Source organism: Stegodyphus dumicola, chromosome 11 (assembly GCF_044657685.1).
Source record: "Stegodyphus dumicola isolate Sdum_Otavi_A_Nest chromosome 11, ASM4465768v1".
NCBI classification, from domain to species: domain Eukaryota; kingdom Metazoa; phylum Arthropoda; class Arachnida; order Araneae; family Eresidae; genus Stegodyphus; species Stegodyphus dumicola.
The window spans coordinates 16,102,451-16,246,629 of NC_140778.1; positions in this window are offsets into that span (position 1 = coordinate 16,102,451).

The following is a 144,179-nucleotide window of genomic DNA, read 5'->3' on the forward strand; positions in this document are numbered from 1 at the left end:
AAGGGTATTCAAATGTCAACATTTGGTATTCTATGCTCTTTACAACATCAGTTATTAAATCTTAAATTCCATACAATAATCTCTTATATACTTATTTTTATTGTACAATCAAATTGTACTTAATTTGTAGTATTTAAAATAAAAAGGATTACTTTTTAATATAGAAATATGCAATAAATCAAGCTGAATTCGTAGAACAGAAAGAAATGAGCAAATTTTCGAAAAGTGAATATCTTTTTTTTTACTCCATTTGGAAATACTTAAATATTAATAAATTATTTTAAAATACATTATTTATCCGATTGAATTGATCTGAAGAGGGACATTTTGCTTAGTATTATAATTATTTTACAAAAACTGCAATCATTTAACATGCAAATTCTGTGCAGTCGGAAGTGAGCACAGATGTTCCCGTTTTGTCAATGGTTAGCGAAGACGATTTACATCGCATTTTGTTTCCTTGGTATTTAAACAAACTATAAAAGTTTCTAAATTAGCATCGAAAATAAATTTACTTTTGCGTATAATAAATTTCCCTTTAGAGGGCCTCTGAAATGAATTCGTAAATCAAATTTTCTACGAGAAAACAGAAGTATCTTTCCATGCGCCTCCACAAATATAGTTCTGTTTCTGGTGGTACATATACAAAACAGCCCGATGAGAGCTAACAGTTTTCTCCCAGCCTTTACTTTTCGTATATACAAGTAACAGTTAATCAACAAACTTAAAAATAAAAGTAAGTATATTTTCTCCCAATTACGGGCCCATACCGTCCACAGACGTTGGCCACTATAAAGTGCCAGAAGTGGCGATCCCTTTATTAACCTAATAGGAACCTAATAGGTGGTCCACTATGCTTCGTATGAAGGGAGCGCCAAAAACAACCATGCCTTCTATAGGATTCCAAACTCGGGCCCCTTATAAGTAGTTCATTTGGAGATGGTTGAGGTGCCCATATCTGAGTTCGTAATGTCCTGATTTCAAACAGCTGCTCGGTGTGGTGTTTCTTCAGTGTATAAATATGAATCATATACTTGATAAGTAGTTCATTTGGAGATGGTTGAGGTGCCTATATCTTAGTTCGTAAATTGCAGATGTCCAAGAGGCTGCATAATCGAATTCTTAGTACGAATAGGATTCTTAGCATGCGGCGCCGCATTCGGGTTAAAGCTGTTGAGCTCAGAGCGCGTCAAAGAGCGACTGTAACTCTCAGGGTCCATGATGCAAATAAACAAATAAAAAAAAAAAAAAAAAGATTATAACTCGCCGGTCTGGTTATTCGTTTTTGCGAACTCGGGCTGATAGATCACGCAAGTATACTAGACCTATGAAAAGTCAAATTTCTAAGCCCCGCCTCATCGACACACCGCTGAGCTGATATAGACAGGTCCACTTGTTTTTCCTTTCCTCTTTCCTCTTTGCTTTAAATGTTTCCGAAGTATTTTTTGCCTATGCTGTTTGCAATGCGTAGGGTGTTAGAACCAAACCGCAATTGTTGCCCTTCTTTCATAATTTGTCATTTTATGAGTGGCAACCGTCGGATCGTGGTTCTAGTTTGTCCTTGTTCTATGGGTTTTGAAAATAGAAATGACACTTTGGATAATTAGATGTAAAATTATTTAATTTTATTAAAAGAAAAGAGAAAGGTTAGTTCTTTTAAATCTCGAACAGTTGCTGACGACGGACGTCATCGGTAAAAGAAGTCAAGGTAATTTTATTGGTTTTATTGAATTTAACATTATTTGATTTTTAGCCCAGAGGATCCTTAACTCAGAAGGGCTTTTAATTTCGTTTTGGCATTTTGTGTCGATTCACTATAAACGACAAATCAATTTTTAAATTTTTTCCACCAAATATTAGAGCCCTGTATTACAATATTTAAAAAAAATTAAATAGTGAAGAATGTGCATAAATGAACACATGTTTCTCGCACTGTGATAAAACAACGGTACCTAGAACCATCCAAATCTGAATAACGTATGTCTCCACCCGAATATGGAAATCTGGAATTTCTTTTATTAGTTATTTCATAATTTGTAAAGGTTCAGCGAATTTCTGATTCACAAACACAACGATTTCCAAGAGAGCAATGGCAACATTGTAAGGGGAAAAAGAACATTATCTCCGCGCGCGAGACTGTGTGTCGGAAATTCTAAAGATACGTTCTTTTAAATATTTAGCGATATTGCTCTTTTATTGAATTTTAAGCGCAAATAACATGATATTTAATAAATAAAGGTAAGACAGGAAACGTTAAAAAAATCTCCCCTTTGGGCGTAATATAAGGTGTGAGCGCAGAGATTTTTTTTTTTCTTCTACTTTATCTGGGAAAACGAAACTTGTTACTTTAGAGCGTTTATCTGTTGAACTTAGTACTACATTTGATACTCAAACATTAAAATTCAGAACGTCCTACAACGTCCATACATATTAAAGGAGACTGCTATAGGCACAGGGTGCCACTTATTTGGATCTGAATCTTTAATTCATGCGCTATTTAAAGGGGTAACAACAAAGAGAGAAAGAAACTCACAAACGCTATGAAGTGAACCTTAGAAGTCTAAAAGGTGATTTTCAAATTCCTTCTTCAGATGTATCGATATTTTTCTTTCAATTTCTTAGTTCTTGTGTCCATGGTCCAGGCTGTAAACTGACTATTCGTCCGCAAATATTCGACTGTTCCAATACGATTACTTGTCCAGAAAAATCTTCCCACTAGACAATTCTTCCCACTGGATGATTGTAAGTCTAATATTGGTTTTCTCTACTCCTTTTACTGTTAGTTGCTTTAACGTTATGTAGTAACCATCATATTCTGCACTAAAATTCTTAGGTAGTTTCAGATTCATTGTGAACACATCCAATGTGCTGTACTGAGAGGTGTCCAAACACGGAGGCTCTAAATTCACACCGTTAGGAGTCGGATAGTATGAGTCCCGTACTTGCTGTATTGCCTGGTGTGCACGGTGATCTTTCCGTTGCAAAGAGTAGGTTCCACAAAGACATTGTTGCCAGTATGTGCGGCGCCTCTGGGAATGCGTCTTCAGTAAACCCTCCATTGCGCTAAAGAAGGAAAAATAATTATGAGTCATTTGGTAAAAGAATAATAAGTCTGCGTTATAGCAAGAATAAAATCTTTCCGTAATACTTACTTTCTTCTTAGATGTATTATGTTCGTCTATTTTTCGTTTGCCATTAGCATTTTCGTTTGCCGAGATGGGTGTTTCTCTGGTCTTCTCATGGTGTCGCTCAGAATATGAAAATCTTCAGTACATCCGCGTTGAGATACTCGTTCTCGAACTCGTTGGGTGTTGTTCCAAATCCGTCTGAAAAATATAAATTCAAACTATAAAGGCAATGCCAAAAATACAGATTTTCGTACTCAAATTAAATAGTAACATCGAATATATGAGTACAAACACGAAAAGGTTCTATGATAAAATACATACATCGAATAACAAGTCTTGATTAAAAAAGGAAGTGCGGAAGTAGGAGCGAAGCATACAGCACGAACAGAAATGATGAAAAAGGGTCCAGCGTCTTTCTGTACAGGACTTGGTCAGGATGCACGAGAATCAATCAGAAAGCGTTGTGCGTAAGTCTACTGCCCTCTAGCGGTCGTTGCTGAACTAAATAAAATGTTCTAGAAATTCTAACATGTTTATGCATGCTGCAATCAGGTTGCGTTTTAGTATGACATCAGAGCAGCGGGGAGTTCTACGTCAATTGATAAACGTGCACATGAAACCGGATTACACCATAAACAGGATGAAACATATGGCTGACGTAGCAATAGCAAGAGAATCCGAGGTGACAATGCGTGATAACGTCACGAACAGAATACAACGCGTCCGTAGTTGGTGACGTAGCAACCCGCACGTGCTCCTCCGTAATTTCCCTTCCCCTGTGAGCGCCACATAGTCCTAGCGCCAATGCGCCGCATGGCCCCAAAACTCTCATTTACTATCTACTAAGCTCTAACATTTCATTTTTCAGATGGTCCAATAGCACACGAAGTTGGCTATTTGTCCTGGCAAATAATCAGACGAACAGAAATTATACTCGGACACTCCTTTGAATACAGGAGTTCAGCAGCTACAGCACACAGACTCTTTTCTGTTTGAAGTTTTAAACAGAGAATTTCATGCATTTAGCCACCAAGAACCACATCGGAAAAAGATGATATATTTCTGGTTACACATATAATTTCGAATATGAGTAGCAGCTCGTGCGCTCCAAAATAATCAATTCAGATTATTAGGTAAGTTTCATTGGAAATTCTCCGATCTGCGCAGGTTTGACTGCTGAAAGAAATTTTTGAACTTCCCCTCTAAGAGAGAAATGTACGCGTTTGACCGCATTATTTCTAGTTTGCTTAAAGTGTGCTTTATATAAGAAAGTGCATATACTCTATTGCAGATATAGGATACTTAAGTGAATCTCTCGTTTATTTGATTGATTCGACGAGCCGTCATTGAGTAATACTAATGATGGCTGATAACAAAAAATAACTTGAAAACATATTTAAGTGATTAAATAACATTATTAACTTATGATTTTTCGATATAGTGATAGCGAAAGAAAATTATTCTCACATTTTACTTGACATTTTACGCATGAACTTTCATTGTAAATTTTGGTCGTAATTACAACAAACCGTAATGCTAAGGTACTATTGGACTTTAAATTTGAGAAAATAATACTTTAATGTGTGGTTCGAGTGAAGTGGTTGAAATTCTCAGGGAGTTCTCAAGACGTTTGTCCGATGTTCTGGTTTTCATTTTGCTCTTAGTTTATTTCACTATTGAAAATCGCTCACAAACAACTGTACTGCTTAGTAGTGATGACAAAGGATAACGCTTGACACAGTGAGACATATTTATCTCTTCCCAGGCATAATTTATAAAATCCAACAAATAGATAACATAAATTTTCCCTTGAACTGGATATCAGAGGTATGTTTGGTATATTAGGTTACGGCAAAGCACTCGAGGGCTATCTGCCTTAAGGGAGGGGATGCCTTCGTGGAGGACCTTTTTTAAGGGAAACCGGCTTGTATACACGTTACACATGAGGAAAACCACGAAAACATCCACGCAGCCAGCCCGTTCGCGGCATTCCAACCTCAGACCGAACTACCAGTGTTCAGCTACGTTACCGCTCGGCCGCTGGTGAGCCTGGATATCAGAGAGTAAATCTATACATTCTATTCGAAGATTTGTTGCAAATACCAATTGGATTTAAGTAGAGTCAAAAAGTACAAAAATATTGATTTCTTTTCCAAAAATCTTGAAATTAATTTTCATATTCTTACACAAAATCGGAAAGACAGCCTTCGTATTTCTTCATATTTTTAGTGTTAAGTTTGTCAAACATGTTGTTATGTAACTAATTATATGCGTTTATTTGGACTTGCTTTATCTGGCCATTCAGAATTCATATTTTGTAATTCATTTCGGACCGCCAAAGAGCCTGTCTTTCAACTTAAAAACCAGCCTTAAATCCCCAGCAGAATTGTAAAGTACGGCATCGAGGATGGGTCTTGATATTTCCCTTCCGCTTCGCTTTGGTTTCATTTATACTTGCTTTGGTCCGCCAGTTGGACACTGTTCGTTTGCTTCTTCCTTGTTAACGCTATTTTTGAACTGGGAACCTATGCACCTCTTATTCGTCCATGTCCATATTAGGGTGATATGGGTTTATTTTAATTTCTAGCTGCCCCTAATTCTAATATTATTGTTAAAATATGTTGAACTAGATGATAATCTAACAAATAAAATAACACTTTTATGTGAAAAAAATTTCCAAATTCTCTCCGAAGCAATTTGAAATATCAGGAGAATTCCTAACGTTTCGCTATTTGAATTTTTTTAGCGGCTACCAAGTGAATTAACTAATTTCAGATATGCTTGTACTTATTTTTTAATTTCCACTGCACATGGTGCCTAATGATTCATAACTTAATATACTTATAAGTTATATTGATTAAATTTACAGGGATACTCTCTTTCAAACTCTTTCTGCTCCAGTCTGAGCCTTAAATGTGATCAAACATTTTCTTGACTTTGAATCACAGAAATTAAACTCTTACTTACCTTAACTCTGATTTTACTTACCTTAACTCTAATCAACCTCTACTTTAATTTTGGATAACAAAAATTGTGTTGAATAGTTAAAGGAACTCCATAACTTTATACATATTTAGACATTTGTCTAAGTCCATATTATGCGATCCATTGCTTTTGCAAAGACGTGAAGACTAAGTTTTTTGCCTGCCAGTGAAGTCTGTTAGAAGATGGATCTGTTCATTTGTTGACAAATAAAAGTTAAGCATTCGTTTAGCAAATTAATGGTGTAAATCTTGTTACGTAGATAAAAATTTCTTCGAAGCATATCGTGACTGATTTAAGACAATGAGATTTTTAAATAACAAAAAAAAAAAAAAAAAAAAAAAAAAAAAAAAAAAAAAAAAAAAAACAATCGTTAACTTCCATCTGAAAGCTTGCGTTGCAATATTAGAACTAATTATGAGTTTCGTCAGCGGATAAAAGAATTTTAACGTTAGTTTGCGACAACTATTTATATGTTTCACTGACACTTACATTTTGATGCAGGCAATTCTTTGCTCACGCCACAATTTTTACTCAGATCGGAAAGTTTTAAATATTTAAACTACATGCCGCAGAGCTCAAAAGTTAGAATTTAGCTCGGTAATGAGGTAATCTCCACTCCCTCAGTAAAAAGTTGTTCCTGGTAAATCCATTTGAGGGCCAAAAAAGATAGTTGCACTGCTACTCGTAAGCTATGCAAGAGTTAACAGTAATATATAAACCTACAATATGTTAAACTTTCAGTTAAGCCTTGCGTTTATAAATATTTGGAACTTAAAAATTACAAGCGAAAACAACATCATCCTTGTTATATTACTTTTACTACCAGTCATCGTTTTAGATTTGAGTTACATTTTTGGTTAAAAACAAGAGGAATGGCTTAATCATTTTTTATTTGCATTTTCACTTAACTTACTTTTTTATTACATTCAGTAGTTATTAATTTGACTAATATTTCAAAAGGTTAGGATAGTTTTGAATTTTAACCCGTTATGTTGTGCGTTCAGTTTCACAGGTTTTTTTGCATTGTAAAAAGGTTTACCCAACTCAGGCGAACATTGCTTGCAAATAGGCTCCCTTATATTTTCTGCTTTTTGAGGTAAAAAAAAAGAATGTGATTTCCGAGCTGATGATACAACATATCAGACTGAAACATTTTAAAGAATTTGCATTTCACAGGAAGAAAAAACACGGAGCCTAACAGCTAGTGGGAAAAATTGGGGAAATTTTCACCACCAGGGAATACATTTTGCGTTTAGTTAATTCGCATTATTATGACATTAAATATTATGCCAATGATTTGTAGAAATTTTAAGATTATTTTGTTTTAAGTCTTCTTTTACATTACATTTGTTACCTTTAAAAATGAACATGAGTAACGCCTCTGAAAATTTTTAATCTTTGAATAAGATTACAATCAGAGCTATAAATCTTATTTAAGATATGAAGCTACAGATTTGATTATTTATATGACTTTATTTACATTACAAATCTTTGAAGAAGATTACAATCCGAGCTATAAATCTTATTTAGGATACGAAGCTACAAGTTTGATTATTTATATGACTTTATTTACATTATAGTCGTTTTCAGAACTCTTTGTTTTCACAATTATATTTTATTTTTCGTTAGCTTGTATAATGATGATTGAAGTTTTAATTTTTTCCAGTATTAAATTGATTCGCACATTGATTGCATGTTGTTTAAAAAAATAAAATTTAAGGAAAAAAAACCTTGCAAGGAAATGCAGATCAATTTTTTTCAGTGTGACTCAATTTTCGATGCCTATTTGAGTCACGTAAATTATGTCAGACTTGTAGCGATTAATATTAAAATATTAAAACTGAGACTTGATCAGGCAGAAAATCTCACAAATAATTCCCCTCTGTTTCTAAAAAGCATCTGTATTACATTGTCATTCATTGCTTTTGATCAATATTAGCATTTATTTCTGATAACTGTTCATGAAAATCTGTGACAACCCTTTACTAGCTTTATACAAGTTGGGCTCTTAAATACTACGAAAATTTATTAATAATTGTATTCTAAAATTATTAAAAATATTTCATACTTCTTCATTAAATGCGTCTGACATGGAAACAGGTTTCCATTCGATGATGGCATCAATATTTAAAAATGTATTTACAGTTTGAGATTATAATTATTATAATGTTACGTATTAATCGTTTTTATTTTCAAGCTTAAGTTGTTTTGCTTATTATTTCAGTTTTAATCTGTAATTGAAAGTTCTAATTTCTAATTTTTTTTTGTTGTTTAAACTTGGTTATAAGTTTAAATTGTAACTTTTATAAAATTTAAATTTTTGGTTAGGTTGCTTTAAAAGTTTTGAGTGAAGTTGTTTAATTTTAATTTGAGTTTAGGGACTTAAGATTTTTGGTTTTTGTAACTTGTTGTTTTGACTCTTAAGGTTGTTTAACTTTTAACTCTAATTATTTTAAAGCCTTGCTGTTGCACTTTTGGTGTGTTAATTTTTTTTTTCCTTAACCTAAGTAACTTAATTTGTATCCCTCTTTCTTTTAAGGTTAAACGAATACATATTTTCTGACTGGCGGTAGGATAAATTATTGTATTTGTATTTCAATTTGGATAATATGAGTGTATACTTTAATTGTGGCTGAAGAAACAATTTTTACAGTGCTGACATTTTTATTATGAATTATAATGTTGTGTAATTAGTAGTTTCATTTTTAATTTCTTAAAGTCATTTTTGTATTAACTTGGTTCAGAGATTTTTCACCCCTTGCCCTGGGCTTGGATTTCTTTCTCGGAAACTCTTATCAGCGGTTTTACTGCACCCCAAAATTCCTTTTCCCAGGCGAAACACCATATGTGGGGGGCGAAGTGCTGGATGGATACACCATATGATGTTTCACGAAAAGAGGACCCTGTTTTGCTGGACAGGCAAGCATGGAGATGTTCTACAGCATACTACTGGTGGGGGAAAATATCCGTTGAGTTAGAAGATTTGCATTATCGATTGGGACATCGAGCGAGGCTAGTTTCTTCCCCCTCCTTGTTTTCGTCTGCAGATCTGATGACACATTGCTGTGGCCTTGGAAATTGAATGATGGAATAGCGAGAAACGGCTTTTCTCGTAGTCGGGAAACCCTTTTCCGTGAAGATCGCTAGTGTTCAGGTTGCTGGGTTTGGCTTCCTGCTGATTAACATCTACGCCAAGTTTTCAAAAAACGCGCCAGCTATTAAAGTGGTTGCGCAGTGTTTTCGAGGAGGAGGAAAAACGAGGAAACCATTTTGAATAACACATTACCTAGAAGGAAGGGGCCAGGGAAATCATTTTTGCTGTTCTCGATGACATCCAATATGCAGAGATGGGACCAGCCTACGGCGTGCCATGGCAGTCGAAGAAATTATACAGGTGACAGGTGACGGAGGACGGGGACGTCTGGTGTTTAACGGAGGTAAACAGGCATATGTCCCACGCCCTCCCCTATGTAGATACAAGAACTCCCTGGGGTCCTACAAGGGCGCACCGGGAGTTACTGAGCCTTCATGAAAAAGTTTACATGGCGATACAGGTGCTATTCCAGTTTGACATTGGTTCTGTACAGATTCTTATGTTAATGGTTGTCTCGGTGTTCATAGGCCATAATGCATACACGAAACATGACATTACATACATGATATATGACATGACATTAAATTATACATAATACTTGCATGAATTAGTACATACATACTTTACACTTCCCATGACATACATAATGCATGACATTAATCTACACTTATTAGAGTTATAACCTGACGGTATACTACGTTAAGTTAATTTTATTGCGAACTTGCTAAGTTACTTTATAACTGGATTACGCATAGTTTACATTATTGCTATTACTTCTTAAATGACATTATGCTATATAACAAGATAGGCACACATACTTTGCCTTATAATCATATAGGCGTTACTTAAAATAATACACATGTGGCACGTTCGCGTTACACGCGCTAATGACTACATGACCGATTACGTATGTTAAAAGTACACATAGTACGACGTATTACATTCATTAATTAAATTACTTACATTATACTATTACTTACATTACTTACATTACACTATTACTTACATTACTTACATTACACATTTACTTATACACTTACATATTTACAATTTTAGGCATAACACCTGCTAAGTTACAATAGAGACATAGAATTCTTGCGCTGTGTATGCTATTATTCCTATGTTGGTTGGCAAACATCCTGCCCTAGGGCGCTCTGCTGCTGTATAATTTTAGATATATTTCTTATCGCAGGTGCGTGTTTGATGATGAACCTCTTGTAAAGGTACTATATCCGTAGTGGGATATGGTAGGTGATGACTCGTCGTGAGGCTACAGTTGAACACGTAGTGGTCGAGGGAATCAATATTCCCCGCACACACACACGCTTCTGTCATGGAGATAGCACGCTTATAAAAGAAGGTGGGAAAAGGGCCATGCTACGTGATATAGTTTACCAAAGAGGGTATGGCCTGTAAGCGTCTTTATCTACTACCAGGTAGAATTCGAAAGTCCTTCTGCCGGTATCTCCATTCTCCCATTCGTGTTGCCATTGTTTATTCCCTATGTCTTTTTAAAAATGACGCCGGGATTAGTGCTGAGACAGCCTGTGCATTATTGTTGGTTGCTGCCTCATTGGCCAGTTGGTCTGCCATCTCATTGTCTGCTATTCCAGAGTGGCCTCTTACCTATTTTAGCTTGATGTTAGATTGTTGGTTGCTATGCAATGTCTGTTGGATTTGCAGGATTATGGGAGATGTGTGATGATGATTCTTTAATGCCTGCAGCACTGACATGCTGTCTGTGCAGATTTCTGTTCGTGCAAGTTGTATGTCGTGTGCATACTGTATTGCCGCTTCAATTGCTAAAGCCTCCGCCTGGAAGATACTATTGTGAGCTGCAAGATGGCCTTTCCATTGACTGTGAAATGTACCATGCTCATAATAAGCATAAGCACAACTCACTCCGTTATCATGTTTGGAGCCATCTGTGTAGAATTGCGAGGCGACAGGTACATCCTCTATTCGCGGCGTAGATCTCCTTGCTATTTTGACATGTATGCCCGAGTTTTTATGTGCTGGGTCCACGTGCTGTGTGCTGCCTGGTGTTTCGTACTACAGCGTGCTGAAGACTCTGGTGCCGAGTGCAGCATTCTCCTTTTATCTTATTACCCGCTCATATATTGTTTCTAACTTGGCCCTGATGTGAAGGGGTGTGATCCCGGTAAGCACAAGTGCTGCATTTGTCGCGGTTGTTTTATATGCCTTACTAATGTTGAGAGCAAAAGGTCTTTGTATTGTTGACAGGGCTTTTATTTTACGGCTGCCCATTGGTAGTGCCCAAATAGCTGAGGCATAGAGTACAATCCTTTCTGCAACCGTCAAGTAGAGCAGTTTTTGAATGTAAGGGTTCTGCCCCCAGTTTTGTCACCGAAACTGCCTGGCTTTCTTTGCAATGTTGACTGTTCTGACTTTGACTTCTTGTAGATGTGGTAGCCAGGTCAAGCCTTAGTCCCACGTGATTCCAAGGTATTTCAACGTTTTGGTGATTTTCAAGTTTCTGCCCATTAGCTTAATACAAGGTCGTCTCGTGGGGTTTGTACCTGGACGCGGTATGACCATGGCTGTAGATTTCTGGGCTGAGATAACGAGTTTCAGCTTTTGGCACGTGTCATAGAATTTGGAGCAAGTGGCAGAGCCGTTCCTCTCCAGTTCGTCTCGCGTACGGCCAGTAACTAGCTGTGCCGCATCATCGGCATACGCCACTACCTTTGTGTGGTCAGGCCAGTTGAGTTGTAGTAGCGTATTGAACGTAATTATCCAAAGCAGGGGCCCCGCGCAAGAGCCTTGTGGGCATCCCCTCTCCTGCTTCTTTGTATAGACACCACTATTGTGTGCGATTATGAGACTTCTTGAGTCCAGAAAATGTTACTCTAACGTCTATTCCATTTCAGAAGTATAGTAAACAAAAAGAAAATGAAAATTTAGTGATTGGGGCGGAAACAAGACTATATTTAAAAAATGCCAAGTTGAATGAAAGTGAAGTGAAATCATTTTTCAATTCTGTGCGAGCTTTTTTTGTAACTGCATGTTCATATATAATTGATAAATTTCCACTGACTGATCCATTTCTAAAACATGCTGAAGTTGCTGACATCAACTTGAGAACTGAAGTCTCACTTTCATCTGTTCTTTACTTGATGAATACTTTTCCATCCATTATTGATGAAAAATGTCTTAATCAAGTAGAAATTGAATTTTCCATGTATCAAGTAGATGATTTGAAAGAAATTGTAGATTTGCGTATTGATATAGCATGGGGAGAAATTGCCAAATTAAAAAAAATATGAATGGGTGTATTAAATACAAAGTATTGCCTTCTGTAATGCTTGCTGTCTTAATAATACCTCATTCAAATGCAGCTTGCGAAAGAATTTTTTCTATTGTTAAAAAAAAATCAGACGGAATTTCGATCAAATTTAGGTCTTAAAACTCTTGAAGCAGTTTTGATTGAAAAAATAAATATGCAGGCAAATGAAGAACTGTGTTATAAAAAAACATTCTCAAAATCAGAACTTAAGCTTGTTAAGCATGCTACATATAAATCTTTGCATTCATAAATTATGCGTATTTTGTTTAATACTTATATGTATCATTCTTGGTTATTTAAATTTTATTTCCCTGTAGAAATCATATCCAGAATAAAGATATGATTTATAGCTTCTGATTTTTTCTGTGATTAGTAGTGATTTGAAGTACTTTTTATTAGTGAATGCTTGAGGAGTTAAAAGAAAATTTCTAATTAAATGTGCATATAATTTACAAAGTATATTTTTAATTATTCAGTTTTATATGTATATGGATTTTAAATGTAATAAAATTGGTTACAATTAATTATTAATTTAAAATTAATGAATGGTTAATTACAACATACGCTACGCGCACATTTTCAAAGTTGTAAAGATGTCGTTCGCGCGTTGACTACTGACAAGGTTTGCTGAAGGTTGGAGTCTATGAAAACGTTTGATCTCGAAATAAAAGGGACTAAGCAAACGATCTCCATAGATAGACTGAAACCCGCTTTTGTAACCATGGACTCTTCTCAAGTTGCTTCCAAGAGTGTGAAAAAAACTTCGGACAATTGTATCACCCGTTCTGGACGATTAATCCGACCCCGCATCGGTATGTCACATTTCGTTGACACTGCGGAGGGAGTATGCAGCGGCAGCGCCAAACAGGCGAAATGGACTTAAAAAACTGTACAGAAAAGCGCCAATTGGCGAAAAAGTAAACCCGTTTGGCAAACCTACAGGCTGACGGGGAGAGAAGAATTTTCCCCGGCAGTCAAGTGGAACTACTTCAACAAATGTGTGCGTCTCTGCTTCGCCGAGATATATGAACTTGTGTACTCGCATCTGTACTGTGCTCTGAATTTCTTAAGCCGTTATAATGTACCCGGCAACTGTTACTTTTCCTTATTAAATTTGATTATTAATTGTAACATGTCTATCTTAACTAAGATTTCGGCTTTTCTAGTTAATGTTAGGGATATTTTCGTATGCACGTGTTACTCGCACGTACATCACCATTAAGAACAAACATGAGTACCGCCTCTAAAAATCTACAGTCTGTGATACAAATCTTATTCAAAGATTTGAAGGTACAGATTTGATTATTTATGTGACTTAGAATTAAAATAATTGCTAGAATATTTACTTTCATAATTATGTTTTACTATTATTAGAAGTTGTATAATGATAATCGAAGTCACACAGAAGTTTCAGCATTAAATCAATGCACACATTGATTATAGGCGTGTTCATAAAAAATAAATAAAAAAAATAACTAAGGATAATTCTTGTAACAAAATGTAATGTAGTTCTTGTAGTAGTCTATTAAAGTCGTACAAAGATGGGAATAGTCGAAATGGATTCTCACGAATTTTTGGAATAGGGAATAATGTATTTAATTTTTGGCAACGTTTTTTTTTTTATTTCAGCGTAAAACTTGGAAATTTTTTATTCACAGACTCTAGGATTTGAAAGCGAGCAGTGGCAACAGCAAAAACTTTCGAAATAAAAACAGATTTTCATCTCTAGCATGCAAAACTGCTCCCATTCAGAAAAATGCGGGCGAAAATTATAATTTTTCCGAGTTTTTAATAAATATATCTAATTTTAGCTTTTTTTTTTTTTTTTTTTTTTTTTTTGGAAAAAAGTGGACGTCGACCTTTTCCAGGACCCAGAAAAGAATTATAGAAAGTTTGCTAAAGATAGTTATAGTAAAGACTGAGTTTTTATAGAGCACAAACTGACATTCTTCTTTATATACATACATATATATATATATGTATATGTATGTATTATACTTTCCTTTCCAGAATTTTTTGATTTTGTGTTTCTTTCATGTTATTTATTGCTTCGCTGTTTTTAAAATTGTGGATAGTTTTGCAACAGAGTTTGGAACTTGATTTAAATTCTTAAGATTTTGCATCGGGAAGTTTGTTAATTTATTTATTAAGATAATTAATATTTGTATTAATTGCTTATTTCATTGTAATTTCTTTTTATATATAATACAGATTTATTAGTTTAAAGGGGCTTTGTCCCTGAAGAACTATTGTTTTCGTTTTGCGATTTTACGTTGAATCACTATAAATGTCCGTTTCACTTTTCAAACTGTTGCCAACAAATGTTAAGAGTGCTGCATTATATCTGAAGAAATTAAATAATTAAAAATCTGCATAAATGTATGCATAGTTCTCGCATTGTGTTAAAACAACGGTACATAGAACCATTGAATTTTGAATGACGTAATCCTCCTTCGAATATGGGCCAAATTTGAAATTTGGAATTTGTTTTATTATCGATTTCATATTTTGTAAAACTTAACCGAATTTTTGATTAACAAACTCAAGGATTTCAAAGCAAGCACTGACAACACTCAGCGGGGGGGGGGAACTGTTTATCTCCAGCGTGCGTAACTGTGTATCTGAAATTCTAAAGATATGCTCATTTTAAAATAATTTTGAGACATTGATATTGAACTGAATTTTATGGTTTAAGTGCAAAGAACATGATATTTAATAAATAAAGTAACACACAAAACGTTAAGAAAACGCCCCTTTAGATGCAATTTAAAATCTGAAATTTTTTTTTTTTTTTTTTTTTTTGATAAAGTTGTTGTGCAGAGTAAAACTATGAGGTTTTTAATTTAATGTTTCGCGTTCGTTTTAGTCGTTTATCCGGTACATTTAAAAGCCAGACCGAGAATGTCGCGTAGCGGCTAGTTGATAATAAAATTAACCATGAGCTTTGAAGGCCTTGCCGCCGCTTGACCTTGCCCACATGGACGGCGCGTCTTTGAGGACTGTTAGTCGTTATGCGGAGTTTTCACAGATGGTTCAGGTTTGTAATCAGATTCACTCAAGCGAACATAGTTTGAAAATTAGGTTCCCTTCCGGTTTACGCTTTTTCCGAGCTGATGATACAATACAGCAGAGTCCCCAAACACTACTATTTGGCAAACATATTTTATGGCAAAGATTTGGAGAGTTTCAAAGATGTTTCAAAGAATTAAAAAAAAATTCTGGTTGTTCCTGCTATGGTAAATGCAGCGTCATGCGCAAACGCTATTCCTTTCGAATGGATTGACAAAATATAGTTGGTGATAGAATTTAGAGTTAAGTTCCATAAATCCGCACTTAGGCATGAACCTTGAGCGGAACCTCTTTCTTGGTACCTTTCATTTATTCTAAAATTATGAATAATTATGCTTTTCTTATTTTGTAGAAACTTCTGTAATATGATGAATATATTTTTCGAGCATTTCGCGTCCCTGAGAGCCTGCATAACTGCGCGCCACCACATAGAATCGAATGCCCTTTTTCAAATACAGGAAAATTAATGTTGAGTGTAAACCTTGAGCTCTGTTTTTCTGTATTTGAGCCAGTGCGTTGTCAATTACGTTTGTAGTAGTCTTGTTAGGGAAGAATCAAGACTAGTTTTCACTTATAATCTTGTTTTTTGTTAGATGATGACGTAAGGAGCATTGCTATTGCTCTTTCTAGATCATTTGCAATTGTTGGTAGAAGGTTTATTTGCCTATATGAGTTTCTGGTTCTTGATTTGGCTTGCTGAAAAGGATTACTTATCATATTTGGAAGCAGTTTGGAAAGGTTCCTAGCTTTAAGCATTTATTGCATGGGTTTATGAAATTAATTCTGCTCGATTTATGAATTATTTGAATTAATTTGCTGTTGATCTCATCTGGGCCTGGCGCTTTGCATAGGGAAATTATTTTTGTATTTGTAATTTCGTTTATTGTGAATGTGATACCTTTTAGAGTATTAGGCATTCTTTTATCGTTTATCAAAAACGGTTGGTCTTGATTATCTTGTGATGAATCATCCGAAATGAAAACGTTGTCCATTATTTCCATTATTGTGGTGTCATCTTGTGATGAACTGCTTTGTCTTGTCATTGGGACTCTAAATTGGGTGGGGTTGAAGACCTTGTTTGTTCAGATTTTATATATAACACCATATGTGTCTTAATTGCGCAGTATATTTTCCAACTAGTATTATTCTTGGCTGTCAGTATTTTCTATTTATATAAGGCCTTTTGTTCTCAGAAAAAAATTTAAGCTCTATTTCTTGTTCCTTGGGACGGAGGTTTATTCATTTTACGATACAAAACTCTAGTCTTCTTCCTCTTCGTTCTCAGCTCCTTAGTCCATCAATTAATTGTTATTTTTTTATTGGGGGTCTTTTATTTTAAATGAAATGTTGCTATGATCTTGGATTTCTTCAATAAATTTTTCAGTGAGGTCATTTCCTTCTTTACTATTATGTGCAGAAATAATTTCATTGCTGATATTCTTGTTTTATTGAACTAATGAGTTTTTTCTACTGGTGCTGAAGGCGATGTTGAAGCGCATGGTTGAAGTTATTTCACTGCTGAAGTTCAGTTGATAAGAGAATAGTTTATGATTCGACACTGAGTCCATTACGAACATTGATTGCTACTGTAAGAACAGTATGATTAATTGTGAGAAACTTGTTTCTTTGAATTATGGGCATTACGTTTTAAACTCTGCTTTTCATTGGCCGATCGCACACCCTTTTTTCCACGAACGCTCCTAGATTTTCCTAGCCAGACGTGACTAGTGGCACTTAGGAGTAGCTTGTCGCTTGTATGCCATCTTCAATTGCTGAAGTTAGGAAGAGTTTTTCATTCCGCAACCTCGAATTTATGATATGACAATTATTTGCTGCATTAACATCCTAATCATCTTCACCTGCTGCTATTGTTACGAAATTATTATTAGATAATCGTCAACGCAGTTATACCGGGTTGGCGACTTTACGCGGGTACCCCATAATTGCGAATGCTTTTGGCCTAAACCGAGGGACGTCGCGGAAGATCAAACCTTGTAGTTTGGTAGTTTCGGTGAATTGTTGCATAAGCAGAAATGTGTTTAACTGGAACGTAACCATGATGTATATATTGCGAAACCCAAGTTATCTTACCATCTTTAATAACACGGTGAAATGTGTGTTAATAGATTCGATACCATCCCACTAACATCGGATAGACTAAGTCAGAGATGAGTTCGACACAGTTAACCAACAGCTGATTTTCAGATCAATCGAATTACAATAATTATCCCACTAATATCTCTACGCGGTTTGTAAAATAAATTCAATATTTAATATCAGAAAGTGAAAAAATTACTTTATTCTTCGGAACGACTGAAGAAAACTTCTCGCATTTTCCTATGCAAATAACGCTCATATGTTTGCCGAATTCAGACAATCGAAACTATCATTGAACACGGTGCGCAAACACATAAAACACAACAAGGAAATGATACACTGAAGCTTGGCCAATTTTTTCTGATCTAGAAGACTGACGCATTCAGTAGTTTGTGACTGCGTTTTACGTGATGGAGATTACCGTAATTACAGCAAGAACATTTATTTGATAACAATGAGAATTAATAATTATTAAAATTTTACGGACTAAGCGGTGATTATATAAACATTACACAAATATTGAAAAAAATAGGTTGTCTCAATCTAAAATGAGGTTTCATTGTAATATAATAGCAGGAAAAGAAAGTCACTTTACTTAAAGTATCAGATCGCATATACTAAAGAAAGATAATAGAATTATATGATATGTATTTCTAAAATTAGTCTGATTGCTTTAAACTCAAATATTATAGCACCTCAAACTTTAACTTGGATGTTACTTGGCGTTGCAAATATTTTACGCTACGTTTTGGGTTTTCGGTTGTTCTACTTGAACAAATGCATGTTCTATCGATAACATCAATTTAGAATGCGCACAACGTCCTAGGTTAAGGATGGAGGAGCTTTTTCTAATCTGTGTGCCAGCTAAATTACGGTTTATTATGTTGAGGTACCCAGTGAGGAACTTATTGTAATATTTCTTTTTAAAAGTTATCTTTAAAATCCTGCTTTGATTCTAAACTATTGAATTATATTCTGTAACTATATTTTTTGCTTAGCTATTTACTTACACCAAATATAAACTGAATAAAATATATTTTAAAAATATTACAGTTTATTATTAAGCAGAAATTCTTTATTATAGGTGAACAAAATAAAATAAAAGTAATTAATGTTAGGGGTTTTAAATTTTTTTACAGTACGGAAAATTAGGTATATGAATACAATTCAAAATGTATTATCGATTGCCTTTATTTTTCACTTAAAAAATGGTGTCCTCTTTAAGACACTTAATATAATTTTTACTTTTCAAAATACATTCACTCAATAATATAAACACATGTTACAGTGTTACATTCAAAGCCTACATGCAATTTAACTCCTTTTACTGCGACACCTGTTGCTGAGCCATATAATTTTGGCATTTATTTTAACTTGCTGTCTTTAACAACACACAGGTTACAGCCGAAAACATCGCGGCAAAAACATCGCAGACGAAAATGTCGCGGAGAAAACAACGCAAGGCGAAAACGTCGTGCTACAAAACATCGTGGGAGAAAACATCGCAAAGAGAAAACATCGCAGTTCTAAAACATCGTGGTACAAAACATCGTCGTCGAAAATTAAGCGGTTCAAAAACATCGCAGTTTAAAAACATCGTCGTCGAAAATATCGTGGTAAAAAATAAAGTATCTACAAATCATCGCATGACGATAACATCGCAGACATGCTTTTTTCAAGCATGCTTTAATAAGTGTAAATGGATATTCCCATAATGATTTGTGAGCACAATATGGAAAGAAGGATAATTTTTACTTTCATATTTTTTATTAATTAATACATTTTTGCTGAGAAAATAAAAGCATAAAAAATTAATGCAACTTAATAGAATTTTAAACCGACATACTTAACTAACAAAGGCCATTAATAAATCATTTTTATAAAGTTTTTACTGGTAATATTTCATGAAAAGTATAATCTATAAGTTACATTTAATTTTTTATGCTTAAGTTTCATTCTTACGTTTTCAGCAAAAATTTATTAGTTAATAAAATATGTGAAAGTAAAATTTATCCTTCTTTACACCTTGCGCTCACAAATCATTATGGGAATATCCATTTACAATTATTAAAACCTGAAAAAAAGCATGTCTGCGATGTTATCGTCATGCGATGATTTGTAGATACTTTATTTTTTACCACGATATTTTCGACGGCGATGTTTTTAAACTGCGATGTTTTTGAACCGCTTTATTTTCTACGACGATGTTTTGTACCACGATGTTTTAGAACTGCGATGTTTTTTCTTTGCGATGTTTTCTCCCACGATGTTTTGTAGCACGACGTTTTCACCTTGCGTTGTTTTCTCCGCGACGTTTTCGTCCACGATGTTTTTGCCGCGATGTTATCGGCGGACACCCAACACACAAGATCCAGTCAAATATAAACTAGGGCGGTTTCTTACAGTGGATTTTAGAGTTCGTTAACGAAACCACCTCTTCCCAAGCATTATGATCACCCATATATCATAAACAGTGCTATTGCAGATTTTTCCATGGCCAACGCTCTTTTGTGGAAGATTATTCTATTGTTCAAGGATTATGTTTTTGGACATTTATATGCACGATTTGGAATCTAGAATATCACTTCTAACTCTTTACCAACTTTTGTTTCCCCCTGTAGAAATTTCTTGACATTCTGTCAATTCCATTTCAAATTTTTAACACTTGCCCACTCAAAAATGTCGCATCACTCAAAAATCCATTTTAGCAAAGTGAATGTTTGAAAGAATCTGCAATTTTTTTCTCCAAATTCCGAAACTGATAAAATCGTGCTGATAATATTTCCTTTAAATTCTCTAAAATACCCAAATGGCCTCTTAAAATATTTTCCCTGTCTTTGGAACATAATTTATCGACAAACCGGGGCATCAATTTGAAGTGTCTTTTAATCGAGGAAAAATCTTTAAACTTCTTTACTTCAATATCTTTAAAGAATACATGAAGTTAGGACTAATAGATCTTACGATATGAGTCTATTTACAGTTTCCACCTCTATTTGCAATTCCATATTTACATCATTATAAAGTTCTGTAAAGTTGTTGAAAACATTCAATCCTACAGCCAAATAGGATCCATCAGGTGCGGTGACTGTTGCTCCTTTCCACCAGCGGACAAAAATAACATAAAAAGTTCAGAGACTTAACCATTTGCTACATATTCATCGCTTCGCCTATTATAAGCAAAGCACTTTGTTTTAATAGGATTTGAAACATATGGCTCTTCAGCAATATTTGCGTGATTTTAAATTACATGTAGCGCAAGAGTATACGAAAAAACTAGTATATAAGAAATTAGTTAAAATTTTTTCATAACAAGTAGAATCTTAATCGAAATCATCGAATCGAAAACTTTTTCAGTGACAGATGCATTGCATAAAGAAAGTTAAATTCTTTTAAAATTTAAACGTATAAATTTACGAAGTATTTGACAGTACTATCGCTCTACGCTGCTTACTTTTGCTTAAAAGTTAGTAAAGTGTTATGAGAGGTTTACTCTTACAGTTAAGAGTAATAATACAGATGAGTGCTTGGCGTTTAGCACTAGAAGCGCCAGAGCAGTCATTTTGACTGCTTTCGTCATTTGACTTTGGATTCCTTAAAAACACTTTATTCTAAGAAGTCACAAATTTTGGTATTTTCCTAAAATATGTCGAAAATTAATAATACCAAATATAAATCGAATGAAATTAAAACTAACGGAGATATTATTAAGACACAATAACACGCCGAATAAATACTAATTCAGAAGTCAAACAACAAAAATCAGCGTTATACCTACAAAATTTTCACAGGACTAGTTTCGATGGTTTTACCGAACCATCATCTTCAGCTGCAAAACCGCAAATGAACAAGATAGGAAATAATGATTAGATAAGATAAGAAAGCCTGAACAAGAATAAGCAAGTGGCGCCATCTGTTGGCGAAACCAGAACTAAAACATAATTTCTCTAAAAGCCGAAGGCAAATTTGGATTGGAATTAGGATCGTTAACTAGAACAGAAAGATTTTTATGAATGTGAAATGCCTCTAGAAAATCCAGTTCTCCAATGGAAGATGTTTTTTGAATAATTTTGGCAGCAGAAAAATTGAAAGTGTGATTTTCGGACCAGCAATGTTGAGCAACAGAAGACTTCTGCGTTTCCTTTTTTCTAACATATGCCTCATGTTCTTTGACGCGAAATTTTAAGGCTCTCTTAGTTTGGCCAATGTAAATTAAACCACACTGGCAAGGAATCCTATAAATACCCCAGGAATTCATATCCGGAATGGGGTCCTTGAGTATAGAAGTTGGAATTTTATTGATGGGAGAATAAACAACCCGAAAGTTAAATTTCTGCAAAATATGTGCAACTTTATAGCTAATTGATGGAAAGAAGGGAATGACAACAGAATTTTTATAATCTCCTAAAATAAGAGTGTGGCTTTTAGTGTGTTCAGATGAGAATTTTTTAACTGCTTGATTAATAATGTTGGGTGAAAAGCCCCTGTCAATAGCTATTGCTTTTAAATAATTTAGTTCTTCATCAAGGGCTAGTTTGGAGGAGCAAACTTGAAGAGCACGGAAAACATAGGAATAAAATGAAGCTAACTTTTGTTTAGTCGGATGACATGATTTAAAGTGTGGTGGAAGGCAAACCGATGAAGGTTTACGGTAAACTGTAGTACTGAAGTTGGATGTGTTACGTGTGACCAGAATGTCGAGAAACGGAAGAGAATTGCAAGTCTCAAGTTCAAAAGTGAACTGAATAGCAGGATCAATAGAATTCATTGTTGAAAGAACTTTATTTAAATCATCTTTATTACCTTCAAACAGGGTAAAAGTATCGTCTACGTAGCGGAACCATGCCGGGAAGTTTAAAGTTTCAAACAATTTTGATTCATAATAATGCATGTAGATATCAGCCAGGATGGGACTGAGGGGGCTTCCCATGGCTAATCCCTCAGTTTGCTTGTAGTATTTATTTTGGAAACATTTGTTTCCAAAATAAATACATTTTGTAAAAAACACATTTTGTTTTCCAAAATAAATACTACAAGCAAACTGAGGGATTAGCCATGGGAAGCCCCCTCAGTCCCATCCTGGCTGATATCTACATGCATTATTATGAATCAAAATTGTTTGAAACTTTAAACTTCCCGGCATGGTTCCGCTACGTAGACGATACTTTTACCCTGTTTGAAGGTAATAAAGATGATTTAAATAAAGTTCTTTCAACAATGAATTCTATTGATCCTGCTATTCAGTTCACTTTTGAACTTGAGACTTGCAATTCTCTTCCGTTTCTCGACATTCTGGTCACACGTAACACATCCAACTTCAGTACTACAGTTTACCGTAAACCTTCATCGGTTTGCCTTCCACCACACTTTAAATCATGTCATCCGACTAAACAAAAGTTAGCTTCATTTTATTCCTATGTTTTCCGTGCTCTTCAAGTTTGCTCCTCCAAACTAGCCCTTGATGAAGAACTAAATTATTTAAAAGCAATAGCTATTGACAGGAGCTTTTCACCCAACATTATTAATCAAGCAGTTAAAAAATTCTCATCTGAACACACTAAAAGCCACACTCTTATTTTAGGAGATTATAAAAATTCTGTTGTCATTCCCTTCTTTCCATCAATTAGCTATAAAGTTGCACATATTTTGCAGAAATTTAACTTTCGGGTTGTTTATTCTCCCATCAATAAAATTCCAACTTCTATACTCAAGGACCCCATTCCGGATATGAATTCCTGGGGTATTTATAGGATTCCTTGCCAGTGTGGTTTAATTTACATTGGCCAAACTAAGAGAGCCTTAAAATTTCGCGTCAAAGAACATGAGGCATATGTTAGAAAAAAGGAAACGCAGAAGTCTTCTGTTGCTCAACATTGCTGGTCCGAAAATCACACTTTCAATTTTTCTGCTGCCAAAATTATTCAAAAAACATCTTCCATTGGAGAACTGGATTTTCTAGAGGCATTTCACATTCATAAAAATCTTTCTGTTCTAGTTAACGATCCTAATTCCAATCCAAATTTGCCTTCGGCTTTTAGAGAAATTATGTTTTAGTTCTGGTTTCGCCAACAGATGGCGCCACTTGCTTATTCTTGTTCAGGCTTTCTTATCTTATCTAATCATTATTTCCTATCTTGTTCATTTGCGGTTTTGCAGCTGAAGATGATGGTTCGGTAAAACCATCGAAACTAGTCCTGTGAAAATTTTGTAGGTATAACGCTGATTTTTGTTGTTTGACTTCTGAATTAGGAGATATTATTAGTTATACCTAAAAGAGCCATGAACGGTCATAATGACTGCTAGTAATACTGGGTAGATTTCTATGGTATTTTCGCTCAGAAAATAATTTTCTTGGAAAAACATCTGGCGTACATATACATTCCAAGTAAAACATAGTTATGTTCTAACAATGATTAATAACAATGATTAAGTAAATATTCTAACAATGATTGCAAGGCTAAGTCACATAAACAATCAAATCTGTACTTTCGAATCTTTGAAAAAGACTTGTATCGCAGTTTATAGATTTTCAGAGGTGGTACTCATGTTCATTCTTAATGGATAATTACAATAGTGTGAAACGAGCTCAAACTAATAAAATAATAAAACTTCCTCTAAATTCTTGCCATAAAAATAAATTCCTAATAATGCTAATTAACTGAATGGAAAATGCATTCGCGAGCCACATAAGATGGCCTCTAGTTTCAGACCACTGGCTTATATGATTAGTGTTTTTTGGTAATGTAGGTATAGAATGGTAGCAAATACACGCTTTTAATTCTGCACTTTTAAATTCAACCAAAATTCACAAACCTCTCACAATACATTTTCTGCCATATAATTTCAGATTTTAATGACTTTTTAACCTTTTTTCTTAATCTGCGTTAAAAGTAATCCTAGTGATAAAAATAAAATATTCTAAGAACAGATGATTATGAATATATATAAATGATGTTTTTGTTTAAGTATTTCATTACAGCAAATATGAATTTTCATTCATAACAGAAATGAACGCAAACTGCCGAATACCAGAATCGTAGTTGTTTGAAAATACGAACGGACTCTTCGTATCCTAAATTAATTTCCCAATTTTTTATCTGTGACTAAAGTTACTTTATCGCCCATATTTTAAAATTTTATTAAATGTAACTCTGGAATAATAATTTATATGTTACATCAGGATGCAAATAACATGACTGCATTATGAAACTACTTTACTAACGGCTGGGTTCACGTTTGTTGAAGTTGCAATTGCAAATTATTTAAAACAGTGGTATACAAACTACGGTTCGCGATCGCATTCGGACTTAATTTTACTTCCATTCGAAAATTTCGAGCGAGATCGCAAAGGAAAAAAGTCCTAAAAAGTCTTAATTGATGGTATATAACAATGAATCTCTGACCAAAGCGCGGCCCAAATCAAGTATCAGTGCGACCCAAGAAGCGAACGAAGAAGCGTCAGAGATGTAACAAGAATCCGCCCCCCGATGACATATTTTACGTTTTCCGATCGTAAAATTGGCCTTCAACACGCACACAGTTCTGTTTGGCCCTCAGATTTGGAATAAAATAAATCGCTTCTGAATGAGGAGATAAAGTAAGCCCAAATAAATACATATAATTATTTACATTTCAACCGTGTGGTGCATATAGGCCTAAAAACGGGAAAAAAATAGGCAGAATTACTTTTTGGTTTGACACAAAAATATGAAAATACATTTCAATATTTTCGGAAAAAAATATTTTATGCACATTTGAGACTGTATTTACAGTCGATATAGATATTGCCAACACATTTTCAACAGAATACACAGAATTGCTATGTGACTTTCAGCTCAGAGAAAACTGATGATGTCCTTTGAATGAAATTTTATAAATCATGCCTAACGAGAACAAAATATACCTCATAGTCATATGTTATTTATCGTCATCATTATTTGGAAGATAGTACATTTGAGAAAACAGATTTTCGATAGTAAAGCATACTAAGAAGGAAATCAGATTTAGAGAACAGAACGAACATCTTGAAAACTTCCTGAGAATTGCAAACACTACAATCAAACCAGGTATTCACAAATTTAAAGAGAAAATTACATACATTTTATTTCTCACAACGACAAACAAAATTTTCAATTAAATTTTATGTATACAATATAAAATAAAATGTCCAAATAATTCTATGTTGCTATCATTACATTAAAAGAATAATAAATTAATAAAGTTTTAAAAATATTTCAATATATTTTTAAGCTATTTTTTGTCAGCGCCCATTTTTAGAGGAAGGTTTAATACGTCTTAGGTAATAGAGCCGATTTAATACATCTCGCCAGATAAGTCAAGTACTTTACTGAGTCATTTAAATTTTCTATATATGTGATTTTTACATATAGTACACATTGTGCAAATTTGAAATAATGCAGTGAACCCCGTGAATTTATCTCTTATAGAGGAATTAAGAAAAAGATTCTTTCAGCAGTCAAGCTGAAACGTTGGACACTTCTGAATTAAGGCGAGTATCAGTTTATGAGAATTTCTGCGGCTTTAATTATTTGCCAGATTAATATGCAGCTTTGTCTTTTATTGGATCAGGTGAAAAATTGAAGATTACCTCTGTTTTGCTTCTAGTGGGGAACCCACCATCAGGCAAGGAATAAAGTTGCTGAATACGTCAAGTTTGATCCAGCTCGGGGGGGGGGGAAAGGAATCAGGCGGATTTTAGTGAAATTAAAAAATCTAGAAATTTTCCTGGGGAAACTTATTAATGATTAATATATACGCTTAGTCATTCGAAAGTTTAGTAGAAAGGATTTACGGTTATTTAAAACTTTAATTAATAAATCCTTCTTGTGAAGATTTTGAAAAGCTGTCCTGAATGAAACATAGTTTTTAAAGCCTAAATGCGTTTTTTTAATATTTTAGAATCTTGAAACTGCTAATTTCTAATTTTGTTTTGCTTGAAGTATGTCCATTTACGCTTAATTGTGAGAATGCATCCTTAGGAAAGAGCTTATAGAATTTCTTTAAAATTCCCTCGAATTTATATCAAGAGCAGCACCATCGTCGCACACGTTCTAAAACGGATATCTAAACTAACGGATATCTTCCTGAAAGATTTTGCGGAGAATAACAACCTAAAAAACACAAATCAAGTGATGTAAGATCTTTTATTCCATAGTCGCCGCTCTGCCTTAAATAGGCAAAGCAGCTTCATAAAAAAAATCTTCGAAAAATAAAAAAATATTACGCATCCGTTTGTAATTTTAAATTACATAAAGCGCACGGCTATATGAGAAAACTAGTGAGTAACGAATTGGTTGCATTTTTATCATAATAATTATGATCTCAAACTGTAAATACATTTTTTAATATCGATGGCATCATCCAATGGAAACATGTTTCCATGTCTGCCGCATTTCATCAAGAAATATGAAATATATTTAATAATTTTAAGAACACAATTTCCGAAGTATCTGAGAGTCGAACTTGTATAAGCTGCATTCATTTGTTTTAAAGCTAGTAAAGGATTATTGCGGATTTTTCATGAAATTCTATCAGAGATAAATGCTGATATTGATCAAAAGCAATGAACGACAATATAATACATTTTTTAGAAACAGATATATTTAGATTTCATATTTTAATATTAATCGCTACAATTCAGACATATTTTAGGTGACTCAAACATGCATGGAAAATTGAGTCACACTATGGAAAAAAATTGATCTGCATTTTCTTACAACGCTTATTTTCTTTAAATTTCATTTTTTTAAACAGCATGTCTGTAATCAATGTGCGCACCGATTTAATACTGGAAAAACACTGAAACTTCAATCATCATTATACAAGCTAACGAAAAATAAAGTATAATTGTGAAAATGAAGTATTCTAGAAATGACTATAATGCTAGGTCGTATAAATAATCAAACAGGTGGTTTCATATCTTTAAATAAGATTTATAACTCTGATTGTAATCTTATACAAGGTGCATATTTTGAAGAGGCGTTACTCGTGTTCATTTTTAATGATAATCAAACTAATGTGAAAGGGGACAGAAAACCATTAAAATCTTAAAATTTCTATAATTCATTGTCATAATACTTAATATGTTAATAATGGGAATTAACTGAACGGAAAATGTGTTGGCTGGTCATGAAAATTTCACCAAAGGCCTCAAGATTAAGACCACTAGCTTTTAGTTTTTGTGTTTTTTCGTCCTATGAAATGCTAATTTTTAAGAAAGTTTCGGTCTAATATATTGTATCATCAGCTCAGAAATTACTTTCTGTTTTTAACCTCAGATAGCAGAAAATGTAAGGGAGCCTAATTGCAAACTGAGTTGGGTAAACCTTTTCACAATGAAAAAAAAACTGTAAAACTGTGAACACACAACATGACGGGTTAAAATTCAGAATTATCCTAACTTTTGAAATATTAGTCAATTAAACAACTACTAAATGTAATGTAAGTAAGTTTGGTGAAAAATCAAATAAAACATTATTAAGCCATTTTTCTGGTTTATAACCGAAAATACAACACAAATCAAACACGCTGACTCGTAATAAAAGTAATATGACAAGGATGAGTTTGTTTTCGCTTGCAGTTGAGTTTGAAATATTATAAACGCAAAGCTTAACTGAAAGATTAACATATTATAGGTTTACACTGCTTTTAACTCTTTGCGTTAGCTTACCAGTTAGCAGTGCAACTATTTTTTGGCCCTCAAATGGATTTAGCATTAACTACATTTTACTGAGTTAGTGACGAACACCCCATTACCGAGCTAAATTCTAACTTTTGCCGCGTGTAGTTTAAATACCGCATGTCATTTAAATATTAAAACTTTCTCATCTGAGCAAAATTTGTGGCGTGAACGTAGAATTGCGTACATCGAAATGTATGTGTTAGTGATACATATAAATAGTCGTCTCAAACTTCCTAAATGTGAAATTCTTTTATCCGCTTCCGAAACTTAAAATTAGTTTTAATTTTTCAACGCAAGGTTTCAACTGGAAATAAAGGAATCTTTACTGTTATTTAAAAAGCTCAAGGACTTCAATCAGTAACGATATAGAATTTTTTATCTACATAACAAGATTTACATCTTTAATTTGCTGAAAGAATTCTTAGCCTTTTATTCGTCAACAAATGGACAGATACGTCTCCTAACAGACTTCCCTCCCAGGCAATCGAAGTAAACGTTCTACTTAGATTTCACTTCTTTGAAGACGTAATGAGTCGCATAATAATTACTTAGACAAATGTCTAAGTACGTATAAAATTATGGAGTTCGTTTAACTATTCAACATAAATTTTGTTATCCATTAATAAAGTAGAGGTTGATCAGAGTTAAGGTAAGTAGAGTTTCGTTTCTGCGAAGTTGAATAATGTTTGATCACATTTAAGGCTCAGACTGGAGTAAAAAGACATTGAAATACATTATACCTGTAAATCTAGATAACATATAAATATATTAGAACATGAATCATTAGGCACCATGTGTAGCGGAAATTAAAAAATAAGTAAAAGTACGTAGGTTGATCCAAAAAAAAAAAAAAAACGTTTACAAGCAGAAGCATTTGAAACGTAATAATTGTGGAGCGAATATTTCTACCCAGGGTGGTTGACAGATGGCGCTAGTTGTCCTACAGCGGTTCTACGAGTAAGTAGCGTCAGTACGCAGCCACTTAAGAGCGACAGTAATGGCACGACGTCTAGAAAAGTGGTCTCACATAGAGGTGCGAGCCGTAATTCGATTCTTATGAGCCAAGAATGTGGCCGCATCCGAAATTCACAGACAAATCGTTGAGGTATACGGGGACGAAGCAATAAGTATACAACAGGTAGCGAAATGGTGTCATTCTTATCAAGCGAGCAGGGAGCATGTGGAAAACCGCAATATGGAAGCGAGCGGCCGTCCAAGTTCTTCAAGGACGGATATCAACAGGGTGGAAGAAACCATCCAAAGGGATCGACGAGTAACCGTGGGTGAAATTTCCTCAGAGTTGGACCTGAGTTATGGTAACATTCAGCGTATCGTAACCGATGATTTGCGATATTCCCAAAGTTTGTGCCCGCTGGGTTCCACGTGCGTTGTTCGCGGAACATAAGGCCATTCGAATGATGTGCAGCCTCACATTTCTTCAGCGATACCATTCAGACGGCCAACACTTCATTGATCGCATCGTTACCGGTGATGAAACATGGCCTCATCACTTCACCCCCACATCCAAAAGAGCCACGATGAAGTGGAAACACGCTGGATCAGGAAGAAGTTAGGTCACACCCTCTGCCGGTAAATTGATGGCAACCGTTTTCTGGGATACGACTGGTGTTATCGTAATCGAGTATTTGGAGCGTAGCCATACCATTAAGGACGATCGTTATTGTGCCTCCTTGACGAAATTGCGTAAAGCCTGCTGCAAAGGTTCAAGTGGGAGGTCTGGAATCACCCACCATACAGCCCCGATTTGGCCCGAAGTGACTATTTTATTTTTCCGGCGTTGAAGCGATAGTTATCCGGAACACGGTTCACCTCAGACGATGCAGTGAAAACAGCTGCCGAGAAATGGCTCAATGAGCAGGGCCCTAATTACTACCAAGACGGGATAAACAAGTTGGTCGAACGTTCCGACAAATGCCTAAACAGGTTTGGCGACTATGTGGAAAAGTGAAGGCCAGATGTGTCTCTTGATTCCCATTTGTATCTTGTTTCTATTGTTAATAAATACTTTTTCATTTGCCTTGTAAACTTTTTTTTGGATCACCCCTCGTATATCTGAAATTTGTTAATTCACTGGGTATCCACTGAAAGAATTTAGTCTGCGAAACCTTAGGAATTCTGAAATTTTAAATTGCTTTGGAGAGAATTTGGAATTTTTTTTCCAATAAATTTGTTCTTTTATTTGTTAGATTGTCCTCTGGTTCAAAATATTTTAAAGATTATATTAGAATTAGGGGCAGCTAGAATTTAAAATAATAATAAAACTATTTCACATGTTAGTCGTTCGATAGAGTGCTTACAGGTAATTCAAATTTGTAATAAGTTTTACCCAACTCGAGAGCTCAGTTTGTAAACCAGTTTCCCGTGCGGTTTGCGCTATCTTTGAGCTAACAAAAGAAATGGGATTTCTCATCAAAATCCATGATGTATTAAACTGAAAGTGTGTTACGAATTAGCATTTCATACGACAAAAACACTAATCCTGTAACTCAGCGGTCTGAAACAAGAGACCGCCGAAGTAATGTTACTTGGTCGGCGAACACATTTTTACGTTCAGTTAATTTGCAGTATTATGACACTAATTTTTATCAAACGTCTAGAGAAGTTTTAAGATTTTAATGGTTTTGAGTTCAGTTTTATATTAGTTTGATTTTCATTAAAAATGAACATGGACAACACCTATGAAAATTTAAAAACTCTGGCAGAAATCTCATTCAAAAGTTGAAGATAAAGAATTGATTATTTAGAAGACTTGGCATTAAAGTCTCTGTTAGCAGATTTTAGTTTCATAATTAAGTTTTAGTTTTATTGCACCTTGTATAATGATAATTGAAATCTGGTGCCCAAATTGATTGCAGACATGTAGATTTAAAAAAAAAAATTAAATTTAAGTAAACAAAATCTTGTAACACAATGCAGATCAATTTTTTCGTCAGTCACAATAAATTTTCCGCACCGAGTTCATTCACGTAAATTATGTCACACATGTAGACTTAGATAAAAAAATTTTAAAACTGAAACTTTGTCACGCAGGAAATTCCAGAAATACTTCGTTTCTGTTTCTAAACATGCATTCTAACATTCGTTTCTGTTTCTGCATGAATTTCTCGTTCATTCCTATGAATCAATACTAGCATTTATCTCTGATAACGTTTTTGAAAAATCTCTGATAACCCTTTACTAACTCGTAAACAAATTCATCTTATACAGTTTGTACTGTGAAATACTTAAAAAATTTAGTTCTTTATGTTTACACAAATTTCAGATTTCTTCAAGAAATGCATCTGACATGGAAACAGGTTTCGATTCCATGATGGCATGGACTTTTAAAGTAATGTTTGCAGTTTGAGAAGATACTTATTTCGAAAAAATAAATTATAACTATTCGTTACTGACCACTTTTTCCGTAAAATTTTGAGCTCTATACATTTTTAAATTAGTAAGCGTTAGCGACCGAATACTGAAACTAAACCGCGATGCTCTGTCTGGCGTAGCGGTGACTTTCAAATAAATTCGTCTGCATCTATTTCAGCTGCTCGATTTAGCAATTAAGTACTCATATTCTTAGTTCTGTTATTACTCGAAAAGCCCATCAGGCGCTCATCCCTTCCGTGAGATATCTGATTTAAAGCCTGTCTGACGTCTATCCAACATTTGGCGTGAACCTGAATAAATCTCAAAGAAATCTGTAAATCCTCATCTAGAGATACTATCTCAATATTAAGTGGAATGCCATACTCGTCGAGTGAAACAAAATCAGCAGTTTCGAAACTTTTAAAAAAATCGATTTATGCTTTAATAACTTCAATTATATTTTATTCAGGAGCGGTTTTCCAAGCGCCGCCTGAAGCTTTTATAAGTATTGAAATCACAGTAAAGGCTTTCTGATAAATTTTTAAATATTGAAACATCTTAAACATCTTGTAAGTCTAACGTTTTAAGTAGTAATTTAATTTGGCAGGAAAGTACCTATATTTTTAATTTCACAAAGATCGTCGTATTATCAGGCACGGACCAAACTACCAGTGCAATTTAGCAATTTTACCACTTGGTTGCCGGCAAATCACCCACTATAAGCAAAAAATGCCCTTACATTTAAAGTTTGCTTGCTCCAATAATACAAAAAGCTTCATATATAATCTGGCAAATAATTAAATAATCAGAAACCTCTCTTATTTGGATACTCGCTTGAATACAGGCATTCAGCATACATAGCGCAGAGGCTCTATATTTTGTTTGATGCTTTCGTGAAGAGGAGTCCAACCTTTTAGCTACACTGGAAGCAGACGAGATTTTTTCTGCTACCCTAATAATTTCTATTATCTGTGGAAACTCCCAAATAAGCAAATCACATAACTGCATAGGTTTGATTGCGGAAACAAATTTTTGAATTTCACCTCTTCGAGAGAAACATACGGGTTTGACTGCGTTATTTCAAATTTACTTAGAGTGTACTATATATATAAAGCGCATATATATAAAATTTAAGTGTATCAATGGTTTTCTTGTTTCATACGTCCAGCCTTCACAAACTAACACTAGCGATAGCTGATGAGAAAAATTAGCTAATATATATATAAAAGTAATTAAAAACTTTTATTAATTTATAATTCTTTTAATATAGTGACAGCAATCGAGAAGTATTCAGGCATTTTATTTGACATTTCATATATAAATTTTCACTGTAAATTTTAGTTGTAATTACAGCAAATCATAAAATTAATATCATATTAAACATAAAAATTGCGAAACTATTCCTGATAACCTAACTGTTCCTAACTAAATAAATAATTCGTAGAACCAGAGAAGTAATAATTCCTAAATATTGCGAAACTAATTCCTTAATATCTAGTTCGATTGAAGTGGTTGTAATTCTCAGCGAGTTCTCGAGAAGTTTCTTCAGTGTTCTGGTGCTAATTTTACTCCTAGTATGCTTCATTATTAAAATATTTGTTCACAAATGCACGTATTGCCAAATCATGATGACAACCAGTTACGCATCACTGTATAGTGGAGCATATTTATCTCTCGGTAGGCATGATTTATAAAATTTCAACAAGGACACATTATCAAATTTTCCCTAACTTTAATATCAGATTGCAAATATGTGTATTCTATTTGATAATTTATTGACAATATCTATATCAGCTGTAAAACGAATCCCAAAAATACAAATATTTTGATTTCTTTTTCCGAAAATCTTAGAATATATTTTCATATTCTTTTATCAAACACAAAAGTAAGGCTGCACATTTTTTAGTTATATTTGTCTAGGTTGTTGAAATGTAAACAGTTGTAGGCATGTATTTGAGCTTGCTTTGACTTTCCATTCAGAAAGCAATTCATTTCAATCCATTTCGGTGTGTCAAATCGCCAGGCCGTCCATCTTGAATGTCAAGCTTGCATCCCGATAGTAAGATATTACATCAGCGATGTGGCGGACTTTTAATATTTACCCGAAACTTTTACGATCATTTTTTGAATAGCAATTTTATTGCTTGCGGTCGCATTCTCAATGCTGTCTTTTACGCTCCGTCATTAGTTTTGATGTTCAGCACAATTCTGTGCGCTTGCTATTGAACCACGAACTTAATATTTTACGTTAATAGTTTAACAATAAGATCGTTCGGTAATATACTAAACATTTTGATACATTTTATTTGCATATTGAAAACTGAAAAAAAAAAAAAAATGGTATTTTCAGACTCTTTTTAAACTGAGCCGATTTCATGAATAAATCATGAAGACAAAAATAACCGGCAAATTCGCGGATCGGCAAATATTTCTTGCGGACCGGCGGTTTAGAAACACTGCTCTATATAATGCATGTGCATTCTGATGCAACCGATAAACAAAGACCACGTTAGTCTATAAATCTCATTATACGTTAAATGAAATTAAAAATTTACAGAATTAAACGTTTCCTACTGATAATCTAAACGTGTCTTAAAAAATTAATTAATTCGCGAAATAAATATCAAAATTGAAAACTATACCAAAATTTTAAATCCAATTAGCGCATTGCAAATTACCTTATATAAGATGTTTTAAGCCAGTCGTATTCAAACTTTATGGCAATCTGACCTCCGAAAAATGCAAAAGACACAACTAACTATTTCACTACCACAACTGGAGACTCGGCGCTTAGTTACATGCAATCAATTCAGATTTTAGAACTTTTATTCACTTTACAATCCTACTATAAATTACGAACCACACATATAAACTCTCTTTATTCTATAGTAGTATTACGTAATTACTGCAAGAATTTAGACACGCTGTAGTTTGTCAGCCATGTTCGGACGAAAAAAAACAGCGAGACACATGCCATGTGTATCTTACGCGAAAAACTCTTGGTAATGAAGGAAACCCTAAGATGCGCACTGAATAGAAATTTTCATTATTATAATCAAATTTTCTAAACAAAATTTCTGTATGTTCTAAACAAAATTTTGTATAATAAATCAGAGTAATTAGGTGCATATATGCACATACATATATTGTTACGAATTTTGAATATAGTTAAATAGTTTTAGTCAAATGTGAGATTTTAGTATTTTTCATATAATGGAACAAGAAATCGTTGAAAGAGACGAAGACCTGTACAAAAATTAAGGTTACAGGATCAAGTCTATTTACCTCTGAGATAAATGCTTATTTCGCTAAACTGGCGAGATATCGTCAAGCTGACAACAGTTGTAGCGACACTAAATCATAGCTCAAGGCGATATCCCGATACCAGCAAGAACAGAAACGTTACTTTCTGGATCCATAGTTTAAAATGGATATTTTAAGTAGTGTATCCTGTAATAACCCATGAAACTGCAACTGCACGAAATGAGTATTAGTAGCCTGACTGTCACTAGTATTAGTACTAGACAGGACTTTTTAAAACATTTTTATCTCCACTGCCCAAGACAAATTTAGCCCAATGCTCTCGGAATGATTATGAGAGTGTAAATGAAAAAAAAAAAAAAAAAAAAAAAAAAAAAAAAAAAAAAAAAACCACCTCGTTGGGTGCAATATAACATCTGTAAACTCTCAGATTATTATTTTGTTATTATTTTTATCATAAATATTAATTTTATTATTGTTATTATTTTTTATGTGATATTGTGTTTGACTGTCATATGGAATGCTGATACCAACTAGCTTAATTATTTATACATCACAGGATAGATTCCCTACATGTGGAGACAGTATATCCCGCCCACTCATTTATTCTATTTCGTATAATATTCATAGATGAGGTTATTAATCATCTTTTACTGATGTATGCAAGTTAACTCTTCAAAACTTACTCTTCAGAATTTAGATTTACTTATTAGACATAAATTTACAATTTTAACTTATTAAAATGCACTTTGAAGTTTAAAAGAAACTTGGTATTTTTAATTTTAGGGGTTGATTTTTATTTATTGAAGGAAAATTATCCAGCATACTGGTACAAAACTATTCCTGATTACTGCATTTTTCACGACAGAAACGGAAAGCACCTAGTTCGAATATCAGGCACACAGTCGGACACAAGAATGAAAACATTAAATTGCTTACAACCGAGCGCCCACCAGCCGCCGCTCGGTAAAGTCGCTGAACACTGGTAGTTCGGTCGAGGTTCGAATCCCGCGAACGGGCTGACTGCATGGGCGTTTTTCTGGTTTTCCCAATGTGTAACGTGTTTACGAGTGAGTTTCCCTTAGAACGTCCTCCATGAAGGCATCTCTTCCCTTAGGCAGATAGCCCACGAGACTTTGCCATAATCATACACACGCTTAGAACCGAGCAGCAAGCGCTCTGCATAAATTCCGGACAAAAGAAGGATGTCTTCTGTGGTAAGAGGAGACTTAGAATGGTTAACTAGTAAACCGTTTACTTCTTACCTCCATTATCTTAAACGTCAGAAAACGTTGCCGCCAGTTCTGTTTTAAATAAATTAGCAACTGATGTAAGAAATTTCCTGTTTGAACGTGCACCTCGCAAACGTTCAGCCCTTAAATCAGATCAGAGCTTCTTGAACTGTGGGTCGCGTCGCAGGACCTGCAACAGGGGGCGTAAAATTTTTATGAGCTCCGATATTTCCTTAACTAATTATAATAATATTACATATACAAAATATTTTTACACAGTGTATCTGAAAACATATAAATATAAGACGATACAAACAAAGAAAAAAATGAAAACGTTCCGACGCGTTCTTTTTATAATCTAAAAATTCATTTTACTTACTTTTCACGCGAGGCTGTCATTTTGTCTGTTACTTATTTAAAATGTTCACATTGTTCTATATCTTAAAATTAGAAATTAAAGTTAATGACCAAAAACTGCAATAGTACATTACACTAAAAGTGTAGAAAATGACAGTTTCATTCACGCGTGTGTCGGATATGAGAAATCCTTATAAGGTCCCACAAAATTTTCTTAAATTAATTTTCTTAAATATTATGAGGTCCTGAGGTCTCGAAAAAATCTCAATGATAAAAAAGGGTCGCGACTGAAAAGCTTTTGTCATGCCCTGCTTTAAATGATCGCGCAGGGTATCCAAGCCATGACGAAGCATCTTGAAATGGGTTGGAGGTGGCGTAGCAGAAAATAAGTTGGCATTGTGTTAATGGAAGTTGTGTACAAATAATAGACGTCGCTGGTAAACCCATGTCCTTTAACAAAATCACTTAGCTCTGTATTTGCTATCGTTGACATCTGTCATATTTTCCCTGATATCGAAACATTGCCCTGGTGTTCTACTTACGATACCAAAAAAATGTTTACGAAAGTATTTACATTCATGCGAAAATCATTTAAATCAAAGTGCAAAATTATTTCATTGCGCTTTTTCATTCGCTACATCATTTGGTAAGAAGAATTCCGACTGTCTCTCAAACCGCAAACCGGGAATTTTCATTTTCCCTCCCTACAAAAAAAAAAAAAAAAAAAAAAAAAAAAAAAAAAAAAAAACAGTAGAAATATTTCTAAGAAAACACCTCATAGATTTTCATTATTGAAAGGGATAATATTGGATAGTTTTCAGGCTTTCAATCGTATCGGCTTATACCAGTAATTAAAAAACTCTGTTGGCAATTGCAACGTCTTTACTACGCCTTGTGTTACCCACGAAACATGTTTAACGAAGATTTATAAGTCTCTTATTTGCTTACTGTTCCAAAAGGAGAAGAGTTTTTAAAATTCTAAAAGTTTCCTTTTGTTTGACGTAGTTAGCTTCTTAGTTAAGCGACGAATATTCCGACTTTTAATCTTAATACCTATTCATGCGTGTGCTATTTTCACTTGTAACTACTCTTGCATGGTATGTACTCGAGATTCACGCCTGCATTGCCGTCTGCGTATCAGTCTATCTATCTATCTATCTATCTATATTATTAATATTATTATTTATTTTTATATTTATTTTTAAATTTGTTGGTGGTAAAAAAAATCAAGTGGGACGAAACTAGAGGCAGTACTGCTTTTTAGCTCTAATTTTAATGTTTTAAATCATTAGCCCTTTACGAGTCGATTTGAAGCATTAAAATTAAATAATTAATTTGCATTTTCGTATGGGGTTCATTTAGTTTTTATGAGTTCAAAATATTTTAATTTGCATTTTCGTATAATGTTCATTTAGTTTTTTATTAGCTCAATTTTTTTTATTTGTTTTAAAATCTTTGTTAAAAACGTAAAAATATTATAACGTTTCAATTTACATTTTACTTTGTTCTAAAATTTTGAAGTTCCATATTTACAATTTTTATATTTAAATTAATTTTAAATTTTTTCGAGGTATCTTTTTCTTCTAATTTTAAATTCTAGCTTTATATGTAACATGTCAGTTTAATACTAAACTTTTCCTTGGTTACTTCTCAAAATACTTCATTGTTGGTATTTTCCTTTAGACCTTTAATTTTAATTGCTAATTACTCAAGGTACCACTAGTTGGTATTTTTTTGGACATTCTTCACTACTTTTGGTTTTGACTTTTACCCTTGCTTGCATGAATGACGAAACACGAATTGAATGATTGAAGAGTTAGGTTAGGAGGCAACTTCCCCTTGATAAGTCTGTCTCCTTCCTGCTCAACAGTCATTCACTTATGCATTTTTAAAAAAATGTTTTTAGATTAATTTTACTTTGCTAAATTGGTGAATTTATTTTCATGCTTTGGTTTTGCACTTGATTTACTATGCTATCTAAATTTAAATGATATTGTAGATTAGTTCGAAAATTAATTCTTTTATATGTTTGCATATTATTTTAGCTTTAAATTTGCTTTTTTACGTATTTACATGTTTGTTAAAAATTAATGAAATTTGCATTTATTCAATGTATTTATTCAATTTATTCTTTTGAAACAATAACATGTAAGATAGATATCGTATTGTTAATATTTAATGAAAAAGAAACAAGCTTGCACTATTTGGTAAATGCAAAACTGAGCAAACTTATTTAGTGAATATTGAATTTCTAGTTTCTATGATTTCATTTTGTAATCGAATTTATCGACACAAAGTATGATTCGAAGAAGTAATAAATTTTAAAATCAAAATAGTTCTGTCTTAAACTTAATATGAATGATTGATAAAGTTCTGACTACCAGCACTTTCTTCACCTTTTCTGGTATAAAAATGTGGAAAAGCTTGAGCGTCTAAGCATTAGGACAACTTTTTTTTTTGTATTTTAAATAAACCTGTATCGCTTCTTGAAGCAAAGCAGTGGTTTTCGAACAGCTATTAGGATCCATTAATAGTGTGTTCAGTATAAGCTGGATCTTATCAAACATTTTATATTTCTAAACATTTCATATTTATATTTAAGTGATTTTAAAAGTACCTTTGTAAAGCTAATGTTTTAATGTCATAAACGTTTCACCCGCTGAGAAAACAATGCGCACTAATTCATATAGTATATATTGCAGTTTTCAGTATTTTAATTTCATGTATCTCATGTTAATTGAACAGCCGATTAAAATCAATAATAACAAAGACTAAATAAATTAAAAGTAGTTAATCTAAAACAAAAGCTTTTAATAATGAAATTTAAATGCCATTCAACAGAAGCTAAAATGCATCTTGGGCAGAGTCTTTACCCTTCTTACCTTGAAAGGGCGGAGGAATTCTCTTTTTAATTCATTATCAATAATAATAATGATAATAATAATAATAATAAACCTTAATCATAAAATTTAATATGCCATTTACATTTCTGTTCAATAAAGTTTCACTTGTTCTAGGCAACCGAAAGTAAAACATTATTTTAAACAGAAATTGTAATATCTAATGCATCATTAAATTTGGTTTCGAAACGTTAATAAATACAAAAGGAAAACTTGAAAGAAACACTAAACAGCAGTGATTTTATGTTCTTAATCCTTCATAAATCAGTGTTTCATTTATGAAGGCTATCTTTAATTGCTTAAAAATAAATTTTAATCATACGGAACACCATTTAGTAAACATTATCTACGTTGTGATCTTAGACTTACTCCTAAGACTTTTGGAAAGCATTAATTTATAATTTAATGATTGATTGTTGACATATTAAATGTGTTTCTATAATGAGTTAGCAGCATTCCCCATTGCTTATAAAAAGAAAATACCTTTACATCTTATTTTTCTTATCGAATTCGGAAAATGACTATAAAAATCAAACTGATGAAGTCATGATAATAATACACATTATTTTAATTATCTAATTTTACATTAAAATTCAAAATTTTAGATGTCCTCGAAAATATATGAAAGCAACAGAAAACTGAATTTATTTTTCCAAATTCAGCTTCCAAAGCGTAAGTGAAGACAACCATTAGTAAACTGAACATTATCAAAATATTAAAGGTCTTAAAGTGCTATATGTTTTTTTTTCACTTTTAATTTCAATAGTACTAAATAAAGTAATAAATATTAAATTCAAATACTGAAAGCAAAACTGGTATAAGCACGTTTACAGCATTAATAAAAAATGTAGCAATCTGAATGTAATCTTTGTGCTACATATGCCAATAAATAATACTCTGGTACAATTTGTCCCTTTCATAACAATGTCAATAATTAATTAACAAAAAAAGCATTCATTTTTCATTGTCAGTTCAGGTAATGGGATGAAACATTCAAATTTTTTATGTGTTGCGAGTTATATTGTTAAATGAAAATAATTAATAATATGCTATAAACTATTTTCCACGTAGTCCCTCTTTTAACACTAATTCTATTTCAACACTAATTTCAACACTATTCTTTTATTCTAAGGATATTTTAGACGCCTTAGAGTATTAGTCTCTTAGTCAAAGGTTACTTAATACTAATTCAAACTCTTTAATATATGAGAAGGAACAGCTCCTAATGGTGACAAACCCTTTATGCAAGACGGCCACTGTTTTAAATACAGAAATTTTCATAAGGATGTTCTTATAAAAGGGTTTTCCTACCCTTAAAGACAGTTTGTAACTTGTAAAAAGAAACCTTCCAAAATTTCCGACATAGGTAGTAGATTTTTGAATTTTATGCCAAGGTATTATTATATTATTATAAAAATTTGCATAATTGTAATTATAGAATTTTCAATATCTTTTTGCCCAATAAAAGTATTGAAATCATTATGAAGCATCCCTTCAAGAAGAGAAAACGATATTCAGATGTTAACATTTCTTACTCTACGCTCTTTACAAGAACAGTTATTAAATCCTAAATTCCATATAATAATCTCTTAGATATGTAGTTTTATGCTACAATGAAATTAAACTTAATTTGTAGTATTTTCAATAAAAAAGATTAATACAGAAAGATGCAATAAATCAAGCTGAATTTGTAGAACAGAAACATATGAGCAAATTTTCAAAAACTGAATTGCTTTTTTTCTCTTTCGAAAATACTTAAATATTTATAAATTATTTTAATATACATTATTTATCCAATTGAATTGATGTAAAGAGGAAACATTTTAAATAGCATGATGACCATTTTACAAACACAGCAATTATTTAACATGCACTTCTGTACAATCGGAAGAGAGTAGAGATGTTTCCTGTTTTGACAATGGCTAGTGAACAAGATTTTACATCTTTTTTTTTTTTTTTCCTTCGTATTTTAGCAAACTTTAAAAGCATCTAAATTATTATCTGAAATAAATTTAATTTTGAATTGAACGAATTTACCTTTAGAGCACCTCTGTAATGAATTCATAATCCAAATTTTCTACGAAAAAACAGAAATGTCTTTCTATGCGCATGCTCAGATATTCTTCTGTTTTTGGTGGTACATATACAAAACAGCGCGATGTACCTTATGTAATTTGTGACAGCAAGCTGTTTTTTCCAGCCTTTCCTTTTCATATATACAGGTAACAGTTACAGGTAAGCGAAGAGAAATTCAGTCTCCTATAGTTTGAGTGCTATTGTCTCGCATCCAGCATATTTAGCATTTGGGGAAACACAAGTTGTTACAGCAAATAACCATATACAAGCTATTTTTACCATTCTGCCTCAGGACATTATTCTCCATAATTTAATTTCAGATACTCTAAATCTCTTTGTATTACTAATTCACTTTACAAAAACAGCACGTTACAGAGTTAACACTTTGCAAGCTTTACAAGGTTTTACAAATAAATTTTGCTGGACACCCAGTTACAGCACTAGAGAGAGTTAGACATTTAGGAATACTCTGTGAATGTTATGTTCTTGTTTTAGGCGCGGTTCCTATATACAAAAATAAATAAATGAAACTAAAAAAAATGAAATTTATATAACGAAGCATATGACGTTGTTTTACTATAAATTTTCAGTCAGCTTGCGTTTTGTTACTGGAGATTTTAATGTGGCGTTATTTGGTTAGTGGGTTGATGATAAGAAAATACTGAATGTAAATTTAGTGTGACCGTTTCTGCATAGACACAGATTTAAGATTAAAATATGGATGATGCTGATATTGACTTAGTTGGTTTGATTTATTTTGGAAGAGCACGCAGGAGTTCTCGGTCTGAGGGGGGTGATGTCTTAGTGGAGGATTTTCTAATGGGAAATGCTCGTATACAAATAACACTTACAGAGAATCATATAAACGCTCTCTTATATTTATTATTTATTGCAGATTTCTATCATTACAGCTGTATTCTCAAAAAATAAAGCTCGAATTTGGTTTTATGTCCAGATTATTTTCAAAATTTCGGAACTGTAGGAGCATCTGCGAAGCGATAGTGTATTTGGATTTTACCTTCTATAAGTGTCTTTGTGCATAGGTTTTGACCTCTATAGAAGGCAAATTTTCATATTTAATGGAATTTGTAAAGAAATATTCAGTAATTATAAATCAAATTTATTCATCATAAGTTTTCCATTCAGATGACAGTGTAGTTTAAAACCCAGAAAATATCGCTGCTGTTAGGGAAGAAAATGAGACAGAGGTTATTGAAAAATAAATAAAAATCTGTTGAATCTGTTGAGTTTAGTGGAAATTCTCGAACACGGCAAAGACAGGACATTAATAATGTAACTTTGGAACTAAAGAAGAAATTATGTTTGTCTATATATTTGAAAAAACTTTATTAACACAATGATTAATAAGACAGGAAAGGTTTAATAACAGTCGATGAGAAAAATGAGAAAATGTTTTTAATAAAAAAGAATAAGTATCAAGATTTTGGTAAATTTTGATTTCTTTAAAGTCATAAATGCTTCATTATTTCATGTTTCTAATTTTATAATTTCTACATCTTATCTTATGAGTTTTAAATTCATGAGCCAAAATCAGGAAATTACTCAAATCCAAAATTACCGAAGTCTCGACGATTTTGGATCTCGGACTTTGTGCTGTATCTCACTAGCAAACGTCTATATGTTCCTATAGATCATTTTTCCCAAAAATGTACATCTACTTTGGCACACAGACATCTCCTAATTTGTCATAATATATTAAAGAACGAAGTGAAATATATAATAATCTTAAAGACTTTGCGTTTAGGCAATAGCATATTGAATTCAAGTTTACATGATAAAATCAGCGTTAAATTACAGCTTCAACCATGGGTGTCTAAAGTACGGCCTACGGGCCAAACGTCTTTAAAATACGGCCCAAAAGCAAATTATGAAAGTATTTAAATTTACGTATTTTTATTTTAAAAATAAATGTTAGAATTTGATTCATATATAAGCGATTCGTTGACATTTATTTTAAAATAAAAATTTAAATAAAAGCATCTTAGTATATCATGATGTATTAAAACCCTCCGCGTGCGGCTCCCGCAATTTCCACGGGATGTGTAATCCGTCTCGTAATACGAGCCACGTGAAAATAGCGTGCGTAAGTTTATTTCTCTTATTTTTAATACTGATCTCATTTTTTCTCCGTGTAGGCTAAGAATATTATAATATTCATACTTGAGATCTCGTTTTTCACTTAGATGGCACAAGGGACTATTATTGCTCCTTTCATTCTTGGAGAGAACTGTTTTTGTCATTTGCGGAACCAGAATTTCAGGTTTATATGTAATAGCAATAGGTAAGTACAAATAATATTATTAGCTATATAAATTAGTTAGCATGTAGTTCAGTTTATACTTTTACAATTCACAAAAGTTCACAGCTTGTAGAATATTTAAATACATCCTAAAACCGTACCATGTGATATATTTTACCACACATGAATAAGAATTTACGTTTTGAATTATGTGAGTATCCACTCGATTTTATATTTCCAAAAGTAGTCCATCGTTAATTGTCAATTTCTTTTTGCTGTCGTTAGACTTTTGAAAATTTTAAAAATGTATAAACATTTTCGACGAATTACAATATTTGTATGCAGTATATTGAATTGTATTTTAAGTTCCTAATTCTTGTATCAAATTCTTGAAAGGTATTATTAATTCATTTTCATTATGGATATTTGTTTAAAAATTTATATATATATTTGAAATGGCCTCCATGCAATTAAAAAAACAAGACGAATATAAAAACAGAAAAGCTATAGATGAAAAACTAGTTTTAATGAAAACTGGATGGAGAAATAGTTTATTATTGAGGAGAATAGTAAAGCACTTTGCTTGGTTTGTAGGAACTTCGTACCAATTTTTTAAGACTGCAATTTGAAGCGACATTATAAACAAAAGCGTGCCGCAAAATATGATGTATATCTTGGCATTTGCCGTAAAGATAAAATAACAGAGCTAAAGAAAGAGCTATCGTCTGAACAAAATTTGTTTAGAAAGACAGCTACTCAATTATATACCAAAAGGAAGTTATGTCATAGCAAATTTAATAGCGAAAAAATCAAAACCCCTTATTGATGGCGAATTTATAAAAGAATGTTTGGAAGGATTAGCAAACATAATTTTCCCTAAGTTTATTTCTCTTATTTTTAATACTGATCTCATTTTGTCTCCGTGTAGGCTAAGAATATTATAATATTCATACTTCAGATCTCGTTTTGCACTTAGATGGCGCAAGGGAGTATTATTGCTCCTTTCATGGAAGCTATGTCATAGCAAATTTAATAGCGAAAAAATCAAAACCCCTTATTGATGGCGAATTTATAAAAGAATGTTTGGAAGGATTAGCAAACATAATTTTCCCTAAGTTTATTTCTCTTATTTTTAATACTGATCTCATTTTTTCTCCATGTAGGCTAAGAATATTATAATATTCATACTTCAGATCTCGTTTTGCACTTAGATGGCGCAAGGGAGTATTATTGCTCCTTTCATTCTTGGAGGGAACTGTTTTTGTCATTTTCGGGACCAGAATTTCAGGTTTATATGTAATAGCAATAGGTAAGTACAAAGTTGGAATTTCCTAAAATCAGTTTATCACACCAAACTATAGCCACAGAAATTTAAGAGACGGGGAATTCAGTTGAAAAAGTCTTTAAATAGCAAATGCATCAATTTAAAATTTTATTCGTTAGCCATGGACGAAAGTAAACCATTTTCAAAACACAATAGATATTAAAAGTACACTTGACTTTCCAGAAAATGCAATTAATAAACGTTGAATCATTATAGGGAAAGTAAAGCAAGGTTTTAAAGAGAAGTTTAGTCAATTTAAAAGTGCAAATAATCCAATTCACTTTTCTTATATCCATACAAAAGGCAATTGTAAACAATTTGGCATACTTCTCAAAACGGTTCACCATCGCTGTATTAGATCATTGTTTTATTTTGTAGCTGGGTTGTCTTTTGAATGTTTTTAGCTGCCAAATGTGTTCTTCAGACAACACTCGTCTTTGCAGGTCAGCTATTTTACATTACACCATTCGTGCGAAAGCTTCTATTGTATCTTCTCGGATTTTTACCTCCAGAGAGCTGCTGGTGAGGAGATGATCAACGTTCCATCTCCTGAGTTATACAGAGGGCATGAGGGGGAGCTCACAATACTGGATTTATGGAAATGGGTCAGAAGGGAATCGTGGCGCAGATTGTTGGGAATGGATCTTTTTATTATCGTTTCCCATCTTCTACCCTGAGTCGTCCATGGTCTTCTTGACTGTCGATGTCATTTTGTTGCATATGGTTCTCTGCATTAGAGGTTGCGTTGGCTTGAGGCATTGAACATTCCATCCTTGGAGATACTACCCGCCTGTTCATTTTCTGTGATGTCGCAGTGCTCCGGGAAGCATTGTTCATGAATATCTGTTGTCTTCTGTAGTTTGAGAAGCCTTTCCTGAATTTTTCCTCACTGTCAGATATGTTCGCAATAACTCTCGGTACACTGATTTTCAACCACAGTGACAAAAATTCAATTAATTTGAAATTGGCGAAAATCATAACAAATTCAAAACTTTTCGTCTTGACTTTTCTTTAAAAAAATAATATGCTTAAACCAGCACGGTTTTTGAACTGACTTAAAATTACGAATTTCAGGGTTTTGGAAGCTTTTACGAAAAACGAGAATAGGCTAGGTATGAAATAGAGATACGTATCATTCAGGAAGTTTTTTAAAGCTAAAAAACAGAGTGATTTATCAACCAACCCTGTTAAATAACAGTAGCAATTACTATTCATGTTTTCGAATATAAATTGGGATTTTTAATATAGTTTTCTATGTTTACTTTGAAGGCTAATTTCGGTATATCAATTAACAACTGCCAATCATTTCTGAAATGATGAATGATAATTTTAAGAATCATCGGTAGGATTTAAATTCTCGAGACTAGTGCTACATTAATAGCTAGAAGCATACATAAGTAATTACAAAAAATTATCTCTCAAAGTCACTTTCAATATCAAGTACTCTGCAAACCTTAATCCAATGGAGGTAATATTGTATTTGGAAAAAAAATAATAATTTCCCTTTCTGGAAGTATTTCATTTGCTGAAGAAAGACACAGCTTTACGTTTTGGAATAAATCAATAGTTTACACACAATATTTACATAACTCTATTAATAATGGATGTGTATATAAAATGAATTAAACGAATAGGGTTCCGTTTACTTAATTGTGACAAATTATATTACTCATTTGTATTTTTAGTAATGAGTTAAACATAAACTTAGCTGCAAAATAAGCACAAGCAACAGAAAGATAACTTTTATATTTTCCCGAACCCAGTACTAATGAAATAATCCCTCAAGTAACACTAACTTATTTCATCTAAGTGCTGATTTGCCTTCTTGGATCTGTAATGTGCATTTCTTGGATCACGAAAAATCAAATTTCTGAGTTTTCGGACAATTTAAATTATTTTGACTTGCAAAATATTATGAACAGCAATACGTTAAGAACTTTCTTGGAACTTTTAAGAAAATACTTTCAAATTAAAACGTACTTTTAGAACATAACATCTGTTTTTTTTAAAAAAAACTCATGGTACGGACGTTTTCAAGATTAAGATACATCTTTCAGTGGAGGTATTCAACAAAATTTAATATTTTAATTCAAATGTTCAGTAATTCACGGCAGAGAAATAATAATTTTTATATCGGGGTGACAAACACTTAATAAACGCTCAACTTTATGTAATCAAAATATGTATTAACTTATATTATAATCCCATTATATTTTACGTTAGACTGATCATGGACGAAATCAATGCCGTTCCCTTTATGATTGTATTGGTAAAACGTTGATTAGTACTTCTAAGCAAAATGACTGATTCATCTCCTTATTTATACTCGGTGAACGAACATTTTGTAAATAGAAAAGACAATATCTGATTCACGAATGCATTGTCCGGGCATGCATTTCTTAATGATGGCAAGAGGGAGGAAATATACTTTCGCGAATTTTGCATATATGTAAATAATTTAAGTTAAACTATATGTGAAACAGTAGTATATTTTCTATAATTTAACAAGAAATGCCTCAGGAGACGAAGCTTTGCGGAAAAATTAAGATTATAGAGGTGTCTCGTAAACACCAAGGTAAATGGCTATCAGATTCAGTTACAGTTTCCAACTGTTTGATTAGAGTCTAATTTCCTGTCTTTAGTAGTTAACAAATATATCGAGTTCTTTTAAAATTACCTTTTCTTAAATGAAATAAATACCGAATTAAATCATAAGCATTTAAATAAAAAAGCGAGATTAACAGCCTTTAAAGAAGTAAAACTGTGAATTTTAAACGATATACAATATATCACAAACACTGTATCACATTTGTATGAATATATAAATATAATGCATAATCTTAAATCAAACGTTTCTCGAATATTTCCCCAAATAAAAAGCTTTATATAAATATACTCTTAATTTCATGTTAAATAGACCAGGCTTTTAAAATTCATTGATATTCTAAACTTCTTAATTAAAACAATTTTGAATGTTTTTGAACATAATTAAAGATTCCTTTATAAAAATGTGACAATAAAAGTAAAATATTTATGTAATTTAGAATGCGTAATTCGTTTTTAAAATAATTGATTTTTCATCTGAAATGATAGTTTCATTAATTCTTAGAAGAATTCCTCAAGACACCTTCAATCAAAAATGCAAATTTAGAATAGACCTTTTTAACCATCAATACTTTTCTCATTTATTGTTTATATGTTCATTAATTTTCGTGGCATATTTGTCATTAGGTATTACTATTTAAATTATAAACAGAGTTATTATTAAATAAAATTCATTCAGAATTATTTAGCATTTATTTTTATACTTTATTTTGATTACTCGCACACGGACTGCTAGAGAAGAAAATTTCTGTGGATATGGACCAAACAAATTATACACAATATGTAAATTTTTCGTTGTTTATAATTTCTGAAAAACTTTCCACAGATCAAAAATTTGAATTTAAAATTTGACTGTGAACGCAAGACATAATTCAGAAAGCGAGAGTATAATAAAATGTAATAATGAAATTCGAGGAAAAACGTTTAAATGAAATGCAGCACAAATACGTAAAATTGGATATTTCCTACAAGGAATTCATGTGGTCAGATATTTTTTTATTATTTATTGGATAGATATGCAGCTTCGTGATTTATTGGAGTACATGGACAATTAAAAATTCTTTTTTTGATTACAGTGGGGCTCTCACTGGCAGCCGAGGGATGATATTGCTGATCGCTAGAGGTTTGATCCAGCTCGAATCAACGGAGGATGTAGGATGGATTTTCGTGGAGACAAAAAAAGAAGAAAATTTGCTGACAGAACTAGATTACTACGTAACACATTTAAAATACATTTTAACATTTGAAAATTTAGCAAAAAGCCTTTACAGTATTTTAAATACTCCAATTATTAAAACTTACGGAACTGAGGCTGTAGATATATGCTTCTGAATGAAACATTATTCAACTTTTTAAAGCCTCGGTCAATGTTTTCAAAAATTTAAAAATCTTCAAACTGTTAATTAGTTTCTCTCTAAGAATGTGATTTTATGTATTTTCTTGAAAATGCATCTAAATATAAAGATTTTAGAATTTCTTTAAAATTCTGCTAATTTTACTTAAGTCTTCAATCAGCCTCGCACACGCTGTAAATAAAAGGAAGAAGTTCGTTCTTTAAAAGCTTTTGCAATGAACAAAAAAAAAAAAAAAAAAAAAAAAAAAAAAAAAAAAAATACGCTCGTAAATAAATAAATAAATAAATAAATACTACAATTTATTACATAACCACCGCTATGTCTCATATAGACAACGCAGTTTTGTTTAACAAGTAATCAATCCTTTAGTATATTCGCATCCTTACCATAATATAAAATACATATAGAGAAAGCGTATACGAAAAAACTACTGATTAATATGTTTCTTATTAATTTTTCCATAATAAACATAATTTCCAACAGTAATCATTATTTTGAAAATCCATGGCGCCATTACATTTGAAACACCTTTTCACGTCAGATGTATTTCATGAAGAAATCTAAACTCCTTGAAATTTGAAGAAGGAATTTTCGGGACGACTTCACTGTTCATCCTGCATAAGGCGCATTCGTTTGTATAAATGTTTGTGAAGGATTACCACAGATTTTCTTAAAAGGTCGCGATTATCATGCATTTTTTTTTCAAAAACGAAAGGAAGTATTTATGAGATTTGCTGCTCGACCCATTATCAGATTTAATGTTTTTATATTAAATCTAAAAATCTGATATAATTTGCGTGTCTTAACTATGTACGGAAAATTGATTCAGACTATGAAAAAATTCATCTGCTTTTTGTTACAAGACCTTTTTGCTTAAATTTAATTCTTTATGTATTGAATTATTGCCAAAAGTTCCTTGAGATATCGGTCGCCATTATACAAGCTTCAAAAGAAGTAAAACGCAACTATGAAAACAAATGTTTTAGTAACGATGGTAATGCCAAGTCACGTAAATAACCATGTCTACATTCAAATCTTTGAAATAATAATTATATCACCGTTTGCAAATATTCAAACGCGTTACACATGTTTATTTTTAATGACAATCACAAATATGTAAAATTGGGCTTAAAGCCATTAAAATCTTAAACTTTCCTCAAATTCTTGCTAGACAAATTAATTTAACTATAATGCAAGTTAACGGAAAGAAAAATGTATTCGCTGGCCGCGTAAGATTGCCTGGACGGCGTCTTGGTTCAAAGCACTGGCTGACAGGATTAGTGCTTTGTTCGTACTGTAGAATTAAAACGGTAGAATCCGTGAATATGGTTTCTACTGCCAGAAAAATGTCTGATAGTGTATCGCAGGTCTCTGGTCTTTCTCCTTATTTATATAACATGTATGCATATGATATTTCAAATGATCCACAGATGACGATTGCTCTTTTCGCGGATGGCACGTGAACATGGACCTTATAAGAAATAGACCAGCCCAAATGGATTTTCTCCCTCGTCTTACGCGTTCCCGGCTGTCACCCTGATCACATCCGGAGGAGTAGGGACGACTTGCAGAAATTTAACAGTGGTTGCCTATTGCAGCGTGTATAATTGTCAAGAAAAAGCTGGTTGTAGCCCCTCATTTCACAAATTAGAATTTCTCCATATTTTTATTTTTGAAACTGAAATTGATTTAAAAACATTTTGCATATTTATCGAGCATAATTACGTTCCAAATAATTATAAAGCTACTGCATGCTTTCAGGGCTGGATATTTTTTTAGATTTTCCTATGCTGGAAGGAAATTTGTAACTACTTCTTTTAGAGAATAGCATTTTAAATCTGAACTAATAAAAAATTACAAACAAGCAATTTTCTCTTGCAATTTTTATGCTTTTTGTTGGTGTAAATAGAAAATAAAAATACTAAAATATTTAAAAACGAATTTTTGCAAGTTGTGTTTAAAATTCTAAATTGCTTTTTTTTAATTTATAGATGAGTATTATAGCGCAATTTCTATAAAGGACTTATCAATCTCTGATACATCAAAGTGACAAACACTTTTGACTCCTTAATTTTTATACACTTAATTCGAATATTAAAATTGTATTTAATCGTAATAATTAATTTTGCTTGTATTTTATAGTGATTATTTTTTTAGTTTATTTTTAGTTCATTTTATTTTATTTACTTTTAATTTACTTTGTTAGCTCGAAACGACATTTCTGCGCTGTTTCACTATAAATGTCCGTGTCTCCTTGCAAATTGTTGTTACCAAATATTACTGCCCTCTATTACATTTAAAGAAATTTAATGAAGAATCTGCATGAATCCATGTATGTTTCTCGCACTGTGACAAAAAGGACGGTATCTAGAGCCATCAAACTTTGAATAATGTAATCCTCCACCCGAACATGGGCATCTGGAAGGTTGAATTTGTTTTAATCTATTTCATATTCTGTAAAACTTTAATGAATTTTTTATTAAGAAACTCAACGAGTTCAAAGCGAGCAACGGTAACACTGTACGGAAAATAACATTTTTATCTCCAGTGTGCAAATTCTAAAGATATGCTGTTTTCAAATGTATGTGGTCTACGGGCGAAGAACATGATATTCAATAAATATTGGTACCACACAAAACGTTAAAAAAAGGTTCCTTTTGGACGTAATATAAAATCTGAGTGCGTCTATTTTATATTATCTTTTTTTCCCCTTCATTACACTGAGAAAAGTTTTATGCTCCGAATTTATAAATTCCTAAAATAAAATAAATTTAATAAGGATATATTCAAATAAATAATCGTTTTGTAATGTTATTATAGTTTTGAAAATCACTACCTGAAAATATACGTTAAATTAAAAAAAATATCAGATTTTGTTTAATTTTACCTTATTTATTTGAAAGCATCACATGCTATCAATATTACTTAATTTTACTTTATTTTTACGCAAAATTAAGTTCATAAATTTTGTGTTTAGAGTGTTTACCCTTTTACCAAAGTCAAGATGTTTGTACAGGAATTACGCGTGAAAAAAATGCGCGAAATGCAGTAAAAAATGCTTTAATGAGATTTATTAAATCCTATTTGGAAAAAACTGTGACTTTCATAATCTCATCACTATAAAACGTATCACATTTAATAATTAAAAACAGTTATGGGGTACAAACGCCATAGGTTTCAGTGTTAAAGTAAACCAGATCGTCCCTACTCTTTCTTGCGTACATGTCGGTGACGCGAGCACCGCCCACTGAGTTAGTCTATTTCTTATAAGGTCCATGCACTTGAATTATGACCAAGCGTTTGCAATTACAATAGTACTGCTTCAACTACAGCGTTACCTAAATCTTCTGGGAAACTGGTTTACTCTCTGAAGGGTCGCAGTCAATACTAAAAAATACAAAGCAATTATTTTTAGAAAAGGTCACTCAAACTTTATTCCATCAAGAGCAATAGTATTTGATAATGATACAAACAGGAATGATGAAGTTAAATGTTTAGGAATTATCCTAGATAAAATGTAACATTTCGCAAACAGCTAAGAGAAACTGTTCAAAAATTCAACATAACACTTACAGCAATGCGACCATTAGTTGGAAGAAGGAATAACAGAGCATTTCCTAATATATAGAACTTGCAAAAATTTGTTCATAGTTTTATTCTGGTCTAGTCTGCGGCCATGCTGCCGAAAGCATTCAACAAATCCAGATTTTGCAAAACAACGCTGTTTGAGAAACTTTCAACACTCCCTGGCTCACCTCCAAATGGTATACCCACAGAAACCTTAAAAGAGACACTATGCAGCTAAATACAATTAAGTGTATATTTGTTTACTGGTATAATACACAGCTGACCAAAATTTCCCACTGAAAACATAACCTGAAGTAAAACCTTGTGCTTGAATTTCATTCTTCGAAAATCAACTGCCGTTCCAGAAAGGGATACTGAAATATCAGAGAACATCAACTCAACTGGATTATTCTCCATATTCACACGACTGATGAGTACGTCCCTAACAGCGTAAAACAGAATAAAAGTATCGTTTCAAGGCTAAGGAAATGATAACAGAAAGCGTTTTGACAGATCAAGCAGATGCTATTTTTATAATATATTATGAGACTCTATAAGTAAACTTTCTGGTTTCTATTCATTTCATAGTGAGATGAAATCCATACTGATCATAAAAGTTCCCCCTCGAGAAGCAGATTCGTGGCCTGGCAACACAGTTTGTATGCAAAGAATGAAATATAAGTGACAGCTCCAAAATATGCAGCTCCCCAAATTAAAATGATTTGATGAACACGTACTAACATAAAAAGTAAACACGAAATTATATACAGTACAATCCGGATTCGTCGGGACTTTAGCGATTGCATATTTAGAACTTTTCCGTATATTAAATCTTCAGTTTAAATCTAGTAAAATAGCATGAAGAAATTAAAAAATAAAAAATATGAAATTGTGAACTAATGAACCATTTATATGATCTTATGATTGTCAAAATTTACAAAAAAGGATTAATATTTATTTTGTTTCTTCCGAAGTCCAATATTTACAAGTATTAACCTATAAAAATGCCATTTGAACGTTCCATATTATTTTTTTTACTTCCTTGTACGAAGTAAAAAGGAAGTATTGTAATGGCGAAAAGTTTCCGGCATCACATTTCAACGAAAATATCCATTTTGACAGCTATCCACTGCGATTTAAAGATGTTTTTGCGTGACATCTGTACCTAAGGGAAAAAAAATAAGACTCTTTTCCCCCAAAAAATTATAAAACTGATTTACAATGAATTCTGAAGAGAATTTTTCGTGGCGTCTGTACGTACGTACGTATCTCACAAAACTCAAAAACGAGTAGAATCAGAACGTTTAAATTTTGTATATAGGACTGCTATAACATGGAGATCTGCATCTCGTATTTGGGTTGAAATAGGCCGCACAAACCGTATATAAATATATTGTATATATTTATATCTATATATCTATATATATATATAGATATATAGATATCCATTTTGTTACCCGGCTCAGTAAATTCAGTTTCTTTATTCTTATATGTTTGTAAGTTGTGCAGTTTTTGCTTTAACCACTCAAGGACCAGCGTCGGGAGAACGAAGCGCAGTCACGGGACCGGACCCGCTAAAGTAGATCGTCATCACCGGCTCGCGTATTTTCAGGATTTAAGCCTAATTTTACAACACAAATCGTATAAAATCGGCATTTTGTTATTAGGACTTGAATTTTTGCATTTGCTTATTCAATGTACTTGTTTTTAATGTGTATTAATATGAAGAATATCGCATTAATAGAAATAAATTAAACAGGCAAAATTCTAAAATCATAACTATACACTCAGAAATAAGTACTATAAACATGAAAAAAATTACAAATAAGAAATTTAAAAAAAATAACCAAGAATTACCTGTAGGTAACTAAATTCCAATTTTAAAATTCTGCTGTGTGTGAAATAATTCAAAACAAGGATCGACACATAGTCCTACATTGCACACTTTGCACTCAAAATACGTTGTTTGCTTTCCTTTTCCTTAGTTTTAGCGCACACAACGCATCTTTCTCCGGGCCTTTATTACCTTTTCCCTCAACGTAAATTTTCGAAATCTGTCTTCCAGTTAGACGGAAAGGTGGAGTGTCCGGTGATTTTGGACAAACTTTTAAGTTTTTAAGTAAGCTCTCTTAGGCATGGCTAACGGAATGAAACTGAATATAACCCCAACATGTCCCAAATCTTCTTCAAAAGACACTCAGAAATATTTCATCCCCAAACCCTGTGTGACATTAAGTTTATATTAGAAAACTTCCTGTTTTTCTAAATCGAAAACAGCGTCCCCGATGACCGGAAAGTGATCAAGGAAACACCCCGCTGGCAGGATATCCATTACTGATCACGTCAATCTATACATTATATGTAAATACATTATGTACGAAAATAGTGTGCCTGTGTCATTATATAAAATGACCATTCACGGCATTATATATAATGATCTATTAAACTGAGGAAATAAAACAAAAACGTTGGCTATTTCCTGAGAAATGTGAACAAGACGCATTACGCGTCGAGAAAGCTGATAATCTTTCTCCTTCTGTAATAATGTTGTAATGTTACTTTTTAGTTAACCAAGAAAGCTTATCTTGAGTTTCAAAATAAATAGAAAAAAAAAATTCTAACGAAATAGACAAAAATCCTGTGCCCCTTTAATTCACAGGCGAACTTATAAAGAACCGTGATTTTCAGTTTATTTATTTCAATAAATCTTTCAAAACTAGAAGCACAAAACAGAAACTAATGCCAGTACATGAAGGTCAAATGCCGTATGAATCAACCTATGTGAAAACAATTACAACTTAGCTCCATTTACTGGCTTTAAAAAATTCAAATAAATCGCTCCGTTTTAATGTCGCGTATACGCGATGCTGGGGTCGTAAGAGCAGAATCGTTGCGTCGCCTATACGGGACACTGGGCTGGTAGGGGTGGAATCGTTGCGTCACGTATACGCGACGCTGGTCCTGAACGGATTAAAAATGATTGAATTAGGTAGTTCTTATCTTCCGGTTAAGTTTTTTTATGCCTTTAGTGAATCTCCATGCAATACTTCTGAAGTTATCAACAATTTAAAAGTTGTTTAAGTGCAGCTAAGCCTAATTATTTTTGCGATGGCAGACATGCTTGTTTACATTTCAAACTTGGCACAATAGCGGATTGTCGTAAATCTGGAGAAACTAAGCTTCCCGATAACAAAGATAACGCCTTCTTTTATTATTGCGAATTAATTCCTGCTTAATCCATTCTGAAATTTATTGGACGGAATAAGTGTTAAAGATTTATTTTGTAATTTTTAATATAGATATTTTGAGTTTTTATGTGTTTTTGCCTTGTCGGGAAGTGAGAACTGAATTAATTGAATGAGAAATACTGAATAGTCTGTGAAAAACTCTTTGCTTTTTGTTTTGTTTCCTTAATTTCTTTTATACATCGTTTTAAATTTATTATAGTATTTGAATAGAACATGTGGCAACGATTAGTTAATTATTCTAATAATATAAATTTATATGCATTCTGAGTTATAACATGAACAAAATGTAACGCTATTACTTGAACCTAGCGACAGAGTATCGCCATGGTAAACAAATATAGTGAATTTTAAAGAGTGCATTTATTCTATTGTGATTTATGCGCAATCAATGAATTAGATTTAATTCAATTCAATAAATTTAAAATAAAATGCATATAATTTAATATTCCATACAAGGAAGTCATGTGGTATACAGATCAGCTTTTTTATACAAAGTAAAGAATGATATTCAGTATTTTAAAGTACTCTCAATTTTCGTCAAATTTTCCATAATTGTATTGAATAAAAATTTAATTTAAAATAACTCAAATTTACATGAATAAAATCAATTTTTTTATTAAAATTTGTTTTGGTAGATTGCGTTTTACACCTGGATAAAAAGTTTATAACTTTAGTACTAGAAGTGAAGTTTAAAAATAATAAATGCAATGTGAGATAAACAATACCATTTTTATTATTAGATTTTCTTATCTGCTTATATTTATGTATTTATTACGTTAATTTTTTTTCTAAAATTTTTGTATTTTAAATATATTTTTGTAGCCCCGTACTATGTCGGAGGTTAAAAAAATTAAAAATAAATTATAACAGTTCCAGACCATATCAGACAGACTGGTTTGAAACATATGGTGCGATTGAAAAGAATAAAAATATTTTTGTCTAACAATAATTATCTTAAAATTTTTTGCAATGATATGTCAAAATTTTGATTTGACATTTAAAAGCAGTTTTTTGTTTCCTGCAAGAATATCTGATTAAGTGAAACTGTAATCATTTATCTTATGCATTAAATGCGGAAGTCGTTCCCTTAAAATGCTGAATTTCGTATATATGTTGTACAAAAATTTGTATTTAAAGCATAATTTGAAATTTATAAACAGCAGATTAGTAATTTGATATTTTATTTTATTTCGCATAAATCTTGATAAATGAACAAAGAATAAATTCTGTGTTATATGCCACAGTTGTAAATATGTTTCTTACAAAGACTTCAACACATTTGTTTTACTAAATGGATATTAAGGAGTTGGCTTAGATATTAGAGGGGTGGAATTTCATTTATGCGTTTAAATAATTCGAACGTGCAAAGATGTCCTGTTATTGGGGAAGATCTATTTGGACAAATATCATTATTTACCAAATTCAATCATTTCTTTTTCCCAATTCAGAAATACAAAACTACATTTTAAATAAATCATAATATTTTTGAATTATTAACATTGATCTTAAAATGATTAAAGCAAAATATTACCATCAATAAATCATAATACAATAACTTAAAAATGCAATTTTTTTTTCCTTTTCCGAAACGAAATAAACTCAATTTGGAACTTAATATCACTTCACGATTACATTTCATGACTTTTGATAATATTGCATTTTTTGAATATGAAAAATTAGCCGAATAAAGCACTGAAAATGCAAGAGAGCACAAAATACTATTTGGCATTTCATATTTCACTTTGATGACCTTCAAAGCACTTTGGATGTTTAATTTCCTTTCTACGCGATGATCGGAGATGCATAAACATTGTGAATATTCGAAGCGAGCAAAGACGATTAACCATATTTCACTACGCTGGCGACACTGACCTGGATTCCGAACACTTTCAATTTTGAACTTACAGATACTTGATGATTTCAAAGCTCTTTTAAAATATGCCGTTAAATCACACATCGGAAACAAATTTGATGATTCACTGGTAGTTTGAGGCAGCAGATGTCGAAATCCATTCGGGAAAACTTGCTCCAGGTTAATCCTGTCCTGACTTTTCATATATGTATATATAAGATGCAATATATATATTTTTTAATTATTAATATTTAATGAAGGAGGAGCAAGCTTACGTTATTTCGTGAATTTAAAACTAGGCAAATTTATTGTTTGAGTTTTATTTTAAGATTTGCATTTTCAGTTTGGATAAAAAATTTGAAATCGAACTTTTAGAAACAAACTTTGATACGAAGAACGAACTTCTCAAATGTAACACGTAATACGAAAAGTTGTTGACCACCAGTTTTTTCGTCATGTTTTGTGGTACATAATTCCCAGAAATTACTTTGGAAGTTAAACGTTCTCATTACTAAAGTCGGAAGTTTTTAAATGAAACTGCGATGTCTCTATGCAAAGCGGTGGTTATGAAACAAAGAATAGATCATTATCGTTAGGTTATCTTTAGAATGGTGGTCGCGATCTATTTTGGACATTTGAATTGAAATGTGACTGACGACTCGTCACTTAAATTGAAATTGAAGGAAATTGCAACAAATTCAAAATTCTAATCTAGAGTTCTTTTTAAAAAGTATTCTTAAAACAGTACTGTTTTCATTTGACATACGATTAGCAAGTGGAGAATTTTGGAAGTCTTACAGAAACTGAAGTTAGCCTAGATGTGAAACACGGCTACGTTTCATTCAGGAATTAATTTAAACACTAAATGCAATGATTTATCAATCAAGCCTGTTTACATTTTTCCTAAACATAAATTGAAATTTCTAATTCTATATTTTCATCGCAGCCAAATTTCGGCATTTTACTTTAAAAAATGCCAATCGTTATTGAAATGGTGATTATTAGGCCTAATCGTGTAAATCCTTTAGAAAATATTACAAGCAGCTCAGATCTCTGTTCTCCGCCAAATATATTGTAAATTAAATATTCAGTAAAGAAAAATATAAGAATTTATAAAATAGTTTTTAAATATAATTTGTCTTTGAGCAGAGGTACCTTAGTATCTCCATAATATTGCAATTCTTGAAGAGTTCAAAAGTGAACAGCTTTGCACCTTCTACAGCTATCCGAACAAAATTTTTCATATCAAAGTGAGAAACATTCCTAATTCAGAAATAAGAATTTGTAATTATAATTATTGCAGCACAGAAAACAATAAAAGTCCATAGGCAATTTTAAAGCGCAGTATTGCGCTGAAACTTAAATATATTTATTGAACCTGTATCGTATCTATTTTTTTATTATACTGTGTTGTAGTAAATTCATTATATTTTCATGTAATAAGCTCTTTTATTGGCATTGAATGGTTGGTACTTTATGTACCAGCTGAGCAGCTTTCCATGCGTCTTCTCTATAAATTTTGTATTTTTAATTACATTATCATATTTACCTAAAATATTAGTATAAAAGAGTTTTAAGATTTTTTACCTAAGTTAATATTGGAATCTATTCCCAATTTTTAATTGTATTCGAATAGGGGTAGGGTCTCGCCTGCAGGTACCCTTGTGTCTAAGGCCATTAACTCGGAAATGAATTTCTTTACGACTTTAATAAAACGCAAGTTTTGAGTATATGAATGTATTTGAATATATGAATTGGAGTAGATATTTCTAACATTAGACTTGAAGGTTTCTTTTCTAAATTCCAAATAAATCTGTGTCTCTAACTGTAGACCTGTAATTTAGAGATAGAAACTGGGTTTTTAAGACCAAGCTTTTTTCGCATACTCCATCATGGATTCGGTAAACAATGTCTTAGCAATATCAAATTAAACATACAATTCAACAAATTCAATGCAATTCAACAAATAAGAATATTTTGAAAAAATGTTGGTACAAACTGAAACAATATTTTGAAAATTTAATTAATCCATAAGAAAAATTCGTAAAATTATTCTGAACTTTTCCTTGCAAATTCGGGCGAGTGGATACCACGGCAGGCTATGGTAGTTTGACCAGATTCAAATCACAGTGAAGAGATATTTTGTTTATTCGCTTAAGTGGTTTTTCCAGCCAGTTAGGGCACGAGTTTCATTACAACGGCCTGCACGAAATGTCCAACTTATGCCACGGAAAGACAGCACAGTATAGTTATAATCGAATAATCCTATTTCTTCACTTTATTTACTGTTTTTTCGGGAAAATAAAATCTCTTTAAAAAAGTAACTTCGAATATTCTACAGCACTTAATAAACTAAAATAATACTTATTGAATCATGTTCTTTGATTCACAGCATTTTTTAAAAAATGAATTTAAACTGATTCAGCAGCATCCATGAAAAGTTGAATGCATCAAATCTGGAAGGACGAGAACGGCTCCGAAAATACGATTGATCCGCTTGCAATTTTGTAAATTTGAGAAAAACCCGTTTTTCAGCAAAATAGCAGTTCCTTGTCTGTATACAATCAGTACAGTAGCTTTGAACTGAAGGGAAATAGTACTACTCTCGGACCTTGCACAGTATCGTTTATAAATGCAATGGGATGTTACAAAATGCCCTTCGTACGTTCAGCAGTCCAATTTTCGGGGATGCATTTTTATCTGATACGAAATACAATTTGATAACTAATTCCAGGCATTAGAGACTGAAATGATGTTATAAAATTATCCAGAAGATAGAAAGGATGAACATGTAATGGATGTGATCGTACTGAAGAAAGGTCCGATATAGAGAAAGCATTTGAAGTCTGTCTTCCTCTCGCGTATGCAGCGACAATATTTTACATGTAATCTTTCTGAAAAAATAAACTTATTCAAACAAATTACTAATTATTTGTTTATTTTCTTCTTAACTGATCTTTTTTGGGATAATCACTTTCAAGAATGCTGTACACAGTGTACACAAATTTGGTAAGAAGTGACCCAAAGTCGCCAGAAACGGCAAACATTTGGTGAAACATTTTTCTAGTCCCTGTATAATTGTAACTGGCATTTTAATTGAATTACTCTAATTGATCCCTAAATGTATCTGTAATTTTATGTGACCCTCATATGACTTCCAGTAATTTCGAGAAGTGTAAGGTAATAGAGATTTCTCTGCTGCCGAGGAAAATTTGTACTAGACCCGGGAGAGTATCAGTTTCTCAGTTGTTAGTTCAGAGCGACTTCGCAGTATTCGGATATGCGACAGAACATTGTCTTTTAGATTCGCTTTGCACTGCGTTGTGTTTGACATTTTTAGTAGCTTCGAGTGTAACTTCTGATCCTGCTCTGTGATCCTGAGAAGAGTCGCATGAGTGCTTTTGAAGAAAATTCTAGAAATCCAAAGTTTTCCTTTGGCGAATGACAAAATATCATGGTTCTATGTGAATTCAATCTACACTGATGTGCAAAACTTAAGCAACAGGTGTTCGGTTTGTTCTTCATTTAGTCTTGCTATCATTCTACTTGGCTTTTAACCTTTTATGGTATTTATAATTTTATTGTTATTCAGCTTTCTGTTTGCCTAGAATGCACATGGATGGAGACTTAAAATATTTTATATTGCAAACTGAGTTGTCCTTGTTATCATAATTAAAGATTTGTGTTCCGATTATGGAGGAATTTACTGATAGTACTTTTCATTGTGTATTGGTTTCTGGTTTATTGAAATGTGTAAAATAGCCTGTTAATGACATGTATATGTTTATGAAGTATTTTGTTATATGTATATGGTGTTGTTATTGGTTTTCTGCTTACTCTTTATTTAAGAAAAGTGTTATCTGTAAGAAAGCGAATATTCTTTACTATATGTAGGAGTAAAATTGGAAAGGCTAATGCAATATAATTAATACAAAATTAAGTTTTTCTCATGTACATAAATACAAACATAGCCATTGAAGACTTTCTTAACCTTGCAATTCTAAAAAATCTTTAGGTATTTACTTCAAATTATAGGCATTGTATACGGTATGTAATTGAAGTTTACTGTGTGATAGTATGAACTTAAATTTATAATTACTGAAAAGTAAATTTTTAAATATAAAATACTCAATGCATTTTATATGCATCTTTTAATACTTCAACTATATTTAAAAACTGAAAACATCTGAAGTGTGAAATTATTACAAATTTTTCTTTTTCTTGTTTAGGAGCTGTTCTCAAAACATTGGGTGACAAAGAATTTACTTTTACAGAAATCGAGCAGGATATTAAAGACAACGAAATATAGAACAAATTTGGCGGAGCTTAATGAAATCTATGTTGAATTTTGTTATTGACAAATTATGCTTTTCAGATTTAATGTCAGTTTTTATTGTTTAACAGCAATTGCAGTTTTCGAATACATGTAAGATAAACCTAATTCTTAAATTAATTTCATGTGTATTTCTTTAGCAAATATTACAGTTCATAATACTTCAAACAACTTGAAATTTGATACTTGTTAATTTATGTGGGATATGTTCATATTAATTTTTAATATAAATAACTCATTGTCATCATATGAGCATTATCTAAAATGCACAGCATTTGACAACAAATTAATAAAAAATTAGACAACTTCTAATTGCTTTCTTTTGTCCAGTTGCCTTCTTTTAAATTATTTAATACAATAAAGCTATTTGATGAAAAAAAATAATTGGCATGTCCACATCAGCATGTACATTTATAATGATGTTAGAGAAAAAGTCGCTTGACATAAATATTTACAAACTTCAATATTCCTAAACAAATTAACTTTTTAAAATTTTATGGGGTATATAAGATAAAGAACATATTTAGATAATTTTGAATTTGCATAAATTTATGAACTTATTTATGAAATTAATAGTTACATTGTAAAAGGAACTTTTTAAAAATGCTTCGATAAAGCATTTCTTTTGTAGAGGTGAACTTTTCGTACTGATCTAATATATTTATAAGATTTTAAGCTGAGAAAGACAACAATAATAGATTACAATACATTGCAAGATTGACTGATAAATTAAAAATTTTTACATATCATAATTATGTGTGTAACTAAAATAGATTTTTAAAACAGAAATTACTCGATTAACGTACATGCAAATTAATAACATTTTCTTTAACATGTTTTTGATAAAATTAATTTTAACAAATGGATATATATATATATATTTGTGTAATTATCTGAAGATATGAATGCGATATTTGTGACATTAAATATTCATCTTCAAGGAAAATAAGCAAATTTCAACTTGGAAGTAACTATTGGAAAAGGTAAGTTTTCTAAAATATCCCTTCTGGTCTATAACAATTTTAAAATTTAACATACTCATTAAAATAATCTAAATGTATGATGTTTTCTTTTGCACTACAGTCGTTTACTGAATTCGGTAATTAACTATATTGTACTTTAGATAGAAATTAACATAGATATTCCCCGTATTTTACGGTACAAAAACGTATATATTTCATAGTAATTGACCTAAATCTTCCCTATGTTTTCTTTGCATATGCAAATGACTTTGGTAAAACATTAGACCGACGTCTGCTCCTCTTTGCTGTGTATAAATGCACATTTTTGGCAAAAAATTTGCATAAATCACCAATTACCTCTTTATTGCATTTTTTGTAAAATGTTCTTATTTTAATGATATTTTTATATAAATCTACGCAAAAATTTTCTGCATGTTATGATTAAAAGATTAAATGTCATTTTTATATCAGATTTTTACATATCTGCCTTTAAGGCATGTTCAGCAATATTCAATATATATAACTGGAAAATTAAAATGCAAAAAAAGAAATTTCTATTCAAAAATTACGTAACACTTAAAGGCTGAAAATTACTTTTAATATTTCATTTCAAAGTGACTACAAAATATGCAATAAATTTTATAAATTTTTTTAAAAATTTTTAACAATAAATTTCATAAACATTTTATAAACATAATTTCATTCTAAGTTTTAATCAATTAACTCTATCGTTCATTTACATTTTTTTTACTAAATTGATTTCATACATTTAAATTTAGTAAACAACTGTAGCAAACAGTTCTAAATTCATTTTAGCTAAATAACACTTTAAATTATTTGCTTTTCCAAGGGACATTTTCTTATGCCATGTAAATGAATGATAGCATTAATTGATTTAAAACATAGAATTCATGTTTATGAAATTTATTGCATGTTTTGTAGTCACTTTGAAATGAAATATTAAAAGTGATTTTCAGCCTTTTAAGTGTTACGTAATTTTTGAATAGAAATTTAATTTTTTGCATTTACTAGTGTTTTTAGCATTTAAATTTTCCATTTATATATATTCCATATTGTTGTACATACCTAAAAGGCAGATATGCAAACATTTGATATAAAAATGACATTTTACCTTTTAATCATAAGATGCAGAAAATTTTTGCATAGATTTATATAAAAAATGAGATTAAAATAAGTACATTTTACGAAAAATGCAGTAAAAAGGTAATTGGAGACTTATACAAAATTTTTTACCAAAAATGTGCATTTATACACAGTAAAGAGGAGAAGACATCGGATTAAATTTTTACCAAAGTCCTTCGCATATGCAAAGAAAACATAAGGAAGATTTAGGTCAATTACTATCAAATATATACGTTTTTGTACCGTAAAATACGGGGAATATCTACGTATCTTCTATATAATATATACCTTTATATACAATAAAAAGTCGGGGAGATTTACGTAAATGTTTACTAAATATATACGCATACGTGAAGCAAAAAAGTGAAGAGATTTACGTATTGCGATATATATACTTAAATGTTTACTAAAATATACGTAAATCTCTGAAATTTACATATATTATACGCAAGAGTTACGAATGAACATCAGCCTCTAGCGTAAATATACCTAAATTTTACTTAAACCTTAGATATATTATAACGTAAAAATATACGTAAATATCTAATATTTGTTACTGGACAGCTTTTATAATATTTTGAAGTTCAACTTAAACGTTTTATATAGGAAGGGCCATTCGTAAATTGCATGTATTTTTCTCGTGCAATTTACGAATGTATGCTGCCTGGGATCAGGTTAAATTTCCGTAAGACATGACAGAGGGATGTAGCATTTTTTTATTTGGCTAATTTAACCAACTGAGTAGAGGGAAACCGTTACTGATCAGCAAACATTCTCTGAAAATTTTGTTACCCTTCGAAATAGAAAATAAGAAAGATATTGCATCTTAAAAAACAAAAACCAAAAAAAGAAAAATAACTGTAAATCCTAAAGTCTTTATGGCATTTCATTTATTGCTTTCATAGGCCAAGTGCCTTTCTTCTTCATAGTAAGATAGTATTTAAAGCTTTAAATCTGAAATTTTGGGTTATGTTACAATTTCATGCACACAGGAAAACTTGTTTATTTTGCATGACATCCTCAAGTAGAATACTAAAAGCAGAAATATGAAAATTATGCCTTATGAATATGCTGAAAGTTGTAAAAGTTGGTACGTTACCAGCTCGACGAATTAGGTTCTGTTCCAGGAAAAGCAAACTTTTTCGATTAGTGTGCCAATTAAATTACGATTTAAGTATTTTCTGATGTCCAGGGTAGCTACTGTTATATTTCGTTTTAAAAATCATCTTTAAACCTCAGCTTTGATTTAAATAAAATATAAATAAGTAAATAAGTAATTTAATATAAATAAGTACAAGCATATCTGAAATTTGTTAATTAACTTGGTAACCGCTAAAAAAATTCATTTTGCGAAACCTTAGGAATTATCCTGACATTTTAAATTGCTCGGAGAGGATTTGGAATTTTTTTCTCATAAAAGTGTCCTTTTATCTGTTAGATTATTCTCTAGTTCAACATATTTTTACTATAATATTAGAATTAGGGACAGCTAGAGTTTAAAATAAAGTCGTAGCACCCTGATATGAACATCGTCCAATAACAGGTGCATAACTTCCCACTCAAAAACAGTGTTAACAACGAAGAATCAACACAATAGTGTCCAAATGGCGGATCAAAACAAGTATATATGAAACCAGAGCGAACCGGAAGGGAAATATCAAGACACATCCTCGATGTCGTACTTTACAATTGCGCTGGGGATTTAAGGCTGGACTTTAACTTGAAAGACGGGCTCTTGGGCGGTCCGAAATGAATTTAAAAAATGAATTCTGAATGGCCAGGTAAAGTAAGTCCATATAAACGCATATAATTAGTTACATAACAGCATGTTTGACAAACATAACACTAAAAATGGGAAGAAATACGAAGGCTGTCTTTTCGATTAAGTGTAAGAACATGAAAATAAATTTCAAGATTTTTGGAAAAGAAATCAATATTTTTGTACTTTTTGACATCGTCCAATAACAGGTAACTTAATGACATAACTTACTTAAATCCAATTGGTAGTTGCAACAAATCTTCGAATAGAATGGACAGATTTGCTCTCTGATATCCAGTTGAAGGAAAAATTTATGTTATCTCTTTGTTGGATTTTATAAATTATGCCTACGAAGAGATAAATATGTCTCACTGCATAGTCACGCGTTATCCTTTGTCATCACAGTACATATGTTAGTGTACATATGTTACATATATTAGTGTGCGAATATTTTCAATAGTGAAGCAAACTAAGAGCAAAATGAAAACCAGAACATCGGATAAACGTCTTGAAACCTTCCTGAGAATTTTAACCACTTCACTCGAACCAGACTTTAAAGTATTATTTTCTGAATTTTAAGGTCCAATAGTACCTTAACATTACAATTTGTTGTAATTATGACCAAAATTTACAATGAAAGTTTATGTGTAAAATGTCAAGTAAAATGTAAGAATAATTTTCTTTCGCTATCACTATAGTAAAAAATCATAAGTTAATAATGTTATTTAATCACTGAAATATGTTCTTAATTTTTTTTTTTTTTTGTCATCAGCTATCATTAGTATTACTCAGTGACGGCTCTTCGAATCAATCAAGTAAATAAGAGATTCCCTTACGTTTCCTATATCTGCAATAGAATATATGCACTTTCTTATATAAAGCACACGTTAAACAAACTAGAAATAAATCGGTCAAACGCGTACATTTCTCTCCTAGAGGCGAAACTCAAAAATTTCAGCAGTCAAACCTGAGCAGACTGGAGATTTCTTAGTGAAAACTACGTAATAATCTGATTTGCTTATTTCGGAGCTCACGCGTTGGCACTCATATTCGAAATTATTTGTGTAACCCGAAACATTTCATCTTTTTCGGGCGTGGCCTTGGTGGCTAAATGCTTGGAATTCTCTGCTTAAAGCATCAAACAGAAAAGAGTCTGTATGCTTGTAGCTGCTGAACGCCTCTATTCAAGGGAATGTCCGAGTACGGTTTATGTCCGTTTGATTATTTGCTAGGGTAAATACGCAGTTTCGTGTATTTTTAGAGCAGGTGGAAAATTAAATATTTGGTCATTTTTGCTTATGTAAGCCAACCCACCAGTAGCAGAGGTTAAAAATTGCTGAACACTAGCAGTTTTATCCAAGTCGAATCAGAGAAAGAAATAGCACGGATTTTCGCGAAGATAAAATGTACGAACTTTGCTATCAATTCTATATTAATAGTTGCCACTTTAGACTTATAGTACGTTTTAAAATTTGAAAGTTTAGTAGAAAGCCTAATCTGTCACTTAAATATTTTAATTTTTTAAACCTTCCTTTGGGGCTTTAGAAAAACAATGCTATATGAAACATCAACTAGTGTATCCCTAGATAAAGATTACAGAATTTCTTTAAAATTATTTCTTTTTGACGTCCGATGTTGAACCCTCAACACACACGCTTTAAATTCCTAAACGATTTTGCGGTGAACAGAATCACGAAAAAAATAAACCAACAGAGTGTGTATGTGATCATGGCAAAACCCCGGAGGCTATCTGTCGAAGGAGAGGTATGCCTTCGTGGAGGACTTTCTAAGGGAAACTGGATAGTAAACACGTTACACATGAGGAAAACCACGAAAACGCCCATGCAGCCAGCCCGTTCACGAGGTTCGAACCTCGGATCGAACTACCAGTGTTCAGCGACTTTACCGCTCGGCCCTAAAAACAGCAGAAATTCAATTTAAGCGAAAGCCACCGCTCTGACTGAAATACGCAAAGCAGTATGATTTAATACATCCTTGTCAATAGGAACGAAGGCGCATTGCTTTGAAATTTTTAAATTTATATAGCGCGGAAGTATAGGGGAAAAATAATGAGTAATAAATTGGTTATAATGTGTGCTTGCATAATAAATGCTACCTCAAACCGTAAATATAATTTTAAAAATTCATGGTATTATTGAACATAACTTGTTCCCATGACAGATACATTTTATGAAAAAATACAATTCTTTTAATAGTTGAAAATCTAAATTTCCGAAGTATTTGACTGTCCAACCTGTATATGCTCCATTCATTTATTTAAAATTTAATAAAGAATCACCACAGATTTTTAAAAAAAAAATTACCAGAGTGAAGAAACAATACCCTTGTTATGGAAAATTCTTATGTATTTTTGCTGTGTATAATTTTTGCGTATTATTTTACTGTGAATTTGTATTATCCTTTTTTTAAATTAATGTATAATATTTAATATTGTTAAATTTTACGGCAAAGCTCCCTTTAAGTTTGGCAGAATTGTGTTACAGTTAAAAGGGCGCGGGTTATTTCCGTTTCTCACGATTCGGCTTCCTTGGAGGTTAGAGGTCACTGTCCAGCTGCATTTTCCCCTTTTTTCGCGGGGATTGAAAACACGTGTTTTTCTCGTTCAGAGGCGAATAGTTCTAAGGGGCAGCGATATTTTGACAGAGTTATAGGTTGGAAACATTCTTCTGTTGCGTGGGAAAGAAAGGGTCTGTCTTCTTGTAGAAAGTTCTGAATTTCTGAGAATTTCAGTGGCGATTTATGACCTTTCTTCTAGTTGACGAAAGGGATTCTAAGTTTCCTTAAGATTGGCTAAATTTTTAATTTTAGTGTTGTTTGAACCAATAGTAATTTTGAGGCGTTTCTTGGAGAGTTAAACCGAGGTTTCTTAAGCCGTTGCACGGAAGGCAGGAGGGCTTTTTTGGGGGACTTGAAAAAAAAAAGCGATTTTTAGAGAAGACTTTTAAGAGGTTTTTGGAGCCTTAGGGGTTTGCTACTTTGACGGCGGCCCCTACGGGGCCGGCCGCGGTCAGGAGGTGCTGAGATGGTGTGCAGGAAAAACGCGGCGGTTCTTCGGTGGTCGACCGCGGTATACAGTTAAGTTTTATCTCCGAGATTTCTGGGTACGGAGGGTCCGAGACAGTGTAGGTGCTCGACATGTTTGACGGCGGCGATTCTTGCGGCCTATTATTTTCAATTTCGTCGCTGAGATTTCTTTTCCCATTTGTGGAACAGTCTGAACTGCTCGTTCGTGCTGGAGTATCTATTTTGCTTTCGGAAAGATGGAAATATGGAAAGTCGTCATCGCCTGAGGTCTGCTTTGGTCTTTTGTCTCCAGTTTCGACCCCCTTCTCTTATCTCCAGTGGAACTTCGAAAACGGGAAGTTGATTGAGTTAATGTGCTGCTTAACGGAGGAATTTGAAAACTATGAACTATGAAAAGGCTCCGGTTCCGGAAAACAACGATGAAGATTTAGTAGTTATTGTTTCGGTGATTTGAAATTGGATCAATGGATTTGGGCAGCTCCCTGAGTCTCTCAAAGGTGGTACGCCGATTTCGTGAGTGACTTTTTATTTTGATACAAAATCTTTTTAAATTTGGAAATGTTTAATACTAAGGCAAGAGTTGACATGTTAAGTAGATAAAAATTGAATATTTTTACCAAATTTCCAGCTGAGATAGTAATTTTTTATTTAATGTTTAATAGTCAGAAGTCAATTGAACTAATTGGAGGAAGTGAATCTTTGTTTTAATGTTTAAGTGCTATGTTCAATATGTTTTATTCTAAATTAGTGTTTTAAATGAGTTTAATATTCTTGTGTTCCTGCTTAAAATGATTAAGAACTGTGAAGTGTTTCACGATGATTTTTGTATTAATGGATTAATGTTAAATATGAGATTGATATGGAAAAAAAACTATGAGTAACTTTAAAAGATTTTGTAGGGGTAGTCTGGCCAGCTATCTTAAGTTATAATGTGTGGGAATTTTCAATAAATGCGTTTATTATTTTTAATATTGTATGTTTTTTTTGTGTGTATAAATTGTTGTCTACTGTAGGTCACCCATGTGATCCTAACGGAAACATGGTTTTCAACCGAACCTGGGTAATTACCTAATTATATTGCGGTAGTAGAAAAAAAATTAATTTTAGTGTTGGTGACTATACGATCGGTTTGCTGAATTTCTTTTAATTTGAAGAGTAGACTTCTTAATTGGGAGATTGTATCTTTCCCCGGTGTTTTGAAGAGTTCTGTGTGATATTTGAAATGTTCAAGGTTGAACGCTATCTCTATATTTAGTATTGAACTTTATGTGTTTTCAGGTTGGAGATATAAATTAGTTTTCATTTAGTGAGAGATAGCCTGTTAAAGATTTTGTTGTGGATGTGCATAATTAATCGTGATTCTACCAAAACACCAGGGAGGATATCTTTCTTTGATGTCTTTTAGATTTAAAAGTTTTGATTATGTACTTACAAAGTTTTGTAGTTTTTAGTAGTAGTTAGTTTGTTTTTGTTTTTTGTCGCGGCACCAAGCAGTCAGTTGCAAAGAGATAAAAGTTAATTGAAAAATATTTTTTTTTCCTACATAACACCCTTAACAACTATTTACTAGTAATCACAAAGCATGTTTCGTAAAAATCTAAGTAAGTAGTGACTGAGACATTCTTGTTTTTTATAACCGAAAATACACTCATGTCCATAAATTAAGGATAATGCAAAATCAGGCAAAGGAATAGTTAGAAGCAAAACAAATTTGATTTATTTGTAAAGCTTATTTATTAAACAAAAGGTAAAAAGCAAAAAAGATGCTATATGTTTGATATTATTAAAAAAAATAGCGATTTTTTCTCCCTGGAGCAAATTACAAAAAAAAAACCTATTTACAAAAAAACAATATTACATGTTTGGTATGATTGTTAATACATTGTATGTCTCCCAGACGATGCAATATAGTCCGTACAATGCCTAGGCATGCTGATTATCAAATTATCGATCTGATCTTGGGGGATATTACACCACTCAAAAAGCAATACTCTCCAAAGTTCCAGGAAACATGTAGGAGAAGGTTGACGAGCTGCAAATCGTCGGCCAAGCATGTCCCACACGTGCTCTACTGGATTCAAGTCCGGTAATGCTGGCCAGTCCATACGGGTGATATCCTCCGATTGAAGGCATTCGCTTACGATGGTTGCACGGTGAGGACGAGCGTTGTCATCCATAAACACATATGCGATACACGTTCAATGCGACCCTACAATGCGACCACGTTCGAAATCGTTTATTTGTCTGTAAGGTCATCGATATCGTCGTAAAGGCAACAAAAAAGGTAAATGTTCTGCCCCTGTTACTCGCTTTATGCTTTACGAATTGCGCACTAGAAATGAGCGCTATGATCCCAATTCCTGTTCATTTGCCTTGAAACTTGGATCATTTTCAAGTTTGATCAACATGTTTTTGCATACAAAATTCCATCACGACCATAACTTCGAGGTTTTTGAAAAAGAGTATATATAATTAAAAAGCTAGGTAGTAATTACTATATAAAAAGATTATAAAAAAGATATTAATAAATTATATATATATATATATATAATTTATTAATAAAGTCATGTTAAATTGATGTGTAAGCGAGAGGGTCGCTATGTCATAGTGACTACCAGATCTCCAACTCCGTTTGATTTCCTGATCACAACAACGGAGACAAAATTTTCGGGAAGTATCATATTTCAGCTTTGAAATCATTTCAAGAGCGTAATAAGTAACAGACTTTAGGTGCAGTGGTCCCTTGAAGAAAAGGGAACACCAAAACGTGAAATACCCACAGAGCTTTGTACGCGTTTCATTAGATCCTCCTGAATCTAAAGCTATTTCTCATAAAACCTGTGGCTGTCTTCTGTTCCACCTACTGTAGAAAAAACGCAGGCGTCAGTTTCTGCTTCGTGCTGGGACGTCTACGAAGTCAGAATATGAAATGTCGCAGAACTATTTGGTTGTAATTGAACAATTTTATCGAATGCCATCTAGTAGCGACGAAAACAACCTGCAGCAGTCGACGTACGGCTGCGATGAGAATAGATTCTCCAATATTACGTGCCCGTAAATCGAAAGTTTATTCTAAATTCTAGGTATACTGCTTTGTTGTATGTACCATTTTTATGATTTTTTTTTTTCTGTACTTTGTTAATACATACGTTTAGAGCTAACCGGCATTTGCGTTCAAAGGAGAATGGTTACACTATAGTTAAGTTTATAAAGCAAAGTTCCCAGAATTCTCACTAACCTAGCAATGGAAGTTTTCAACAATTTCCTTGCCGCTTTCTTTGCTACCGTTAATGATATTTCCTACATTTAATAAACTATATTAGATTTGCATTCACTTGAATGATGAATGGGGTTTCGTGACGGCTCTAGAAAATGTCTGATATATCAGCATTACTTACTTTCTCTCTTTAACCTTCCTTTTTAAATTGTATTAACTTGACTATATTTGGTAAGGTCGTTAATTTATTGCCAATAATGAAGAGTATCCTCAGAACACGCTAATACGTCTTCCAAGAAGGTCGCAGGCCACGAGGGAGGGGTTCCACGAAGGCTTTTCGCAAGAACGCAGTCATAGTCAATCCTCTAGGAGAGAAGAGGCAGTTTTCCTATCATTTTTAAACCTATAAGCTACAGAATTTTGATTATTTTCTATATCCCTTACAAAGTTACATAACATGCCCCATCGAATTTCGCTAAATATTCAATACATGGTGAGCACAGTACAGTGTAATTCGGTCGAAGGTGGGGGATTAGAAATAAAAGGAGGTGTAGCAAAAATTTGATATAGTAATCTCTTTTCAAAATCAAAAGAGCGCAAATTTAGTTTTTGTATAACTTGAGCTACTTTCGTTACAGAAGTGTTGTTCATGTGAGGTATTATAAACAGTTATAGAACGAATAACGCAGAATAATGTCTTCTGTACTTAGAAGGATACCAATCTTGAAATGTCGTTTTGCCTAGACGTATTAGTGCATATTTTGTCCGTGCAATAAAAAAGAGAGCAGTGCTGATTTGTGCTTCATTTTAACTTAACAGTATCGCCTGGACTACAATCTGAATTAGTAGCAGTTTTGATAGTATAATGTTACGCATATAGGAATTGTTTGGCACCTCGATATAAAATTAACTACTCCTGTATATTGAACATGAGCTAAAGTTTTGATTTCAAATATTGAACAGTCTTGTGTGCTTCAAATGAAAGACCTATTTTAATTGTGCAAGTGTCCATATATATGAGCTTTTTAAAAACAAATATTATAACCTAAACGTAGATTTTAATTCCTAATTACTTACTTAAGTAGTTGAAGAAAGCTTTTAATGTATTGCTGTTCAGAACGTGTTGTAGGTAAAAAAATAATTAACTGTCCCAAAACTAACGTTAATAGTTCATATACGATTACAGGTCAAAATTAGCACTTTGATGTATTAAGTTAGAGTTACTTTGGACATCCTTTTAATTATATTGGGATCCATAAAATATAGAAGCTTTCTTTCCGTTGATTCTGCATTTTTTATTTACGCTTATTTTTAACTCATTTTCTAAAAATTTTAAATTAGCAATATTAATTTGTCACTATTAAAAACCGTACTGCATTGGCTAACCCAGTTATTTTTTATACACACCCGTTTTTAGCAACGTTTAACTAAGTTTTAAATCTGGTTACTAAACATTTGATATCTTTAAAAAACATAAAGAATGAAGCTCAGTCTTTCTTCAGTAAATGAGATGTTTTCAGTAAGAGGAGTTATTTTTATTTAACATATGCGATGTTACGTCCATTGGATAAACGTTTGGACATTCTTGATGTTGAAAGTGATGCTGAGAGGTAAATGTTTGAGTAATAATTTAGGGACTGTTCCTATTTCTAGCTTTATTTGCAAGCTAGACTAAGGAATCCATATATTGTTGAAGATTCTTGGCATTATCAATCAGCATTTCAATAACAAATGGCAGTTGTGAATTAAAATGCCGAAATTTGCTCGCTCAGTAAATATAAATAGTTCTATCAGAAATCCGAATTTACGTTTGGAAAAAATAAATAATAATAATATCTATTGATATTTAATAGGGCTGTTTGATAAATCAACCCGTTTATCGTTTAGTTTTAAATAAATTTCTGAATCAATCGTAACTCAATTTTATATCCAGCTTAATTTATTTTTTGAAAAACAATGTCTAGATTAGTATATTCCGGTAACTTTTAATTAACTCAATTGTCTATTCTAACATTGCAAATTCAAATTCCGGAATAAATCACGGACACATTTAACAGCCAACGCCACCTACAGAGCAAGCAAAAAATCTTTTTTTTTTTTTTTTTTTTTTTTTTACTAACCCACCACTTTGCCTCAAAGAAGCATCGCAGTTTTATTTAAAAAAGTTTTATTTATTCATTTTCTTCAATTTTCGCAGCTGCTTTTTGAATATTTATACCACAAAAAATACGAAAATACTGGTGGTCAAGCATATAACAATTCTTTATATTATCTATTAGATTAGATAATGTTTCATATTGTTTCATTCTATTTCTCCTTCGGGAATGAAAGCTTGTATTAAAAAAGTCGATTTTAGAATTTTCATCGAAAGTGAAAATGCAATCTTCACTTAAAATTCAAAGAAAAACTTCTTCCACTTTCACATTCACCAAACCGTATAAGCTTGCTTCTCTTTCGTTAAATGTTTGCGGTTAAAATATATGTCCTGCAAATTGATCTTCATTTTTTATTTCAGCAAACATATTGCGGACACAATCAAGTTGGCCCAATAATTGTACCTATTCCAAGAGTTTTTACATTTTACATATATCTGCAGGAAGAAAGAAGCAGACAGCAATTCAGCTAAGACAAAGCGCAGGAAGCAAGCACGTAATGTTCAGGATGAAATCTGAGTTAGTTTAGGTTCTCAATGCATTTTGATTGGCTAGTTAATATTACTATAAAATTATCATTGGCTGTTAGAGTTTTAATGCCATTTACATAATCTGAATTATGTAAGCGTAATATGACATGGATTAATCTAGAATAACGCAGTGCAGAGAGGGGTTGCTATTTTTAGAACTGAGAAGAGAAAGTTACGTTGCTAAGTTAATTTTTTATATATTATGTATTTTTCTTACATATTTATGATTATAGTGTAAAAGAAGAAGGTGGTGTGGTGTGGTGTATTTAATTATGGCAAAGCATACTAGGGCTATCTAAGGGGAGGGATGCCTTTCGTGGAGGACTTTCTAAGGGAAACTGGCTCGTATATACGTTACGCATGGGGAAAACCACGAAAACACCCATGCAGCCAGCCCGTTCGCGGGATTCGAACGTAAAAGAAGAAGGAAAAAAATCTGAAGGCTTTCAGAATTGTTACTACGCCCAGACGGGCGTTTTTTAACGCTTTGTGTATTACCTTTATTTATTAAATATCATGTTGTTTGCATTTAAACCATGAAATTTTATTCTACAACTACATCACAAAATATTTTAAAAAGCATATGTTTAGAATTTCCGATACACTGTACTGCGCGCTGAAGATAAAAATGTCCCTCCCCCCGCACACTGCCAATGATGCCAATGATTATAAGTTACGGAGTTGTCATTGTTTGCTTTCAAAACGCTGAGATTCTTAATCAAAAACTACTGAATGCTTTACAAAATAATTACAAATTGTTTTCTATTGAAGAACACTATAGTGAAATTCCATTTCTTACTATCTTGCTAGTTCATAGGGACTTAATATTTTTAAAATACTCTCATATACAATACATGCAAACATAGCTTTAATAATAAATACTTTAATAATCAATGTACTTTTGATTTTAGCGAAAACTGCCAAGCAAGTCTATTATCTTTATCCTATTTATTTACTTTAACATGAAAAACAACTGCATCTTGGCGTAAAACAAATTCATTACTCTAATTCATATTTGAATTTAACAAGTGATATTTAAATCGTTTAGCAACTCTTGTTACTATATGGCTTTTGTTAGATTGTCAGACTGAGTTGAATGTTATTGAAAATACCATTCTTTGGGTTATTTCTTTCATGTTAAATTGAATCACTCCAAATTGTTAATTAGTTTTTAGTACATTACTCTAGAATTTAACAACCTAGTAAAGGCAAACGTTTGCCTGATTGATAATTTAAACTTAATGAATGGGTTTCTCAGTTCTTAGTGAAATTTAATGAAATGCTTTAAAATGAATAACGTGTCTATCTCATATCCATTTTGTATTTCCTATATTACATCATTTTCCAAAATTAATAACGTTAAGTCTACTTTTTATTTGCTTTTATACGGTATAATTCTCTAAAATTGTTTTTCCACTTTACTATATAATTTCGCATTCATTTCTAAAACATTTAGCTCAGAGATTCCTTAAGTGTCGGCCTCCAGCAGAGAAATGTATGTAGTGGTGAGAGGCTTCGAATCTCCTCTCCATTTTGGAAGTACCACAGCGGCCGACCGGCAAAGTCGCTGAACACTGGTGGTTCAGTTCGTCGTTCGAATCCCGCGAACCAGCTGGCTGCATGGGCGTTTTCGTGGTTTTTCCCTTGTGCAATGAGCCAGTTTTCTTAGAAAGTCTTGCCCGATCGCATCCCTTCCCTTAGGCATATAGCCTAATCACATAACTTCAGGATCTGCCATAATCACATAAACCAAACCAAATGTCCCCGTTTTAGCAATAATCATACAGTTGGACCAGCCGACCGACAGTAAAATCATTGAATTATCATTATTCGTTAGAGCAGGAAACAAACCTCAGAGAACCTTGTCGCGTTTTTTCCTGTTTTTCTCCACCTTTTAACATTAATACGAGCCGTGTTCCTTAGAAAGTCCTTCACGAAGGTATACCTCCTTTTATATCAATGAAACTCGCATACTAATAATATAATCAAATAGTTCGAGGACTGGGAAAATACTGCTTCAGTTTACTGGTAATACCAAAACTCATTCGGGGGGAATCTGGGAAATAAGTCCATTAGGACTCTTCGAAGTCCGTATTATAGAATGTCAATAATTCGGAAAAATCGTAACCTTGCGTCTGAAAACATAATCCTGCGAAAGAAATGATTTGATCCAGCGATCCTAAAAGTGGAAAATAACAAAGTTACTTGAATGGAAGTCGAAAACGTTTTTTACTCTGAATTTTAATTTTCAAATAAAGTGAATACACAGATCTTTAATAAAAAAAAAAGACAAAAAGTTTTGTCAAGCCGAATTGATATGATTAACTTAGAAAAGACCGAAAAGAACGGAAAAATGTATGCAATAGTTAACGCCGCATCATGAATATTCAAACATGTACTGCTATGCTGCTTTTAAATTTTTGTAATTTTTCTGTTGATTTACATATGGCGTAAATGGGAATAAAATTATGTTCAATAATAAAACTAAAAAGACAAAAAAAAAATGAGTTAGTAGGAGGGAGTGTAGCAGTAGACTGGTAAACTGCAAAGTCAAAAAGAGCGTAAGAAACCATAACAAACTCTTTCAGGGGATCGTTAAATTTTTAAACCCTCCATATATTTTTATAAGTTTTTAATTTGTCCTTTAATTTAGAAACAAGTTTACAACCGCAAAGTAGGAAAACCATTAACCGATATCCGATAATTGAAATATCGTCAATCATAACTTTGCTATGTCTCGCTGATTCTCTAACGGATATTGTAACATTGGATATTCTAAGTATTGGAAACGTGCTTCAGAAAAATGCATCTTTGGCTAATTCTTTTCATTTTTTGAAAATGCGAATTTTTGTTTGGAAGGATTATTTGAATTGGTAGCTTCTCTTCTTTCAGTATTCAATACATTTTTAAGATGTTTGAACGATCTTTATTATATTATATTGCAAACAGTAAACGCGCTGTTACGACACATGCAATTAACACAGAGCATTTCTTAAATGCATATTTTCATAACTGTAAAAGCATTGCTATTTCCTACAGGAAATAAAAATCACATACTGTTTAAACTACAATATTTAGATCTCTTATGTTATGCAAGCCCAGTGTGGTCTCATACATGAAAAACAAATAGGCAGAAGCTCCAAGCATGCTAGAATATGGTGGTAAGGCAGATAACCAGTGCCGGCTGGTACATCAGAAATAATCGAATATAATAGGAGCTTGGTGTAGAATTACTTAGAGCCCACTACATTATGCAAATTATTATTACATTGTATAAATTTGTGTTACAAAATAGCAAAACATTTTCATGCAAAACAAATATAATTGATAACTCCAGTATTAAAATTTGTACTTATGACTACAATAATTTAGACAATATGGATGGGCCCTCGCCCCAACTGAACACCACTACTATGTAACACCCTGTTATCAAGTACCAACTGTTTACACGTGCCATAATATTTTCCGTATCCAAGTATCTTCTGCACCATGTCTGTATTTATGTTATTTGTAATTGTGCTTACTGTATATTTTCCACATGTTATATTTTATTTTGGTATCTTATGATCTATAATGGATTCAGGTTACTAAATATTTGCATTCATACATACCATGTATTTATCCAAGCATCACCAGCTCGACTGCTTCTGCGAAATTAATAGTTCTTGACAAATTGCCCCTTTGGACTAATAAAACGTTTTGTTGCTGATTATAGGTATTTGTTACAGGAATTTCTATGGGCAGCATTTAAAAAAAAATTCATTTTACTTACAATCTAAAAGCTTTCAGGTTTTCTGCATTACGCCCAAAGGGACATCCCTTTAACGTTTTGTGTGTTACCTTTATTTATTAAATATCATGTTCTTCGCACTTACACCATAACATTCAATTCAACAGCAATATCGCGAAATAATTTTAAAATGTGCAACGCTTTAAAACTTACGATACACAGTCTCACGGGCTGGAGATTATTATTATTTTTTTTCTTTTCGTACAGTGTTGCCATTGCTCGATTTGAAATCTCTGAGTTTGCTAATAAAAATTTCCTTAGTTGAAAAAAATATGAAATAGAAAATAAAACAAATTTAAAATTCCAAGTTTCGGCTTCCAGATAACCATATTCGGTAGAAGATTACTTTATTCATAATTTGATGGCTCTAGGTACCGTAGTTTTCCCCCAGTGCGAAAAACATACATACATTTATGTAGAATCTTCATTATTTAATTTCTTTAACTATAACTGAGGGCGATAATATTTGGTGGCGACAATTTGAAAAGTAAGCCAACATTTATAGTGAACCAACGCAAATTAGTAGCTCTTCTGGGCAAATTGCCCCTTTCGACTAATGGAATTTTTTGTTGCTGATTATAGAAACTTGTTACAAGAATTTCTATAGACTGCATTTAAAAAAGAATTCATTTTACTGAAAATCTGAAAGCTTTCAGGTTTTGCATTACGCCCATAGGGGGCGTTCCTTTAACGCTTTTTGTGTTACCTTTATTTATTAAATATCATCTCACTTAAACCATAAAATTCAATTCAACAGCAGTATCACAAAATAATATTAAAATGGGCAAAACTTTAGAATTCCCGATACACGGTCTCGCACGTTAGAGATAAAAATGCCCCCCCCGTAAAGTGCTGCCATTCTTCGTTTTGAAATCGTTGAGTTTGTTAATCAAAAATTCGTTAAAGTGTTACAAAATATGAAATCGATAATAATAGAAAATTTAAATTCCAAGTCTGGGATTCCAGATTACCATATTATGTAGAAGATTACGGTATTCAAAATTTGATGGCTCTAGGTACCGCTGTTTTATCCCAATGCGAGAAGCATACATACATTTATGGAGATTCTTCATTATTTATTTTCTTTAACACAGGGCGATAATATTTGGTGGCAACAATGTGAAAAGTGAACCAACATTTATAGTGAAAATACCAAAACGAAATTAATAGTCCTTCAGGTAAAATTGCCCTTTTGAACTAAAAATAAAAAGTCGTCTGCGATTTCCATGGGAACTTTGTTTTCTTTATCTTGATCGCGCTGCCACAATAGAAACGTACAACTAAAAGATGTCACAAAACGGTACATTTTCACGAAAATGAGTTTGTATTGTAGGAATGAAGCTTATACAGGTTGGGCTGTCAAATACTCTGGAAAATGCATTCTTAAAATTTAAAACAAAATTCAAATTCCTTAATGAAATTCGTCTGACATAGAAGCAGGTTCCCATCCGATGATGCCACCGATATTTAAAATTATATTCACAGTTTGAAATCGTAATTATTATAATAAAAATTATATAAACAATTTGTTACCCACTAGTTTACTCATACTCTATCACGCTTTATGTGCTTTAAATTACAACTAATGAATGTCTTGACAGTAACATTACACCCCTTTTTTTAAATCAAACTGTTTTGCCTATTTCAGGCAGAACGGTGGCTTTGGAATAATATGTTTTTCTTCTATTTGCTGCTTTATTTTCTACTTAAATTGTTTCTTCAGTTTACTTTCCACCGAAAAAGCGTTCAGAAAGATTATTCAGAAATCTTGATTTTGAACATGTGTGGCGATGATTCAGAGATGATTGATTATTTTTTATTGAAAAGCAAAATATTCTGCAAAAAGTGCCAATAATTAAATATTAAAGCAATGGAGATTTTTTAAGCCGAGTTTGTTGGTATACAAGTAAATAAAATGCTTGCACAAATGAATAAAATAATCCTCATAGTTACCATTTCGATGTTTCATATAGAGAAATTTGAGCTGTGACCTAATAATAAATTAGAGTTGCTCTTTCAGTGTAATGTTTGTTTAAACTATTATAAAATTTGTTTCACACAAATGCTTCCACAAATTGTTACAACATTTAAGCATTTCATCGCCTTAGTCATATTCACGTTCACTTGGCTCGAGAACTCACTGAAGGACTTTTCACTACAACGCCCACAGTTAGATAATCTGAGGTTACTGGCAAATAATACTGTTACGAATTTGCTATTTAAAAAGCTAATGTTAGTTCAATTATAAATTAAATGGTTTTATTTCTCGCGCAGTGCAGCGCGTGACGAATATTAAAAGAAAGCTAAGCCGGAAAAATTAAAAATACAAGAGCGCGTGCGTTAAATAAATAAATATCTCTTTTTGATTTCGAGAAAGTACTGGAAAATTCTAGCGCGTGATTTTAAAAATGTTATAAAAGGAGGAAAACATCTCAGTTTGTAGTAGTTGCTTAGTTTGTTGTTGTTTAGAAAACTGCTGTTGTTGATTATAGCGAATTCGCGGATTAGCGTTCTTTAGCTGTTTTGAATTACGTTCTATTGTACATTTGAGTAGTTAAAAGATAACTACTGTGGGATATTGTAATACTGCATGATAATTTGAGAAAATTTAAGCATTTTTGTTGTGATAATAATAAATTTTTGTTCATTTTTCATCGGACTTGTGCATTCTTTTCGTAACGAACCCGTACGCACGCAACAATTTTTGGTGGCAGCGGTGGGATATTGAATGCCAATAACAAGAGCGATGGAAGAACAATTCAGGCAAATGATGACTGCATTTGCTGCTTTCCAAGAAAAGATGGAAGGAGCCGTCAACTCCGTTAAGGAAGATATAAAAGCTGTACGAGAAAAGATGGAAGCTGGCCAAACATCATTTAAAGAAGAAATTAAAGAGAAAATGGATGCTGGTCAAATATCCGTTAAGGAAGAAATGAAATTTCTTAAAGACGAGATGAAAGCAGGTCAGGACGAAATGAAAAGATAAATTACCTACGCAATAGAAAATAAATTTGAGGCTATGGAAGGCAGAATAGACGCGGTTGAAATTAAAGTTGGACAAACTGAAGAAAACGTTTCCTCTGTGAAAGCGCAAATAGAAGACAGAGTTTCGGCCGTGGAACAACAAATAGGTTACAAAGTTGATTCAGTCAAAGAAGAAATAGAAGGAAGAGTTTGTTCCGTTAAACAACAAATCGAACAACAAATTGATGAGAGAGTTTCAGCAGTTGGAAAAGAAATGGATACTTTAAAGAAATTCCTAGCGTCGGCAGGGAGCGGGAGTGATGATTTTAAATTCTTACCGATGCCTGCTCGTCCATCTCTGAAGCTATCCACATATGATGGGAAGTCATCCTGGCAAGTGTATAAGACCTAGTTTTCTATCGTTGCGGATGCGAATGGATGGGATTCCCAAGCTAAGGCCTGTCATCTCGCCGCTTCTCTGAGAGCAAACGCAGCGGATATCCTGCAGACGCTTCCGAAAATCTAAGGCTAGATTTCGAAGCTCTATCCGGCGCTTTGGAGCTGCGCTTCGGCGAGAAATGTTTAAAAGACTACAGCAGGCTCCAATTAAAATCCCGTCAACAGAAGCTCACCGAAACACTTCAGGAGCTCGCCACGGATGTTGAAAGGCTGTCACATCTCGCCTTTTCGGAGTGCCCGACAGAAACAAGAGAAATCCTGTCGCTGCAATATTTCATCGACGGCATCCGGGATCCTGAAATACAGAAAGCTCTTCGAATGGCAGATGTAAAGGACATAAAAAGCGCTCTGTTGTACGCCATGAAGTTCGAGGCAGCCCAGCAAGCAACTAATAGAGATCGCTACCCAGTTAGAGCTGTGCGAGTCCATGAGCCAGTGGATCAACTGATGGCTCGTTTAGATGATTTAGCCAGACAAGTCGACGCTTTGATACGGAGTAGGAGGGAGAAGAAAGTGGCTCTAAGGTGTTGGAGATGTGGTAGTGAAGGTCACCTAAGACGGAATTGCAGAACACCCCAGGGTACGGAATATAAAGCAGATGATTTTACCAGACAAGTCAGTGGCTTGAGACGGAACAGAAGTGAAAAGAAACTAATTCTAAAGTGCTGGAACTGCGGAGTGGAAGGCCACATACGAAGAAACTGCAGAACACCTCGAGGTACGGAAAATAAGACCATTTCCCAGCAACGACGCAGTAAACAAATTAATGACCATATCAAGGAACGGAAGTTGCCAGATAATGAAAAACCCTGTTTTAAAGCGCTTAAGATCTCTATAGTGAGTGGCAACAATAACGGACTGTCCATCAATGGGATTATCGATGGAGTTCCTTGCAATATGATCATTGACACAGGAGCTAATGTTACCATCATTAGGAAAGATTTAGCTGAACAGTTTAAAGATAAACTTATTTGGACGCCATCCTGTGTTACCCTTCAGACTGCGTCTGGTGACAAGATCGACATAACTGGAAAGTTAAACGTAAATATCACGTTTGGAAGTGCCGCCTACCATCACACGGCATATGTGGCGGATATTACAGATCCATGCATACTCGGATTGGACTTTTTAAGGAAATACAATTTTTCCTTAGATTTTAAAAACAACAAGCTGCTTTCAGCATCTGATGGCATGACTATCCATCCTCAAAAGGGATCCTCGCCTGGAAATGTCGACGCCTTGTCCGAAAGATCCAGCTCGGGAAGCTGCCGAAATCATACTAGGGTTGAAAAGAAACGCAAGGCTACCAGCTATTCTCCATCCCAGATGCTCTTCGGTCGAGACCTTCGTCTGCCTTATGATCGTCATACGGATGCGCCTTCATCGCCTGAGGAACACATCCAAGATGTCCAGGCCCGTTTTGAAGTGATGCACCGTTCCGTACGAAAGCGAGTGAACTTGGCGACGGAGAAAGTGAAGACCAGATACAACACGAGAGCTACTGGACATAGATCTAACAAAGGAGACAAGGTGTGGTTGTGGAATCCGATTCAAAAAAACAAGGACTCAGGCCTAAATTACAGTCACCTTGGAATGGTCACCACACAGTCTAAACAGGCTGAATGACTTCGTAGTTCGGATCCGTAAGTCTTCGAACTCTGATCCTACAGTCGTTCATTACGACAGGTTAGCTCGTTACTATGGCCATAGTACATAATGTAAATAATTGTAAATAGTATAAGACCATGGTCCATTTTGTTTTTAAATGTGTATTTGATTTGATTTGTATTTAGTATTTGATTTGCATTTAGTGTTTGATTTTTATTTGATAGCATTTGATTTGTTTTATTTATTGCATTTATTGTTCATGTTGTTTAATATTGTAATGTAATGCTTATTAATGCATTTATGCCACAGTTGTAACTTTAGCTTCCTGTCCTGTATTGTACTGCCCGGGACGTGCAGTCCTTGGGAAGGGGGCAGTGTTACGAATTTGCTATTTAAAAAGCTAATGTTAGTTCAATTATAAATTAAATGGGTTTATTTCTCGCGCAGTGCAGCGCGTGACGAATATTAAAAGAAAGCTAAGCCGGAAAAATTAAAAATACAAGAGCGCGTGCGTTAAATAAATAAATATCTCTTTTTGATTTCGAGAAAGTACTGGAAAATTCTAGCGCGTGATTTTAAAAATGTTATAAAAGAAGGAAAACATCTCAGTTTGTAGTAGTTGCTTAGTTTGTTGTTGTTTAGAAAACTGCTGTTGTTGATTGTAGCGAATTCGCGGATTAGCGTTCTTTAGCTGTTTTGAATTACGTTCTATTGTACATTTGAGTAGTTAAAAGATAACTACTGTGGGATATTGTAATACTGCATGATAATTTGAGAAAATTTAAGCATTTTTGTTGTGATAATAATAAATTTTTGTTCATTTTTCATTGGACTTGTGCATTCTTTTCGTAACGAACCCGTACGCACGCAACAATACCTAAACAGCACAAACTCAGTATAATCACATATGTGACAAAGTATGAGTTATCTTTCACTTCACCTGAGCTGGTAAAGCGTAAGAGACCAACAATAAAATGATTCACATTGAATTTTCCCATTTTTGGCTATTGTCTTTTTTTCCTTTCTGTTAACATTTTGAATATCGGATATGGAATGAAACGATCTTTAAAGATAGTAGGTGCTTCGAAATTTATAATCGTCGGTCTTTTTGCATTTAATTAGAAAAATTCTCAAACAAGACCCAATGTGGAAGTACTTCAGGTTACTGAGAAGTACTGCTATGTGCAGTACAATTACTTCTGCATCAAGGTATAAAACCAGCCCTTTAATCGTTCTGTCAAAGTTTTCATATAAATGTGGATTGCAGTTGAAATTAAACTAGTTGCAAAAGAATAAAACTTCCAGATTTATTTTGCGATGACGTGAAAACAATATGTATGTGTTTTCAAGCCACGTGGACATATGAGCAAATTATGTTCCTGAACACTGGTACTTCGATCTAAATTCAATTCTAAAAGGACTGATTGCATGGGTGTTTTCATGATAGGTAAATTATCTGAAAACATGACAGGTAAATTATCTGAAGAAAGGTTATTATCTGTTTAAGGAATATACTAACTAATTTCGTTTGAAACACCCTCCAAGAAGGTCTTTGGCAGACAGCCAACGTTTGCTTTGCTATAATCAAATAATACACTTATTATGTTACATAAATTACCTTGCCAGTGGGTATATAGAATAGATGGATAGATAAAAAATAAAAAAAAATAGGTAAACACTTTATTTGGCTCCCTAATACATAAATGTAACCTAGTAATTAAAATGTTCTTTTCAAAACACTTAAAAAAGGCAACTAAATATAGATTTGTTCACCGGTGTGGTACACTGCTGATCGAAAGTGCATACTGAATGCAAAGTCTGAACTTAAAAAGTCCTTAAATTTTATTCGTCGAAGCTCAGCTGTCATTGCGGAAACTATTGTGTTTGTGGAAAATGTACAGGGAAAAAATGGAGTTACTATTATTTGGATAGCTGATACCTGCCGAAGAAAGGTTATTTGACAGGAACCGGAATAGACGTAAATTCTGAATAATTTTATAAATTGCTGAATAGATTTCTTGAATTCTTGTTATCGTTCACCCTAGATAGGTTGATTTATTTTCTATATATACAGATGCGTCAATAGTCTATATGTCTATTCGATATACGATACATTTTGTTCTGAGACTTCCGAACTAATATTCTTCATATGTTGAACGAATGTCTCCTGTACCACGTTTCTGGATCACTTACAAATCGCTTAATTGCTTCTTATGGGTAAATCCAAAAATTAAATATTTGTACTGCTTATAATCACTTTTGGATTAATAGATATTAGATTTATGTATTTGTGGTACAAAAATATTTCAGGTTTTCTACAATCGGTCTGTTTTTGCCCTGATATCATGGTAAACATTTTACAATACATTCTTAATACCTCATAGGATATTTCCTTAGTAAATCGAATTGCCATACCTACACATGCCCAATACAAGAACTCAGATTATACACAATTTAAGAACTCAGAACAAAATAAAATAAATAATTATATAAATAATTGGTTTCGATTTAAAAATAAAAGTTTTTTACTTGTGTTGCCATATGATAAAACGAAATATAAAATAATTAATAAAATTAAGTAAAGTGAAAAAATAATATTCATTTCTACTGTCTTTCTTTTCTTCATTTAAATATTACAAACGATTAAAACATTTTCTGAAAATGTTTTTCTTCAGAATGATTTGTAAGAAATTCATGAAAGGAAGTATGCAAACGATTGCAAATGCTAAGTGCTGAAAAATTTGAATAAATAAACAAATAATTCTAAAATAATATAGCCAGCAAATTTTTAATGTCTAATGCTATTTTATCCCCTAATTCGTTTCTTAAATCATCAGCAATGCTATCAGCTTAATATGTTTTTCAATTTTACAACACAAGAACAAATATGTATTATAATAATAATTATTATTATCTTGGTGGGTGTTTTGTGGTTTGACTGTCGTATGGACCGCATAGCGTAGTTAATACGGGTAAATTAATTTCTGTGCTACGACTAGGACTAAGACAACTTTATTATGACCGAACTATTGCAAAGGGCAAATTGAAATAATGTCCATCTCTTTGAAATGAAATCCGAAAGCACATGACACAGTATAATTCCAGACATGGGAACCTCAATAGGAAAAATCGGAGACAAGAAGATAAAAAGAAGGACCACGCGGGCGAAGAAAAGCAAGCCCTCATAGAGAGAATCCTCTGTAATGTCGGACCATCTGTCGAATTGATGTGCTAATATCGCAAAGCGTAATCATTACTACATCACAGATAGATTCAAAGATAGACAGAAGTAATAGATTCCCGAGATGTGAGACCACTAGCGCCATCCACTCGCTGACTCAATTTCGTGTAAGGTCCATGGAAGACACTATAGTGATTGATGAAACAGATTTCCTTTTTCTTGATATAGCATTTGCGCCAAGAGTACCTGTTCTAAATAATCGCTCAGACTGTCCATGCCATGGCAGAGAACTGTAAAGAGAGAGCTAGTCTTATTGGATACAACCATTTATTTTTTCTATCTGGATTCGTGAGGATATGTCTGCTTAAGGAATCATTTACACCAGAATCGTATATTTCACGGTCGTGCAACCTTTGGTTAAGGAATTGTTTACACCCGAATCTATATCCCATAGTCGTGCAACCCGTCTAATATGTTTAAAATAATACATTTACCTAATTATAAAGTATGTTTTATGTAAATAATTAATATTAGTTATGCAAATATCAGAAGCAATGCACCCACGAGAAATGAATTTTTGGCACCCTTTTACACATTTTGTAAAAATGGAAAGGATACCTAAGTCAAAAAATTACAATACCAAAAATATTTTATGTCCTTTTTATTTTATTGGAAACAGTGACGAAAATAATTGCTTAATTTCAGGGTGTAATAAAGTTGCTACTCTAGTAATTATCTTATGGAACTATATTTGGGTAATTGTAGTACATTTATCCTCAGTAGATTTCATACCAAACAGAGATTCTTCTCCGAACATTGTTTTGTTTATTTTCTGAAAAATTTCGAAACATGCTTACCTCAGCTACCAAGCACTTTGCTAGCGAAGTATTCCAGAATTTTTTCCGAATCTGTCGGTCATTTAGCGGTCACATCACCGAGCACATGGTAGAAGCAGAACCAGAAGGGGCGAATTGCACTCGCAATAATTCGGCTCCAGTTTTGCTAAAGAACATATCAGAGGACTGATTCCAAAGTCACCCAACACTTCTCCTACAACTATTCTGTCCAGAAAACATTCGGTTAGATAAGTATTTCGCGCCTACCAGCGACAAAGCGGTCAAGTCGCTCATAATGGTAGTTCTGGGCTCGGTTGGGTACCATGTGAGTGGGCTGATTGCATGGACGTTTTCGCGTTTTTTTCCCATGTATAATGTGTATACAGATAAATTTCTAAGAAAGTCCTCCATGAAGGTACCCTTCCCTTTACCCTACAGAGGCTACAGAGGCTTTGAGGCGAGGCAGGCTAAGAATAATTATTATTATTATTATTATTACCCTACAGAGCTTCGCGATAATCAATTAAATCTAACCAAGCCAAACGATGGAATTTCAGGTGTCTTCCAGGCGCAAACAGACTATATAATTAACGAACGAATCCTCAAGGCGTCTTTAGGATTAGAGCACGAGTCGGAAACTGTGGCAACCGTCTTCCCTAGGTTCGTGCCAGAAATCCGTTCAACAGAATATATCTTAAAGATTTTGCAGTCAGTAGACAAAAGGCAAAAGTTTTATAGATTATTTCTGGAGTTACATTAAAACCATGATGATATAATTTTATTATTATCATGTCCAATATTTGAAATTATCCGTTAATATAGTTTAGGCGTGCATTTCGTATATAGGATTCAAAGATGTCATTTTCAGTATTCAAGTATCTTTCATAATCGTTTAATTAGAACATTCTTATAAATATATTGGAAGACTGCATAGCTAATAAGTAATCGTAGTTATCAAGCTTCAGGACGCTGACATTTTCTGAAATCAGTAACATGACCAGGGTAAAAAGTGGTATTCAAGGTTCGTTGATTTCTTTTATTCAGCAAGTTCGTGAATATTCTAAACATGATCTGCTAATACTACAAGAAGTCGCATAATAAAATCTCACAACAAAAAGGTTTCAAGTATAAATTTTTACTTAAAACTAGATGATATGTTTACATGGATGAAATTGCATATGTACATGTGTATGAAATCAAAAATAGATAAAATGTAATAAAAAAGAAAATCAATTTGTCTTTAAAAATAAACGTTTGACTTTCCTAGAATAATTGGGGGCCCACCAGCGGCCGAGCGGTAAAGTCGCTGAACACTGGTAATTTGGTCCGAGGTCCGAATCCCGCGAATGGACTGGCTGCATGGGTGTTTTCATGGTTATCCCCATGTGTAACGTATATAAGAGCCAGTTTCTCTTAGAAAGTCCTCCACGAAGGCATCCCTCCCTCTTAGGCAGATAGCTCTAGTGTGCTTTGCCATAATTAAATACACCACACCACCACACCATACCACACCTAGAATAATTGCTACACAATAATAGAGCTTTGGCGACTAAATTGCAATTTGTTGTTCCAAAGAAAGCCCTCAGCTCTAAAATCTATAAATATTTCAAAATGGAATAAATTTTATTTGGAAATTTTAGCAAAGGAACATTACTAAGAGCTCACAAAAATCCACTTAAGACGTTTGAAGTACATAATTTTACAGAAAATCCTTTCATGATATATTTGACAGGCTGGAAGTGAAACAGAGGAAACGTGGTATGCGGAATGCATTCTCAGAAATACAATCATGTCCATAAATTAAGGATAATTCGGAGTCACCGCGAAAATCGAACTCTAAAATAAATATATCACCTGTAAAATCACTACATACACCTTCAAGAATCATATGCAAATTTCAGGAAGTAACCAGATGACACCGATTGTACGTCACAATGACGAGAGTGTAAGAGAGTGATATATAAGGAATACAGGCAAAGAAGTAAAATTGTTTGCAGGAGTGTTATAAGCATTTCAGTGCAATAACCGAATAGTTATGACACAAAAGACGCATTTGGATGATTTTTTAGGTGGCAAAATTATCGGCCGTCTGGTATGTGGGCGTACCCAACTGGAAGTATCAGACGAACTTGGAATTGCCCAGAGTGTCATCTCCAGGCTTTAGCAACGATTCCAAGATGATGGTAATGTGAGTAGACGTTACAGAACAGGTCGCCCCAGAGTTACAACGTCGAATGAGGACCGGTACTTGGCAGTTACTGCCAAAAGAAACAGGCGGAGCACAGCCTCAGACCTGTCTCGTCAGTTCTTTTCAGCCACTGGTACGACAATTTCAAGGCACACCGTGTACAGACGCTTAGGGCAGATTGGTCTATATGCTCGTAGACCTGTCAGATGCGTTCCACTTACTGCAAATCACTGAAGCCTGCTGTTAGCCTGGAGTAGAGAGCATGCATTGTGGGCACCGCAACAGTGGGCTTTTGTGATGTTTTCCGACGAGTCCAGGTTTAGCTTGCAGTCTGATTCTCGCCGGACTTTCATATGGATAGCTCCAGGTAACCGTTACTACCAAGAAATCGGTACGTCATTCTGAAACAACATGTACGTTTGTTTTGGGGCGCCATGGGCGCACAGTTTGTGTTTATGGATGACAACGCCCGTCCTCACCGTGCAAACATCGTAAGCGAATGCCTTCAATCTGAGGATATCACCCGTATGGACTGACCAGCATTCTCACCGGACTTGAATCCAGTAGAGCATGTGTGGGACATGCTTGGCCGACGAGTTGTAGCCCGTCAACCTCTTCCTACATATCTACCGGAACTTCGGAGAGCATTGCTTTTTGAATGGTGTAATATCCCCCAACATTAGATCGATAATTTGATACTCAGCATGCCTAGGCGTTGTACGGACTGTATTGCATCGTCTGGGAGACATACAATGTATTAACAATCATACCAACCATGTAATATTAGTTTTTTGTAAATAGGGTTTTTTTGTAACTTGCTCCAGGGAGAAGAAATCGCTAATTTTTTTTAACAATATCAAACATATAGCATCTTCTTTTCCTCTTTACCTTTTGCTTAATAAATAAGCTTTACAAATAAGTGAAATTTGTTTTGCTTCTAACTCTTCATTTGCCTGATTTTGCATTATCATTAATTTATGGACATGGGTGTAGTTCCTATACTGACAGAGGCAAGCAATGTAATAAGAGAATAAAACTGCGTAGAACATTTTTCGCATATTTCCCTTTAGCTGCAAAGAAACAAATCTTTAATGAGTTCATAACTGAAATAATGATTTTGGTGCATGAAATTTAAAGCACTGAATATTCACTAAAACCCTCCAACCATTGCTATTTGGCTCTGAACCCAAAACTTCCAAAAATGGCATCCAAAAAGACGGTGATCATAATTCCAAAATGCAGTTTCTATTTCTCTATTTTTCTAGCTCGCCATCTTTCATTTCTAATAATAAATAAACCTTCTTCGTTGCTTGGCCATATTTTAAGATTTTAAGATTCAAGTGCACGATAATATTTAAAACTTTCGTTAAAAATTTTTTTGTTGGATTTATGCATCCGGCCTGACCAGTAGGAGGATTTTAATTTTTTCGAATTCTTCTAAGCTATGTTGGACTACTCTATATTTATAATTGCATTAGATGAAGGTAGGCGGCAAAGCAACGATATAGTTTTGGATTAGCATAAAAGATAATATATTTTTAAACATTTAATGAAAGTGTTAGAACTTGTTTGATTGCACTGGTTGATGAACATTTTCTATCATTTTTCATAATTTTGAGTAGTTGTTGTAGAGTACGAAATAAAGAAAGTTGAACATACGCCATACCACTATTTGTTGATAAGCATTCGCAGCAAATTTCCATATCCGGGAAGTTATGCTGTAGCGTGAAATAAATCAAGCTGGATATATCTCAGTTAGCAAGATATAATTGCCCTTGATGAAACTTGATTTTGCTGGAATGTGTTATTACTGATGTGGTGGCATGGGCAATGCAATATAATCCTGAATCGAAATGGCTGTTTCTAAATGGAAATTATCAGATTCTCGAGAAAACCTGAACTGAAAACAATCATAAATCAAGGGTCAATGTTTCATAATGAAGGCAAAGGAATCGTTTGACCATACAAATTGAGATATGCGTTCAAATATGACGATAAATATCTAATTACATCTAATAACTTGGTCGAGACAAGATTTGATATCATAAGTGAAAACTATAAACATCTTATTTATTTTAATTAACCACTTATTTTATGTTACACATTTTCCCTGTGCGTTCTTGCTTTCCGTTTTCCGACAGAATATAAATTTTAGCTGACGCGTATTTAATGCGGTAGAAAGTATTATTTAAAGGAAAGTTTTAGACTTTTTAGTGACAGCGTGTTCGGCACGCTGAAGGCTACGTTACTAATTAAATTTTGCCTTAGCTGTGTTCTTCAGAGTTGCTTTATTCCTGCTATTAATGCTTGTCTTGCCCAAATAGGTATCAGCCAACTTTCGCGCTAAGCATTGCTATGTAGCCTTCAGGCTAGCTCAAAATTTAGCTTAGGTTTAATTTGTAATATTTTTATTTTGTATTACGCCAATGTTTTGTAAGCAAAAGAAGTGCCTTTTGTTCAATTATATTGAGTTCTTAATTAAAAGTGGCTTTTACATTCTTCTTAAGTTTCTGGTCTTTATCTATAAATAGCGATAATTTGCTTAAAACGTATTGTAATTTCCCATTGCATTACTGAGACGGAGCTGCGTACTGAGCATTAGTTTATCATAGCAAGATATACAGGTGTAGTATATACATATATACCTGATTGTCCAGTTGAAAATGTTAAGATTTAACATGTAGGTGAAGCAAACCTGCAAAAGCTCAAAGGCAAGCAATTAATGCATACTTTAAGATAGACATAGCTAAACTATTAGCATAATTCTGCCATTTTAAATGGCTAAATTATTTTATATAATAATATTTTCCTTGTCCTTCAAGTTAATTGCATATCAATTTCCTATACCTAACTGTCCTTTAATTCCCAAATGCGTTAATTTAATATTCAATAACAGAATTTGGTATTCAGTACGATATGTTTCGACTGGATACGTGTTGACGTGCGGTTACCGCGGAGTAAACCTAATCTAATACAGATAGTCTTACGATGTTTGTTCAGATGATAACATGAAAAGAATGAATAAGAAGAGGGTGAAAATTCACAGTATTTTGAAGAGTTCATATCATAGGGAGCAGTGGAGTAGCATTTCGTGAAGACGTCAGTAATTAGGACCCGGTGATAGCAATGTAAATAGCGTTGAAGTCAGCGGAATAACATGAGCGATATCATCCGCACTTTACCTGAGTCGCTTCTGCCTAGGAGCTTGAGCAATATGATTCCAGAAGCAGTCAATGAAATGTAATTGAAGTAAAGTTCTGACCTGGTGGGGAAACGTCGTATATGGCAGGCGGCTGGAAAGCAAATGAGCGTAATGAGGAACGCAATGTTGAAGTAATCTCGGCCCGTCGAAGTTAGCGATTGGTTATAGGATATCAAAGGAAGAGCATTTTTGTCTGCGGAACTCCTCTTTTGATGATGATTTGTGGATTGAAGAGTTAGTAGCTCTAAAATCTTTTTAACTAGATTTATACATGTCCGCTATATCTATACATTTACCGATTACCTACACATCAGAAGAGCGTGTAGAATTACATTAAAAGTGTTGATAGGGAAAATAAAAATTTGCCACAAACCTACTGCTCTTCCTATTATATGCAGGGTAGTTTGGTTAAAAAATGTTGTATAAATCACGATTTTTTCTCACATCCATCCTTAATTTTAAATTACATATAGCGCAAGAGTATACGAAAAAACCAGTAGCTAAAAAATTAGTTAGAAGTGTTTCATAATAAGTATAATCTTAAAAAGTAAACATGATTTTGAAAATCCATGCCGTCATCGAATAGAAAACTGTTTTCATGACAGATGCATTTCACATAGAAATTTGAATTTTATTTTTAATTTGAAGGTCTTAATATCCGAAATCATTGACAGTGCAATCGTTACACGATATATTCATTTTTTAAGAGTTAGTAAAATATAATGGAAGGTTTAACTCTTACAGTTAGCCATCATCTGTGATAAATGCTGATGGCTACTTGACCCATAGTCGCCCACTTTGTTCCCATTGTAGATCCTGTTTGCCACCGGGCTGGACATTATTATGTTATTCACCCTTGAGGCAAATATATCATTGGACCGGATACATCGCATATCCCGGCAGTACATGCATGGAAGAATGAATAGCAATGGACGAGAATACCATACATTTGTTCAGAAACAAAGGCGAAGTATTTGAAAACTGACATGATAATTGACGCCGACTGTTAAAAAAATCATCTGCATTTGCGCTGAACACTGGTAGTTCGGACAGAGGTTCGAATTCCGCGAACGGGCTGGCTGCAGGTGCGTTTTCCTGATTATGTATAGAAGCGTAACGTGTGATACGAGCCAGTTTTCCTTATAAAGACCTCCATGAAAGCATCCCTCCCTTTCGGCAGATAGCCCTGATGTTCATTGCCATACTTGGATAATCCAATCCAATCCTCGGAATAATCAAAGTAATCAAATTATTCAATTCAATCAAGTAATTCAAAAAAAAAAAAAAAAGGGACAGTTTTATATCTCCCGTTTTACTGGACCGATTCACGAAATTCAAATTGGGTTCTTCAAGTCTCGAAAGCGCGACTTAGGATATATATTAGACTTTATATAGCACTATTCTAACATAGGGAATTTTGGTACAAAATCCGACTTTTTCTGAAATAACATACCAATGTTTTTTACATATTTCGATTCTACGACTCAAATTATGCCTAAATATTAAATTTTGTAAAATAAGGGAAGAAATTTACGGAGAAATTCAACAATTTATGTTGGCGCTTTTTATTCAGTTTGCGCCAAAATTTGTTCACTTGGCGAACTTCTTAATATGTGGCAACCTATTTTCATTTCCATTTTTACATAGTGCGTGAGAATAAAAAAAGACCCAATCGTTCCTTCTTTCAAATAATGTTCTTTATCTTATATTTTTAATTATAATTGTTATAAACTTTAAGCAATTTTTTTTTCTTTTTCGAATTTTTATTTTAATTTTTTACGTTGCATAGTTTCTTTCGAATAACTGTTTTAAAAATTTCTATTTACTCATTCGAATTGCAGAGTTTAAATCAAAGGTGTATCGTTTATTTATTTATTTTATTTTTTTCTTCCAATAGTTTTCTTTATGCCACATTTTTAGTCCTAGTTACTATTTTAGGTAATTTTTAAATTTTTAGACTTTTGTTTTAATTGTTAGTGTTGCATTGTTTCTGCAGATAATTATTTTAAAATTTTCTATTTATTCATTCGAAATGAGCATTTTAAATATATTTATTAATATAAATTTTCCAGAATTTGATTTTATTTATTTGAATTGCGTTTCTTACGGAAGAATGCTTTGTAACCCAGACTACGATACATTTGGAAACTGCATGTATTAAAAGAGAAAAAACAGTAAAGCACACTTAACACGCATTTCAATGTTCCGTTCGGCCCACCAGCGGCCGAACTGTAAAAACGCTGAACACTGGTAGTTCGCTACGAGGTTCGAATCCCGCGAACGGGCTGACTGCATGGGCGTTTTCGTGGTTTTTCCCATGTGTAACATATATACGAGCCAGTTTTCCTTCGAAAGTCCACCACGAAGGTATCTTTCCCTTTAGGCAGATAGCCCTCATGTGCTTTGCCATAATTTTGCCCAACCCAACCCAATGTTCCGTTTAGAAAAGATATATATAAATAAGAGAGATGTATAACCGACATTTTAACTTAGGATCACTTGCATACACTGCTTTAAACAGTTTTATCATGGTGCCCATTGCTTTACACAATTTTATCCTACATTTGGTTTCTTAAAATGTTATTCATATTTTAGTCAAATATTTTTTTTTTTTTGAAATGGCAAGAATCAAATATCCTAAAATTAAAAAGTTTTAAATTAGTAAAAAGTACAATTACTAAATTTTACCCCAAAATTTATTTTTTCTTCAGGCATTCTGCTTCATTCTTGCTCTTTTTCTTTAGGCATTCTGCAAGTATATTAAAAAGCATCCAACTTTTTTAAACATATTGGTATTTCTGACAATCATTTTAAATAAAGTTATCGCCTTCCACTTCATAAAGGTCCACAAACGGCCGAGCGGTAAAGTCACTGAACCCTGCTAGTTCACTCCGGGATTCGAATCCCGGTAAACGGGCTGGTTGCATGGGCGTTTTCGTGGATTTTCTCATGTGTAATGTGTATGCCAGCTAGTTTCACTTAGAAAGTTCTTCACGAAGGCATCTTTCCTTTTAGGCAGATAGCCCTGCTTTGCCGTAACTTAATAATCCAATTCAATCCATTTCATCAGAGACTTTATCAGTCTTTAGAAGCTAAACATTTTGAAGGTATGAGATAAAAAGAAAGAGTGGTTTCATCAAGAGGTTTTGGTTTATTTAATTATGACAAAGCACACTAGGACTATCTGCCTAAGAGAAGGGATACCTTCGTGGAGGACTTTCTAAGGGAAACTGACTCGTATACACGTTACACATGGGGAAAATCACGAAAACGCCTATGTAGCCAGCCTGTTGGCGGAATACGAACCTCGGACCGAACTACCAGTGTTCAGCGACTTTACCGCTCAGCCGCTGTTTCATCAGGGAAAAAAAAAAAAAAAAAAAAAAAAAAAAAAAAAAAAAAAAAAATCTGTAGGTGACATCTACGTACATCACTGGATAAACTCCTGAATCTTCAAATAATTCGGCTCAGAAAATCATGGGATTCTCCATTTACGATACGATATGATGCTCTATAACGTAATTTAAATTTATATAATCATATATTCTAAAATTAGTCGCTCTTCACTTTAATCTGCAATGATATCGTTTTTCTCTTTTCTGTTAACCAAAAGTTCAATTGATGGTATTTGCTGGTGTACACGTCCAAGTGTTTTCTCTTTGAACACCAAAATTATTTGAAGTATCCTGAAAGTATATTCAAAAGCGTCCAACTTTTTTAACCATTTTGGTATGTCTGACAGCCAAACTTCCCTGCAAATTTTTGCTTACTTTTCTCCCTAATTTTCTTCTTTCCTTCTACAGTTATTTTCTGTGCTCACACAAGAAAATTAAGATTTTTCGATTGCTAGACTTCCATAAATTTTGCATTCTTGTCAATTTTTTAAAATATCAATTACATGAATTGCGTTTCAGCTGAAAACAACTTTTCATTTTCTAGTCATTTTAACTATAAATAAAGTTTAAAGCGAAGTCCAAAGGATAAATATTTTAATTAAAAGATTTTTGCTAAATGGCAAAGAATTAAAACAGTGCAGCAGTGTTTATTCTGTACCACCGAGTGACTCAATTCTTATACCGGCTGACACAATTTAAATCATATTAAAGATCATGTTTTTTTATACAATCTATAACGCGAGAGAAAAATTAGCTTCTTAAAAATTCTTTCTAAGAGGATTAATATGAAAATTTATATTTATATATATATATTTAAATCTGGGACTTGAACCAAACTGTCAAACGTTTAAAGTTTAATTTACAAGGTGGTTATAATTGAAGTTCCACTTTGAAATGGTCATAAAAGGAAAACTACCAGACCAAATATTATCAAACTTGGGAATCGTGTAAAGGAGGATAGGAAATTTATTTTCCGCGGGAAAAAAAAAAAAGAGTTAAAAAACTCACCACCAAGGCCTGGAGCAGTGTACATTGCAAAGTTAATGTAAATTTACATGTATCTGAAATGAAAAATAAATAAGATGTAATAATAATAAAGCAAATAAAATTGTTTCCAAAAATAAACTTTTCAGTTTTACCATAATTTCTCACAATCTAAAGCGTTGGTAACTAATCTGCGACTTTCTGTAGCAAAGAAAGTCTTCAGTTCTAAAAATCTATAAATTTTTAAAAACAGAATAATTTCTATTTATAAATATTAGCAAAAGGAGATTACAGATAGCCCTCAAAAAGCACTTAATAGGTTTGAAGCACATAATGTGTACAGACACAAATTTTAAAACACTTTTTTCTAATACAGTAAAGGCTGGCTTTTTTACACTTAGTTGTCCATTGCAATGAAATGTCATCGTGGTATATTTGAAGGGCTGTACGTGCGAGAACAAGATCGTGGTATCCAGAAAGTATTTTTATCAATCGTTCTTCTTCTGTCAATGGCAAGCAATGCAATAAGAGAAAAAGACTGCGTCAGGTCTTTTGGCACATATCACTTTGATGGCAAAAAAGCAAACCTTTAATGGGAACGTAATTGAGAAAATGTATTTGATAGCTGTATGAAAAATTAAAGTAAAATTCCAGGGAGAGGAAAATGCAAAATAAAAATTCTATGAGAATGTTGATGATCACATTTCCAAAGTGCGTCTGCTGTTTCAGACCTGGATTCTCACTCATCTAATAAGCATCCTTTTGTTTGAATTAATTTTAAGATGCATGATGTTTAAGAACAGATTAATATTTAGAAGTGTCGTTAAAAATATTTTTGGATGTCTGCATACCACTGCATTCTTTTAATATATGTTGCGGGCATTTTAAATTAATACATGGTGAGATGAAGAAATATAGCGCAGCAACGAATCAATTAACGAATAGAAATGAAAGATAATTTCTTGATAAACATTGAGTTAACAGTTAATAACTGGTTTAATTGCACTGACTGATGTTCATCTTCTATTATTTTAATATTCTTTGTAATTAATTTAGAGTATGAAATAAATCAAGCTGAGCACATGCCATAACTGTTTTTTCTGATGAACATTTGCAGTTAATTCATATTTCTCGGTAGTTATATCAGAGTGCGAAATAAAACAGGCTGGATATATATTAAAATTAGTTGGGAAGATATAGTCGTCGCTGGAAGAAATTTAATGTTGTATAATTTTTAAATATATGGCAGGCGAGGTTGCATGGGTAATCCAACATAATTCTGAATGTACATGCCTGTTTCAAAATAGAAATTAACAGATTCTCGGAAAAAAAGGAGCAACTGAACTGAAATAAATCATTAAGTCAAGATCCAAAGTTTTTATTAAAGCAAAGGAAATTTGTGATCATACAAATATAGATACACGCTTAAATATGACAGATGTAAATCTGTTTACATCTAATAATTTTGTAGAAATAGGATTCTCTTGGCTGACTGAAATTTGTAAAGTATTTTATTTTAATTAACTATTTATTTTATGTTACATGTCCTTTCTGTGAATTCTCCCCTTCCCTTTTCTCTTTAGAATGTAAATTTTAGCTCGCGCGTATTTGGATGAGCTGGAAGGATATAGTATTTAAAGGGAGATTTTAAGATTTTTTCAGTCAGAGCGTGCTTCGCTTGCTGTAGGCCACGTTACTAGTCGAAATGTGACGTTACCAATCTCTTTTCAGCGTTGCTTTACTCTTGCCAATCATGCATGTCATGCTTGTATAGGTTTCAAAGAGCTCATCATTGTTGTGCCGCCTTTGGGTTAGCTTAAGGTTTAGTTTCGTTTAAATTTGAAATACCCTACTGTTGAGTTACGCCATAAATGCTGGATAGTTTTCTGAGCAAATGAAGTGCCTTTTGCTCAACTATTTTGAGCTCTTAGTAAAAGCGTCTTTTACACCTTTCTTACGTTTTTGATACTTATCTAGACTTAGCGATAATTCTCTTCAAAAGAACTATAACTTTTCCATTACATTACTGAGAAGGAGCTACGTACAAGATATTAGTTTATCAGAACAAGAAATAAATTTGCTGTATATGCACCTAATTATAAAATTCAGAAAGTTTAGATTTAACATGCAGATAAAGCAAAATTGCAAAAACTCAAATGCAATCAATTAATGAACAACCTTTAAAATAAACAGGGCTAAACTATCATCACATTTCTGCTGTTTAAAAATGATAAATTGTTTTACATAATAGCAGTTTATTCTTCTCCTTTACATTAATTTCAGGGCCCACCAGCGGCCGAGCGGTAAAGTCGCTGAACACTGGTAGTTCGGTCCGAGGTTCGAATCCCGCGAACGGGCTGGCTGCATGGGTGTTTTCGTGGTTTTCCCCATGTGCAACGTGTATACGAGCCAGTTTCCCTTAGAAAGTCCTCCACGAAAGGCATCCCTCCTCTTAGGCAGATAGCCCTAGTGTGCTTTGCCATAATTAAATACACCGACACCGACACCGATACATTAATTTCATATCAATTTCCTGTACATATCTATTATATAAGTTTGAAATGCCTTAGTTTAATATTCAATCAGAAATTAGAAATAAATTTTAAAAAAATGAGACAGCAATCATGATGAAAAGGAAACATGGAATAATAATACTAATAAATCTGAAAGCTTAGAGATTTTATATTACGCCCAAAGGGGCGTTGTTTTTTCATTCCCACCCACATAAATGTTTAGAGAGTGTTTGAGCTGAAGCTGCTTTGAACTAAAAATATTTAAAAACAGCAAATCTTTAGACTTTCGCATAGCCCATCTCGCGCGCTGGGCATAAAAATGTTTTATTCCATACAGTGTTGGCACTGCTTGCTTTGAAATAGTTCAGTTTTTTAATCAAAAATTCGTTAACGTTTTACAAAACAGAAAATAAGTAATAAAATTAAAGAATCGTAATATAAAATTAGCGTAACCCCGAAGGGCCTTTTAAAAGAGCCGTTCACCCTGCTAAAAATGCCCCATAGAAACCAGTAAAACTTTTTATGGGTTTCTATTGACTTTTACTGGTTTCTGTTGGTCTCTGTGGGTTTTTTTTACTGGTTTCAAAATGACCCATAGAAACGAGTAAAACTTTCTACTGGTACCCATAGAATTTTTGCTAGTCTCTACAGACTTTTACTGGTTTCTATTGATCTCTGTGGGTTTTTCTTACTGGTATCAATTGACAACCATACAACCAACATCAATGGCAGATTTTTATACTGGTTTGTATAGGTTTATATTGACTTTTACTGGTTTTCTCACTGGTATCGATATAATAATAAATCTTCTATTGGTTTATATGGGTTTATGCTATTTTTTTATCTGACGTTAATAGACTTCTTATAAACAATAAAATTAACAGAATGAAAATATGATCGATTTAAGACCACCAGAGTAACCTGGAAAAGCAGGTGGTCGTTTTAGAGAGGGTTTTTACTAAATATGCTTATTTATTTGATTTAAATTTTTTTTCGGAAACTATAACAGTAGTCATATACACCACACACAACGAGGTCTCTCTAAGGTGACCAGGCGCAAATAAAAATTCATTTTTGCAAGTGGTCACCTTAGAGAGGTGATGCTCAATACCAATATATACTCACGTTCTCAGAGATACGTTAATCTTTTAGAGGTGGTCGTCTTAGGGAGATTCCACCTACGGAATGAATCTCTCTAAGGCGACCAGACACACTTGCAGAATTTTCTTTGTTAATGGTCGCCTTACAGAGGGAATATTCAATACCAAAGTATACTTATGTTTTCAGAAATACTGGTCTCTTTCAGAGGCGTCGTCTTAGGGAGGTGGTTTTTGCTACGAGTTGGTTCTCTGAATACACACACATAAGCACTTAAATTTCTGATATTACAAATAAACACCGGTATCAACCAACATCTCTTTAACGCGAACAAGTTCATTCACAATCGCAAAACTTTTCTCCCTGTTAACGCTGACGTGAGGAAAAAAATTCCCCTCCCTCCCCCACTCTCAGAAGTTTCCCAAACAAGCAATATGGCGCCGCTCTAGTTATTGTTGTGCGATGGTGGTGTTATTTTCTTTGCGGTTGTACTAATGCAATATATTATTTACTAGGATTTACTGTATCACAAATTTTACTGTTTAGAAATTAGTAATAAATAATAAAATACCAGCACTGACTATGAATATACTACTAAAGCCATGCACGTGTAATCGTGTCTAATGTTTGAGAGAACGTTGCTGATAACTGACTAGTTGTGAAATGGAGTTTCTGTGCGTGAAATTGATTTTCCATCTTTACTTTTAACCTGAAAAAAAATGTCCTTCAAGAGTGAAAAGTGATAATTTCAGACTTGATAATTTGGTTCAGTGTGCAGATGCAGAAATATCGTTTTTGCATTCTACTTAAACTGTATTTTGGAAAATTTATTTTTTTGATTACAGTTTAGAAATACTTTTTTAAAGCTTGTTCATGTAGATGCTTTATCATTTGAATATTATGTACTAATAAATTTGATTATTATACCTTACTTAAAAGGTAAGTTTTATTAATGAAATAAACATTGAAATATTTAATGTGTTTATTACTTATTGAATAGGGTAGGTATGACATAAAAGCTTAAGGAATCTTTTCTCCACTACTAAAATTATGTGAAAATTTACATGATCATAGTAGCTTACATTGTTTTTCCTTTTTGGTCTAGTTTTCTTTACAAGTAAGACTACACATTGTTACATTAAATATTTTGTGCTATTTTGTTAAAACACATATAATCATTTTTATGCATACTGTAATTTTCATTATTATTAGTTTGATGAAGAAAATTTCAAATGTGTTTTTCATAAATTGCTTTTGAAATAGAAATAGATTTGTGAATAAGATTTATGTAATATTAAATGTACTAATCTTGGGAGTATAAAAAGTGAATTATTTATTTGAAAAAAATTACATTAAGTTGAAACCTCATATAGTGGTTATTTTCTTAAATGACCACCTCTGATAATGGCACATTTGTCAGGACAATAATTAAATAACAGGACTTAAAAAATCACTCATAGTTTTGTCAGGCTACAGGAAACTGGCATTCTCTCGAATTGTGGAGTTGATTGTTTTAGGAACTTTTTGCTGTATAATCAATTGACTTCGGTGTAGTAATTTTTACGAGGGTATGAATTTTGCAGAAGTAATTGAAAGTTTTTACGAGACAATTAAAACCAAAGCTTTTTGGATCATGAGTCTTATAAGGGCACTGTTATAGCAATGCTTTCAAATATAGTTAGAGTAATATTTAAGCATTATTTTCGGAAGCACTTCCACAGAGAATCCGGTTGTTCTCTGCGGATGAAAACCCATATAAATAAATCTTCTGTACAGCCTTATACAAATGCAGTTAAAATTACTGTCATTAGAATTAAGCGAATATAGCTACATTTGTTTACAAAAAATTATTATTGCTAAATACTGCACTATATAAATTTCATTTGGCATTGTGATTTCAGAAAATGCTCAGCATGAAGTATTTTTATATTATATAATGTACTGTCAAAAACAATAGCTACCTTTTCAGTACTTTAAATTTTACTATTTAGAATTTTTATGGTTCAAAACAATATTTCTATACATTTTCTAAAGTATTCTTTCTACCATAGAAATCTAAATAAATTACACCTAAAACACTGACTCAAATTTATTCCAATAATGCATCTCTTTAATTAAATTTATGTTCCTTTGAGATGATATATGAAAACCTTGTGTAATAATAAATTATTAATATATATATAGGTAAATGGTACTTTTATATATTTTTTCGGGTAAAGTGCAGAATCGCCCACTTATTTATTTGGCACTTTTGACAAAAGTAAAAGGAATTGGATTTTTGTCAATTTTCTTTTGACTTTTTAAGTGAAAATAGGTCGATGTGTACATGAATAAAGTCAAAGGAGTGCACAATGGCAATTTTGTGCAATTCTGGAATGTTTTTTTAAGTGAAAATAGGTCGATGTGTACATGGATACCAAGTATGTCCAATTCTTAAAAACACGTCAAGCAGTGGACGATTCTACACTTTCCCCATTTTTCTATAAAAATTTAGTTTCATTAAATTAGTTATTTACTATAATTATGTGTATATGAGTATATTCATACTTATTCACATAGATGGATTTTTTACAGTACGAAAGTTGATCTTTTTTTACATCAAGAACTACATATAGTATAAATACCCATTATGTTATAGATTTTATTTATATAAAATCTGTGGAAGATTATATAGCACTAAAAGTGAGATACGGAATAAAACATTATACGCTATGAGATATTTCCTTAATTCCCGAACTGTGCGTTGAGAATTGGTATTTGTTGAAACTTGTAAATTTTTTTTAAATTCGCTTTGTTACAATATAATTTATTGTATTTTGGGTATTATTAAGTTTATTATATGTTATCTGCATGTTTCATTTATCTTTTAAGAGATACAAGTAATATTCAAAGTATTGTAATAAGGTCGACACAGTGTTTGTATATTATTATTTCGTCACTACATTATATTCTAGGATTCATTCTTTCTTCCACGCAAAACATCTATGTGTATCCGTGTCATAATAAGCTGCAGGGTGTTGCTATCATTGGTAAGAGAGCTTTAAGGGGATAGCAAGTATGCTAAATTTGAACTCTATGTTAAGTTTCCTAATTTGCAAGTCCCGTATTCTTTTTGCTTGCTTGTTGTTAATGTTTCTCTTCCTGAAAATTTGGGTTTCTTCTAGTTTTGTTTTTTAATTTGGTTTAGCGCATTGTAGGTAACTTAAAATTGATGCAGATGCTAGAATGTACCATCCTTTGACAATACATTTCTCATTAGGTATCAAATTGTTAAACAAGCTGATGTGATTAAATAGAATTGTTTAATTTCAAAATTAAAGAACTGAAATACAAATATCGTATATTCCCGCGTATAAGTCGAGATATTTTGGACAAAAAAAAAGACTTCAAAGGGGGTGTCGACTTATACGCGGGGCCATAAAAAGTTAAAAGAATCGGAAGTTCAAAAATTTCTTTATATAATTCAGTTGTTTTCTTACCGCACTCAAATCGGACGACTTATCAAATAAGTCACTTACTTTAAGTAATTTCATTACTTAAATTATGTGACGAACTAATCACAGAGTTTCGTACTTTAACTAGAGTAAGTTTCAATTAAACCAAAGAATTTTCGGTTCCCGAACAACCGATCAATATCGAGCAATACAAAAGTTTCGCCAACACTCCAAGAAAAGAGAAATGCAGTTAGTTTTTACGTACGTATAAGTCTTTATAATAGTTATTGTTTATTCATGACGAAGAAGGCTCTAGTAGTGATTGTAACAATACGGAGTTCGAGACTGAAAATATGTATGATGACGAGCCAATGACGACAGAAGAGTTCTATGAAATGTTTGGGAATCTGACTATGAATCGGACGTTGAATGATTTTGATTTTGTTTATTTATCAAGGTATTTTTTATCGTAAATTTACTTTTTTTTCTCAGATGATTTTGAATAAATGTAGTACTTAAAAATTTTTTTCGAAGTTTCTCGATCGATTTCGGAAGTGTGGGGTCTTATACGCGGGTTTCTTTTTTTTCTACGAATTTGTTATGTCGAAGGGGGGTCGACTTATGCGCGGTATCGACTTTTACGCGGCTATATACGGTATATGCAGTGAGGTACAGTACTATATGTATATATTTATAATGTAATCAATAATATATATACAGTCAAAGTAATGATTCGCAACCATCAAATGAAATAATATTATATATATATGTAATAGATTCTGTAGTCGAATACAAGCAGCTGAATCCGTAATGAACAGCAAGAATTTTGATGGCTTAGAGATGTTGAAACTCCAATCCACAATGAATAAGAAATTTGGCAGTCGAGGTAGATTTAATTCAACTTTTCTTTCAGCAAATATGTTGCAGCCACAAACAAGTTGGCACATTATTTATGCCTATTCCAAAAATTAACATTTTTGATGAATGTGTAGTAAGAAACAAGGAGCAGACAGACTGCAATTCAGCTAGGCCAAAGTGTAAAAAATGCCAAATGCGTTATGTTAAGGGTGAAATCTTAATTCAGACCAAGTTAATTTTGGTTCTCGATGCATTTTTACTCGTATTTGATAGTTAATATTGCTGTAAAATTACTATTGGCTGTTTGAGTTTTAGTTTCTTTTACAACATCAAATTATGTAAGAGTCATATGGCGTGAATTAATCTGGAAATGATGCAGTGCAGAAAGATTACTGTTTTTAGAATAGAGAAGGAAAATTAATTTTACACTGCTACTTTAATCTTTTGCATATTCCTTATTTTTCTTACATATATATATGTACATATATCATTCGATGGTTGTGAATCATGACTTTGGTTATTATATTTCTATTCATTTTATTTTCAGAATTATATAAAGGTAGTTTAAACTTTTGTAATATGTTTATAGATATTGACGTGCATTAAGAAGGACAGGGGCTCGTAGGCTTCTAGATATTTTAAAATTGTTATTTATTCGCATTGAGTTTTATTCAAAAATAACTTTACATGCTTTCTCCGCCATTTAGTTCTGTACATTTCATCAGTGCTACTTATGTACTTCTGCTGGTTTATGTTTTCATGGAAATTTGATTTACAGTTCTTTTTTTGTGTATTGTTTTTTATAGGGATTCTGTATATGGATACCCGTTCTATGTACGATTCTATGTATGGATACTCCACTATGGTATAATGCTATTAGTTCTGTTTATGGGTTTTTGTTTACTGTTTTGTGCAGCGATTTTTCCAAGTGGTACCTTTATTGGTCTGTGGATTTTTGTGTAGTGGTTTTTACAGGCTTTGGCGTATCCGAGTAGTGGAGATTTGGCGTTTGTGTAGTGGTTTTTACAGGATGGTGCCTGTATAGGTGCACATGCTTTTGTTTACTGGTTTTTACAAGGCATAGACCTACGGAATATCTATTTTTTAATGGAAATTTGGCCAATGGATATGCATTTAAAGTTCTGATTTTTGACTATGGGTTTTTACTGGTATTTTGCTTATAGTGCCTACAGTTCTACAGGTTTCTACAGAGATTTGGCCTACTCGCATCCGTACAGTCGTACGGGTTTCTGTTTACAGGTTTTTTACGGGTATCTGGCCTACAGGTACCCGTACAGCCGTGCAGGTTTCTTTCTATGGGTTTTTACGGGTATTTGGCCTATGGGTACCAGTACAACTGTATGGGTTTCTTTTTATGGGTTTTTACGGGTATTTGGCCTACAGGTACCCTTACTAACTTACGGGTTTCTTTCTATGGGTTTTTACGGGGATTTGGCCTACGGGTACCCGTACAGTTGTACGGGTTTCTGTCTGTGGGTTTTTACGGGGATTTGGCCTACGGATACCCGTAGGCCAATTCCCCGTAAAAAAATTTTATGGATTTCTACGGGGCATTTTTAGCAGGGCACACAATTGGGTGTTTAAAGTTTACTTGGATACGGAAAACTTGGTATTCCTCTACATAAGAGCCAAGTTTCATTATATTGTCCTCTCAGAAAACTTTAATTCCTGAATGAAATGAAACACGATGTTTTGTTAGACTGAATTCAGGTTTTGGGTAAAATTTAAAATGAACAAATTACTTGTTTATTTTTAAACTGAAGAAGCAGTTTACCGATATTCTTGTGAAAACCCTGATGCAAATTTAAGAAATTTACTTATAAATTCTGCAAATTTTATATCAAAGCCTAAATAGTCGACACACTGTGTAGATAGAAAGCGTACGCTGAAGGATCAACTAAAATTACAGCACCAAACTCGGCCCATCAGTGGCGAAAATCGCTGAACGCTATTAATTTGTCCTCGTTGCGAAACCAGGCAAACGAATTTGCTTAATAGAAGCTTTCTTTGCGCATAATCCGGATGTGAAATAATTTCCCTTAGAAGGTTTTCCTTAAAGGCATGGTAAACTTTAGGCAGAATTCCCTCTCCCATTTTCCGTTATGAAATAAATCAATTCAGACCAAACGAAAATAATCTAGAAGCGAAACCTAGGTAAGGATTACAGAATTTCTTTAAAATTCCGCCAATTTTACATCAGTCATCACACTCTCTCTGAATAAAATTTTTGAACGTTCTTGAAAGTTTGTGCGGTGAATAGCAAACCGAAGAAACAGTTTAATGGGCACAAAAATAAACAATAGAAATTAGAGAATTTTTCCCATATCCACCGCTACGCCTAAAACAGGCAACCCATTTTCATTTAACGTAAATTTCTGCTGGATTTCACTCTGCTATTTAATTTATTGTAATTTTAAATTATATGAGGTGTAAGACTATACGGAAAAAAGTTAATTGTAACAAATTGCTTGGAATTTAGGTATAATATCAATTTCTAAATTTATTTTAAATGTGACACACATGTCAGAAAAACCCACCATAGGTGGAACTTTTTTTGATATTTAAATTTTGGTTCTTCAAATCAATATAAATGTCATAAAATGGTTATTTAGTATAAAGAAAAAAATGAATGCAAATAACTACTATATCTACTACTTTGACATCCACATAACAACGTTATTGACTACAGACGCATGTTGTTGAATGACAGTCACTGTCTGGGTGGAGTAGATTTTTACCCGTTGGTGAAATGTGCTGAAAGCGTCGATCTGTTAGCCGAAGAAAACTTTCGTTATGCCGACTTGGTAACTGAATCCTTAGTTAAAATTGTTGCAAAGTTTGTTCCACAATTGCTATTCTGTATTTCACATTATAATTCCGCACCTCATCCTGAATTATGCACAAAGAAGGAATTCCTTAATGCGTGGTACAGGAAATGAAAAAGTATATTCTGGTAAGACTTTTTACCGCGTTTTCTCGCAACTGAGTTGTCTAATAATATGCTGATCAATTTTGTCAACATTTCCCATAGTGTTGTAGTCATGAACTACTTTTGACTTCTTTTATTTGTTCTTATCTTCTAACTCAAACATTTCTGCATCATCGACTGAAGAAATGATGTAAATGTCCTTTTCATCGTGCCATTTTATAGCACTCACTTTTCCACGTTCAAAGCGAGAAAGGTCACCTTTCTTAGCTTTCTTTTAAATCAGATGGCAACGCCTTCCTAATTGCACGTGCCGCACTTGTCAGTGGAAATTTATTGTATCAATACCAGCCAGCTATAGAGAAGTATTATAACTGTCGGTAGACAAACAATATCCTTTGCCTAGCAGTGTGGTTTCATCAGTGACATAACCAAATTAACAGACATACCAAGATGTTCAAAATCACTATCAAGCTTTAATTCCTTTACTCTGTAAATAATAACTAAAAAAATATCCAGCCTTTCTCTCGCTTAACATAAATGCCTTGATCCCAAAGCGAGATCATTCTATTGGCATATATTGGATCCATCCCACGCTACCCTTATAAAGTATCAGACTTTCATCTACAAACACATCATGATCTGGAACCCAATACGTTCATTCCCAACAAGTATCTGTGTTTAGATGAACAGCTGAACAAGCCGAGGCCTTCCCCCAACTGAAATCGGTAAAGACGTAGGTAAAGTAAAGATTTTATTTAAGATGTGGGAAAATTTTATAAAGTTTTGCATTAGAATATGTTAGCAGGTTCACATCGTCATTGTTCACAAAATGCAGATTTTTTTTTTAGTTATCTGAAACCAAACATACGTCATAACATTGCAGAAAAATGGAATTTCAACACACTCCGTTTTCCATCGAAACATCGCAACAGTTGGCTTCTTTACGAAGTATTGTAAAATATTCAAGGCAAGGTAAATTTTTATTTCGTTTTCATTCGTTGGAACCCACATTTTTGCTCTGCTTTTTGATTTTAGAGTTTGGCTTTGAATGCCTTGTTGGGCATATCTATTAGTTTCCGTGGTAATAAAGTGCAAAAATTGTTATAAATAAAACAGCTCAGTTTCTTGTGTGAAATTTGAGGTACCAACTACTGCACCTACTTCTATCGGCCGGAACGGAAACCTTGGAGAGACAGAAGGAAGTTTATCTAAAAAAAACGGCTTCCAATTTCTACAGGAAAAAATATCACTATCACGATCACTTTCCGTATTTTCGTCTGTAGAAATATCCTCATCCGATCCAGAAGGAGCTAAACTATATTCCTCAGCGACGTTTGAATCAGATATTGCAAAAAAGGAAAACTTTTTGGTATCAAATTAACGCAAAACCAACCGAAATAAGAGCCGAAATTAAATGTCTGAACGCGAAACGTTCATTCCCAACAAGTGTCTGTGTTTAGCTGAGCAGCTGAACAAGCCTAGGCCTTCCCCAAAATGAAATCGGTGAAGACGTAAAACCAATAGCGCTATCTATTATGAAAACAGTGAATTACGTCTTAATTGAATATCCTAAAAGTGCTTATTAACGCATTTCTGTCTTTACGAAATAGAAATACTAATTTTTCTAGTGACCGAAGTCAGTTAGGGGCAGCACAAATACTGCGCACAATAGTTCCCCAAACCGTACTCCGGTGACACTGGCAAGGGTTTACAAATCCTTGACATCAAAAAATCGAATTGGTTCCATGTCATAAAGAAACTTGAAATATTGTCAAATTTGAAGAGCTAAATTTCTGAAGTATTTGAGAATTCAACCTGCATAAGCAGCGTTCATTTCTTTAATAGTTAATAAAGTGTTATCACAAACTTTCTTATAACGTTATCAGAGAAAAATTGTAAAAATTGATAAATAGCAATGAAGAGAACACCATTCATTTGGTTAGAAACAGAAACGAAGTATTTGAGAGATTTCCTCCACGACCAAGGAAAATTGATTCTGAATGTTTAAAAATTTATCCGCATTTCGTAACAAGAATTTGAGCCTCAATTTAATTTTTTCAATCAACATTTGTGTAACGAGGGGACGCACCATCAGCCAAGGGGTAAAATTGCTGATTGCTACTTGAACCTTGAACCAGCTCGAATCAAAAGAAGGACTCAGGCGAATCTTCCTAAAAATTAAAATATAGACATATTCCTGAGCAAACTATATTAATGACTAACGTATACACTTTCTTATTTTAAGTTTGTAGAAAGGATATACGGTTATTTAAAACTGTAATTGATAAATATCCTTCTTGTGAAGATTTTGAAAAGCTCCCCCTGAATGGAACATAATTCAGCTTTTTAAAGCCTAAATCATTTTTTTAAGTATTTTAAAATCTTGAAACTGCTTATTTCGTAATTTTGTTTTGCTTTTTGTTTGCTCGTTTTGCTTTAAGACGCATTTCATGAAGAAGCGTGAAATAGTGCATTTACGCTTAATATTGAGAATGCATCCTTAGAAAAAACTTTTAGAATTTATTTAAAATTCCCTCTACGTTATGTAAAGAGCAGAACCATTGTCGCACACATTCGAAAAAAGACATCTAAACTAACTTTCGGAAAGGCTCTGCGGGAAAGAAGAACCCGAAAAACAACTTTAAAACAAGTATATAGAATTAAGATATTTTATTCCAAAGCCACCGCTCTGCCCCAAATAGGCAAAGCAGTTTCATTTAAAAAAAGTTTGCGTACCCGATGATGATTCGCAGACATTTCTAATTTTAAATTACATACAAGGCAACACTATATGAGAAAACTAGTGAGTAACAAATCGGTTACATTTTTTTGTCATAATAATTATAATCTGAAACTGTCTCAAACTGTAAATTGCATTATTAAATATCAATTCCATCATCGAATGGAAACATGTTTCCATGTCAGACGCATTTCATGAAGAAGCGTGAAATGGTTTTAATAATTTTAAGAACACAATAATTAATAAATTCCAACTTGTATAAGCTGCATTCATTTGTTTAAAAGCTAGTAAAGGGTTATTAGAAATTTTCATGAAAAGGAATTAGAGATAAATGCTGATATTGATCAAAAGCAATGAACAACAATATAATACAATTTTAGAAACAGAGGCAAAGTATTTGTGAGATTTCCTACCTGACCGAGTCTCAGTTTTAATATTTTAATATTAATCACTACAAGTCTGACATAATTTACGGGGCTCAAATAGGTATGGAAAAATGATTCGCAGTGTGAAAACGTGATATGCATTTTCTTACAAGGTTTTGTTTTCCCTTAAATTTTATTTTTTTTAAACAACGTGTCTGTAATCAATGTGCGAACCAATTTATTACTGGAAAAACACTGAAACTTCAATCATCATTATACAAGCTAAAGAAAAATAAAATGTAATTGTGAAAATAAAGTACACTAACAACGGCTATAATGATAAGTCATATAAGTAATCAAACCTGTGGACACTAACATACAATAATTAAATTTTTCTAACCTAAATAACTCACATTTACTGGTACCCTGGGTTGTGTTTGATATTTACCGGATCAAAACCTTTTAGCAACTGGAGATGTTCATGCGTAAGTTAAATAGAAAAAAAAAAAAAAAAAAAAAAAAAAAAAAAAAAAAAAACATACATTTAAATAATTCAAAGAAAGATGACATTTTATTTAGAAAACAAGACATCTATTAATTGAAATAATCTAGTGATAAAATCAAATAGAAAAAAATATTTTCCCGGGAAAAATAAAAAAAAAAAAAGAATTCAACATAGGATTATATCGAAAATTTGTAAATTTCGCCTTTAATACGAATAGGTTTAACATTTTTCTATAGACTTATTTTTTCCATATTGCACATAAAAATTTAATTCCATTAAGTTTAACATATTTCTTAGGCTCTGTTTTTCCACTAGCCAATCTCATAATGGTTTTCAATAAGATATTTGCTAATTTTTAGTATAACAATTGAATTTACACCATTATTGCACACACACACACACACAAAAAAAAAAAATAAATAAAATAAAAAAAAATAAATCATTGCACACACACACAAAAAAAAAAAAAAAAAAAAAAAAAAAAAAAAAAAAAAAAAATCCAAATGAAAGAACCACCTTAACATATTTTCAGGAGGAACTTAAATTTCTAATAATTCACACCTGAGTTAATATCCCAGGATCCCAGTATCGCACAAAATTTATTTCCCAGTAAAGTTTACATTACTGCGGTACTTATGAGTGTTTTCTAAATTTTTGCTGAAAGTTAGGCTAACAATTTAAGTTTTCTCAAACTACTCTTCGAATAAAATAATAAAAGAAAATAAATTCACTTCAGAAGTAGCCTTAGGAAATTAAAATAGTCTACAAGACAGCTCAAATAACAATATAGCTGAACAATTAATATTACTTAATCTTATCCTCAACCAACTTCAAGAATAATTCTAACACAAATGCAGAAGCTTTTAAGAAAAATTAATGTCTAAGATGTTTAGAGAAATAATCAATTTTCGGACTTGAAATAAATAGCAAATAAAATTAAGTTGAATATAAATTCAAGAACTTAGCTGCAGCAAATTAATTAGGTTACTGAAGATCCATTATTTCATCAGGATTCCGGAAGGAAGAGTGGATCATCATTCAGGAAGGTGGAAAAAGTCTCTATTTTCCTCAGGATCTACTGGACCCTATGCTTGGCCAGTTACTGAAAGAGTCCCATTAGGGCCTGACGTGCAATGCAATTGTAAAGAATATTCTCCAAAAGCGATAAGTACCTGACGAGGAGAGAACAGACTGAAGGGCTTTGCTTCTAAAACGTGAAGACCGGGTAGGTCTGGAGACTGCTCGGTGTCGATGCTGGTGCTCTCCCAGAATTCATACATTCGCAAAGACACAATATCAATCTAAATAGTAAAAGCACTATGGAAATTAAGCCATTCCCCCTGTGGTTTATAACCGAAAATATAACACAAATCAAAAACGATGACGGATAATAAAAGAAATATGTCAAGGAGGAAGTTGTTGACGCTTGTATTTAAGTTTCAAATAATTATAAAAGAAAAGCTCCACTAAAAGTTTAACATATTATAGGTTTTAGTTTTAATTTTTCAACGCAAGGTTTCAGCTGGAAATAAACGAATGTTTTTAGGTATTTTAAAAGCTCAGGGACTTAAATCAGTCACGATATGCTTCGAAGATATTTTCATTTACATGACAAGATTTACACCTTTTAATTTTCTAAAAGAATACTTAGCATTTATTCGTCAACAAATGGATTTATCCGCCTTCTAATAGACTTCACTCGCAGGCAATCAAAGTAAACATTCAACTTAGACTCCAATTCTTTGAAAAAGCTATGGTCGCACAAAATAGCCTTAGACAAATGTCTAATTATATATAGAATTATGCAGTTCGTTTAACTATTCAACACAAGTTTTGTTATCCAAAATTAAAGTAGCGGTTGATCAGAGTTAAGGAAAGTAGAGTTTAATTTCTGTGATTCAAAGTCAAGTTAATGTTTGATCACATTTAAGGCTCAAACTGGAGTAAAAGGACAATGTAAATTTAATTAATATAACTTATAATTGTATTAAAACAAGAATCATTAGGCACCATGTGTAACGGAAATTAAAAATTAAGTAAAAATATATCTAAAATTTTTTTAATTCACTTGTAAGCCGCTAAAAAAATTAAATTCGCGAAACTTTAGGAATTCTCGTGACATTTCAAATTGCTTCGGAGAGAATTTGGAAATTATTTCCGAAAATATGGTTCTTTTATTTGTTACATTGTTCTCTAGTTCACCCTATTTTAAAGATTATATTAGAATTTGATGCCGCTACATTTTAAAATAAAGCCATACAGGCCCTAAAAGGACATGGTCCAATAAGAGAGTTCATAGATTCCCACTTCAAAAACAGCGTTAACAACGAAGAATCAAAACAAGGGCGTCCAATTTGCGGGCCAAAGCAAGTATGAATGAGACATAAGCGAAGCGGAATGGAAATATCAAGACCCATCCCCGAGAGGGATTGCGCTCGGGATTTAAAGCTGGCCTTTAACTTGAAACATGCTCTTTAGCGACCCGATAGGGAATAAAAAATATGCATTCTGAATAGCCAGATAAAGCAATCTCAAACAGACGCATATAATCATTTACATATCAACACTTTTGATAAACGTAACACTAAAATTGGGAAGAAACAGGAAGCCTCTCTTTTTGATTTGGTAAAAGAATAGGAAAATAAATTTCAAGATTTTTGGAAAATAAATCAAACTTTTTATATTTTTTGACTCTACTTACAATCGATATAGATTCTTTTTCAACAAATCTGCGAATATAATTCATAGATTTGCTATCTCATATTCAGCAGAAAGAAGCATTTTGCTGGATATTATAAATCAGCACTAGGAAGAGATTTATATGTTATTCTTCATAGTGACGTGTATTTTTTGTCATCACTATTTGAGAGTACTTATATTTGTGGGCGAATATTTTCAATAGTGAAGCAAACTAAGAATAAAATTGAATCCAGAACATGGGATGAACATCTTGAGAACTCCCTGAGAATTTCAACCATTTCACTCGAACCAGATATTAAAGTCAGTTTGTCAAGCCGAAATTATAGCAAATAAGGAAGCGATGCAGTGGTTTGTTAAAAACGTAACTCAGAGGCATTACACACATCTTTATTCAGACGCTCTTTCAGCTTTGATGGCGTTCTCCCGCCCAGAGCCAAAAAATCAGATTTTAGAAGACATTAAAAAACTTATATTGTAAAGTGAGTGAAAAACATTTTGTACGATTTCATTGGATAAAGGCACACGTCGGTTATCAAGGTAATGAGAGGGCGGATGCACTGGCAAAGGAGACTGCCCTGGGGGATGGATGCCAATATACCTCAATTATGCCAGCCGGAAGAAATATGTTTACTGAGCTCAAAGATATTTATTTATCGAAATGGAAAGATACACTCATGTCCATAAATTAAGAATAATGCAAAAGCAGGCAAAGGAAGAGTTAGAAGCAAAACAAATTTGACTTATTTGTAAAGCTTATTTATTAAACAAAAGGTAAAGAGCAAAAAAAGATGCTATATGTGTGATATTATTAAAAGAATTAGCGATTTTTTTTCTCCCTGGAGCAAATTACAAAAACACCTATTTATAAAAAAACAATATTACATGGTTGGTATGATTGTTAATACATTGTATGTCTCCCAGACGATGGAATACAGTCCGTAGAACACCTAGGCATGCTGAATATCAAATTATCGATCTGAACTTGGGGGATATTACACCACTCAAAAAGCACTGCTCTCCGAAGTTCCGGTAGACATGTAGGAGGAGGTTGACGGTCTATAATAGGGTACCAAAAATTCGTGTCCCGTCAGGCGGTGTAAACTCTACATCTGGCTGTATGTGTTAATAGTCATATTGTTTCTGATATTTGTAGAACTACTATTACTTACTTGCATAAAATTTAGTTCTTAATTAAGTGTGAGTAACGTTTTTACTTTAAACGGATTATACAAGTTGCATAACTGTTGGATACACAATTCTGATATAAAGGATTTCTTAAGAAAATATATCCTCACTGATCCAGAAAGAAAAAAGTAAATGGTTTGCTAACAAAATCATACTATTATGTAAAATACACTATCCTTTCAACTATTAAAAACTTACCCCCATAAAACGTTTGGGCTATAGCCCATTTAGTCTATGCTTAGGTTGGCCCAGATAGTATACTGTTTATTCTTTCAGCATTTTGTGCTGTTCCTGCTGTTTATTTAGTAACTTCTAATGAGCTTGAAGTTGACGATTAGTGATTTTCATAACTTCACATTATGTGTTTTTTCTTCTTGCTCTGAGAGTTCAAAATCTAATTTTATTTTTATGTTTTTCATACTATTTTATGCCACTAGACTGTGCCAGAAAACAATAATTTTAATTCCTGTCTTTCAAAACAATCTTTTCCCAGCTCGAACAAAGCAAAACTTGCGCTGATTTCGTTGGCGTTTCTTCCACTTACACATAAAAGCTGATAAGGCTGAAAGCCTGAATACTATCCAAGATGTACACTACACGAAAAAAAGGGGCACTTATATATTTCCCGTTCTACTGGGCCGACTGACAAAATTCAAATTGCGCTTTTCACTTCTCGAAAGCGCGACTTGGGATATATATTAGATTTATATATAGCATTGTAGTAACATAGATACTTTGACACAAAATCGAACTTTTTCTGAAATAACATACCAATTTTTCCATATTTTGATTATACGTTTCAAATTATGCCTAAATATTAAGTTTTGTAAAATTTGGCACGAAATTTAAGGAGAAGCTCAAAACGTTACTTTGGCATATTTTTTTCAGTTGCACCAAGAAAAATTCATTTGGCGAATTTCTTAATTTACAGAACCCGTTTTCCCTTCCATTGTGTTTCTGTTCGATGATACTAGTGGTTTTTTAAGACGGTATTTACAGGTTGCGATTATACTTAGAAAAGCATAACCAATTTGTTATTGACTAGTTTTTTGTACACTCTTTCGCGCTTTGTATTTTGAAATTACGTGAAAGCTGCCAAAAGGAATGTATCTTCTTTCTATTTTTTTAAATGAAACTGCCTTGCGTATTTTAGGCATAGCGGTGGCTTTGTAATAACGTGTAGTCTATTTATTTCCACTGTTTTGGTTTGCGCTTCTTATTATGTTAAACGTATTGTGAGTTTAACGTTCGAATTACTGTTAATATAGCTTTTTCAGCAAGTTTTCTACATCTTTTAACTTCACGCTATTTCTTTTTGTGATTCTACCTGGATCAAATTATAGTTTCCAAGTTTCAATAAAACATACATTTTAGCGTGTTCTATCCTACTTTGTTCATTCTTCAACTTTTGTTCAGATCAAAAGGTCATACAAATCCAAGCTCAGTACGACAGAGCTTAACCTTTTAACTGTCATGCCCGTATTACTCGGGGTAATTTTTTTTGAGTGCATCGTATTGTTATACCCGAATATATATCGGGAGATGTTTATTTCGGCTTCATCTCTTTGTCAAACCCGACTGTATCTCGGGAAAAGTTAATGTGCGCTCAATTCAATAGATGACAGCACTTTACTGAAGATTTCAAAGGTTAGAGGTTATAAGTTCTTTGGTTCAAAGTGCACGGGATCTTTTTCTTGTAAAATGGCGACCAGTTCTTTGAAACGTTATATAGATGATTTAGATTCTTCAACCGAAAATGAAGGATGAGTGTTTGATGAGCAGTATTCATGATACTTCCATGGTCAGCCTCAAAAATAAAAAAAATGAAGATACACTCAAGCCGAAGATTGTTTCTGACAACAGTCTAACTATGGGTGGTATAGATCGCTGTGATCAGGAAATATCCTTTCATCCAACAATCCGAAAACGTTAGAAAAAATATTATAAAAAGATATTTTTACATTTACTAGACAAGGTACTTTGGAACTCATATTTTCTCTATAAAAATGTAGTTGGGATACATTTTTAGATTTTCGAATCCAAGATGTAGAAGAGCTTTTACATAAATATGATGATGCAGCTTCTGGACAAAAGAATGTTGGCAGACCACCTACAATAGATAACCTTGCCCGTCTTACTGAACGAAATTTTATTTCCCATATTCCTCCTACTCCTGTGAAACGTGAGCCTACAAGACAGTGCAAAGTGTGTTGTTCGAAAAAAGATAAAAATGGGAAAAAGATAAGGAAGGAAACACGATTCTGGTGTAGTGATTGTGAAGTTGGTTTGTGCTTGGAAAAGTGTTTCCAGTTGTACTACACAAGACTGAATTACTGAACTACTAATAGGTATTCACTTTTATTTATTTTTTTCATTTATTTATTTTTTAGAAAATAATGCTCCACTAGAAGCGAACTTTACAACTGCCATGTTGAGTGGCAGCCGCCTCAAGCAAATACGCAGTGGCTACAAAACTTTACGACAGTTAAAGGGTTAAATACCAAATATATAATATATTTTATTTATATAAATTTCCGGTTTATAAATTTCCGAGCAGCTATTATATTAAAGACCGTTTACCCCCACTTCAGAGATTTTAAAAGGTGGATAGACCAGCTCACATAAAGTGAGCCAGCTCACATAAAGTGAGCGAAACTGATACTTTGATGATACTGTGATAATACCCAGTTTCTACTGCTTAGGCAATACTATAGAGTAACCTAAAATTATTCCATTGTGGGTTGGTTTGTCCGTTGCATCAGAATGCATACGTATTATGTAGATAACTGCAAAGCAGTTAGTGCTTAAAGTATAGAAAATATTCCTCTTTTAAATCGGCTAGGTGAAAGTCAGTCTGACAATACTACCTCAGTTTTGAGGGAATTAAATATAAAGCTATCAAACAGTTTAGAAAATTATCAAATGCTTTTATTATTAAACTACTATGAATACGATGTATTAAAGTCATGCCGGAGAAAGCCGCGGAGAATCATTTGCAAGTTGTGCCTCTAGAGTTTTGCTCAGCAAATGAATGGGAATAAAGTGTAGCAAACTCCGTGAATGGAAAGTTGAGCAGCGAGTTAACCTTCAGCGCACCGTTAGCTCCGCCATGGAGCCGTCCGACATTTGTTCCGTAACTCCGTAGGCTCCGCTGCGGAGTCCAATGTTTTTAGCATGATTAGGCTTAAGATGTTACAGAATCGTCGGCTTTGGCAATTGTTATTTTTAGTTAAAACGTGTTCAGTCTCGCTACTGTTACATTTGAAACATTATTTGACCCATTTTATGGTTAGCAACATGGAGAAAAATAATTATTCTGAGGAGAATATAGAGTGATAGTGAAGATGTGTTTGATTTTACATTGTTAGAAGATATTGCGGAAGACAATGTTGATTATAATTCTGACACTTCAAGTAGTGGTTCCAAAATTATACTACCAAAGAGATGACGAATGGTAGTTATTGAAAGTGAAAGCGAGGAGTCGCCGAAAGACTTAGATGAATGGCGCGATGTCACGGAAGAATTAGATGTTCCCGATAGAATACATTTTAGTGTATCGCCAAAGGTCATTGGACCACAAAATTCCTACAAATATTGTACTGCCCACACAATATTTCAAATTATGTTTTCACAAACTAACTGGTAAATGAAATTATAAAAGAAACCAACAATTACGCAGAAAATGTTCCAAAGAATAAAGAAATATCTAGTAATTCTATTTGGAAAACGTGGCGTGCAGTGGAAGAGGATGAGTTTTGGGCTTTTATTGCAGTTATTATCAATATGGGTACGATACCCCTCGTGAATATGCAGGATTATTGGTCAGATAAGGAGAATAGTCCCATTCCTTTCTTTGGTAAAATATTTACAAGAAAGAGATTTATGCAGATATTCTGGATGCTGCATTCCGTTGCGAAAATGAGCGCTAAGGGTTAAATAATTTTTTTTCTAATAAATGAAACGATGAAGGACATTCATGGAATGTTAGTGAATAGATGTGGCGTTGAAGCAGTGAGTAAAACAGCTATGTTCAGCTAAATCCTTTAGACGCGGAAAGAGACGTGTTGAGGATGAGCCGTGTTTGGGTTCACCGTTAACAAGCACAGTCTAAGACAACATGGAACAAGTGTGACGGTCGTCTTTGAAGATGACAACAGAAGACAACGTGACCCCTATTGTTTATAAACATTTGAAACAGCTAAAGATATGTTCCCGGTTTGCACCACACAGTGTGACAGACAAGCAAAAGCAAACTCGGGTGGAAATGTCTGGAGATTTCCTCGACATGTCTGGCCAGAATCTGCAGTCTTTTGAAACCATCATTACAGCAGATGAGACCTGGTGCTATCAATACGATCTGGAGACCAAGCGACAATCATTGGCATGGCATTCATCATAGTCGGCGCCTCTCAAAAATGTCGGCTTAGGAAACGCACTTTAATCGCCTTTCTCTACAGCAATAATTTAGAGGCAATAATTTCTCTACAGCAATTCATTTTGAGGGCCAAACTGTCAGAGCAAAAGTTGACGAAAGGGTTTTAAATGGCTGATCCAACTCACGTGGAGGGTTCAGCCAAAACTGTAGCAGAGTATAAAGTGAAGTATCTTTCACGACAACGTTTGTGTACATACTGCGATCGAACGCAAGATGCCTGCCTGTTAACACTTTCTTTATTCTCCAGATTTGTGATGAGGTTTACCCTTCGCAGTTGCTGAGGATATCAACAACGCATTACCACGATGCTTCGAGCAATTCGAGAAGAAACGTTTCCTGACAGTTTCCAACAGTTTTATAACTGAATATCTGATGTGTGAAATTAATGGTGAATATTTTTAAAAGGCCAGTAAAATTATTTTGTTTGTTGCTCTTGATTCCTTTATTTTGGGAGACCTTTCGCCGAACCTTTCAAACACGCCTTGTAATCATTGTTTAAATTACATTTCAAAATTATATTTAACTTGCTGTAATTGAATAACATATGTCTGTAGTCTAATACTTTTTATGTGCATGTCAAAGTAGTAAATATGGTAGTTATTGCATTTATTTTTTTTCTTTCCACTAAATAGTATTTTATGACTATTAGTTTGATATGAAAACAAAATTAAACAATCAAAAATTTTCACATTTTTTGTTCGTTTCGCTGAAATATATGCAACATTTAAGGGGTTAAAATTTATTTCGAGATTTTGATTACACTTATTATGAAAACGAATTCAAAGCAATTTTTTACGTTCTGGTTTTTTTCTTATACTTCATGTAGTTTAGGCTTCTACTACTACATGTAGTAGGCTTCATGTAGTTTAAAATTACACATGGCTGTGCGTTTATAATAAGTACGTAAATTTTTTGAATGAAACTGCTCTGCCACTCTTAGGCAGAGCGATGGTTAGGGAAAATATTTTCGTCCTTTTCTTTATTGTTTAGTTTTGCGCCTGGGCTGTTTCTTCGGTTTGAGTTTCATTGCAGAAAATTTTATGAAAGTAATAAAAAAAAATTATTTAGACCGTGTGTGATGATGATTCAACAATCGATGGAATTTCACAGAAATTCTGAAATCTTTATCTAGTACCAAATATATATGTATTTACGCATTCTCAACAAAATGCGTAAATACATATTTCTCAAGTGAAACAAGGGTTGATCTTTACATTATGGTAATTTGGCGTTTTTTGGCGAAAATTTGGCGACCAACTCTCCTACAGCAACCCTCTATTTTTTTTCCCCGCCGCCATTTTGTCTTCACGAAGTAAAGACATGTTTCTTTTCTTTTTATCTACTGAACACTTCTTCCAACAATCTACTAGCCGAATTACACTTATGCTAGAAATTTTATCTAACAAAACTGCTTAATCATGACAAATATTCACTGCAAAATTGGGAAAAAGTGCACAATACCATACTCCTTACGCGTTTTTCAAAATAACACATACACATAAACCATGTACACGCCGACTTATTTTTACTTAAAAAAAACATCCCAGAATTGCACAAAAATGGCATTGCGCACACTCTTCACTATATCCATGTACACTGCTTTTTTCTCATAAATTAGAAAAATTTCACGAAAATACATGACAATTTTCTCAATTTTTAAACCCGGTAAAAAGAACATATATGAAATTACCTGATCGCGAAAAAGTATTTACCCTTTCCAAATATGAACATTTCCACATATAAAATAAATAAAATATCCAAAAACTTTTACCTCTAAATCATCTATTACATTATACACGTCACCACCGAATTCATACCGCAAGCAAATGCTTAGTATCAAATATTTAAATTATTTCCATGCATGTTTACTTCAACTAAAACGTATACCAAATTCCTACAAACATAAAATTCGCAAAATAACTATCATTTAATTAAAATATAATTAAATTCAAAAACACTACTTAAAATATAAATGAGCACATACATTAAATTAATACATACATAAATAGCCATTTCGAATTCACTTTAGTTATGGCCATGGGATCCAAAAATTCAGGAACACTGTTTCACACAACACAGAATAAAGCCAAATACAAAATTTCCAGATTTTTTCCCGATTTCCCCCCTTTTCCGATTAAAGAACCGTAATTCGTCCATTAATATCACATGACATATCCCATGATCTCTCATTTCCCTCACACAAAATAATGCGTAATCGGAACTGAGTACTGCTCACATTATTACCAAAGTCCCAGGTAGTAACATTTATCGCCTCCAAAATGCCGCCAAACTACCAGTTACCATATTGTAAAGATCAACCGAAACAAGATTAGCAGTGAAACTTTAAATTTTTCAAAGCGAAAAGATATTGTAGGCTTTCGAAAGCTGAATTATGTTTCATACAGGAGCGCTTTTCTAAAGCCCCAACAAGTAGGTTTTTATCGGTTAAAGTATTTAAGTAACACTAAAGGATTTATATTAAACTTTCAAATATTAAAAGGTATTAAGTATTATTATAGTTCTGTAAGCAAATTTTTACATTTTTTTAACTTCAAGAAGATCCGTCCTATTTCTTTTTGTGATTTGAATGAAACTTTACCAGTTACCGCCTGCCTCCGCTTCTGGTGGGTCCCCAACTACAAACAAATGAGTGCTTAAGGGGACTCATACACCTTAAAACCCATAACAGCTTCGAATAGGTGACTGTTGCAAGAATTGGGATAACTTATTTATTTTAACAGCAATTACTTCCAACTTTTTACAGCTGACTATATAATATAGCTGCTTTTTGAAATAGTAACCAGAAAGTTTGTGTTGCCACAAATAGTTTTATAATTTAATCCGCTTTGTGACAACATATTTCGTCATATTTCCAACTTGCGCGCACAGTTTAAAACCTTCTGTTGCATAATTTAATTCCATATTTAATATATTGCTTTTATAAGATTTGGAAACTACTGTGAACCTAAAATTCTAAAAAATTTATGTTAAATTTTTTATTTATTTTGAATTGAGTTTATAAAAGGTATTTTATTAAAAAATGTGTAATGTTTTCGCCCATAAAATTTTTCAATATTAAAATACTCATCAGATTGTTGGTTCAATTAGAAAATAGTGCCCATATAAAGAATTCCATCAAATTTCAAGTATGCACCATTAGCCATTTTTAAAATATCATTCCCGCAAGGTGGAAAAATGGCGAAATATTTTGTCACAAAGAGGATTAAATTACAAAAATATTTATGGCAACACAAACTTTCTGGTTACTAGTTTCCAAAGCAGCTATATTATGTAGTCAGCTGTAAAAGGTTGGAAGTAATGGCTTTTAAAATAAATAAAATATCCCAATTCTTGGCAATAGTCATATATTCGAAGATCATAAGGAGTTTAAGGTGTATGACCCCCCCCTTAATATTTAACTTTACACGGGTTTCAATATTACACGTTCATATCTGCCTTGGCAAATAATCGAGGAAACAAAAACTTTTCATACTCGAATACTGCTTTAAATACAGGCATTCAACTGCTATGGAAAAGATGCTCTTAACTTTTTTATGCTTTAACGGAGAGGAATCCAACCTTTTAGGTTCCGTGGGCCACACTGAAAGAAGATGAGATATTTTGGGATACAGACTTATGGGTATTATTCGGTTTCGAGGGTTGTAGAAAATCGCCAAACTAACGTCAAATTTTACAAGGTATTTTCTCCATGCTTCCTACATGCCTTTGTGATGTAACATAGCACACTCTGTGTGTATTCGAGAGGTCCAAAATTCGAGTCCCATGTTGGGTATTGCTCATTTGTTGTGTGTCTCCAGCACAAGTAACCTAATGTCTCTGTATTGGCTCCCGAAATGAAAAAAAGGGAGATCATTATTCTTCACAACCAGCATTTGGCGACTGCGTCTCTTATTCCCCAGTCGCCCTTTAAAAGGGGGAGTATATAAGGTATTTTCTTCTGCATCCTAAACGGTGCCAAATAAATAACTACTAATAAATTTACGATTCACTGTAAGAAATTATTTAAATCAAATATTTTAATGTGGAATAAACTTAAAATATTTGAAAATTAAATACAAACATAATATTAAAATAAGTTGCGAATAATTTATATTAGAAAAATTGGCATATGCCTAATTATATTAAAAGTATTTTAAAGAAAATGTCTACAAAGAATGCAAGTTTAAAATTTTCTCCATTATCGAAGATTTTCCTACAGAAACTGGAAATTTGAAGCATTTTAGGCAGTTTCTATTACTGGTGCATATTGACTAACTTTCTCTCTTCTGCACATATCTTGATTAAGTTACGAGTAATATATAGCATAAATGTTAGTATGCAAACTATAAGCAGTCAAATAGGAGATAAAATATCATTCTAGCAACCAATTCTGTGCCGAAGATATCATAGGAAGAAAAACTAATTTCATTTGCTAAATTCGACGGAGGGGGAGGATTTATCTTGATTATATCCAGATGCAGGACCGCCCGCTCTTCAAATAGTTCGATACAAAATACTAGCCGTTTTTGCGAAAGGCTATAAGAGCACATACGATTAAATTCTAATGCCGTTTCCCGGAAAAGGCCGAACCGCTCAAGGAGTTAAGCCCACATTTACAGTACCTTTCTTGTTTGAAGCATGAATAAATGTCATGTTGAAGCATGGGTTAAAATTATAATTATTTTGTGTTTGTCCGGCTATAAGATTTGGAAATACAGTCTTGAACTTTTAGTAGGTTTTTTATTTCGAGCTCATTAGTATGTTGCGATGGAAGTTTAGGAGAATTTGCGTCATTTTTTAGCTTTTGTGATTTCTTGAAGCGATTATCAGAATGTCCTGAAGTATATTTCTTGAAATCAAGGTAGTCGAATAGTCAGAACCACCCTTTTTATTTTCGCTGCAAATTACCTCGTGGTTCTTTACTGGCTGCCGAAAAGAAATAAAGCAAAAATAGCACTTATAACAGATAAGGATCAGCAATCGTGCGTCACACGCGACGGTCGCCAACCTCGTACAAAGACAAATCGCTCATTGAAACGAAAACTCCGAAAATTTGAAAGTTTATTCAATGAGCCGTGGAATAGAATATAAATATTATGCTTAGATTTCTTTTTGAAGAGAAGTTATCAGTCGTCTTAAACTAAAAATTAACCAGCCTCGAAATAATAATAATAATAAAAAAAAATCTGATGTGTACACCACATGACTTCCTTGTACGGAATATTAAATTACACGCATTTTTTCTTGCATTTTATTTAAACTTATTAGATTGAATTAAACCTACTTCGCCAACAGCGCATAAACCACAATAGAATAAATGCATTCTTTAAAATTCACTTTGTTTACCATAGCGACACTCTGGCACTAGGTTTATTTAACAGTATTATATTTCGTTCATATTATAACTCAGACTGCACAAAATGTATATCATTTAAAGAATTATCTAATCGTTGCCACAATTCTATTCAAATACTACAATAAAGCTAGAACTATGTATAAAAGAAATTAAGCAAATAAAACAAAAAAGAAACAGTTTTTCACAGACGATTGAGTATTTCTCATTTAATTAATTCAGTTCTTACTTCGCGAGAAGGCAAAAATACATAAAAACTCAAAATATCTATATTGAAAATTACGAAGTAAATATCAAACGCTTATTTCCTGGAAAAAATTCCAGAAAGAATTAAGCATGATTTAATTGGCAATAATAAATGAAGGCTTTATCTTTATTGTTGCGAAGCTAAGTTTCTCTAGATTGGCAATAAATCCACTAGTCTCCTGTTTCATATGTAAACATCAATGCCCGCCATTAAAACAGGCTTAGCGGCAATTAAACAACTTTAAAATTGCTGATAATTCTAAAAATATTGCACACAGATTTACTAAAACCATAAAATCCTTAACCGGAAGATAAAAACAATATAATTCAATCATTTTTAAAGAAAAAAAATATACAATTTACAAGCATATAAGAGTAAAGAAACTGAGATCACTTAGCATGGTAATAGAGTGGATATATATATAAATATATTTATATACGCTTGGTGCGGCCAATTGCAACCAAAATTCGAGGTGCACATCTACATGTCATAGCAGTTCTATATACAAAATTTCAACGTTCTGAGGCTACTCGTTTTTGAGTTATGCGAGATACTTACGTACGCACTAATGTACGTACATACGCTCGTACAGACGCCCCAAAAAATTCTCTTCAGAATTAATTTTAAAGCAGTTTTATAATTTTTTTGAAGGAAAAGGGTATTTTATTATGTCCTTACGTACAGATATCACACGAAAACATCGTTAAATTGCATTCGATAGCGGTCAAAATGGATATTTTCGTTGAAATATGCTGCCTGAAACTTTTCGCGATTACAATACTTTCTTTTTACTTCGTACAAGGAAGTAAAAAGAATCTAAAAGCTTTCAGATTCTATGTCAAGACCGAAAGGGCGTTTTTTTCATTTACATGCACGTTTTGAGAGCATTTGGGTAACACCCCTTTGGGATAAACATATTTAAAAACAGCATATCTTTAGAATTTCGGATAGGCAGTCTTCCGCAGTGGAGGCAAAATTGTTTCCAGACTCGTATTTTTAGATGCCCTTATTCGGGTGGAGAACTTCGTTATTCAAAATTTGATGTCTCTAACACATTGTTTTTTCACAATGCGAGAAACATACATACATAGACACATATATACATGAAGATTTTTCATTATTTATTCTCTTTAAATATAACACGTGGCGGCAATATCTGGTGGCAAAAGTTTGAAAAGAGCTATAGACGTTTATAGCAATTCAACGCGAAATGCCGTTTCGAGACAGATAGCTCTTCTGGGCGAACACCCATTCGGGCTAAAACTGCGGCATTGCACCATTTTAACATGCGTATCATAATGCGAAATAAACAAACGTAATATTTTATGGATTCCACAAAGACACATTCATTTGATAGAACAATGGCAGTATAGGTGTTGAAAAGAGAAATTTACTGGAAGGAGCATGAGGGCCGAATTACGGTTACAGCTTAAGAGAATATCAATTATAGTTAGTCAACTAATATAACTATTACGATGTTGTAGGACGCCAAGTATGGTGCCTTTTGGCAACCTCTCGCCAAATCTGGCGACACAAATTAGTCGCCCAAATTATTGTCATCTTGGCGATACGTAGCCAAAGATAGCGAGATAGCTGTTTACTCTATGTCAAATACACTTGCTCCTGTATTCTAAGTTCAGCGTTCATTCTAAGTTTAATGTTACATTATACAAAATAAAACAACAATTTCGCGTATAATTTCATTAAAATTATCTATCCATTTACAAAATCCGTGACAATAGTTATAAAGTGAGAAACGTTTGTAAACTCCAGAAATGCTTTTGTTTCTGAATCGATCTGGCCGACTTTTGTGTGTGTGAGTTCCGTACGTACGAACAGAATAAATGCCTCTTTTTTTCCAAAAATGGATTTTTATTATAAATTCAAAAGCGTTTTTTCCGTGACATACGTACGTGCAATACATACCTACATACGTAATGTATGTATGAGAGATATATACATATGTCCATACGTATGGACATATGTAAGTATTTCGCTTAACACAAAAACTATTAGCGATAGAATGTTGAAATTGTGTGTATGGGACTGCTACAACTTCTAGTTATGCACATTCCTTTTCTATTGCAATCGACAGCACCAAAAGTGTATATATATAGAGAGAGATACATACATACATACATACATAGATAAATAGGTATACACCCACCTCTTTCCCCGCTTAAATACCCTTTACGTGACCTTTATTTCCGCAATCGTTCGTCGTATTCTTAAACTTCCCATTTCAGAAGTATTTTAAATCACGAAAATATTCACGTTTTACAATGTTAAATTTTTAAAAAAATCGACAAATAACGAAATCCAGATACATATGTAATGAAATAATAATTAATTTAAATATGTAGTTATGTAACAGGACTATTTGGCTGTAACCGAATGACTTGATTGAACGCCATCTAGTGGCGACAAGAACGACTAATAGGCAGTCGACGTCTACCTGAGGATATCTAGGAGGATAGATTATGTGTTATTATATCTCCATAATTCTAACGTTAAATTTAAATGTTTCTTCTAAATGTTAGCTCTTTCTTTTCAGTGTATGTTCTGTTCGGAAATATATTTCCTTTGTAACCCCGTGCTTTGTTAAATACTTTTAGAGCTAGCCGGCAATCGTGTTTATAGCAGAACAGTTACAGTTAGTCTAACAATATATGGCCAACAATATTTAATATCTGTTTATTGTTTGTGTAAAAAAAAATTCTAATAGGAACAAGGAAGTCACGTGGTGTCCACATCAAACTTTTTATTGATCAAGCCTGCCAATGCCAAAATTACGGAGTGCCTATGGTTTAAAACCATTTGCCTACTCATCAGAATTAAATAAAGTGAGCAGAAATAAGAAAATTGCATAAGTTAGTTTACTTGATGCAGGCTAGAGGGAGCCACATGTGCCCGAGAAAGGTTAGGGGGAGAGATAATATAAACGATTAATAAAATGAAATTTTAGTTTTTATTTTAATTTTTCAAAATTTTAAACTTTTTTTTGAAGTTTTATATTTAAAGGTTTTTTGTATTTTTAATTTTTTTTATACACAATACAAACATTAAAGCAAAAAGCGAATAGGAAAGAGTTTACGGATGTGACTTTTAAAATAACAGATTGATAATTATGCAAAAGGCCACTTTTCAGGTTGGTGTGAGCACGTTATAGTGAAGATGGATAAGTTATTGGCATATTAGGGCTGCGTAACAAAAGACAGTATATGACTGCAGAGAAATTGTATTACTGAGAGAAATAAACTGGTGTATAATATTAATTTAGAAACATGTTAATTTTAACTATTTTACGAAGCACATTGTGTGAAATTCTCAAAAACTAAATTTGCGGCTTCAGAGATGCCTAAACATCGAAATCTTGTTACACATTTTTTTTTCCCCAAGATCAGGCTACAAACTGAGATGTACTGCATTATGCGGAATATTTGTAACAACTAAATCTAAAATTGTTTAAAATTCGACGTTAGGATAATGCCGTTCACCGAGTTGATAAATTTGTAACCAATACCACATGATTGTCAACAACAATGAAAATAAATTACTAAGTTTCAAACAGCATATATTTTCTTTTATTGTTAAGGGAAACAAGTACCCTCAGTATAATAAAATTACTCATTTTCATTTTTTTACTAAAAATATACTTTAACACCCTTACTACACCAAGGTAAAAATTTGCAACTATCTGATGGTAATAAATCGTATAAAAATCATTTACAAGTTTCGACAGCCCTGTAATTGCACACCAAATCTTTGTGTTTATTTTCTTTTTATTCTTATGTGTCTCAGCTGTTTAAAAACCAGAGTAGGGGAAAGTTTGGTTTATTTGATTATGGCAGGTCGTTTTGCTTTAAATCAATAATCCATTTTTTGTCTGTATGATAATAAAGGGACCGGCGCTGATTTGGTCCATTATTAGTGTAGCGTACAATATCATGGCGCTATAATCTAAATTAATACATGTTTTTACATTATAACTTTGTGTAGCTAGACATTGTTTGGTACCGTGATAAAAAAATAAATATTAACTATAGTAAACAAGAGGTAAAGCTTCGAATTCAAATATTGAACCTAGTTAAATGCTCCAAATGAAATACCTATTTTAATTATACAAATGTCCATGCCATGAGTCTTTACAAACAAAATGTTAAAAGTAGATTTTACTCCGCAATTACTTCCTCGAAGGAAACTGTTAATGTATAAGTGTTCATAATATGATGCAGGAAGAAAAATCACGCGTGCCAAGACTCAAGAAATTGATTATTCGTATAACATTACAAATCAAAGAAGTTAAATTAGCACTTACATAAATGAGTGTTACTTTTGGTTCTAGTATTTTTGTAGTTATAATTATTTTAATTTCATTACCAAAATGATAAAATAGCAATATTCATTTATCACTATTAAATAAAATGAACCACTTTGGTTGAATTCTTTTTAAGTACACATTAGTTATTAGCACAGTTATTTAACTATTGTCATTCGAATTATTTGAAAACGTAGAGCTGTGCCTCTCTTCCGTAAATGAAACGTTTTCAGAAATGGAGTAATTATTTTTTGCCATATGAGGCATTATCTCCATTCGATGGAGAATACTTGATGTTGGAAATGATGTTTAGGGGTAAATTTTGTGCAAATATTTATGCATGCGTCCAGCTGTATTTGTAGAGATAGTCTAGAAATTTTAAATCCTATCAAAAATTCTTGGCATTATCCCTCAGCATTGGCAGTTTTAATTAATAACAATAACATAACAAATGACAGTTTTTAATTATAAAGCCGAAATTTTCCTGCAAAGTACAAATAGAAAACGCTCCTAAAAGTCCAAATTTATGTTTGGAAAAAATGAATAGTAATCTCTACTGCTATTTAAAAATTTTGATTTATACATTACTTTATTTAGCGAAATAAAATCATGAAATTGGAAAACGTGCCGGTTTAAGCATATATTTGATAAAAGAAATTGTCTTCACTCACAATTATTTTTCAAACAACAAAAGTCCTGCAATACATCGCGAATGCGTTTGGCAGCGAACAACATTCTAAAAACATCTTATCTACAATACACACAATTATTTAATTATATGTTCGAAAACCACAGCTTTGCTCATAGAGACAATGCCGTTTTATTCAATAGGGAAAATTTTGTTTGCGGTATATGTCGGAGAGAAATTTCCAAAATTTTATATGGCGAAAGGATACGTAAAAAATCTGGTGGGCAGCAATTTGGTAATAACTTATATTAAATAAAGAATATGAACGGGACATGAAAGGTCTGGTAGATCTAATGCCGTCTCTGATATTTAGATGACAGCCACTTAACCGACAGCAGTTAGTCGACAAGGACCTTTGCCGACAACTACGCAATAGTTATTCAAACTTACTATCAGTTACAACGTTCCTGCTGATTCCCCATAATTGTAATATTTAAGTAATTTTTTTTCACTTATGAGTACATGTTTTTCGAATCTTCGATGGGCTTTAATTATTCTGTAATTTAACGTAAATTGTGACATTTCGTGTATATCGTCTAAATTGGAAAAACGTTGAAATTTCTCGTCAAGGAAAAGGAATAAAGAGTTTAAAAAAAAATAACAAGTTACAGTCGGTCACTAAATTACATTTTTTATTTAAATCTACAATAATTACCCCTATACCTTCTTCATTCAGCACTTCATTCAGTTGATGCACTAGGTTCCGCCTACTAACACACTTCATGCTATGGTATTCTGCTGTTCCTAACTACTGTAAAAGAACGACGCGGGTTTGCACTATTTTTAAGCTAAGGATAAGCAATTTGTCTCATCTTTGTGAGTTTAAGTATCTTGGAATTAAATTCTCGGTTCTGTAACATCATTTTTACTGATAACCTTACCGCTTAAAACGTTAGAAAGGTTAAAGTTTAGAAAAATAAACTGTTGTATAATGTTAATTTAGAAGAAAAACAACATTTTATTTCCTATTCAGAAATGCATTAATTTTTGCAAAAACTAAATTTCACTCTTTGTATCTTGAAAAAAGTACTGACATCCAACTCGAGCTAAACTTCCTTTTAATTTGAAACTCCACCCACGTAACATCTTGCGTCGGAGTGTGAGCGAGAACTTTGAGTATTATTTATGGAAATTCGACGGTGGTAAAAACATACTATGATAGTGTCTTAATGTAATATTGCATAATACCCTTATTTCCAAGTCTTGATGTGTATTTTTCAATATATTCAGTTGTATTAATTGTTCTCTATTTTATTAAAATGTGCGTTAAAAATTATAAATATTCATGCAGATGACAGCAAAAAATATGTTCTGAAAATAAACAAAGTTGTGTGTTTGCAACAGACAGATATAAAATTGATAGTACAACTTGAATTTGAAAAAATTTCTTTTGACAAGTGCGATAAATATGTGATAAAAATAAGAACTTAATGCTCAAAATGACAAAAATAAGAATAAGAAATTGTCAAAAACATGAACCAAGTGTGGGAGTATTTCAGGTTACAGGGAAGTACTGCTGCATGCGGTAGAATTACACATGCATCAAGGTATGGGGCCCTTTAATCGCTCTTTCAAAGTTTTAATGTGAATGTGGATTTCTGTTTAAATTCAACTAGTTGCAAAACAATAAAACTTGCAAACGTATTTTTAGATGATGTGAAAACAGTATTGATGTCTTATTAAGCTAAATGAACCTATGAGTGACCGAGCAATAATGTTGCTGAACACTGGTACTTCGACCTGAGCTCGGTTCTAGGCAGACGGGCTGAACGCATGGGCGTGTTCATGATATGTCCTCTGTTTAAAGAAGATACTAACTAGCTTACCTTAAAGATCCCTCCAAGAAGGCATTCTCCTTAGGCAGGCAGCCCACCCGTGCTTTGCTATAATCAAATAATTCACGTATTATGTTACATAAATGATCTTGCCAGCGGGTATATAATATCAAAATTTATGAACTGAAGCTATAAGTAAAAATATCCTTTAAAACTGTGACATTGCACTTTGTAAAAGAACCGGTATTTATTAACATAATTCGAAAACAGGAGCACACAATTTTCTTCTTCAGTATAATTTAACAGCAAATATATTAAGAGTTTACATTAAACTATTCAAAGAACGTGAAGATTTGCGTACGTAACCAGAATTGAAGAAAAGCTTTTAATTTTCCAAAAGCTGTTAGTCACGTGTTGCTAGAAGCGGGTTCTCTTATATACAAAAAAGGCCCACCAGCGGCCGAGCGGTAAAGTCGCTGAACACTGGTAGTTCGGTCCGAGGTTCGAATCCCGCGAACGGGCTGGCTGCATGGGTATTTTCGTTGTTTTCTCCATGTGTAACATGTATACGAGCCAGTTTCCCTTAGAACGTCCTCCACGAAGACATCCCTTTCCTTAGGCAGATGGCTTTCGAGGCTTTGCCGTAATTGAATAACCTAACCTAACCTTATATGCAAAAATACCGCAAAATATGTTATTTTAAATTATTTATAAATTCTTATTTTACTAGAAAGCCGTGGTTATGCATATCTCTGAAACCTAAAACGATATAAATGAAATTCACCAAGAAACGGGAAAAAAAGGGGAGATTGTTTTTATTAAAATTTTTAGTTGAAGATAAAATTTAAAAGCACCGTATAAAAATGTGACATTGCAGCCGTAAATGTACGAGCATTTATCTTAAGATGTATTTTTAGTATCTTAAGATGATTTTTCAGTGGGATAAACGAAAATATAACTCATTTTGGATTCACTTTTCTTCGTTAAGCTTCACAGTGTATTTAAATTTATTTCTCACTAAATATTTTCTTATGCAGTTTCCTACAAAGTTTTCTCCTTATATTTTAGCAAAAGCAGGGAAACTTTATGTTATCTGACACTATTAAATCTTGATCAATTATTTTATTTATTTTTGTTTCTGAAAATATTCATATACTTTCCCTTTTGATTGCAATTTATTGAAGGTATTTTTCAGCTACAGAATGTTCAGTGAAATAGAATTTAATGAAATCTCAAACGCAGACGAGACGAAATAGTTTCTTATAAAAGCAGTTATGCAAGTTCATTGGAAATTTTCAGACATTTCGAAGCATAAACAGAAGCAGAGTAACGCAAGGCGTAAATTCACGTTTTCGTAACTATAAAAACATTGCTAATTCTTAAAGAAAATATAAATTAGAATCCACTTAAGCGTTAAAATTTAGATCTATTATAAAGTAAAATAGCCACAATTATTATAACGTGAAGCTTATAGATTTTGCAGGCGTGTACTGTATATTACGCATTTAATAAAATAACACTTTTTTCGAAACATTCGTAAACAGTGGATGGAATATTTACATGACAGACATTTTTACGCTGATGAGCAATGGACTCTTGTAACACTCAAATTAATGAAATCAATACCTGGAGCGCAAAATGCCGTGGAATATAAAGCCAGTCTTCTGTCAAATTTCCCCGCGCTTTTCATGCTTCTTTTTTTACTTAAATAATTATCAAAAGTCCTACACTGAGGGATTTAATAAAATAACTAGAATCATAGTTAACAAGTTAAAAATAAGTAAAAAAAAGTAAAAACAATATGAATAGAAAATTAATAATGATACAGTGGAACCTCGAGATACGAGATTATTTCGCTGCGGCATTGAGCTGGTATAGCAAATTTCTCGTATCTAGACACAAACTTCCCCACTGAATATATCAACATTTAAATAAATTTTTCTAATAAATAACACTGGTAAATAACATAACCCTGCAGTTTACCTTTATGGTAGCTTCGGACCAATGATAGCTTACCATACTGACATTTTAACTGCTTCTCGTTAATCTACACCAACAACATCAAGGAGTTTAGGACGGTGCTTGGAAGTAACGGTAAATACTTTGGTTACATCAAGTTTCTTAATTTCTTCCTGCTTTTCCAGAAGAATGCAAATCATCGGTATCGAAAGACCGTAAGTCTTCGCCTTTTCCGCCACTCTTATAGCACGCTTGTTTATTTATGATTTCTTAATTTCAACAACCATGCTTCCTTATTTTTCTCTGGAGCACTATCTGAGGCAACAATTTTCTTGAGAGGAATCTTGAAATAATTAGTTTCACGTTAAATGTAAAAACAATTAATTAACAAGCGCAAAAACATGTAGATCAAGGATCACTGAGTGATCTGACGAGGGGATTCCCCGAGTCGAGCTGAATCGGGAAATGGCGCCACGCATACCAACAGGCTGGCTCATTGCTCATTACTCGAGTCAATGCTCGCATTTAGGGACTCATTTTTCGCTCATACTTTCCTCGTATGTCGAATTTCTCGTATTTAGAGGTGCTCGTATCTCGAGGTTCCAGTGTAGCAAAAAATAGTAAAATTACTAAAAAAAATAAGCATAGTCATTTACCTCAAGACGCGCTCAATCTAGTACTAGAAAAATATTCGCCACCTTAACATTTTGCTCGTATTAGGTTCATGGTCACTAAATCACATAAAAGTGTCCTTTTTATCCTAGACAAGGGATGAATATCACACCTCCCTTTACAACACGAAGAAAGTTATGGAAGCATGCGAAAATAGTTCATCTATCGCGAAAGGTTCCGAGATTCTTTCAAGCTTTCCGGTAAAATAAGAGATCTCGACCTGCGCATCCCTTCCTGCTTCCTTGGTTGTAACTCCTCCAGAAGCTCACCTGCGCAGTCTTAGGATATATTTGCAAGGATGTTCTTTTTAATTAATTGTAAAGGATCCTTAAATGCCAACAATTCTGCCTTCGAAATCATATAGAACAAAGGTTGTCCAAAACACTGAAGGATAATTTCAAATATTGGTCATGATTTATAACTTCATTATATTTATCGTCTCATTATGATTATAATGGGGGATAATCTATAAATTTCTTTCGCCTACTGACCTAAAAAATGTTTAAAATATTTTCTTTTCAGCAGTTTTCTGTCAGGGAAATAGAAATCGGGTATCACAGGTTTGAATCTGTGCTCTAATCCTGAAGAAGGTACGGACGCTGATTAAGCGTATAGTCTCTTTGCGCACTTGTATAATTGTTTTGGTTGTTTGGCACTTATATAATTTGTTTTGGTTTTGCTTACTTGTTTATGTCCAAGCACACTAGGACTATCTGTTGAAGGGGAAGGATGCCTTAGGTGGAGGACGTTATAAGGGAAACTAGGCTGTACCCACGTTACACATGGCCATGTGCTCAGCCCGTTCACTTGTAATCGAACCCAGGACTGAACTACCAGTGTTCAATGATTTTACTGCTCGATCGCTTGCCGGCGTGAACTACTATCGAGTCGAACGTCCTCTGGAGAGTGTGATAGTAGGCAAGCGGCTGGTAGATCAACTAAGATGTTCTTAACAAAACGGGAGCGGAAAGTTTCCTTTATTGCGAGTGTAATTCTCCACTTCTGGTGCTCCTTCGACCATGTTCTCAGTGAAGACCATGAGATGACAGATAGGTTCGACCGCTGTCCTTGAACGCTTAAGAAGTAAAGTGCATGGTTCCTGAAGTAAGCCTCTTTTGAAATTTTGCAAAACATGAAAGAAAAGTAAAGTCTAGCAAAGTGTCTCTGTTTGAAATGGAATTTATTGAAAAGAGATATTATAAATGCATCGTAATATTGTTCCAGTTACAGTGAACGTTCTTAAGATAATTACTTAAATAGCAATTTTATTGCAGCACGAACGTAATCAATTATTTGAGCCACTGTTTCATGCATTTCATTTCACTTCGTTTCAATTGCAAAAGCGTTTTAAAATGACGGTAGAATACGAAGTTCAGATGGAAATATAATGGTTATTCGTACCTTTCTAAACATTTGCTGCTAAATTAAGGAAATCGACTACGAAATTAAGTAAAATTTAGTAAGACGTTTTATTAAACTGATTACAAAGCTCTTTTTGAACGAGACTGTAGCAGTTGGCCAATCGAATTGCTTTAGTTAAAGATTTAGCTTTGATCATTCTAAGGAGAAAGTATCAGAAAAGACAGCGATTTTATAGAGAAACAAACTCCAAATTCTCTCTGAACCAATTTTATACAAAAGTTACGTCAGCGATTTTCGCAAATTTCAGAAGAGCTCCTTAGGTTTTGTCAATATAATTTTTTTTTTAGTTGTTACCAAATAAATTTACAAATTTCAGAAATATTTTTCTATTTATTATTTTCCTTACACATGTTGCTTTATATTTCCTATTCAAATAAGTTTAGACCTTATATTAATAAAATTTATGGGGATAATATATTTCTGAGTTTATCTACGCCAAAGCCAGAACCTGAACTCTGATTCACAATTACCTTAATCTTTAACTACAATTAAAACTAAGTTCAATTATTAAGTGAACTCACTAATCTTATACCCATTCAGACATTTTTTTAAGTTCATATTATGGGAACCGTTACTTTATCGAAGAACTTGTGTCTAAGTAGAACGATTACTTCGATTACTTGCGAGTGAAGTCTTACGGAAGAGGGATCTGTTTAGTTTTTGAGGAATAAAAATTAAACATTCTTTTTGAAAATTAAATGCGTAGCTCTTGTCATGCAGATATAAATTTCATCGAAGTTTATCGTGAGTGACCAACCTGTATCTGATTAAATTTGTCTTTAGATTTATTTATTAAAAATGTATTCAGTTATATTTTCTAAGTTCATCGGTTATGGTCTTAATCAGTTCAAATGGAACGTTTATGGAATATCGAATTCGTTCATTTCCAACTGCAACCCTGTGTTCAAAAATGAAGGCAAGTTTTGGCCGAGCATAAAAGAATTTCACATTTCTACATTTTTTCAGGTATTCTATTTTTCTTTATTCATGCCACAAATTTGACTCAGATCAGAAAGCCATACAAATTTAAACTCAACGAAGCAGAGCTTAGAAGTACGACTTCAGCTAAGCTAGTGAAGTGTTCGCCATTGCTTTATGAAAATGCAGTTTCTTCCAAATGCATCTGAAAGCCAACATTAGATAGTGGCTGCTGGTGAGCTGAAAGACTTGACTGCTGAAAGAAATTTTTGGACTTTCCCTCTAGGAGAGAAATGTACGCGTTTTACTGCGTTTTTTTACTTTGCATAATGTGTGCTATATGTAAGAAACTTTATATACTATATCGCATGTATAGAAAATGTGAATCTTTCATTTACTTGATTCATACAGCGAGTCGCCACTGCGTAATACTAATGATGTCTGATGAGACTTATATTTAATTAATTAAATAATATTTTGTTTTATGATTTTTGAATATAGTGATAACGAAAGAGAATTATTTTCAGACTTTACTTGACATTTTATACATAAAATTTCATTATAAATTTTGGTTGTAATTACAAAAAATCATAAAGGTAAGATACTATTCGATCGTAAATTTGAGAAATTAATAATTTAATGTCTGGTTCGAGTGAAATTCTCAGGGAGTCCTCAAGGCTCCCAGAGAAGAGATCCGATATTCTGGTTAGAATTTTACATTTAGTTTGCTTCCCTATTGACAACATTTGCTCACAAACATACATACTGCCAAATAGAGATGACAAAGAATAACGGAGGACTATACAATGAGACATATTTATCTCTTCTTAGGCATGATTTATAAAATCCAACAAAGCGATTACATCAATTTTTCCTTGAACTGAATATCAGATAACAAATCTTTCCATTCTATTCGAAGATTTGTTGAAAATAAAAATATCGATTGTAAGTAGATACAAAAATCTTGGATTTCTCTGTAGAGACATTAGGAGTTTTGAATTAAGAGAGGCAAAAAATGAGCAATGTACTCGCCGGAACTCGAAGCACGGACCTCTCGAATACTCGCTGAAACTTTTAATCACTACATCACGAAGGCATGCTAAAAAGGTCGCAGAAATATCTTATATCTTTTCCAAAACTCCTGAAATTTGTTTTCATATTCTTGTGCAAAATCAAAATGAAAGGCTGCGTTTTTCTTCCCATTTTTATTGTTATGTTTGTCAAACGTGTTAATATCTAAATCGTATGCGTTTATTTGGGTTTGCTATATCTGTCCATTTAGATTGCATATATTTTAATCTATTTCGGAGCGCCAAAGAATCGTTCTGCTAAAATCCAGGCATAAGTCCCGATTTTAACTGTAAAGTACGTCATCGGGGATACGTTTTAGTTATTTTCTTCCGCGTCGCACTCTGTTCTTGAGTCTCATTCATACTTGCTTTGTTCCTCCCATTCGATGCCCCTCATTTGATTCTTCGTTGTTAACGCTGATTTTTAGTGGGAACCTATACACCTGTTATCGCTTCACCATGTCCATATCACGATCGAAGAGCAATTGGAATGGGAAAGAGCCGGCAATATCGTAGACAGCATGGCGATAGGCCAGTAAGAGCAGAGGTAACGTCTCTGCTTTCTGGAAACCATCAGCGAGAGAATCATTAAGGAATTTGAGCATGTTGAATCATTAAGGAAGAATGAATCATTAAGGAAGATTTGAGCATGTTGCAAGTTTTTTAATTACAGCCGATCCAAGTTCTTTCCTTAAAGGGAATATAGTTGAAGAGACATTCTTTGAATTTGGAAAGTCAATGCTGTATCTATGGAACAGTGACAGCCCCTTGATCAGAAATAAAATACGTCTCAGGCCACTTGGTGAAGTAGTTATTGAGAACGAGGATTTGCTCCCAATCGTCAGTTCGTGGCTGAGGTCACCTACGTCAATGGCGGCGCGTTTCAAATTTTTACATTGTAACGTTGCAGCTGCTCTCAGTTTCGTTTCTTCGGTCTATCCGACCGGCACAGGTATCGAATGATCAGCACCACTATGATCTATTATACTGAAACTCTATGAAATCCTAATTATTTACCCTATTGAGAATTAGCATTTCATAGTACGAAACAAATATGAATTCTAAGAGTTCCTGGTCTGAATCTAGAGACAGTTGGACTGATACTAAACGGCCAGCGAATACATTTTCTATTCAGTTAATTAGCATTATTATGACATTAATTTTTATTGCAAGAATTTGGAGCTATTTCAACATTCTAATGGTTTTGATTCCAGTTTTGCATTAGTTTGATTATCATTGAAAAGGAACATGGGTCAACTCTGAACAATTACAAACTGTGATAAAAATCTGATTTGAAGCTTTGAAGATGAAGATTTTACTATTTATGAAGATTTTACTTGCCATTATAATCGTTATTCGAATATTTTATTTACATAATTTGGTTTTCCTTTTGTCGGAGCTTGTATAAAAGATTATTGAAGTTTCAAGAACTTCCGGCATTAAATCAGATCGCACATTGACTACAAATATGTCCTTTATAAAGTTAAAATTTAAGAAAATATCTTCTATCGAAATGCAGAATAATTTTTTCACAGTCTCAATCAATTTTTCGTACCTAATTGAGCTACGTAAATTATGTTAGATTTAATTCTGTCATAATTTACATTCATCGTCTGTAATGTATGTCAGGTTAGTATTAAAATATACATATTGAGACCTAGTCGTGCAGAAAATCTCACAAAATCTTCGTTTCTGTTTCTAAAAGAATGTGTGGTATTCTGGGAGATTGCTGTTGATCAGTATTAGCATGTATCTTTGATAATGTTTCGAGAAAATCTGTGATTACCCTTTAATGACATTTTAAAAAAACAATAAAATTTATACAGGTTTGGCTGTCAAATACTTTGCAAAATGTGTTCTTCAAATTAAAACAAAATTTTAAATTTGTTCATGAAATGCGTCAGACATGAATACGGATTTAGAATCGATAACGCAATGGATTTTAAAAATTATATTTACAGGTTTAGATTGTATTATATTATTTAAATAATATTTAGAAACTGCATTTATTATGAAAGAAATTATACCCAATTCTTTACTTACTAGTTTTTTCGTATACGTTTATGCTACATGTATTTTAAACTTGCAAAAACTACAGTGATTTCGATATTCCCATCTTATTTTAAACTAAACTGCACTGCCTCTTTTGGCTGAGCGGTGGATATGAAATAAATTGTAGTATTCATTTTCCACTGTTTGGTTTTGTTTTTAAATTGTTTCTTCCGCTTGCTATTCACTGGAAAAATTGTCGAGTGTGTAACTCAGAAGTGTGTTTCAAGTTTAGAAGTAAATTTCTAAAACCTTTTTCGGCCCACCAGCGGCCGAGCGGTAAAGTCGCTGAACACTGGTAGTTCGGTCCGAGGTTCGAATCCCTCGAACGGGCTGGTTGCATGGGTGTTTTCGTGGTTTTCCCCATGTGTAACGTGTATATGAAACAGTTCCCTTAGAAAGTCCTCCACGAAGGCATTCCTCGCCTTAGACAGGTAGCCCTAGTGTGCTTTGCCGTAATTAAATAAATCAAACCAAACTAAAACGATTTTCTAAAGCCTTTCTATGTTGCATTCTCAACATAGTGCACATTCGTGATTGAACATTCTTCAAGTAAAACAAAATATGCAGTTTGAAGATTTAAATTTTTTTTTCAAAAATAATTTATTTAGGCTTTGAAAAGCATTATGTTTCCTCTAGGAGAGATTTTCAAAACCCCCACAGGAAGGATCTGTCAATTAAAGTTGTTTTAAATAACAGTACAAGCTTTCTGCCATAAAAACCATTCAAATGTTAGAGGGTATATGCTAAATATTTATATAGGTTTTCTCAGGAAAATTTCTAGATTTTTTAATTTCACGAATATCCATCTTATTCCTTTTTTATTCGATCTGCATCAATCTACCAGTTTTCAGCCATTTCACCCCTCGCCTGATTGTAGGATCCCGCACTATGAATGAAAAGGATATAACATTTAATTTTCCACACACTCCAATAATTCACGAAGCTTCATATTTATCCTGCCAAAAAATCGAATAGAAACTTCACATACTTTGATATTCGCTTGAATACAGACATTCAGCAGGTGTAGTACAGACACTATCTGTTTGAGGCTTTAATCCAGAAAACTCGAAACTTTTAGCTTTCCTGTGCCACATTGGAAGAAGAGGAGAACTTTTGGACTACACAATTAATTTTAAATATCAGTGGCAACTCATGACAGCCCAAATAAGCATATCGCGTAATTGCATACGTTTAATTGAAAATTCTCGTACTTGCTTAGATTTGACTACTGATTTTTTTTTTTTTTTTTTTTTTTTAAATTTTACCTCTAAGAGATAATTTACGGGTTTGGCTGTGTTATTTCAAATTTTGTCAGTGCGTAATTTATAGTGAAGGAACTGGGATTTTGGACCAACAATGTTAAGCAACAGAAGACTTTGTTGTCCAACATTGACCAAAATTGTTAGGCCGAAAATCACACTTTGAATTATTCCGCTGTGAAAATTATTCAAGAAACATCTTCCAGTGGTGAACTGGACTTTTTATAGGAATTTCACATTCAAAAAAATCTTTCTGTTCTAATTAACGACCCTAATTCCAATCCATGTTTGCCTTCAGCCTTTAGAGAAATTATGTTTTAGTTCTGGTTTCAACGATAGATGGCACCAGTGGCTTATCTCCTGTCCAGGTTTTTTTTTTTTTTTTTTTTTTTTTTTTATTGAAAATTTTAAATCCTTGTGCACCACATAGTATTACATAAAGCTTACAGAAGTGAGTAAAAAAAACAAACAAATACAACAACACAACACAACACAAAATAAAATAAACTTACAAATTCACATATGACACGTAAGAGATAAATTTACAGAAGAAAGGGAAAGTCATTTTATGTTCGACAAATACGTGAAGAGGGGGAGGAAATGTAATATTCACAGAGTTTAACCTAGAAATGAGTTCCTTTCGTCCTCCCTTGAGCTTTGAACAATAGAACAAATGTTCGACATTTTCCACTCCCCCGAAACAGCATAAACGCAAGTCTGTACTAGATAATCTAAATCTCTTCAGATATGAATTGAATTTACCATGTCCAGTTAGAAATTGAGTAACTTCAAAATTGCAGAAAAAGTGATTATTATTCAGTCTGTGAGGAATTAGTATTGTTTAGTCAAAGAGGCAGTAGTAGAATTCCTGTATAGTTTATTCCACTCTAGTATTGTATCATCCCTACTTTTGTTCTTGTAAAATGACTTGGGACGTATCATTGGAGTAATTACTTAAAGATGTGTAGCTTGTTTTGCCAACCAATCAGTTCTTTCATTTCCTAGATTGCCAGTGTGGCCACGTACATAAGAAAAGGTAACATCAACACCTTTATTATTAAGGTCTTTAAGAAGAGCATGGGAAGTGAGAATTAATTTATTATATGAGAAGGTATTCCTAAGAGAATATAAGGATGAAAGAAAATCAGTGCGAATAAGAAATTTAGCACTTAGCGAATATTTGTTAGATATCCACTTAATTGACTCACTAATGCACATTAATTCGGCTTGGAAAACACAGCATTCATTGGGAATTCTAAAGAGTTTGTGTTCCAGTTCAGAACCATGATGGAAACCGACGTAAGCTAATCCAACTCGATTATTAATTTTACTGCAATCTGTATAACACACAACAGGGAAATTTTCATCAACAGAATTGTCATAAATGATAGTTTGAATTGGCAAACGATTGGCAGGATGAGAATGATCTTCAAGCAACACCTTGGTATCGAACATAAATTTTCTGATGGTATCTTTAAACTTTTTGTCATTTAAAACATGAAAGTCAATCGGAGGAAATCCTGAAATTGTGAAACAGGCTTCATAGCTAATTGTTCTGTAGCCACGCACAACTCTTAGTAAAATTCTTCTTTGAATTCTGCGAAGTATACCGGAATTAATCTTCTTTTCTAAAGCTGCTCCCCACACTCTAGAAGCATAGCAAATAAAGGGGACAATACCTTGCTTATAAATCATATCAATAACATTAGATTTTAAACCAAAAGTATTGCAAGAGACACAATTAAGTCCTCTAAGTATATTTTCACACTTATTGGATAAATACATAATATGATTTTTCCAACAAAACTTATGATCAAGAATAACGCCTAAATATTTAATTTCATTCACCGTTTCGAGTAAGGTATTATCCAAGTACAGTTGTTGGTTTGTATAGATGACATGCTTTCTTTTAATTATCATAATTTTAGATTTATTAGGATAGAATTTTAATTTCTGTTCTCTGGACCAATTGGAAATAATATTAAGGGTGTGCTGAGCCGTATCAAAGAGAGCAATGGGACACTTCTCTTGAAAGCAGATTAGTAGATCATCAGCAAAAGCAATTGTTTTACAACTCGGACAATGTGAGAGTCTATTAAGTAGATCATTCATAATTAAATTCCA